Raw genomic sequence first — 144,179 nt, 5'->3', positions numbered from 1 at the left:
ATAGGGGTACAATATGCCTTAAATAATGTTGTCTTCACAGGACCTGAACACATAATAATAATAATTGCATTGCATGTCACCAAATATTTAGCTAGCGCTCCTAAAGAGTTCAGTCAGCAGCTAGTTTAAATAGCCAGTCTGGAGCCCTGAATAACCCCAAAACTACAAAGTTATAGTAAGAGCGCTTTCTTTTGAAATGCATTTTAATGATCAAAGTAATGAAAAAAATCGATTATTATAATTATTGTACAATTAAATAAGAAAAGCAAGTGTATTTGAGAGTAACACTATAAATTGAGAAACCGTAGGGCAGGATTTTTTCATTCAAGTTTACCCGGAAAAGGGAAAGTGAACATTGCATACCATAACAGAGCCAGTTGCTCGGAGAGGAGATTTTGAAAAGAAGGATTAGTGCCATCCAAAAAGAAAAGTAGTTTTCTTCCGTAGTTATACGTAGTTATAAAATATATAAAATTGTTTCTTATACTGTAATGCAGGATTACTAAAAAGTGCATTGCTGAATGGTGCATCCTTCACAAAGATATATATTTAACAGTAAAAGTCGTGCTTTATTGTGAATACAGTCCGCAGAGAGTGGATAGACAAACGTGCTATTACAATACTGTGTATTTTAGCAAAGGTGCTTCTCTAAATTGACCAATCTGTCTCCAGAACCAGAACTAATTAACTACTTAAAATAAAAAAATTGTTCGCCAAATTGTTACCCGTGAGATTAGGTATGTGAAGGGTTAACGTCCTCTCTGCCCTGTTTCTCAGCATTCCTGTGTGCTTTGTCCAGCTGTGGTGATCGCGGTGGCTCCTTTACTGCATATTGTGCAGCAGGGCTGTGATTAGGATAGGCCACTCAGTGGAGGGAAATGTCATGTTTACTTCTGTTCCCACACACACCCTGCATAATGAGCCACACTGTACCACACCACGGCATGTACTGGGCCAACAGGGAAGCCAGGGGTTCAGCTGGACACTCACTGCATCTGACCTGTTTAGCCGAGGTTCTCTCCAACTAGACTAATTCCTCCAAGTACAGGGTTTCTATTCTCATAATGCTGTCATTCATGCATAAATGATGCTACGAAATGTGTGGTATCCAAGAAAAAATAGAAAAAATCCTAATTGAATCGCATGAATTCATGAAAAGTATACACACTAAACAAAGAGCAAAGAGTGGCTTTAAAAGGCATCACTGAGCATAAGCCTGTAGTGGTCAAGCACCACTTTAGCAAAGGTAACAAAAGTAAGTTCCTATATTTCCAATATAACATTTTGAAGGACTGGCCATCTTATTCAATACAAATACAGAATAGAAGTGAAAATATTCACATTATACCACCTTCTGAATATACTGTGGTGAATAAAGAAATCAGAAGAAAACATGACCACATCATGCCTAAAGTATGGAGTCGCTGCTGTAAGAAGATATTTTTGATAATAAGTTTGTTTGTGAACTTTTAAACAGAGGACAATAGGGTCATAACTCGCTCACCAATATCTCCATTACAAAAATTAGCTTCAACCACAGCTTGACTTCTTAACCGGAGCTTTAACATGACAGATCCTTATTATCATGTTTGAGAAACAAGAGGTAAAGTAATAGCCTGTATTCATGCACAGGCACATCAGGGCATCAGGCCCTCAGCCAGACATGCCCAATAAGTATCGACGCCAAGGGAGACCTCAGACCGAAATAGCTCTAAACAACCCATAAATCTCCACTCAACCAGATTCAAGGCCTAACGTGCCCTGTCCTTATTCCTCAAAACAAGCCACCACCCCACAGCACAGACCACAGACATGATGCAGCAACAGAAAGATCAAAAACAAACTATAATCACCTTTGATTACAGCCACATAAAAGCTGAGGAGGTCGGCAGGGAACCCAAAGCTGAGCGCGTTCAAATAAATAAGAGTTTATAAGGTAATTCTCAAGCCTTCCATGAATTTGACATGAATTTCAGCTGGTGTCCATTTCTTCTCATCAAGAAATGAAATCACAGTGCAGACCTTAAAGTCACCATGAAATCCAAAAGGAAAATTCAAAGGGATTTACAAAGTGCTGCTGTGAATATTATAAATATTTATATTTATCCATGCACACCATTCTTTTTTTATTCATTTGCCCTTTCAATCTTCAATCAAAAACGTTAAGCTCCCCTCCCCTCTCAACAAAACCTCTTCACCACGTGACACAAGCAACAAAAAAGAGGTAGGACTATAGTCACTGTCCATTGGCCCGACATTTTTAGCCCTTCCCTCCACAACAGACTGTAAACTGGCATTCAAATCTGCCTCCATTTTGTTAGCAACGCCCAATTTACAATATACCAATCAAAAGGGAGAAAGGGAAAATAAAGGCCGGAAAAAAGAAAATTTCAGAAGTCGATGCACTCAAATATACAGACGTGCTCAAATTTGTTGGTACCCCTCCACAAAAAAACTAAGGCGGCATAATTTTCTCTGAAATAGAAATTAGACTCTGCTTTAGATTTTTTATTCAACATAATATTGTAAATAATAAAACAAATGAAAATGTCATAGACAAAAATGATGGGACCCCTTACCTGATATTTTGTTGTACAACCTTTAGAGGCGATCGCTACAGGCAAACGTTTTCTGTAGCTCTCAATAAGACTTCTGTACCTGTTAACAGGTAGTTTGGCCCACTCTTCGATGTTCGATAGGATTCAGATCAGGACTCATAGAAGGTCACTTTAGAATAGTCTTATGTTTTTTTCTTATCCATTCTTGGATCATTTTAGCTGGGTGTTTTGGGTCATTATCCTGTTGGAGGACCCAAATTCTGGTCTAAGTTTTTCTTTCAAAAGTGGAGTCCTCCTTGGTCTTCCATGGAGCCCACGTGCCTTCACCTTGGAGTTCAGCTTGTATCTCTTTGGCAGTTATCCTTGGTACTTTTTCTACCATTCGCACTATCATTCTGTTCAATCTGGGGTCGATTTTCAAAAATCCATCTCTTTCTACAGCTTCTTTGCTGTAGAAAATGGGGATCAAACTAAAAATCTTTCATGTATAGATATGGTTTTATCTTTACAATATAAACAAACCCTACTGCCCATGCGCACTATTGTGACCCCAACAGAATTTCCGGTACACATTAAAAAACAAAAGAGTGCAAGCAGATTATTTCTGATAACAATCAAAAGAAACCGAGAAGAACCGTTACTTCGCTAAACTTGTCTCTACAATATTTTTTATTTAGACTGCTATACAAAGCTCAACTGCAAGATGGTTTCTTAAAATGCGACCCAACTACTTCACCCATTCCACAAATTGTTTATTTAATTAAATGACCATGCAACAAAATTAAACAAGTCAATTGTTATACATCAACATAATAATACAAATGAATATTAACAAATTACATAAAATAAAAATAGTTATATTATTAGACACTAGCCAAACACAAACCGGAAGTTAACTGGGGGTCAGGCCTGCTAACATCCAATGAAACAGTCTATAAGCTTTAAAGCAGCAGTTCGTAACTATTTTTGGGTGAAAAAATAAACACAATTCTGTTATTGAGCATGTTCGAAGTCCCTCGATTCACAAAGTCAAGCATAAATTTCAGTTAGCTTTTTTGTTGAAAATGTCATCATAAAAAGCATCAGACATTAACCTATGTAGGGATAAGTACAGAAAGCAATCTGCAATTTAAGGTTTCAGTGGCCAAAAGGAATGGAGCTTTAAAGGGACAGTTCACCTAAAAAAATTTAATTAAAGCTTCTAGCTTTCAAAACATTGCTCTGCTTGACTGACGTTCCTGACCACGTTTAAAGAGACTCTAAAGTGTGCGGCAGAGTCATAAAAACACAGCAGTGTGGTCCACTTTATGATCAGGACTGCTAGAAACAGTGACCTCACTACATCCACTATGTAGTAAATGGGTAAGCCGTCGGCCAGAGGCACAAGAAAAGTGATACGAAATAACAGCTTCCAGTGAATAAAAAAAGCCACTCGTCACTTTTTCCTTGCTTTTTATTAGCATGGAGTTATGTGGAATTTGTCTGCTCTCATCCAAGCAGTGACACAGACACAAAGAGGAATTCTAGAAATCTCACGAGTGCAGAGCTAAAGAATGCAAACTCTGCAGGAATGAACGAAAAAGCAGATCTGATGAGGGTTGCAAACTGAGTGTAGAAAAAAGAGGAGCACAAAGAGAGAGAAAGCAGTCGTAAATAATGGAGGATGGTAATGGGAAATACAGTTAGACAGGGTACATAACTACTGCATCAAATCTTCTGTTGTTTGCATGCCAGAAAATTATGACATATCAGGGCTTTACTTTACTTTACTTAAAGGAAAAAGAAAGTGTATATAAACTGACTAGTGAAGTATAAGCTTTAAAGCATAACAGTGACCTAAATATTCAGTCAACACTGCTGTTCAAAGGTTTAGGATTGTTTTTAAAGATATTAAAAACCTTTAGCATTGTTCTAAAATTATCCAAATGTTCTTAACTATATCACTAAAACATTACTGTATTTAAAAAAAAAACTGATGGGGCTGCCGTTCACAAAAATCTAAAATATTTTTATCTTAAGCTGCGAATGCAGCAAAGAGCCGTGCGGGATTTTGGATGCACTAGCACTCTCTTTGCACCGCCTCTGCTCCACCAACGAAACGCGTTTGCTGCATACCGAATGTTTCCCAATGAAAATGAACTAGAAAAATTGCGACTGCCGCGTACCATGTGAATCCACCATAATGGCACCTTTCGCAAAAAGTGCAAAACACATCCAATTTTTGACCATGTTAGATCACACACATCGCCACAGAGGAGTTCTTTGGTAGATGGTTTTGTGTTTTTTATTTGACCTGTGCACATCACTTAGATTAACTAGTCTCAAAGTATCATCTCAAGATGTGTAACGATTGTGTTGCAGTTAGCAATAAACAGATCAAGGTCACAGAACAAGTCACAAGGTCATAAATCTGATGCTTGGTTTGTGTTTCTGCCAGGCAAGTGTAAATAGCAATTCTAAGAAGTTGTTGACTAGTGTTAAATTCTTCCAGATTACGACATACAGCTCTACAGGAATCAATATCACTGCTGTCAAGCAGAATACATCACTATGTAGCAGCATCATTTGTGTGTGCAACAGTGTCTGTTCAACCATCCTCGGCATCACTTTCACTGAGCACTACAGAACATTTTAGAAAGTAAAATAGGCTTCATGGTCTGTGAGCCACATGAGATCTCAGTCGGTCCAGGCCTTGAGTTAGGCTGCTGTCCAGTGTGAACAGGAAGCATAAAGAGCTGGATTCTGATCAGTCAAGATACATTTTTCTGATGCTTTTCCACAAATGAAGAACAGAAACAATGGCCGCACAATCTCCTGACAATATGTGCAAACCAAATCCAAATCAAAGTAATGCTCGCTAATAACATAATTATACGGTATATGCTAGAGTCAGGAATAAATATGCAGGACCCAAGCCACTGGCCATTATTTACTCTGCCATCATCTCTGTAGCTGCTTCCAGATTTTAGAACCCCGACACTTTTAAGGCCCATAAGATATAACAGTGCACATGTGAGAGATTAACATCAGTTTTGTGTGTCTTTGGTGAACCATGTAGAAAGTCTGTGCATTGAACTGCACGGTCTGTGTATTCTGTATAACTTCAAGGAAATCTGGGTCTGTCAGCATTCTGTTGTGAGAGACTGTATTAGTTCATTGCTTTTGTTTTGTTATGTTATGCTGAATTGTTTAGTGCCTTTAAAACCTGCAATTCCGTTACGTAACAACTTTTCTTAGGCCCTTCTTGGGCCGATCTCCTGAAAAAGCATGCCCACGCGTCAACCAGCAAGAGCGAGAGAAAGAGCATCAATGTGCTTCAGTGAAAGCAGTGAAAGACGTCTTTGATTGGGCAGATTTGACACAGGGCTATCGTTAGCCGCTATCAGAAGACCTTCGCTAAATTGACAGTGTTGCCAGAAAAAAACAGCAAACAAAGACAAGGCCAAAATAAACATTATAAATACAAATAATAAAATTTTTATACGACCGATTCTCTTATATCCGCAACTGACCATTTTTCACATCTAAAGTGTCGAGCTTTATAATCTAAGACCAAACAACAAACATAAAAGTGCTTAAAAAAATAAACATGGCAACACTGCAAAAGAGCGCTCTCCAACAAAACACAACGCATTTGTCTTATACTCTACTTTAATTGATGGACAAAGCGAATCTCTGAAAAATAACAGATACCAAATGGTTTATTTTCTTACAGCTGCGGGATGCCAGAATGTTGCAATGGTTACTAGTGTGTCAATCATCACAAACGCGGACACATGGAACTACATTATCAGGGCATTCACTCCTGCATTTAAATGGGGTTTGAACCCCCACGAAGGTTAGCAGTCTGTACGTATTTGTTTTATTCTGTTGCTTTCATAATTATTCAAACAGGAAAGCTTTGTTATACTCTAAGCTGTTCCTATGGCTGCTTTCATTTATGTTTACTTTTTAAAAAGGGAGAGGAATATGTTATTTGCAATTTATGATTCCTTTTCAGGGGCTCGTCTGTTGTCGGAAATAATCGTACAGCTGTATCTGTCTTTTATCAATTTGATCAAACTAAATACTCTTCCAAGATACGAAGTATGCAGTACAACTCTATAGGTACTCAAGATTAATAGGAGATTGGCAGAAACTGTGCGCGTTTCCTCCGCTTTAAGAAAATATAAGCTTTTAAAACTTTCAACAAATTCCTGGCTGCAAGGTAAAATAAATGCTATTGCCTGATTTTTTGAGAGGAGGCACTCAATAGCCCCTTTCACACTGGTAAATTGCAAGAAAATTGCAGTTAACAGAACATGTGAGAACAGGACCTTTACGGTAAATCGATACTTCCAATTTTCCAGTAATAGAAGTAGTAACATTACATGCAAATTCCAATATGAAGCGATGTGTGAACGAACAATGAAGATTACCGTTAAGAGCACGTACAACACATGACGGTATGGTGTCCCCTTCGGAAGGCAATGTATCCCGTCTGAAAAGCTCCGACGGTCTACCCTGCATGCGAGCAGCATTGCACAATGTGCTTGGGTTTAGAGCAAGTGTATGACCCAAACATCAACATCACGTTCATTCACAGCAAAATCACCAGTGTTAAAAATGGTCAAATTAACTCTCACAGTGTATATATAATTTGTCTGTGTTCGGATATAAAAATCACACCCCCACCATATTTACAAAGGCTTAAGTCACCCTGTAATTTTATTTCAGCAGAACGTTTTTTTTAAGGTCCCGTATTACTTGTTATCTAATTTTGCAGTATTGCATTCTATTGTGACAGATGTTTGACTTTGATTTTATACTTTTAAGAACAACATCTATCCAATTTCCTCCATATTTCAATAAGTTTCTGAAGACTGAATGGGGTGGTTTATGTGCAAACATCATTGTTCATGTGGTAATGCGTTCATCATGTAAGTGTGAGGCCACAGCATGGCTGAAGTCCAAAACAAGTGGTTCTTGCAGCTGTTTTGGACTGGAGGACTTTTTCAGTTCACTAAACATTATTTTCTGCACATCGCGGACAGAAGACGTGCTGGCAGAGGTCTTGCAACGGAACACGACTCACTATGCAAAGTCTGCATCACAACTTAAAGTTCCTGGTCCGAACAAAACTGAAAACATTAAAGGTCTGTTCAGTATTAAAAACAAATCTAGCACAAGAGCACTATGTAATTGACTTATAATGGATAGTTTTAGCAGAGTCCTCAAAAAGCTGTTCCAGTGGCTCATCTGATCAGAGACCTATTAATCTGTTTACTTTTCCATCATTACCTCACTAGCAGAACTCAAATAGACATTGTGGCTGAAAGCAGACAAAAATGTGTACCATTAAATTAAATTTATTTGGGCACTTGCTGATTACATAACAAGGCATCCTTGGCAGTTTGAGTCTTAGGGTTTTCCACCCTGACTGGCTAAATCAGATATAATACGAAAACACTGTGGGCTTCTCATATGAATCTTCCTTGACAAATAACAAAATGTTATTTCTCCCAATAAAACTACGGTTTTGATACTTCATAAGTAATATGTTCTGTCATCATTTACACTACAAAGTTATTCCAAACCTTTTTACCTCCGAGAAGAGATTGTTTGGCTCATTTGTATACTAAGAAAATAAATGGGGAACGAGGGTGGTGAACTCCAAACATAATTTACATTTTTACATTTACATTTATTCATTTAGCAGACGCTTTTATCCAAAGCGACTTACAAGTAGTTATTTTTTTTACAGTGACACATTACTGCAGAGCAATCAGGGGTAAGGTGTCTTGCTCAAGGGCACTTCAGTCATAACCTGCTGGCACTGGCAACGCTCTAACCACTAGGCCACAACTGACTAGGCAACTAAACCTTCATTCACCAATACACCAATACTTCGTTCACCTCTGAAAACCAATTATGCAATTGTGTAAATGGCATCTGACAACTACTGAAAGGCAAATGTTTCAGCACACTATTTTGTCTGTTTTTGGCCACTGTAGGCTGTCATATCACATTAAAAGACATTATATTAAGTCCAGGTGTCATGTGGACCACATTTCCATCCTTCAAACTCCGAGAGCATAGCTTTGGGATGAATTGTTGTTTCAATTGAATAAAACATATGCAATAAATAAGATATCATCTGTGCTAGATGCTTACGAACAGCACAGATGAGTATTTATTATGGTTTTATCTTAACTCTTCAGGCTTTGAAACAAACACACAGGTCTGAATCATACAGTATTTTAATAAGGAGTGCATTAGGGAGTGGCGGCAAACAGACAGATATGGAGGTGTTTCTTTCGTGCAGACATAAGACCGTTTGGCTTGTGGCTTCAACGCTCTTCCAGCAATCCCCAAAGCACGTCCAGCACACGAGCATGCAATTCCTCATCTAAATTCAGGTGTTATAACATGCCGCATCTGTCTTGAATCCTGAGCGGATTCATTATTTTTGGAGCGTCGGAGTCATTCCACAAACATAGTCAAGCTGGTGAAGCGGTGAAATGAGACATGTAATGACGTGTGTTTTCATAATGGGGTTCGACAGGTTTAGCCAACAGCATATCCACATGGAATAAGGTCCAGAATTCCATTGCGGGCTCCTGCTTTCTCGCTTTACAGAGCAAACAATCCTATTAAGACTGTCCTCTATTTAGCTGTGTGTGTTTTCATCAGGTGTCTCTCTGGCTCCACAGGCATCAGGTCAGCCGAAGGATAGATGATGTATGACCTTAGATGAGTAGCATTATCTTGTGAAGTAGCCTACACTGGGTAAAAATACCCTTTCAAAGCGGCACATTTGTAATTACAAGATCTGTATAAAACATACTCAAAGAACGGCTTCTAAGGAAAGATTACCAGCAGGTTGTTTCAGCAGTGAATGCTAGCTGATTTCCAATTTTTTTAGGTGTTGAAGTGAAAGGCAAGAACTGATCTCCCCTAGTTGAACCAAAAATGTTGTCAATGACTTCGAAGTAGTAAACCTATAGATTTCTGAAAGATAAAGCCACGCTAAAAATGAAGAGACCATCTTAGATACTGTTTTTCTGAATTTAAAGTTTACTATTGATAAGTAGATATTTGCGTAAAATTATAATTTTTGTTTCATGCTGTGAACTACTAACAATATTTTACCAACTTTAAAATAAATATATTGTTGTTTCGATTTGCATTTATTTGCAGAAAATGAAAACTGGAGAAACAGGTCAAGACAACAGAAAAGATGCCCTGTATTCTTAAGACCTCAAATACTCAGTTGAAGTTTATATTAATTTTATAGCAATACAACACTAATATTTGTACATGTATTTAGGAAAAGTAAAAAAATATGTGATAACCTTTGTTTTTTTAATCACAGTTTTCATGTGTATTGTAATTCAGTCTTTCACATTCCTGTTGGATGACTTCATGTCACTACTAACTGTGTGTTCACATAGATCGCGAATGAGGCGTCAAAAACGCGCTATTCGCAAGTAGTTGGGCGCTTGAGCATTTTGTGTTTACTTGCTTCATTCGCGCGTCAAATTCGCTTCATTCGCGCGTGAAGTTCGCTTCATTCGCGCGTGAAGTTCGCGTCATGGGAGGGGCTTCTGGCAAGCGGCTCCCGTTTATATATAGCTCAAATTGAGTTAAGAGTGTTTTTACAATTTACCAGATTCTCCAACCTCCTCACTCACTTTCTTCCAAGCAAGATCCTTTTTATTCCTGTTTCTGTAAAAATAGGAACCAGAATCATACAGCTCCGGGTATCCACAAACGGCGATAATTATTTTCTCCTCCATTTTGAATTTCTGCCTCAGCTCGCTACGTCGTTTAATCACCTCACTACTAGAGCAGGCTCCTGATTGGTTGACGCGGCGCGAATTTTCGCCAAAGTTCAGATTTCTCAACTCGCGCAATTCGAGCCGAAAGTGCATCTATCGCGTCTTGCATTGACTTAACATGTAAATCACTCGCGCTTGACGCCTCATTCGCGCTCGGTGTGAACACACAGTAAGGGTTCATTTTATTGAAATTTAACAAACACTGGACTGGAATGACCACAACACATATAGAAATGCTGATTTGAAATGTACATTTGGAATGGTCAAATTTTTTTCTGCGGTCTCGAAATTGTCTCTTAATTGTCTTTTAAGTTTTAGGCCGACATTATGGTCCTTTCCCTTAAGATAAAAGAATTCTAAATTTGTTTTAGAGAGAGAAATATTGTTCTTACGCTGCACAATAAATCAAACCACAACTGTAATTCATGGCATGGTGTCTTAACATAAGCACATCGCATTCCAAACAATACTGAAAAGATTCATCTTCACTGTGCTCATCTACTGGTCTTGAAAATTACTGTTCTCCTACCGAGGTTTTAACTCACGGCCTTAAATCTATACCGTTTACGTGGCCTCAGAATCTCTGCTGAGATCAGTAGGAAGTCTAACCTCCTTTTAAAAGGCAAATTATAGTCGGACCTACACTGTAGCCTTTATGCAGCAGGCAACTCATCAGGCTATGCTATGAAACACACAAAAGTACAGCACATTTTAAAATGCACAATGTTGACATGAACACTAGGTAAATATGCACGAACAGTGATCCAGTGGCTCAGGACACATCCTGATTATGCTAACCAGACAAGGCACAGGAGTTTGCTTTGGAAGAGTGGGTAGGGTGCCGAATGTGGAGCAAATCAAAATAGCCTAAACCCATATGGAAACAAGACTTCCATTGTAATAAGGAGTCAGTGTTTCCAAGGTTTACTGACCACAGGGCTGTCCTCAAACAGCTATCCTTTAAAAAAGACTTGACTAAGTAATGTCTTGAGAGACCATACTGGACACAGATAAGTGTACCAAAGCACCAAGAAAATGGCATGATTACCAATTTTAATATATACATATAGATTCACGCCCAATGGCCGACTCCAGAAATAAAGTTGGTCATCGTCAACCTGAGCAAAGCATAAAATACACTTTGCGAGTTTGTTTGTTTTATTCATTCTTAATGCCATTCCAGCATCTCAGGTAAAATTCATGGCAAGAACTAGTCAATTTATTCACAAGTATGTTCTATCCGCAAGTCGATCCATACACACGTTGGGGGGGACAATTTGGAATCCTCAGTCAACTTAACCTACAAAACTCAGATGGTGTGGCGTGCGACAATATTAAGGCTTATCACCACCGGGACGCTTATCACGCTTATCACTGACATTTAACGCCTCGTGACTAAACAAAGGACGCCAATGTGAGTGTGCACACCGACATGCAAAATGGCAGCCATAAAAGCTTTTTTTTTTTAAATGCCTTTGTTAAAAACTGGCCGACCAATTTGATTCCAGCTTTTGTTCACGTGGCTCATTACCAGTGAAAATCGCTTTGGTATGAACGTCGAAAAAGACTGCCAGTCCTGGTGTGGACAAGCCTTTAATGTGTTTGGTCTGGGAGGAATAGATCTGATGTGCTGTTGCTTCTGCCAATATATCCACAACATACTACAGTGAACATTTAAGGCATACTGCTGCTGCAAATATATGAATAACCGCCAAAACAAAGCAGGAGACACAGAATGGACAATACATGGATACCGCTGAGAGTAAGATATAAACTGCTGCATCAGTGGACATGCATATATCAGGCAGATTGAAACAAAACACCCCCAAAAAGCAGATCTGTCGCTAAAGACATGTACCGCTGCTGCTCCGAAGAGCTATATGAACCACACGTATTGCTATCTAGGTGTGCCTGGGCTACCATGCCACCTGCATAACACTAATGGCTAATGACTATGTGTGCCTTGGCTACCATGCCGACCGGCTTGACTCTAATACATGCACTTGTTTAATGTTAATTTACAATGGATACATGGCAATCCGATAGATAAGACCCCACCAGAGCAAAATATCATAATTTAAATAATTAGATAACTGCTACTGATAAACTTATTCTTAAGCCATTATGAGCGATAAAGCGCGTCCTTCTTACGTTGCATGCAGCTGAATCAACGGCACACTTAATTACAGCTGATGAAAACATCAACCTTAGAATAAACAAACGTGAACATGAGATTACACCACAGAAAATGCAAACCCCGGTTGAAATGCATACAAACGAGAATGCTTATTAACCTCTTCTCATGTCCGTTGCTATCGATGTGTCCTCGGAGCAATAACATGCTAGTCTAAAGTGTTGCTCCAGCTGTAAAAACACTAACTGACATTAACCATCAAACTGGAGAGAAGACAAAACAACTGCATCACATTAAGAAAAATATGACATGGTTTAAAAAACACTGTTTTCATCGTCCACACCACAACACGAAAAAAGCATTTTCTAATCTATGCACTTTGGAGAGCAAATTTAAATAGTTAAGTTTACTGTTGACAAAACTGCCGTCTCAGTGTGGATGGAAGGGTGTTGTATTGTCATTTGCAAAACCAATGGAGAAGCAGCTAATCACATGACAACAATTTTAAGCTACAGGAAAAAAAATCATTTTGTTCGAATTTGAGATTTTCATAAAAAATAAATACTTTGTCCTCGTCTCACAGTACCCAGTGCTCCAAGTCATAATTAAACATCTACAATGATCTTCTTGGTTTAAGTTTTATGAGAGATGTACCTTTCCTAATACAAATTGGATGCGTGTACATCGGAACCAAAGCGTTTGCACGTCTGGGGTTTTGGTTTTAAAACATGCAGAATTGAGAAAATAAAGTGAAGGACCTGATGCGAGTTATAGAGCTTTTATAAAAAAGAAAGGTCAAAAAGCAGATACAAGTAATACAAAAGTAATCCCTGCGGCTCCTGAAGACATATTAACGTATTATGAAGCGAATTGATCGGTGTGTTAAATAATTATTAAATATCATCTGTAAACTAGAGCTTCTGCGACTGAAACTTCAGACGAATATCAATTGCACCCAAGTGCCTTACTCACTTAGAAGGGCAGAGAGCTTTAGAAGTGGAAATTCGAAATGGAGACTAGCAACTGTCTCTCATAACATAGCCGTTTCCATCACACGGGTGACCTGAATAATAAATATCAACGCCATTTTCTCTTTGACAGACACTTTGCAATCGTCCCTTTCAGCACGGGCGCAAACATGACGGTTAGAACGCTTGATTCTGGTTCTCCAAACGAATCCAGGTGCTGGACCAAAGACATTTCAGACACTCGAGAGTAGATGCCTAAGACCCAAGTAACTTTCCACATTGTCTCATCTAGGCTGCTGGTCTGGCAGGGCAAACTGGCCATTTTGTTTATCCTTTAAATGAACATCTATTACATTAACTGAATACAGTTCCAGACACAGCTTTCAGTTTCACAGCAATTTAAGCCAATTCCATTTTATAAAGTAACAGAAAACCGAAAACAACATGTTCCAGACATGTGTTGTTTTCATGATGCAGTGCACAGAAATGAATATGCATGAGTTATAATGGACAGAATCTGCAATTTGTGGTTTTTAGGTTTTTTTATGGCATACAGTGCTGAGCCTTTAACCCCAAATGCTTCTTGTACTCATCTATGTTCTCATTATTGTTAACTAACGGTACTGTTTAGCGCGCTAACAAAATGTTTATATGCTCTCCTACTTGTACGTCGCTTTGGATAAAAGCGTCTGCCATATGAATAAATGTAATGGTGTGAGCTGTTGCAGTTGAGTCACAAGACAAGTTTCATCCCAGAAGCATGAATGCACTACAGCAGAATGCAGCGATGTCACAGGTTATTAAAAGACGTCACATATGATGCTCTAAAGACTAAAAAAGATTTTAGATTAAAATACCAGAAAACATTCAAACAACACTGAACGGTTCTTTTTGGATAAAAATACCCCCAGAACAGCATGTTTTATAATTCTTCCTAATTAACATACTGACAATCTGATGAGTTGCATCAAGTGTTTTATATATAAAGGGGGGACCCTAAGACTGGAGTCGAAAAAACCCTGAAAATATTATGATAATTTAAAAAGAAAAATCACTGAAATCGGGAACTTTAAATGTGGGAGCTATATGAGAAAGTTAAAAAAGTCGACACAACTCTACTAGACCTTATTTAGAGGCAGTACATATGTGCGCTATCTAGTAAAAATTCAAATAGCATGTAGTAAAGGCCATGACTGCATTCTCGACTCGCACAAGCCATGAGTGGAAAAACATCAAACAGTCAGCAGATCTTCAAACTTTAGCTGAGAAAAAAAAAAACACAAGCAGGCTCGTAAGGCAGAATGGAAATTGGGACCAACCTTTACACAACGGAAAAAATGAACAATTGCATATTTTAAATATCTTCAGATTGTGACCGGATTAACAGACTCTCTTTGACATAGCACTTCAAGATCAAGTTCACATATCTTCTGAAGTGGAATCAAAATACGCAGCATATATTGACAGAAAAACAAACTTAACCCAATCTTACTTACACATGGGTGTTAAGATCAACCTAAAATGCACTAAAATGTATAATGCCTGAAAGCTCTAAACAGAACTGTCAATATCAATTGTCTGTGGTTATATTTCACGTCAAAAATAATGCGAAAGAAACTCTTACATGTTATTCTTAATGAAAATGAAGCATATTTTATGACTGTAAGTCTCTACACAAGATGATTTTCATTACTGAATTATACCACAGTCACAATGAATACCAAAACCAAAGGCCTGTGACATTTTCCAGAGACTTCTATAACGTGTGTAGAGTTGTGATCTTAAAAATCAAACTCTCATAAGGACATCTAGTGGTGTTGACTGGTATCTATGCACAGACCATTTTAACACTTCTCAGCCTAATAAATATTCTCAGACACATTGTAAACATATACACGGCTATTTCAAAATTATTTTCTGAATTTACTATTTATAGGTATGTGTTTAAGTAAAAATATTATTTTTGTTTCATTCTGTAAATGGCTAACAACGGCAATTTCTCCAAAATTTCGAATACAAATATTGTTTCTATTTTCATTTATTTTGCAGAAAAATAAACTGGAGAAACCGGTCAATATGACAGAAAAGAAGCTGCTGTGTATTTTTTCAGACCTTGAATACTGCAAAGTAAAGCTCACATTCACCTTTAAGCAATACTACAGTAATATTTCAACATGTATTCAGATAAAGTTAATTTTAAGTTAATTTATTTCAAGTGACTTGTCTTGTTGAAAGACTTTGTGACTCCTGAGGTTTGATTTTGATGAAATTCAACAGAAACTGCACCGGAATGGCCACAATATATGATGCTCTGAAATTAAAATTTGGACTGGTCTCTTAATTTATTCCCACAGCTGTCTATCAATACAACAAGGTAATAAATTCAGGTTTAGCTTACACACACACTTCAGCACTTACTGCTCTTTACATTCAAACACTGGTCCAGAGTCTGTTTGGAAATAATCTCATGCATTTTACACGCGTTCGTTTCCATGTTTGTTTCCTCATTCAATGAGATGAACATCTGCCACTAAAATGTTCTGTCCTTTTTTTCAAATGAATAGGACACAACTGCATTTTTTTGGGTGACGAATAAACAATAGTTGTTTTCCCTGTGAGCTACAAACTTGGCCTCTGGACATTTTAGTGCATGGGTCTACTAACTGGAGTCTGGGAGTTACCGGGGCCCTTCAAGAAAAATAATTCAATACTTTTTAAAAATAAAAAAGTTAAAAGGTGAAAGTCACCTGACCATTATTGTTTCATTTATAAGTGTTCATATTCATAATGAATATGTTTAAGTTCATATTTGTGTCTTAATATTGATAAGACTGAGGTTTTGCTTATTGACACCCCCGATCAGCTTCGTAAAGCTGGTTCACGATGTTTAAACGTCGATGGCTGTGTTTTGGAACCACAAAACAAATAAAAAAACCTAGGAGTTATATCTGATTTAAGTTTGTCATTTATCTCTCGTGTTCAGTACACTGTAAAGAACTCCTACTTTCATCTCAGAAATATTGCTAGACTCCGCTCTGTGTTATCCCTTTCCTACTTATTAATACTTTGGTTTTCTCCCGTATTGACTATTGCAATGCACTTCTTGCTGGGGTTCCTAAAACCACACTTAACAAATTGCAATGTGTGCAAATTCATCTTCTAGGATCCTGACTGGAATGAGGAGAAATGAACATATCACACAGATTCTAAAGTCTCTGCACTGGCTTCCGGTCAGGTTCCGAGTTGATTTTAAATCCTCATGCTCACATGGTTGAGCCTTGAGAAACTACTTTAATCTGCCTTGTGTGTTTTTCACTACCGCTCCCTTTAACTCACGGTCACTTGGGCTTGTAAAGCAGTATTCTTTGTAAAGCTACATGAAAAAGATAATTATTTTCATTTAAGTTGCAACAGTACAAATGCGTCTTTTCCACTAGGTTTTAGACGCAAAATGTGAATCGCCACTTAAACATCCAAGAAGAGGCAATTATTTAACATGTTGTCTTAATATCACATTATTTATCTAGCAAAGTTACATCTAAAATCTAAATCCAGTATATCCATAGTTCATGTGATGATCTACTCTTGTAGTTACTCTAGCACATCTTTTTGTGAAAGTAACTTCATGCAGACATTAAATATAACCTTGATCCAGTTGGTAGAAGGTAACAGAAAACAGATTTAGGTAATTACTGTATATCCTATTGACGACTAAATGAAGGAAATAAAGTACAGGCTACAAAAAGGTAAAAACTACTGAAAAAGGCACAAACGAGCAGTGAGGGATTATAATGATGTGACTTCCCAGCAGCCCTGTGTATTGTAAACACACTATCATGTTTCATGGAGGCAGGTTAGTACAGTAAGGCGACACAACTGGAGATCACCATGTTTAAAAAGCTCCTTTCAAACAAACACATCTTTGTCTCATTCCCGGTCACACTGCCAAAACAATACTGCATCCACAGATTGAATGAGACTCTATTAAACTGCTACTTGGTGACAACAGTTACTGCTTGTACTGGCAAAGCTGGATACAGCCTTTACCTGCAGATAACCCAATACCATCATGATCCTTAACAAAATTATATGTGAAATTAAGTGAAAATTACTTCATCCGGCCACTTAATATAACCTAGAACCAGTTGGTGAAGGTAACAGAAAAAGCGAACAGATTTTAGCTAATTTTTTCCTATACATACATAAATAAATACAGTATACACATACATAAAATGTATGACAAAATGTTTTCTGATGACCATGTTAATAGAAAGTTTTAGGATAAGCATTTAATATTACAAACAACAAATAGAATGTAAATATTTGGGTGAGATATCGGGTTAAGAATTAATAACCCAATTGTGTGTACGTGGACATATCCTACCTTGCAAACTGTGTCTATATCCCAAGGTAAAATAGTCTGCAGGTCAATGACTTCACAGGAGACACCCAACTTCTCTTGTGCCATGGAGGCCACTTCCATCATCACATGCACCTGCAAGTCACCAGAGAGCAAATCAAGACATTTAGCAATAACCCTGCATATATTAACCTCCTGTTTATAAGAAAAGAAAATCGATTTATGTGCTCCAATACAAACACTTTTTTCAAAATGACAATGCAAAATACCAGATCATCTGTGAACCCTTTTAAGCAAGGGTGACCCAAACCAATGTGTGTTATGTATAAACAAAAAGTGCTGAAATCGTTCTAATATGCACAACATTTGTTAGCTTTATATTGGAACAAAAACATTCATAAATCACAAATATTCTATATATATATATATATATATCCTGGTCCTAGTTTGTATTACAAATCATGTTTCACAAATTAATATCAAGCATTGGGCTGTGGGCAGAAACATATATTGTGTCCTTTTTTCACCTTCACATTTGTTCCTTTAATGAACCCCTGGATCTTTAACTCCTCTTTACTTCTTGTTATCCCACAAATCAGCAGTTCAGCAGGATGAGACTATGAAGTGTCTGAACACCCGGAGAGCTTTTCAAATCCTAATCCTATGGTGAACACAGGTTCTCACCAGAGGTTCAGGTAAGGGCAAGTTAATCAGCCAATAGGAGCCCTCCAGCCAAAACACATCCCTACCAGTAGTACCCGAGACAGAGAAGACATGAAATAACTAGTTATATTTCTTAAATAAAACAACACCACCCTCACCCAACCAGTAAGCTAGTCGCCAGGGGGTCTACCCGCAATTATGCGACTAAAGGGGCTGGCATACTTGACTTTCCGCGTCCGTCTCGCACATAAACGCGTCCGCACAGCTACCTGCACATACTCAATTCGGATTATGTTTGACACATGCGCAATACAAATGAGTATGTATGCTCTACCAGCCATCAGATAGCAGCACTGAGTCACATCATTTACAGAGGAAGTGTTTTCCCCATTGCAAACAATCCGAGCAGACAGCAAGACAATAATATCAACAACCAAACAGTATGGAGAAGGATATGCTTCTAAGCTAACTCTTCTTGATTTCAGCGTGTTGGTTTTGTTTCATTCTTCTTCGACAACTTTCAGTGTGTGTATTGACCTCTAGTGGACTAGTGCACTTTTTTCACGCATGCCCTGTTGTACGTGGCACATCTGCGCAGTCTAAGAAAATGGGCTGCATGCGGGAGGGGCATCACCCTTCTGATGACGAAAATTGCATCATGCGGACGGACGATACTTCCAACTTAACACCAAGGTGCAGAACCAGCCCTCTGGTGACCATGTCAACCCATACAAAGCCATCAAGACAAGACTCTTTTACAGCCCAAAGGAAGATGCACTCTCTTTATTCACTTTGGGGCAGACAGTACGCCTACATACAGTACATTTATATAAAATTTTCGTATATGTATTGATGTTCTTGTTGCATTATGTCTGTCTTTAACATGAATACAAAGTAGTTTGAATTAATGTATCTATAACTACTAGTATTATTGGATGTGGAGTTGCTCATTTAACAAAGATGATATGCACCCCTGTTTGGGGAACATCCAATCAACTTCCACATGCAAAACACCATGTTGGAAGACAAAGACACCTAGCTCCCGGCAAAGGTGCCATCTCCTGATTGGGTCAGTTACGTCTGCAGGATGTGACATCTTTAGTTTAAAGGAGAGCAAGGTTTCTTCTGCTCGCGCTTTTCTTACTCTTCTTTTTGTTCGGGTTCTGTTGGTACAGTCCGTGCCACATCAACCAGGGTTTAGCCCTTTTGGGATCTCTTAAAACTGCCGCGCAGCATATTTCACTCATTCTGACTGATTTACAATGTTAAACGTGTTGTCTTCTCATGCTTGACATGGTCAACTTGTCAAAAACGAGTTGGACGTATGACGTAGTATTTCTGTGCTCGATACACTCCCCCAGTGCTCGTACAGGTTTCGGAAAGTTATTTACCAACATGAAAATTCGTTTGTAATAACCTTTCTTAGTCCAAAAGCACGCGCCCATGCATCAACCAAGGAGAGCGGGAGAAGAAGCGTGTGCACAAGTCACTTTCACTTGTGTGCAGTAGAGAGCGAGAGAGAGTGAGACAGCACTACGTTTGCAAAGTTCAGCTGTGTTTGTTTGTTCACTGCATTTGGGTGATGAATGTTATATAAACGGTGGATATGAAGCTTGATTTGGAGATCGTTTAAACAGATTTTCGGGCCCAGCGCTAAAAGATGCTGGACATGTATCGCACATGTTAAGTGAAACTGATGTCTGTGTTTTGTTGGCAATGGGTGCTTACATGCTTCATTCCCCCAAGACACATCTGTATCTGTCGTTTATAAATGTGATCAAACTAAAGACTCTACTGATATTGGAAGGGGGCAATACTATTCTGTAAGTACTCAAGATTAACATGAGATATGCAGAAACTGTCTGGGATAAGGCCAGACCCCAATGTTTGTGCCAGGCTGCGGCCTCGTCTTTCCAGATACAGATACAAACTTAGCAGATTTGGAAACATGAACGCAAACTTAGGAAATTCATGTAAAGTCATGCATTTGATCCAGATAAATAAAATTGATCATAATCAACAACATGTATCACAATTTGGGCTGTCTTCTTGTTTCCCTGACAAAGGGTTTGTGGAGAATATATTAAAGATCAGGTATCACAGGCAGTTTCTGCCAATCTCATATTAATCTTGAGTACCTCTACAGTAGTATTGCATACGTTGTATCTTCGAAGAGCGTATAGTTTGATCACATTTATAAAAGATAGATACAGCTGTACAATTATTTCTGGAAAAGAAATCACGCACAGAAATACTATGTCATACGTCCAATTAGTTTTTTAACAAGTTGACCATGTCAAGCATGAGAAGCCAGCACGTTCAACAGTGTAAAGATTTTCAAAATGCATCACATAGCATGACACATCCACTTTCATTATTATTGTAATAAAAGCTCATGATAATTCCTACAAATTTGCTGGAGAATAGTTTTTAGATAACACTGTTGCTCTTTGAATCACTACATACCTGTGTGCCCCAGGCGATCATTGTGACATCACTTCCTTCCTGCAGGACCTCAGCCTGTGAGAGAGGGACGTGATAGGCCTCTGTGGGGACTTGCTCCACTGCAGAACAAAATGAGAAATTAGAGCTGGTGAAGTGAAAGTTTTAAAACACTGAAGACGTTGAAACCAACTTGTTTGTTTTCTAAAAATGGATTGGTCTCATAATAATGTCTTATAATGTGCCTATATTTAGTCATTCATTATTTATTTATAGAACACATTTAAAAACACTGCAGGGTTGACCAAATTGCAAAGTACAGTGTACATAAAATTGCAGGTTACACATTCTCAAACGACAATCAATCATATAGAAATAAAATGAACAAGTTTCAGATGTTTTCAGTTTTGTTTTAAAAAAATGAGAAGTGATGACGCCATCCGGATTGATGTTGGAAGATTATTCCAGAGTTTAGGGCCTATGATCGCAAAAGCTCGGTCTCCCAAGACTGCCTGATCTAAGACACCTAGAGGGATTGTGCCAATGTAACATGTCAGAGAGATATGGTGGTGATAGTACATGCAATGCTTCAAAAACAAACATTTTCAACTCAATTCTCTGTTTAACTGGTAACCAGTGGAGAGAAAATGGGAGATAAATGATAACATTTTTGTCTTCCAGTCAGCAATCGGGCTGCAGCTTTTTGTACTGTCTGAAGGCACCCTATCAATTATAGTACCAGTGTTGTTTGAAATGACAATATTACTTCGGTTTTATACTCATGGACCCCAATGGTAGCAAGTATAGGGGAAACAATGTTGGTACTAAAATAGATCCCTGCGGAACACCACAGGAAAGATGTTCTGCCGAGGAACAGTGTTTTCTGACTGAAAATATCCTATTGTTCGAATAAGACTGAAACCAATTAAAAACAGTACCTTGAATGCCTAAATTCTTCAGTCTAGAGATTAGAATAGAGTGATCGACAATATTAAATGCCGAGCGAAGATCTAATAGGACCAGAGCGACAGCTCTCCCATTATCTGTTGCCAACATGATAATATCGATCATGCTCCATATTTATTTTTCTTCTAAAGTAATGTATGATCATGTGAGTTTCTGTGAGATCTCATATAATAATAATTTGTTACATTTATACATTTTCTGGGCACTCAAAGCACTTTACTTTGAAGGGGGAATCTCCTCAACTTTACTAATGTGCAGCATCCACCTGGATGATATGTTTGTGGCTTGACTTGAACAGCTACTGTGAAATGGTTAAAATCAGCAGGTGAGTGGTCTCGCAGTCTGGCTGAAGAGTCTTGTGTGAGCATTCAGAGGATTACATAATGTAGTCTGTGGTCTGCTATAGTTTGAAAATGATCTGTGTCCAAGGCCAGAGGCTTTAAGTCGCTTTGTTTAACATTATTGAAATGGTTTTTTTTGTAAGGTTGTACTTTTGTTCAGAATGTGAAACAATAATCAGTAAGAAATCAGTAATCTCTTTCTTTGCTCCTATATGCTGTTGCATTTCTTTGGTAACCTTCAGTTGGCAGTGCAGATATACTAATGTGGCTTGAATAAACTAATACAATAAATAATCATATGATGCCACTGACAGTTATTTGTCAGTCACAAAGTGTTAAACAATATTCTCTAGTTGTAATTATCTGAAAGCTTTTCAGCTCTATTCTTCTGTGCAATGTATGAAAAAACAGTTCAGTTTTTGTCATGTGACAGTAGTTTTGTGGTTAGAAAATCTTAGTAGGTTTTTAACAAATAGCAAACTGGCTTTGAACCCTCCATAACACATAGCAGCAGCAAAGATTTTGGCATTGCAGTTGGTTTGCAGCGATCTACATCTGATAACTGTACAAAAACCAACAGCAATAAAACATTTCTGTCAAAGGTTTTCTTTAGAGATGGAAATCACGGCCATCAATCAAAACACTGTCAGGATGTGGAAACCCTGATGCTGACGGTGGGGTCAAAAATATTACCAGTGCGCTCAATTACCTCTGTTATCCGTGCAGAAAAGCTTCGCTTTGAAGATGATACTGACACTGCTGTGGCCTTGCTTAACCTTTCACACAGAAAGCTCAAAAGCTTCTGACCTCTAAATCAAACGCACACCCATCTCTGAGGTTGAAAATATAATTATTACCAAATCTCCACTGACAAAGACAGCAACAGGCCAAACGCAGTCCAACTTGGCATATCACTGCATACATGCACAAAATGAATGATATTTTCAGTAGATTTAATTTAAGTCATTCAGAACCTGTTTTGGTAACACCAATTGGATTCTTGCGGTGCAGAGAAATAAAATGAAAGAGTCTAATGCATAGCTTCAAAGTATCTTTTGATAAAGTGTGAGTACTTATTGATGACAGTGATTGGCTGACAGCTGAGAGGTTTAAGTTGAGCTCATTGCTTGGGGGTTTAGAGGTAAAACATCAGGGATTATTGGATTAATGAAGTTAAGAAAGAATGCATCTTCAATGGTCCAGATACTTTGGAGTGGAGGAGTGTTGGACGCCTGATTCCTGTCTCAAAACATCTATTATTTAGAGCTCGGTGGATTGAGACATTTGCAAAAGACAAAACCTCAGTATTTATGAAAAGCCAGTTTGAGACAGAGAAGCTGGAATGAGCTAAGAGAAAAACAATCAAACTAAGACAAACTTGCCCCGAGCGTTTGTGTAAAATATATGAACTTTACCTTAAATCAAGAAGATTACTGAGAAATGCCATGCTATTTGTCTTCTGTGATCTGAGGTCTCATGTCATGTATGAAACTTTGTGAACAGTTCATATTCTGTTGTACCATAATTCTCTGTGGATTTTTTTCATTTACACACGCATGAACGCACATTTCTGAACATACGATTTTACCCTGATTTGCTGTTGAAAAAGATTGGTTTTCTTAAAGCAATAGTACCAATGAAAGAAAATCCTGTCATGCATTACTAAATTAAATTGTTCCTCAACCTTAAGACCATGCACATGCGTCAGGTGATCTCGCATCAGGTGCACATGCATCAGGGGATGCACATTATAGACTGAACATGAGTCAGAAAATTGCGGCGTAAAGTAAATTTTGTTTTGTTTCGCACAAAAGAATATTCTCATTGCTTCATAAAATGAAAGTTGAACCACCGAAGTCACATGGTCTATTTTAACAATGTCTTTATACTAGGGATGCACCGAAGGCCCAAAAGGGCATTTTCGGTTTTGGCCCGAAATACTTTTATCACCGAAACAATACGGCCGAAATGATGTGATGACGCAAACAGAGACCGCGACCTGCACGTGCTTGTCTGAAGCGACAAGTCTGCGGTGTGGACGTATTTCAGTAAATCTCGTGTATACTCTTATAGAGTGTTCACACCAAACGCTTTAAATGGACGCTTGTACACTGTGTTTACTCGCATCATTCGCACGTGAAATTCGCATCATGGGAGGTCCTGATTGGTTAATGCGGCGCAAATTTTCAAGGGTAGGTCATCGCGATCCAGGCCGCGATGTATGCGGAGAACCCGCGTGCAGACAGAGAAGCGCAAAAGGAGATCATAGCAGAGAAAAAAAGACTCGTCTCTCTGCACCAGATGAGGGGCATGCATCCTCGTTGTCTGATATGTTCAGTGAAATCCTGCAAGAAAATGCCTCAAATAATAGGTAGTCTATTCTGTTCTTAGGCTTCTATATATGGGACTATAAGATTGTAGCCATATTTCTTCTAGATATACATTTTTTGATAAAAATGCACTGGCCCTATTTAAATACACTAGCTCAAATCTTTCTAAAATGTCATGCAGATGACAAGCTCAACCGCTAGATGGTTATCTGTCTGAAGTCCCCAGAAGTGCTGTACATTATTATTTAATGAGTAGGGTCAAGTTAAACATTTAAGTTTGAATTTTATTTTATACTGTGCATTGTTGCAATGTGCTAAATAAATATTTGCATAATTTGTAATTGATTTATTCTTTGAAACTTTAATATTAATTTATGCAATTGCAATGCCTTGATTTTAGTAAAGTTAGTACAAGGTCATAGCTATAAATTCCATGGTACTAATAATTCGCATAATTTATTTCGGTATTTGGCCTTGGTTTGCTCTTTTTCGGTTTTCGGTTTTGGCCAAGAATTTTCATTTCGGTGCATCCCTACTTTATACTTAACTTTCCAGCATGTTAAATGGCTGTCTATGGGGGAGTCAGAAAGATCTTGGGCCTCATCAAAACCGGCTTAATTTGTGTTAGCATAACCAGTATTTCTTATAAAAAATATAATTATATTTATTAAAATGAATGTGAAATAAAATATAATCATCTAGCGGATTGTAATAATATGGGTTTTAGCCATTTTTACAGTACATAATTTGTCAAATATTATTTGAAAAACAGAAGTGTTTTTAGCATAAATGCCAAAAGATTTAGCAAAAGTTAATTAAAGCCACAATATGGAAGTGTACTTTGTTATGAAATATCCAAAAATCACTTGCACAGTGTGATATATTTCATGCAGTTGTGTTCAAATCCATAGAAATTCCTATTACAAATAATGGCCGTCCCTTGTCTCCCTTGTATTTGTCGCATATATCGGTGACTTAACCCCTTGACTGTCACTGTCCCGTATACAAGACACCTAAGTTTGAATCAATTTTGTGCCTTTAATTTCTAATCGAATCATGTGTAGGTTCAAAAAGGGCTCTGACAGTTAATTTCCGCTACTCCGCAATACCCTCAGCAGATCTGAAGCAGACCATGCCAGTAGAACACCACACTGTTATTTTGTTTAAATGAAACCAGCTCCATTTTCTTTTTCAATGTCTATTTATCTTATTTCTTCAACCGTTTCTTAAGATCAGAGGACTGTGTAATTTAGAGCATTCATTCATTTATTTTACATTAAACAGTATGAGTATACGCTGTGCTTAAAAAAGGGTCAGGAAGTTCTGTTGGTTTATTCGATATAAAATCTGGGGGAAATTGTAAAAAAAAAAACTGACCAATGATTTACTATTTGCAAACATTCGGATTAGAGGCGTCTCGATATACTGGTGTTGATGCATTGACAATAACTGGCATAATAAAACCCACGCTGTGTTAATTCTTCACATACAATACTATTGTAAACTATTCAGCACCAATTTAAACTTTTGCTTTAAAGAGTAAATCTGTTGTTCTAATTTCAGTTCCGGGTCGGATTTGCAGCACTCCTTGTAATACTCCATTAACCAAAGTAAGACCTTAAAAATCACAAATTATTTACTCTTTAAGAGTCACAATGGTTACAAATTGTGCATTTGTTTTTTAGGTAAGATTCATTGCCCAAATATATAGACAACCCAAAAATAAACACTAGTTACTACTACTTTCTTCAAATAAAAACATTTAAAAAGATTATTCTGAGAAATCATAGAGAATTCACAGGGTGTATTGTCACTGTTCCTGTTAGTTGCTGGTCCAGCGTGTAGATTTTGTTTGTGGCTCACCTTGCATGCGAGACTCCTAATATTTTTGGAGGAGACCTGGGGCCTCATTTTTAAAATGCTGCGTAGAAACCGTCCTAAATTAGATTTTACGCTTATTTCTCAAATTTCGTAAATGTGATAGAACAAACGTACGCACAGAAAGCGTATGTACACCTCTCTGTCATATGTGAAGTCTATAAATGCAAATGATCTAGAAATTGAGCGAAGCTAAACATTACATCTAATTAATGTCATTGGTATAAAAGAGCACCTGTCAAGGTTCAAATCCTTTACGAGCGGTAAGAATGACTTATATTTCCGAAAATCTGCAGCACTCGTACAAGCAGAAGTGCACAGGTCTGCTCAGACCCTGATGTGGTGCTAAGCACTTTTTCACGTCAAAGACCGTTTTTATAAATCTGAACGTTTTGCGCTTTACGATCAAATCTGTGCGTACGTACTATTTATAAATGAGGCCCCTGGCCTGTCTTCATTCCTCCTAGGAAGGAACCGCTCCCCTCTCTAGAAATTTGACCAATGGTCTTTATAGCTCCGATGTTTGACAAACTGGGGCCCAGGCCAGGAAGCAGACAGACTGGCTTAACCAACCGTCTGCTAGCTGCCATGGCATGTCACCTAGCTCACTTAGCTCCATTAGCTCACTTTAAATCCATTACTCGGTATCAACTTATAATATAGCCACTGTAACATAAAACTGTAACATAAAAAACATTTGAAATCATCACAAACAAATCTTATCAATATTAAATAATGACATATTTAAATGGAGGAGGGGGTGTGGATGTTTATATTTGAATTTTTTTTAAGTAAATTATAAATCTGGTCTTAAAATCATTTGAAGTAATGGTGCTTAACATGATGAGTTCAGAGAACTTTTATCTGAATTGGTAGTAACAGTAGATATAGCCTTAGTAGTTGGTGACTGTAACATCCACATCGATAATCTAAAGGATACTTTAGGACTCGCTTTTATAGATATTCTTAACTCTGCTGGTGTTGTGGGACTAGACCCCCAAATAACCGTTATCACACTTTAGACTGTCATATGGTCTCGATGTCGATAATGTAGAAATCCTGCCCCAAAGCAATGATATCTCGGACCACTGCTTCGTTGCCTGTACGATTAATCTAGCAAAAACTTCTCGCTGTACTCCTGACTATCGACTGGGAAGAACGATAATTTCAACAACGAAAAATAGCTTCATCACTAATCCCCCAGACCTTTCTCAAATATGTCATGTTGCAAACAATCGAGAAGACCTTGATGCTGTCACGGAAACCTTTAACAATGTCTTCTCGAACACGCTGACAGGCCTCTAACTGTGAGGTCGGCCAACAAAGCATTCACTAATACACTTAGTTACAAAAACCTACATGAACAGCTTCACCTATTCACTGCATTCGGTCAGGAAGAGCTCACAGAAGTGATAAAAGCAGATAAATCGTCATAGTGTATATTAGAACCTTTTCACCCTAACCTACTTTAAGAGGTTTTTCCTTCTGTAACTGAACCTCTGCTCAATATTATAAACTCATCACTTGCATTAGATGATGTCCAAAAAGCTTTTAAGCAAGCAGTCATCCGGCCCCCGATAAAAAGCCACTTAAACTTAAACTTAAAACCATCTCAAACCTACCTTTAATCCAAAATACTTTGAAAAGTAGTCTCAAACCAGCCATGCACATTCCTGGAGGATAATAGCTTATGTGAACATTTTCAACCACATCACGGAGACAGCACTACTTAAAGCAGTGGTCGGGAACCAATGCGGCTCTTTCCAAAAATCATGTGGCTCGCCAGGTATCTTACCCTTTACCACCATTAGATTGTTAAAAACATCATAATATATATGAATATTTCAGGTAGTTCTGGCCAATACATGCATGCAGTGCTATGCGCAAGTGTCACAACACTAATCACCGGCAAACAATGTTTCTATGGTAACCTTTCACGCCTTACACCAAAGTCAAACTCCAGCACTTTTCCAGTTCTTTCACTGTGTGTTTTCATGCTTTTCCAGTATACATACTTAATCACAAAAATCTTGTGCTTGTTGTTGGATTACCATATTAATAATTTTGTAAACTTTCCAGTAAAATAATAAGTACAGCTTCTACCGTTAGTATTTTAAACTTTAAAAGTTTTATTAAATCATTTTCTAAAAACATACTTCAATTTAATTAAGTTTATTCAAACATAGATAATGCCTAACAGCGCAAACAGCCTGAAAGGCAACATGTATATTAAAGACGTTATTTCAAATATATATCCTGCCTAATACACTGCAAAATATCCTGAGAGGCAACATGTAGTTTCATTCTTTTTTATTATGATGTCTGTAAAGCTGCTTTGCAACAATGAAAATTTAGAAAAGCACTATATACATCAAATTGAATTGAAAAATTCATCATTATGAGTTCTTCAGGCTGTAATCCAAAATACATCTTATAGGCGGGATAACCCTAATTCAGATGATTAAATTCATGTTTAAATATATAACAGAATAAAGAAATTAGGGATGCCTCATGTATCATAGGCCATATCGGAATAGGACGATACATTTTTAATGTTACTGGTATCCGCCCGATAATATAGATTTTTTTTTAATTTTATAAAGCAAAACAATTATAGAGCGTTTGCTCTGAGAAATTATTTCACTCAACTTACTGCTATTATATTAATATTAAGATACTGTATATCGTGCATTCCTAAAAGAAATGAAAGTGGGTGAAGCCTGGGGTTTCTAAATCAGTTGTTATCATGAACCAAACGACAGACAACAGGTGTCAAACTGTTTTCCTGAAATCATTTAAAACACCTTTAAAACGAATAAGAAATGCTGTTAGTGACCAGCTTTGTTTTTCTGTACTGTGACTTTTATCAAAGTGAATGGGTTTTTAAACGATTAAATGAGAGATTTCTCTCACACCTTTCACATGTTAAGAATATCATCTTGGGTCCAAAGTGTGCGAGTTCAACATGGTGTACAATAATACAACCATCAATAATTCCAACAAAATTGTTCCCTCCATGTGTAAGTAAATTAGAGAAGTAATCTATACCAAAGAACTTTGTTGAAAGAGATCCATTCCTCAGAATAAACATATAAATGAGAGGCAACTGGTCTTCAGTCACCAGCTCCAAAACATTAAGCAACATTTAAACCATTTACAAAACCCAATTACTTGTTTAAAATAATATTACATCTCAGATATCTCAGTGACCTTATCCATATCTGCCCTGCTTTAAGCAATCCTTAGGCATAAATTACCATTCAAAAGATAAAAGATAAACAAATACCACTGACTGATATCTATGATATTATAAACGTAAGCGACTGTGTTCTATTACACACACAAGTACAGCACATGCATATGGATTTCAGCTCATTTCAGCTGAATAATTGGTGCAGATCTCTGCTCTTTATTGCTTAACATTTTTGTGTTTTCTGCTTTCAAATTCAAATTCAAAGGTTTCTAGGCTTGAGTGTTATATACTGTAGATACAATCCCAATTTAGATTTTTTGACAGTGTATGTTTTCATTAGAGCAGTCGGTTAACTTTTTAACTGACACCGGGTGGAAAACCACTTCTGTTAATCGCGGCAGAAAATCCCCAAATGGCCCAATGCTGGCCAAAACATCTGCAGAGTTAATATACTGGCCTATTGGTAGCTTTCACTGTGCACGGTGTAAAACATGCCAAAGCTAGTATACCGCAGTTTAACATATTTTATATAATAAAGATGGAGTGTAATCTGAACATGGATAATAATGTTGCAACTCTTCTCTGATCACTGACCTGCTGCTCTGTACAGGATTTTGGGCTCAAAGAAGATGCAGGGGTTCTGATCAGCGATGCAGGAGAGGAGGAGACCCTTAGCCTGGACTGGACCTCTGGGCACAACAATCTAAACAAGAAAAGTCCAACGTAATAAGCATAGCGCATAATAAATCCAATTTGTAATGGTCCAAATGATAACCAAGATAAAAAACACATGAACCCTCAAGGAATACATTGGGTGTATAGGATGCAGCCCAGCAGAACATACAGTATTTAAAGGGATAGATCACCCAAAAATGAAAATTCTGTCATCATTTACTCACCCTCGTGTAATTTCATACCTGTATAAATTGATGAACACAGAGAAAGATATCTGAAAGAATGTTAGCAATTTTCAGTTATGTGACATCATTGAGTACCATAGTAAGAAAAATATATGGTAGTCAACGGTGCCCCAGAACTGTTTGTTTTCCTAAACACTTCAAAATATCACATCATGTGTTCAACAGAACAATGTTAATAAAGGATGTCCCAGAACTGAAAACTACAAACATTTTTACAAATATATTTCTTGGTGTTCAACAGAACAAAGAAATGTATTGAGATTTCAGTGTTTCTCAAACGACTTGAGACACTAATAAGCATATTTGTGACGTCATCACGTCGTGTTTAATCCAACTAGCTGTAACTTTCACTGCTGCTGAAATCCTGATTTATTAACCTGACATCTGATAAAATCACCATTCATTTACATTTAAGAGCGGATATATGATGTGATTTTGGCAATATTACTTGTTTGTCTCATGCAGCGCACAGCCTTCACTGCCATTAATCCTCTCATCAATGTGTTGACTTTTGGTTATAGCCTGTAGTTAACGTGTGTGTTTGAACCGAAGCATTGCCTATCACGTAGAGGCTACGCCATTGGTCAGATGCAGGACTATAATTTGCCCATGAAAGGGATATTTCAAACAAAAAATATTATTCTGTCATCGTTTACTAACCCTTGAGTTTTCCAAATTTATTTTTCTGCTACACACAGAAATATATTTGGAAGAATGTCAGTAACCAAACAGAACTCATCTCCCATTTACTGCCATAGTAGGGAAAATAAATACAATAATAACAACAGTCTTTACTTACTGCACTTTGGATTTTGGTTACTTTGCTATCTAGGGGGATTCAGAAAGCTCTCCGACCTCACCAAAACTTTCTTAATTTGTGTTCAGAAGATTAACTGAGTTCGTAGGGCTGTGAAACGACTCAAGGGTATATCAAGACAGAATTTTTTTTTTTAAGTTTTTATTTTGGAGAGTTTTTGCCTTTATTTGGACAGCTGTTGTGTAGAGAGAACAGGAAGTGAGGTCGGCGAGAGAGAGGGGGTGGGATCGGGAAAGGACCTTGAGCCGGGACTCGAACTCGGGGCGCCCGGAGCGCAACAGCGCTATATGTCGGTGCACATTACCATAAGACTATCGGCTCTGACATCAAGACAGAATTGTATTTATTTGGCAAAGGGTCCCTTTAATCATGTAATTTAATCTTAAACAAAGCGAGTTCCTTACTTTAATATTTACTCTGTCCGTGGCTGGATTTTAAGGGCATACTCACATGTACCCTGTTTGCTCTAAACCGTGCCAGAGCAGGATTTGGGGGTGGAGATCAGCAGCACATTTCTATTTAACCAAAAACACCAAACAACACTTTCTGGTGTATTAGACGCAGATTATTGTAGTGCGTTTTCTTTTATAAACCCATAACTCTTTCTACGGTTAAGCCTGGTGTTTACACAACCCAGGAGTTTACGACCCCCTGAAAACTGAGACTTTTGGACATGCTGCGGACCGTTTTAGTTTGAAAACTCCGGGGTTGAGTTTCAGTGTAAAAGTTTTTAAACGCCGTTTTTGTACGACAAGGTAAACACCACCTAAATGATCTGTTGCAAAATGGATGCATCAGGTAACCATTAAGCCAAAAGTATGAAGCAAGACTAAAGCTTTTCTATAGCAAACTCCTTCTGACAGTAAAGGGTACAAAATGCAGCAATTACAGCCTGGCAAAATTCTAATGTGATCTTTATTAGTGCTTTTGACACAGATTTGCTCAACAACTGGTTTAGTGAAACAATGTTACTTTTTCTCTTAACATGATTGATCAGTATAAGAGTTCACCTTTATCCCAGGACAGTGTGCGAAGAAGGCTTCTGGACTCTGGGAGTGATAGAGCGCGCCATGACCCACGCAGCCCCACGGAGATCTGATGGTCAGGTTTCCACAGTCAAACATGTTTCCAGAGCGGTACCGGTACTTGGCGGCTTCATTAACAATCTTTAAAGTCATGAAAAGTAGGAAACAGAAAAATGTCTTTACAACGGCATAAAATTAAAACAATACCTACTCACAGCTGTGCCTAAGAAATCACATACTAATGCGGTTTAATGTGCCTAAAAATCAAATCATAAACAGCTTGCAAGTTACAAGCGTATATTTAAAGTAAACCGAGCATGAAGCCAGGAAACTTTCTTACAATGTTGACAACAACTTTTTGAAGAAACTCACTATAAAGTTGAGTTTTACAGTCTTGAACAGGAAGCGTATGAGTATAATTACATTATAAAAATGAATAAGAAACAGACTTTGAGAGTCTCCAGAAATATTAGGTCCTAGAAAACTCAGGCAGACACAAGCGAGAACATCAGCAAACAGACAAGTTCTTTATTCCAAGATCTCAGAGGTGTCTCTCGACATTTGATCCTTAAATAAAATTAAAAACTAAAGACTTATCGAATATGAATTATTGTAACTTGAAACTAATTGTAACCCACTTTGTTACAATGTCGGCAACATAGGTAAATAAATGAACAGTGTTTCAATATGTGAACAGTGTACCCAAACATAGCGCTCCTATAAATCAACTCGCACATAACATTCTAACTTCCTAGCTTCCAACTCACAAACACATACATTTAGGATCTGCCCTTGACTGCAAGAAATCTTGCATTTGATGCTCCACAAATCAAAAGTCAGCTGTAAACAGCAACCTGATCAATCTAAAGTTCTTGTATGTCTAATACGAAAAGACTGAAAACAAACAAAAGCAGTGACATTTACATATCAGTGACACCAGGGCTGTTGGATCAACTTGCCCACTGAAAAAGTAAAGTAAAAAAGAAATAATCAAAATAACAATAATGACAATATTAATACATCCTTTTAAAATGACCTTACCTGATCAAACGCTGGGTAAATGTAATCAGCAAACTGAATCTCTGCAATAGCGGTGGCACCCGCAGCAGCCACACCTATACCAAATCCCACAATGCCCTGCTCGCACAATGGAGTGTTGAACACTCGGTCCTTACCTGAGGAGAACAGGGTAAATGTCAGCCCATTTTGCCCACATGTGAGAACTTACAGTGAGCAGCAGGTGTGTTGAGCCTGCTATGATAATAATAATTTGTACGATTGGGTTATATCACTAATCAAGTTCAAGTGGCTTTTATTGTCTTTTCAACAATATACAGTGCAGTACATAGTGAAACAAAACAACGTTTCCCCCAGGACCAAGGTGCTATACATAAGACATAAACACACAGACGACATAAAGTGCACATGTGCAAATCTGTGCAAGTACAACATTAGTACAAAAAACACTAGAACTAATATACTGTTAGCCTTAAGCTAGAAACTCCCCTGGAATGTTTTTTTATAATTATATAATGTTGTAAATCAAAACAGGCCAAATATACTGAAACTCGCACGAAAACAAAGCCTGTTTTCCACTCCACCCTTGAATCCTGAACAACCACATGAATACGATTTTATATTTGGAGTGGAAAGTTATTTCCTTTCATAGCCAAGCCCGAGCATCTTAAAACTCTCAATTAAACAATGACCTTAATATTCATCTCTAACAGATGACCTGGCGCCCATTTCAGAAAGGAGGTTTAGTGAAAACTTGGAGTATGTTTACTCTAAATTATGGAAAACAATAAGGTTACTCACGTAACCCCGGTTCCCTGAGATAACGGGAACGTGCATCGTGTCACAGACGCTATGGGAAAACTCTTGTTCTGATACTGAAGCCTACAGGTGAAATTCACTGACTATTGGTGTAACATCCCGTTGTAAAAACAATAGTGACATCTAGTGGAAAAGACTAGCAGTAGGAATAAGATTTACGTTGATGATCTCTTACATGATCTCTTGTAGAAATATGAAAGAAAAAAATAGATTCATAGCTTTTGAGAATCGATATTGAATCAAACGCATTTTAAAATACGATTAATCACAGGTCTCTCAAGGCAGGGTCCTAAAGTACACCTGATTTCTCACGAGACATGCAGACAGATGATTTGATGATTTGTGTTGCGTTTGTTCTTGTGTCTTCAGTTGCAAAGGAAATGTGTCCAAAAAAGATATGTATTGCTCGAAATGTTCAATAAATAACCATACATTCTATGTATTTCCTTTGATTACTTTCAAATAACATGAGATGAGAAATGTTTCATTAGAAATAATACCCCACCTTTAGTTGGGCATATTAACACTAAAAACTCTACACATGGCAAAAAAAAGAAAAATAAATGAAAAAATACCAAAATAATCGTTCAGTAATCATAAAAAAGAGAAAATTTTCAATTAATAGAAATTTTGATTAGGCCAAATCATCCAGCCATATAACATTTTTATCGCTGACATAAAAATGTATCTGTTAAACAAGGTGATTAAAAAGGCATAGTGATGTGCGCTTTAAAGTCTGATGATGGGCATTGCAAAAATAATACAGCATTTACTGGGCACTGTCTGCAATCCAATTCAGAGAAAGCAATTTAAAGCAGATAGAGCAATTCATAGAGCAGACACAGCGTAGACGCATTCAGGTGGAGAGCAGCAGCATTACGTTACGCCTGCGTGTGTCACTTATCCAGACAGCCATTCGTATGCTGCTTCTACACGACGACCCCTGCACACCACATCAACACTCACAAGAATAGAGCTCCAAATGATCCACTTTTTTCAATAGTGGCATGAAAAAGCCTGTTCCAGTCTAATGGAAAATAGTACACCCCTCAAAGGACAAAACCTGTGACATCAATTCTTAACAAAAGGCACAAACACAGCGAGAGGCATATTGGAGTCTTAAATGTGTTTATTTCAAAACATCACAGAGTGGCTCTATATATAGCATTTCTGCGAGCAAAACAGCAGATGGTTTTTAATCATTATCATAATGCCTGATTTTACCAGTATGTTTTGCTCTGCGACAGCATAATTTCTGAATGTCTTTTGTTTATTTTTGTATAACTAATTAAGCGCATTGAAATACTGAAGACATTAAACAGTGAAATATAATTCCCATTAAGATTTTCTTTATAGACTGTGCACTTTCAACACCCAAAATTGCATCATATTAGCACAAAGAGCCGCGTTTGAAATCAAAAAGGAAAACAACCCATGTATGTTTTTTGTAACTAGCCGAATCTGGTGTAAAATGCAACCTATTCATGCACTCTATTTAGAATCTGGATTCTTTATGAGCGTATGTGTTTAAATATTTCTAAGTGGTCTACAGACTACTAATATTTGAGGTTAATTTTGATACTTGGGTCTCTCAAAGGGATACTCCACCCAAAAATGAAAATTCTGTAATGAAGTACATAATACATGATACAATATTATTTCCTACTATGGTAGTCAATGATGTCCCAGAAATTTCAGTTGCTACTATTCTTCCAAATATCTCTCTTTGTGTTCATCAGAACCATGAAATCGATCTTTTTTATTTTGTCTTGTTATGCAAGCACTGTCGAGCTTGCGCTGTGGCTGCAGCTTTTACCAGAGGGGAACTGGAATCCCCTGGTTAGGCCTGCTTTCCCTCGGAGATTTTTTCTCCTCCAATGGAGTTTTGGATTCCTTGCCACCGTTTGCATACTGTTTTGCACTGTTTTCCTGGCCGGGGGGGCTGCTAGAATTTGATTGTCTTATTTAATTAACACCGCATATAGGAATTTATAGTGTGTCCGATATTTGACCTGTGTTGTGACTTGCATAACCTTATATGTTTAGCTTATAGTCAATGTTTTCTTCTACAGCTGCTTTGTAACGATGAAAATTGTAAAAATCGCTATATAAATAAAGCTGACTTGACTAGAAGTATTCTACATAAAAAGGGTGTAGCGATAACACATCTTAACTGTGCTTAGCTAGATGCAGAGCTGTTGAGAGAGACAGAGAGAGTCGCGTCAACTCAGTTGACTACAATGGAAACGTTTTTTCACAGCAATGGCGGTTCATGTAGCCTCTCAATAACACAGGAACAGGAATTGAGTAACACCTACTGTCAGGAATTACATGTGTGATAGTGCTGCCATCCAGTGTCAAACACTGAACATGACTTCAGTTTCCCCTCAAGTTTCACCTTAAGTGACCTACTGTATGAGCAGATGATGGAATACTCACCATATTTATCTCTCAGTCCAACCGTGCATCGGAAAACCCCGCCAAAAGCGACGTCTTCACCAAAAATGACTAAAGGAGAAGGATATTTTTATATTACACCAGCTAAAACATGTTCAAAGTAAAATGATAAAGGTACAACAAAGATGCCAGTCAGAAAGTCACGTTAGAAACGATATGAGGTAGCAGCATAAATTACAGCTTTTTCATTTTTGAGGCGATCAACCTCTAACCATTCATGTTTTGGTAGTGTATTGCACACTTTAGTGCCCTCTTCACACAGACAAAGATATTTTAATTATGTGGTAAAAATCTGCCATGCACATTTAAACAATTCTACAGCAAGCAAGTGTTCTAATACGAGCTTGCTGCACAATATTAGCACCTAATGTACTATTGCTCTTTTATGACATATCGCTTATTGCTCCCCGAACTCTTTGTAAGTCGCTTTGGATAAAAGCCTCTGCTAAATGACTAAAATTAAATGTTAATTGAGTTATCCGAACTTAATAATTAAAACAAGTTCCCAAGAAAGACACAAAGCACACAAGAAATCCAAGAAACATCCAGAAGTACCTGCGGTGGGATCTCTTGCAAGAGTATTGTCCAGGGCACTGGTTATAGCCTGGAAAAAATTCATCTTAATGGTGGGCCCTGCAAATTAATAATTCATTGGGAATTGGTGAGATAGTAGAAGCTTTTACAGGCCTTATAAAGTAAATGTAAAAGACATGGACAACTTTAAAAACTGTCAATCAATTCATTGATGACATCATCACAGTCATAATGTCTCAGTGCAGTATTATTTACAGCATGACAGACATATGAAAACATCATTACTCACGCACTTGATTTTTTATCTCTAATGCTTGTCATTTACCTTCAAGATGGTCAGATGCCGTTTTCAGCTCTTTATATGTACTAAATGTGTATGTATGTGTACACGTACATATGTATGTCTGTAGCCTATGTATGTATGTATGTATGTAAAGATTCACGTTGGTTTGCCACAATAATCCCCATATGTCCAATATCATGACTTATAAATCATATATTGAAGTGGCTAAAACAGATATGCATGTTAGTATATGTTAATAATATGTCGGTGTTACTTGTGTTATAGATATGCAGTGTAAAATATAAACAAGGGCATTTACCATACTGAGTGGGGACAGGGTCAGGGTGAAAAGTGAAGTGCGCTGCATGTCTTCTCTGTGTTTTCGGCTTGGTTGTGCAGTCAGGAGACAGTTTCAAAAGAGTTATCCTCAAACTGCTGTGCACGGTGCCGGGTAAACCGCTGAACGAAGACTTAACGCCTGAACTTCTCCAGAAGAGCCGTGCCGCCGCCGCCGCCATTGCTCTAAGATGCAAACAGGAAAGGCGACGTGACGTCACCACGCGCAAGGACAAGCGCTGCTCTGATTGGATAAACGCGTGGGAGGAGTTCTGATTGACACCGCGTCAGGCGGTTACGTGCCCTCATTTGTTGTTTATTGTATCTTTATTTGTATTAAATGTTTAGGTCCAAAACAATTTACAAATTGTAATTTGTTCCTGTGTGTCACTTGAAAATGCAAAAAATCTTCTCAAATATAAAAATTTAATACCAATTGAAATGACCTTTTCAAACTGTTTTTAATATTTAGCTTCTGTTGGTAATCTATTTATAGTTTTTTTATAGTATAGTATGTTTACTGTGGAAGGTATTATTTTCTGTATGTATAAATAAGTGGTTAGTGTAAAGCATAATGCACAGAATGCTATATCTCACAATGCAATGTATACAATAACCATTTTAATTTCCAAGATAACAGAACACCATTTCCATACAATGATGTAATAAAAGCCTAACATACATGCATTCATACATACATTTAGATTTTTGCATCATCGTAACATTTATGGCATCATTATGTTCGATCTTAATTTTAATATTATATGTTTTATTTGAAGTCAAATGTGTCTTATACATTTATTTGTTAGATTCACACATAATGCCATTAAATGCAGCCTATGTAGGTCAGTAGGTACAGTAGCTTCCAAGGTTTTGATCGTGACTGAAAAAGCAGTGTAAGGTCATTTTGGAACATGACAGATTACCTATCAGTACAGCAACAATAGTACCAGGACTACATTTATAAAATTACAAACAAATACAACATTTGAAATATACCTCAAAAGGTATGTTTATTTCTCATGTACATTTCTTAGACTGTATCATTACAGAATGTAATATTAATGCAGTCAAATAAAAACAGGTGCCGCTAGAGAAAAAACAAAAACCTTAATACACCTATAAAAAGTTGGTAAGCGGGGTTAGTTAGTGATACAAGAAGCTCAGAAATCAGAGAATATTTGACTTTCTAAAAGGCTCTAAAGGACGAATAGTGGTTTTGAGTTGTGTATATCTCCAAGTGCCGTGAAAAAATTACCCACAGAACATCCTATTTATTTCCAATCTGACTTGATGTTTTCACACATTCAGAAACATCTAATTTCTGTCCACTGTTGCACATCTTGGCCAGGTTCTGAAGTTGAGAAAGATATGGTTAAAATGACTGAAAATTAACAGTTTGTTACTAAATGTTCAGCAATACAATAAAAAAGTGGCATTATAATGGTTAAACACAATGTTGAAATGAGAAGCACTTACACTAGCAGCTCTGGCGATACTGTGGGGAGACCGAAGAGCTGCCAGCTCATTGAGGATTCTCTTCAAATCACTGTTACACGGTTCTGCAGGCAAACAGAGGGACATTCATAATTTTAATGCTCAAAATATACCCAGAATTTGGAATCAATGTTTGTAAGGGATGCATGAGGGTTCTTCAAGTTTTCTTTTGTGTTGCTTGATAAAAACATACCTGACTCACGTGGTGGCTGTTGTTGTAACTGCAGGTACGGATGATCGAGGAGCTCTGCTATTGAAATCCTTTCTCTAGGATTACGAACTAGACACCTCTAAAACAGACAATGGATTGATGTTAGGCACTGCACAATAAACTGTCCATAACTAACTGTTCAGCACGGAAATATAGTCACACACCTTGACCACATCAAGCAAGTCCTTTTCTGGAATATCAGGGAAGTCGATCTCATGGGACGGGTCTATGATGGCATGGATTTTGGTGATCTGATTGGTGATGTTCTGGAACGGAGTCTTTCCATAAGTCATATAATATAGGATACATCCCAGTGACCACACGTCTCCTTTAGGACTGATCTGTAGAGAGCCGATGAAAAAAAAGCATGCTACAATATCTGAATAAAATGTAACTAACTGCATTGACCCTGGCATCCATCTCACCTTTGACCCTGGCCTTCCATTCGAGGAAGTATCTTTAATGGCTTCCGGTGGCATGTAGTTTAGTGTCCCCACCTGAAGCAAAATAAAAGAACGAGTAAAAAAACAATTCATAACACAGTCCAGAAATTTTAATCCAGATGACAGTTCGGTTCTGACCTGCGAGTCCTTCATGATGCTAGTCATATCTGGTTGAATGCGGTTGGCGATTCCAAAATCGATCAGCTTAAGAGAGGCATCAACTATTACAAAATTTGCTGGCTTTAAATCACTGTGGACGATACCTTAAAATATTAAAAGAGAGAGATCTGTGAATGATTAAGTTAATGGTGCCTTGACGATTAAACTCACCAGCATTATGCTACACCATTGCGGGTGGTTGCCATCTAGTTACTAAGGTGTTCTGAGGGGATTTTAGCACATTGCTATTCAGCTTTAGATCGTGTTTTGGGGGATTACGATCAAACACACCTAAAAGAAAGTCTCTATAGACCACGTTTAATTACAGATAATTTTTTATTCGATTTTTATTTTACACATACAATAGAAGTTATACGATTTAACATTTTGATTCGGTTAAAATGTTCTGTTGCTTGTATTCTGTTAAAATTTGGGTGTCACACCAGGCCTATTGCTTAACACAATTTAGGCCTACACTATAACATAACAATAATTGGTAATGTCTGTAGCGCAAAAAGTGCATGGTTTGACATACAATAAGTAATAGTGACCACTATAAGCACCTCTAAGATTTAAGATTTCTTTCTTGTCATTCTAATCTTTTCCACTATAGTGATGGCGGCTCCATGATATTTCACTCTGTATGGATAAGAAAGCGGAGAGGAAGTTACCATGTTTGTGGATTGTGTGCACAGCCTCCAGCATATTCCTCCAGTAACATTTTCTATCCAGTGGGTTGACAGATTTCCGGTTGCGAAGCCAGGTGTTGAGGTCCAGGTGACCACACTCCATGAGCATATAAATATAACTGCTGGTGATTTCACTTCAAACAGACAGAAAAAGCTCATCAGCTGTGCCATCAGGTACATTTAGAGATGGTACACTGATAACAGAGTACACCGCGGTAAAGATGGCGAGGTCACTTGTGGAAAAACTTACTAGTCATAGAGTTTGATGATCTGGTCACTGTACTGTTGAAGATGATTCAAGTGCTCGATCTCATTCTTGTAGCTTTCCACTGCCTGTGCATCAGCCTCCTCTAGATTCACATATTTCAGAGCGTACGTGTGCTTCTTTTGGTCAAACACCTGATAGACCTGAAAATAAACAAAAGTTCTGTTACCCAGAGGTGGTTTGCATGAAATGGCCAACATTGTTCTGTTTATTTTTCCGTACCTTACTGGATCCGCCTCGGCCGATCATCTTGAAAATGAAGAACTGTTTGCCCTTGATTGTGATGGTTTCGTTTGAGAAAGCTGAAGCAGATGGCTGAAAGCAAAAGGTCAGACTCTTAAAGAATTTAGAGGGAAAAGTATACAAAAGTAGCACTCAAAGCAACCGATTTATCCAACTACCCTGTCCATTAACCAATCCATCGATCCATGAGTTTTGACCAATTTACCCATGTCGTATATATCACCCGCCCTTAATCAAGGATACCAGTTGATCAGCATGATAAACTGGACAAGTGAGCATGTTTACCTGAGATGACTGCTGAATGTAGGACATTTGGCTCTGTGGAGTGCACGGCAATTGTGTGTGACCCATTTTCTGTGCCGTAGATGGAACAGACACAATCACTGTCCTTTGCTTCACCACAGGGGTAACAAAACTGCTGATCAACAGAGGGAAAGTGAGGTTAACGTTAGTAAACAAAGCATGACATTGGCTGCATGTGCTCTGCATTACTTGTTTGCATTTGGGTCTTTGTTGTTGGGCGTCTGACAGCTTAGAGTCGAGTGTATTCGAGGCGCGGGTGTTCTTGTGGCGTGAAGCGAGAATGACATTGAAACAGCGCCAGCGGGTGGCTTGTGGTCCTAAATACAGAAGAGATCATATTTGTGTTGAAGCTATTTCTGCCAAACCTATCTGTCCTCATATTCCTAAAGAGAAAACACGAAATGGAAAAAGCCCAACTTTGTCCAGACCTCTGGAGATGCATGTCTGTTAATGAGTGCAGGAATCTTCCACTCTGATGAAGGCTCTTTGGCTGGGGGCTTCTGTGGCTCTTCAGGAACCTTTACTGGATCTACTTCTGCATTTCTGGTTCTCGTTGCTGCTGAAGTTTCTGCAAAACAAAAATATGTTTGCAATTGTTTTGAAGAAAAAAACATCAAACCAGAGCTTTCAACGTTAACACATCCGATGTTTCTGTCACCATTGTCTAGGGTTACATAATATAATAACTATATTATATGATTTAACCCCTCCGAATCAGCCAGGAACCTCAGAGTGATATTTGATGAACAGCTGTCCTTCAATGATCACATTGCAAAGACAAGCATATCGGCATTTCATGCCGATATGCCTTATTTAACATTCGCAAGGTTATAAAACGCAGCAGCACGTCTCATCTACCAACAGTGCAAAAGGGCTCATGTTACACCCCTTATCATCTCTCTCCACTGGCTACCGTTGAAGCCCGGATCAGATTCAAGTCACTGATGTTTGCATACAGGACTATCACTGGATCTGCGCCGGCATACTTTCACACCCTACTACACTCCTACACCCCATCAAGAACCCTGCGTTCAGCAAACGAGCGGTGCCTTGTAATGCCTTCTCATAAGGGCACTAAATCTCTTTCCTGCTCATTCTCCTTCACAACTCCTTCCTGGTGGAACATTCTTCCCAATGCGGTCCGGTCAACCACATCTCTCACAACCTTCAAAAAACGACTTAAAACACACCTCTTCGGCAAATACCTGACAGACAAATGAAAGAAAACATACACTAACACTACACTAACTTCTCTCAACAGGTAGTGGTCAAGCTTTCGTTGAAACTAGTAACTTTGTATAAGCACCTATTATACTATTGATCTTTGTATAATGCTTATTGCTACCCGAACTCTGTGTAAGTCGCTTTGGATAAAAGTGTCTGCTAAATGTAAATGTAATAAAGCTCTTATTCATATAAAGTCCTTTACAACCATTTCAAATAGCACCTTAATATTTTATTGACATGTGCAGTATAGATTGACAGCTTCTGGCTGTGGAACACGGCTCAGTGCAACGGGACAGCGGTCCTGTCTGGTGTACACATGTGCTGTCTGGTGTCAGAAAATGTCAGAAAGCGCACCAGTATTAACTTCTCTTTCGTGCTTGAATGAGCAAATACACACAAGACTGTGCCAGAAAGCACATGCTGTCAAGTATTTTCACAAGCAAAGTCTTCAACTAAAGTGATTAGTGAAAAGGCTCTTAAAGGGGCCGCGCTCTTAAACGTGCTGCTGTGAGTCCTGTCACTAATGTTAATCGACGAACAAAAGAAAATAAGAAATCAATGTGATTTTGTAGTTTAATGAGGATTCTTCTGTATTTCATGACTTTAGCAGTAAAGACTGTATAGTGTTTGAGAACTTTATTTTCCTTATTTATTACACTTATTATAATGGGTTTGATTAGTAGAAAACAATGAAATCCAATAAAGTCAACAGTTCCAAAGCCAACAGTATTACAATGTTGGCTTTCATTCATAAAATGATGCTGTTAAAGAAATGTGTTGTTTCTAGATTCATTTGGAGATTCAATTAGAAATTATTAGAATATTAAAGTATATTTAAAAACATCAAAGCTGAGTGTGATTCGTTTTTTAATCGATTGACAGCACTAAAATAAATATATTGTGTATGTTTAATTTCACTTTAAAAATCACAATTCATTTTTTGTATCTATTGATAACTTTACAGAGGCCTTTGCTGGCGTTAACACTATAAAGATATTTTCGTTAACAGTAGTAAATGGATTAACTAACATGAACAATAGAGTTTTCAGCATTTACTAATCCTTATTAATCTTAGTTAAGCTCAATACAATTACTCATTTTAGTTCATGGTGCATTAAGCAAATGCTGAAATTGACATGAACAAAGACAAATAAATGCTTTAGAATATTATACATTATTAGTTCATGTCAAAGCTAATGCATTAACTGATTGTTAACAAATACGATGTTACTGTAAGGTGTTCTTTAATTCCATTTTATTTATCACAGATATATATAGTCAATTTTAAGGACTCTTAATACTTATGTGGACTTCATGAGGTAAAAGTCCCCTTTTAACAGGAAATAAGGCTTACAATTTAAATCAGACATACCAGGATTGCTCTCTTGATCCTCAGCAGAAAGCAGTCGAGTTTTGCCAGACTTTAGAAATCTGATGGCAGTGTGGAGGAGCTCAGCTGGCTGTGCGTTGGAGCTCAGAGCTTTCTGAAGAATCATACTGCTCTTCCTAAAGTTGCCTGGGAGAATTTACAAACACATGTTATAAAGACATTGATTTTTACATCGGTTTTCCATATGTGAAAACATGGTGCATTACCTTGTGACAGCTCAAACTGAGCATGTGCGATGTGCACAAAAGCAAAAGCTTTACAGTGTGATCTGGCAATATTGAAATGATCTTGAGCTTCATCTGAATCCTCAATTCTGCAAAAGTAATTATTCAAAATGTTGTAAGGTGAAATTGTATTGTGTGTTTTCGTGAAGTTCATATGTGCTTACCCTTTTAACTCTGCGAAACGCAAAAGCATTCGGGCATAACATTCAAGCTTGCTATGCTTCGCCAGGGGAAATTTAGCAAACACTTTTGCGTAAGAGTCCAAGAGTCTGGATAAAAAAGATGGGTCAGACTGCGGATCTCCTCTCATTTCAAGGTTTCTTAGGAACTTTTCACAGTCTTTAGGAGAGTTTGATCCAATGAACTGGTTTATGTCTATGGTGTCTATAAAACAAATTTGAATAAATAACATCAGAGAAAACAACACTGCTTTTGCAATCATACACATCTTTGTTCATAATCTAAGATTATAATTTCGCGCTGAAATACATGTATAGTCAAACGTTAGTAGGCTGGTGGTCATTGTTTTGAAAAGAGTAGACTGAACATTCCGCTAAACTCTATTTCACAGATGATAGTCAATTAAACATTTCTTTAAATAGGAAAATCTCATTCTTATAGAATTACCTTCCATTCTAGAACTCGCTTTTCTTTCTTGTAAGAGTGCTGTTATTGTGCCCACTTCATCGATCTCTCCTCTATGATGATCTGGACTGATCACAGGTGGCTGTACACAAAAGAGAACATCTAAGTGCTGTGAACGTACTGGATGTTTACATAGCGCTCGCTAAATGTGACACCAGTATTAATATAAGAGGGTCACATATAACAAAGACAAACAAGGGATTGCTGCCCTTCTGGAAAACAGCAAATAACCTTTAATTTGTGATAGTGGTTCACTGCATTCTATTGCTGGTAAGAGACAGCAGATATAAGCGCCAAGAAGGATCGATAATATTTTCGGTCCGTGTTTGCAGGAAGACATGTTTCACACACTTCAACTTTCGGGAACACATTAGCATACACACAGGCACAAGATATTCAGCAAATGTTTATATTTAATGCGCCTTTCACGTGACTCATAACTTTGATAAATGACCATTTTATTAGGCAAGCTGACTCTCATACCTTTAGGTTTAAACTGTAGGAGTCTCCATCTGGAGTCCCTTTCTTTGAGGGACACAAAGGAAATGTGGAGCGGACATTCGAACCTTGCATTTGTCTGTTTAAAAAAAATGCATTTTATATGTTAGATCAAAGGAACTTATAAAAGTGACATCAACAACATGCATCTAACAAATATTCAATAAAGTCTTAATTAAATTTGTTAAATGTTCAATTCTGTGGATTACTCAACAATAACCATAACAGGGCTATAGCCAGCCTTGTAGAAGTGGTGGTTCTTTCTCTGGTCATACGTCTCACTGAAGCTGCCGATAAAGTAGTGTCATTTTTGCACTCATACTTTCTGTGCTTCTGACCCCCATGATACGAATTATTGGCAGTTATTAAAAATGACACACTTTGAAAAAAGACTTAAATTCTGAACCTTTGACAGTGAGGGGTGGGTCGTTTGAACCACCCGAACCCCCACCCTGGCCTGGCAACAGACCTGTATTATCACATCCTTTTTAAATACACACACAATTTCTGGACTAATTTCAAGAAAACAATCTTCATGTCCTGTATATCTTCACATACTGTATACATCATAGCTCCTATTACTGTTTGAACTCGGAGGACTCGCCTGGAGAAACCGTTGCTGAAGGAGGAAGCTTCCGGCTTCTGAACGTTTTCAGAGTCAATGCTCTCATTTTCAGGTATGGACAGAGGCCCCATGGGTAATCTTTCTCCCTGTATGAGGAAGCATACATTGTAACATCAGTCACAACTTTATTTCAAACCTTTTCGCTGACTTGATCTTCATCTTGCAGCTTACCAAGAAATGTCGTCTTTGTTGTGACCCTGATCTCAAAACTGGCATATTCTCCTCTTGTGGACTAAATTTATTATCATTCCTGAAATTAAAAAAGAAGCTGTTACATAGACGATTTAAACGCCTAGTGTTTTGAGCAATATTGTTATTTAAATCGGAGGAATATCAACATTGCATTTATATGAAGAGCTGAGCACCTGAATACACTTTTTACCTAAACGTTTTCATACAATATGAAAAAGCCAGCTAGTTTAAATTTTTGAGTAATGTTGCTAACAAATCTTAAATTGGACATAAATGTATATTGGGAATATTTCTGATACCCCTCAGCACAGCTGGCCTGCAGGTCACATGTTTCGTTTGATCTTCTGGAGCTCATTTCATGGGCTGACACTAAAAACACAATAAACAGTCAGATGTTTAAAAAGACTTACAGTATAGTAATTAAAGCATTTATAAAGAAATGTTTTATGTCTTGTGTTAATGCATTTCCCATTATGAATTCTCCATTTATTCTGTTGTGTATTTATAGGGTATTGTCTGTCATACACCGAAATAAACATTATGAACTTACTTGATATATTCTCTTTATCTTCATGGGAAATGAGCTGGCGTTTGCCTGCATTTAGATTCCGCACAGCAGCTTCAAGAAGGCGCCTGGGCTTAGCGTTCATTTCAAAGGCCTTCTGAAGAATTGAACTACACTTCTTAACGTTGCCTGGTGAGAAGAAACATGACGGAGGAGCATAGATTAAATAATTACTAAACATTTCTTAAAAAGTCCCTAGAAAATTATGTCTTATTCACTGTGAATTGATTTATGAACCTACTGCTTACCTTGCAAAAGCTCAAACTGAGCATAAGCTATGTGGACAAAAGCAAAATCCTTGCAGTGGGACCTCGCAATATCAAAACTAGCCTGTGCATCATTCACATCTTGGATGCTGTTGAAAGAAGCATCAAAAATTGTGTTGATTTAAAGAAATATATCATGTTTGACCACATCTGTCAAGCACCAAAAATGAACTAATTCGTTCAGCTGCCACTGTGTTAAAGACTGGTGAATGGTATTCATGACTATAGATATGAAATATCATTCAGGTGAACTATTGCTTCAGTGACACAGGGATTAAGATTTAAGGCAGACACGTAGACATGGTGAATTACAATCACAAGCGGCTTACGCTTTTAACTCCGCAAATCTGACCAGCATCTTGGCATAACTCTCATTCTGACTGTACTTTCCCAACGGCATGCTGGAAAAGACACGCGTGTAGCAGTCCATAAGCTTGGTGAGCAGGCTGGCATCAGTTTGTAGGTTGCCTTTTTTCTCCAGATTGGTCAGAAATGTCCGGCAGGTGTCAGGGGAGTTTGAACTGATAGCCTGGTTAATGTAATCTGTGTCATCTGTAAAAAAAAAAAGACATGTGAAACAAGTGAACAAATTTCACTATTCAACTGAAAGCAACTACATGCATGTGTATTATAATTCCCTAAATCACAACTTGTCAACGTTCTTTGTATTTTCAGGTTTCTTGTGACTATGGGGAACCTGAATAACATTTATATGCATTACAAAAATACACATTTTATTACCATCATTAAACAACTGCTTCATCTTTGCCAGCCTTTGACACAGCATGGCGATCTGCATCTGTCGCTCCGTGCTCTCTTCTTCGTCCATCTCTGTACACTGACTGCACACACAGTATATCACACATCAATACAACATAATGACAACATTATGCATCCAATATATAACCTCCTATATATCACAAATCACACACCAGAACAACACAATCCATGACCTCTAAATTCAAACCTTTGAACAAGTCTAAAGCATTCACTTTCAATCATTCCGTGCGCGTTCAGTATACAGATCCAGCGTGATCTGGCGAGACTACGTTACAAGGCAAACAAAACCTACAACAGAACAGAACAGCTAAATGATGTCCTCAAGTAAGCAACAAACAGATCCTCACGCGCTTATGTGCACAGATAGCATTTTATACGATATAAGAAGTTGCACACTTACGTTAAGACGGAAAATGGAGACGTGTTTAACTCCGAATGTTTTCTTTCACAACCGTTTCAAAATCCGCAACTTCCCCGAAAGCGCGCGATTCTATTGGTCATTTCGTATCTACGGCCGCCCAGCGATCACGTGATCTATCAGCATCTAAGGGGCGGGGTTTGTCTGGCATGTTCAAGCTCATGCGGCGCTGCGCAGACCGATCGGCGAGATTTGCCGAGAGCAGTCGGGTCGGGGGCGGAGTTGAAAACCGAGCCGTCAAGTCAGACACACCTCTTCGCTTACGTCCTATGGCGGGAACTTATGGCGGGAACTCCGTGCCAAAACCTAACGTCCGATCGACCGACCGACCGACCGTCCGTCTAACCGAACGTCTGACCGGCCGTCTTGAACGTTTGTGCGGGTGACCCACGTGACGACCTGACGTGACGTCAACGTCTCAAAATAAGCGTTTTTTAATCGATAACACATCGACATTACAAGCATTAAGTTAATTTTCACTTAAAAACTATCTGAACTGCTTGTGCTGTACTATAAAAACAGGGGGTTTCAGATGGATTTCAATGTTTAGAAATACGTCAATTTGCTCTGTGTGTTTTATTGCTTACTCTCTGTTTTAAGTTTTGTCTTTACCTTGAGGAAAAATAAAAAAAATGTATATATATTTCAGCTCCTTTGCTTAACAATAACAATATGCTGAAACTTTAAAAAAAGCTTGTGAAGATAAGCAATTTTAGTGCCTCCTAGTAACTGTTTCCAAATGTGTGTGTGTGTGTGTGTCCAGCAGTCATAATAGTCATTTCAATTATTAAATATGGTATAGATCAATATATGTATACAATATGTACAATATCCCATAATACTACACAATGTCTATTTGTGAATAGTAATTCTGGTGTAAATGCTGTCAATTTATCAAACTTCTTGCAACATTCCCTACTAGCTTCGTGTTTCTTAACAAGGGATGTGTCTTGTCGTTATTGCAAGGTGCCTGAAGAATAAAATAAAATGTTTTATTATAACCTTAAAAATCATATATTGGTTAATTAAAAATTATATTAAAGGACTGTGCAGTGCAATATATATCACTTTGTGTCGGAATTTAACCCTTTAATTTCAGGAGCATTTACAATGAATGAATTGTCTTTGATACAAATGAACAAAATAAACAGTCCTATTAATTTGAACATCAAGATGAAAATCTGTATGGGGATTAGTGGGCAGTCGTGCCCCAGCGGTCCGAGATCGTACTCGTGATCAGAAGGTTGCCCCTGCTTATTCCCAGCACCGACGGGTAATGGCTGAGGTGCCCTTAAGCAAGGCACTACCCCCACTTGCTCACCGGGCCCTGCAGTGATATCTGCCCACTCTTCCGTGTGTGTGTGTGTGTGTGTGTGTTCGTGTGTTCACTATCACTGGATGGTTTAAATGCAGAGGTCACATTTCGTGTATGGTCACCATATACGTCTTTAAAAAGTATTGTAGTATACTAGAATATAGTTACTTGTTAATGGTAAATACTATATTTGAATATTTACTTTAGTAAAGATCTAACACTTAGTATGAAATATCACTACAGTTTACTATATTAAAAGTGTACTGGAGTATTTCTCATGTGGGAACAATTGTATTAGTCTACTACTGTAACACCTACAAAACTAAAAACATGGACATTTAAAGCTTTCACCTGAAGCTGCAAACTATTAAATAAATAAATATTTCAAAAGTAACGCAGTTATGGAATCTAGGGTATATGGGACTTTACACTCCGTCACTAGATGGCGGTAAGCGCCACTAATATCGGTCCGCAACCAAAATAAACCCCGAAGAAGGATTACACTTTATTTTACTTTAAAAACATTCTACATCATATAACCGTCTAAACCAGACATTAAATGAATGAAAATCGGATTAGCTGGAGGATACTGACTCATACGATGTTAAATAAAGGCAAAGCAACCACAAACGTGTTTAAACGTGTTCTTACAGGTGGAAAACACGTTATTAAGACGATAGAATACCGGCTCTGTCGACCGGGCGCTATTGGTACGTGTTAACAACATGTAAACACACGCAGGAACGTGTTATAGGGTTTTAATGAAAGAAATATAGCAAGATTGTTTGGCCAGTTGTTTGTTTGTGGCTGATATGAAAACAAACAAGTCTTGGTGACGGTAAATTCATAACACAGCATATTTATCTGTTTACAGGTTTAAATAAAAAACCGCGCTTCATAAAATAACACTTTTGTTCCTGACTTTTATTTGTGAGGCACTGTGTAATTAAACAATTCTATTCAACTTTATTCTATGTTTCTATAGCTCTTCTTAATAAAGTTAAAATTGTATCTTGTTTAAACCGTATTTTATTATAGTAAAATTGTGGTAATATTTTCATTTTAGTGGATTGATTACATTTAGTAAAATACAAATGACCATGGTTAAACTATAGTTAAAGTAGTTAAGCAATTTGGACTGAGAAAAACTGTAATGTACTGTTTCTTTTTTTACACTGATAAGAATATATATTTTTTAAACTATACATTTTTTGTAAAGGAATAAATTCTGATGAATCCTGTCATGAAAACTGCAGTTGAAGTTCAATGCATTTATTGTTATATGTGTAATTGCCTGTACAGTTAAATTCTTATTTTAAAACTAGCATGAGTGTATTAAATTAAGTGAGATTAAAATGATATGCTAGGTTCAGTTCTTGTTTAACCCATTTAACATTACAATGTAACAGTCCCAATGTACTTCAGTTCGCACTTCTCTTGTCAGAGGACAGTTTGTGTTGATGGAACTAACAAAACTGTATATTCTCCCCTAAACCCAATAATCACAAAAATCCTTTTACATTTATTAAAAAGATCATTCTGTATGATTTATAGGCTTGTTTCCTCAAAAAATGTCCCCACACGAACAACTGATTTGGATATTCCATGTTTTGGAGCAGTTTTAAAAACACACAGAGAAAGATCAGAAGTGCCTAGAATAACACACAACACATTTCTCTAAACTTTTATTTAAGGAAGTACAGCAGAATACTGGATAACCACGTTAATTGCTTGAATAACAACAACTTGTCTTCAAAACTAGTTGACAATTACAATTTTAAGTAAATAAAACACTTATTTTGAGACGTTGACGTCGCGTCAGGTCGTCACGTGGGTCACCCGCACAAACGTTCAAGACGTCCGGTCAGACGTTCGGTTAGACGGACGGTCGATCGGTCGGTCGATCGGACGTTAGGTTTTGGCACGGAGTTCCCGCCATAACGCCCCAGCGATCCCGTGATCTTGCCGGCGTCTGAGCGTCTTCACATTACACTCCCAGTCCTCCGAGTTCAGAAAGTGTAAGATATGACATAGTAAATTGGAGAAAGGTCTGCCTATTGCCATATAAATATTTGATTGTGAATAACTCAATAATGATATTGACACATTTTGTAAATTTTGTAATATGAAGGATGTCAGTTCATCAAAGTATTTTGGGATTTCTTTGTTTTTGTACATGTGTGCATTATAATGTGTATTCTCCGTTTTCTTTATTTTGGAAAGGTGTGTTATTTGGTTTTGTTAACAAGAGCAAAAAGAAAAACAAAAAGGCAGTATTATATGATGAACCTTTTTTATTCTTTTGGCCAAGCTTCATGTAGCCTGCACAAATGCAAATTCACCAGTTGTAAACCAAACATTAATGCGTTTTTAATAAATTTTTTAATTCTGATTCAAAATTATTAAAACAATGAAAACTGGCATGTTGTGGTTGTGATTATTTCCCAATCCCCCACTATTAGATCTTAATTTATTTGCTTTTCTCCCCTCATTTGATTATATATTTTCTTATGTTACTTAGAAATCATATCTAAAGATTTTACTAATGCATTTCTTTGTGAACCCCCCTGGCTTATAATGTTTTGTTATTCCAGATGTTCTTCATGTAATTTGTCATACTGTATTGATCCTTTCTTATTTGCATGTCTTAACACTGACAATAAAAAAGTAAGACATAAAATACCGAATAGAATTTATCTTTGTAAAATATCGGAGTATGCAATTAGAATGTAGATTGATTGCTACTGTAATAGTTTTGTAATAATCACAAAAAAAGTGCAAGGATGTGTTGGATTGGTTGGCTGTGGATTAAAAAAAATGTAAAATGAACACGCTAAATAAAACACAGTGTTGTGTATGTTAATATACAAATAAATTAAAAACGTTTCTGCATGAGTCAATTTTGGTTTATTTTCAGTCATTTGTATTAAGACACCTTGTCTGAAGTTGGTAAAAACAAAAAAAAACCATCATAACAAATGCATGAATAAATAAGAACGAATAACCAAGTTAAGAGAATGTGTGGTTCATGAAAGATCAGGTTGAATATATCTTTCAAGCACCTTATATTACAGGAGGAACTAGTTTCTTACACAAGCATGTATTTCTTAATGACCATATTTTAACTTCAATACAACATATTATGATTAGGAATGAATAACAGTGTTGTTTTATTATGAATCATAAACAGAGAGCTCAACATTTTTACTGAAACATTAAAGCATTACTATTCTAATCTATCTGCTGGCCTTGCTTGGATCCTTCCAGTGTTCTAAGGGTTTCATCCCACTGAGTGAACTGTTTGGATAAAAGAAACATCTGCAAAAGAGTTAAGGGTGGTAAACAATTCGTGCAAAAGTTTAAATGGAACCGTTTAAAAATGGTCTTACTGTTAACATTCTGAAGCTGCAAGGAGTTTTGACCACATGATAAGCATTAAAAGATTATTACTGGAAATAAATTAGCTTTATCTTTCACTGTAATTAAGGATACCATTTTGTTGTATTCTTCGAAAAGCTTTTTTACTTCAGCAGACAATTCTTCATTCTGATCCTGTGGGATTGAAGCAAGGAGAACAACATATGCTAAAACCTGCATGCCATCATAACTTGTAAATAATTTTGCTTAATTGTGAACACCTATGTAAAATACAAGTGCAACAATTTAAAAAGTAGATTTAAATTAAATAATACAAAATGCAGTTTGGTGGCTGATAAGAAGATTGTGCAGTTGGCAATGTATTTTCACCTGCCCTCTACAGGTGTATGCTCGGAACTGTAGAATAAAACATATGAAGAGTTTAAAGAACATATAGAGGAAGAAATAAATATTTTGTTACCTGCTGTTGAATGTGGATTTGTGATAGCCGCTGTACTTTAGTGGTCAGCTCTGGAACCGCTGTCATAATAGAAAAACACAGTTACAAACCACCATTAACCATGTCATTAATGGTAGATTCAGACAACTTCTATCAAACTGGAGGGAGGAATGAACCAACTTGGATGTTAAGTGAGATTTTACCCTTTATGTGGTTACTGTCCAGAAGAGGTTGCAGATTGTGCACCTGTTCCAGCAATGCAGCTTGTGAACTCAAAAACTCTTCCTCTGTAGTCACAGGAGAATTTTATTACATTTATTAACTGTTCAAAGTATGCAAACAATAAAAATGTAACCACTACATGCAGTATTGCAAAATAAACAGAATTTTAACTTTTAGGATTTAACTTTTTAACTTCTGGAATGGATGCGATTGCGAACATGGGTCTATTCTTTGGTTCATGTCTGAGCATCTAATTAAACCCTATGATATGAAACAAATTCATCTGTCATTTGCCATAATATCCCAATATAGAGAGGTTGAATGAGCTTGTAGGAAACCATTTACAAATTTATACACACACATCTTATGTCAAGTGGTTGATTTTTACCAGTCAAGAACTTGCAATCACTAGAGATGTTTAAGTTCAAGTCTGAGATGTTTGGAAACAAAGATGTCCTGAAGTACCACTTGCACTTCTATAAATATATGTATCTGTGTACTGACCTGCTAAAATAAACTCCAATTTCATTGCATCTGGCACAGCTATAAAATCTGTAAACTGAGGGTCCAAATATTTCAGCAAATCCTCAACTGAAGGGAGAAAAAATAACACCATGTAACATAAAACATCTAAATCATTTTGTTCTCAATTGTTACTTCTTAAAGTGGAGGTGAAATATATAGCTGCAGGCTCTCACTTTTCTTGTGAAGGATCTTGACACGTTCTCTCTTGTTAGCTGTGTTTGCAAGAGCAGTACTGATCTTTGTGAGGGATTCAGCACACTGTAAAGGGAAAAGAAGGATTGTAATTTATTTTCTCTATTTCTTTATCATCAATTCTTGGGTACATTTTCATACTTCACAGTATGATTATTATCCTTAACAATTCCTACATATATCACCACACCATTGAAGATCCTAGGTTAATAAAATATAAGAAAAAAACAATAAAATGATGACAAAAACATCTAATGTCAACAGTCTGGGAAATTGTGAATGTTTAGTTAGTTATTGACAGCATGGGTGCACTAATTTGAACCAAGTTGGAGAATATATATATATATATATATATATATATATAGATCAGTGTCAAATCGACCAAATTTTTTATATTTCCCAGGCTCAAACAGAAGACCAACATCAGTAGTGATGAAAGCAAAAAAATATTAAATGCCACTGATGAACAGCAATCCACTCATTTGTAGAAGGAGGTAAAAATGACAATTTTCACCTAAAATGTAGAGACATTAGAGGGGATGAAAAATTATGTGAGAAATATACCAGCACAACAACTTTACACAAATACACAGAGATTGATATATATTTTTGCAAAATATGTTAACTTTAGGAATACTTGATGCATTTTATGCCAATAATGGCAATTAAAAGGAAATAGCATTTTATCATGTTATCTTTACAAAATGTGCATGCGGGGTCAGTGCATACACAACTGACTGCGGGGTCAGTTGTGGCCTGGTGGTTAGATCGTTGGGCTTGTGATCAGAAGGTTGCCTGTTCTAATCTCAGTGCCAGCAGGTCATGACTGAAGTGCCCTTGAGCAAGGTACTTACCCCTGATTGCTCTGCAGTAATGTGCCACTGTAAGAAAACTACTTGTAAGTCGCTTTGGATAAAAGCGTCTGCCAAATGAATAAATGTAAATGTAAATGCCTGTTATGTCTTTTTAAATGCTTGTGCTTGACTAGCTTTTACTACTTTTGAGAACTGCATTTTTAGGGCTCTATGTGGTTCTAAATGTGGCTTCATGAGCAAAACTGTTAAAATGTACACATATCTAGTCATCAAAAAACAAATGTGGAATAAGTAACGTCTGAAGAACAATTATTTGGAACTAGAAATGTATCTTTTATCCATCTATTAAAACTGCATTGAACAAAACAATAGCAGTGTCTTTTTGGCACTGTAATGTCAAAAAAGATCAGGTTGAGGGCACATTAACTTTTTCTGAATAATTTATTTATAACATTCTATATTTGTTTGAGTTTCAGGGAATTTTGGGTAAAGAGATGTTGTTAATTCTGGTCCTAGCACAGATTGTGTGTGGAATTGCTCCGTTTGTTTTTATCTGATAAATGAATCACATTTTTTAGGAGCAGTGTGTGTGTATTACGTGTCAGATGTGTCAGGAAAAAACATCTGTTATGGGTTTCAGAACGAAGTGTTGCAAAATGGCTCTAGAGCAAAATGACCCTGTAAGTTACTCTATATCCCTGTGCCACACCCGCAAAAAAAAGCGCCCACAACTGAATCAAGGCACCTGTCAAATAAATTACCCGCATGGGATATGTTGCTGATGCACCCTAAACCATTACAATTATCAACGACATAAATCACATTATATTATATTAAGTGAAAGCCATTATCTGTTAAACAACAATTTGTATCGCCACGCTGCTATCTATCATGAGCATTAAGCGATCTGAAGGGTTGAATAAGTTACATGTCTGGCAGATATTCACCTTCGCTGGCTTATTGCTGTTTCCTCCTCTTTCGCCATAAATGCGTTTCTCGAGCTCTTGCAGGCGAGAGTCTAGATCCGCAAGATTGTTTTTGCCCTCCATCTTCTTTTTTGACACTCTGTCCTGAACCGGAAATGACGCTTAGCGCTGATGCTTTTACGCGTGAAGTTAAAGCAACAGGATTTTGGTTTTACAGCGTTTTCTTTCTTTCTTTCTTTCTTTCTTTTCTTCTTTTTGTTTCCTTTTGTTTGTTTGTTTATGTAATATATGCGGAATGATGTACAATTTACTAAAGATTGTCGATTATGAATGTTAATTTTGCCTTTCTGTTGTTAATCATAAATCATAATAAAGGATTAAAAAATAATACAGCAACAGTCCACCCGGCCAGAAAGAAAAGAAAGGCGTAGGAGACTTCATGCGGTGCTGCGCAGACGGACCTGCCTCAACGAGATTGCGCTCTAGTCTCGCGATACTCACGTTAAACTCCGCGCAATCTTTCCCAACAAAGTCGTAATTTTAACCATTTTGGCCGATAAATCACCATATATAGGCCTACATAGTTTTATTACAAATATAACTGTTATGTATGGTTAATGCAGTGAGACAGTTGTAAATGTGATGTTACCATGGTCTACTACAAATACCATGGTACCATTATTAAGTAAGGGTAATTAAGCCATGAGCAGCAAAATGGGGAAATACCGTATTCACCCTATATCCAGCATCAATTGCTCTGGCGCATGCGCAGTAGAGCGACGCTCATTCATTGCTGTGTTTAGCGGAGAGACCCGAGAGCCGCAGTGATGCCAGCCTAGGATGCTCGATGTACGGATAATCTTATATACGCGTGTGTTTTCACTGTAGGCCATTAAATAGATCCGGATACATCAGAGAAAGGTGTGTTCATCACAGTTCTGCGTCGCATGACCTTGCGCTGAATGTCATTAGAAAGGGATTTTAATCTCTCCACGGTAAGAATAAACGCACAAATTAATTCGGGGATTTAAGGCAGTACGTGTCATACACCGTTGAATGTAAAATATATGATACTGGTTGGAGGATGTGTATTGGATGTGTATAAAGCGAGTGCCTTAAAATGGTTGTGTGTCAGTTGCTGTCTGCCGCAGCAGCACATTTGCGCACGATGTAGCATTGCATCTCAAATTTTTCTCTTATTCTTTTTCTCTTAGTTTAAGTGAGAAAAGCATTGCTTCTCGTTTGTCTAATAACAGTTATAGTGTAAATCCTTTTGGTTTGCTGTGGTGGGGGTCTGCCAAAACAGGGACAATCAAATTTGGTGTTTTACTATATTCAACTAAATAAATGTTAAGAGTTACGTGATGTTGGATGAAATCTTTTCATCCGTAATAGAGTCATTTCCATTGTCATTAAGATCGTACTGAATAGATATGTGCTGACACATGCTGCCTTGGTCTTTGTGCTGAAATACCCCCCCCCTCCCCTCGTCCATACCCCACCTCCCCCTACCCCACCATCCCAGTAATACAACCCTTTTCAATAGGCTACCTCACCATAATAAACCCCAATTCCCCCATGCACCAAAATCAGCCTTAAAACATCACAGTGCTCATATTCAATCAACAAAATGCTTTTTATTGTTCTTACAACTGCATAAAAATGTATTTCTTGTTTTCAGAAAACTAGAGATTGAGTCCCAGAGATGGATATTATAAAGAATGTTATCAATGACACCATTGGATTCTACAAATGGAGTCTTACCATAGCAGGTAACTGATGTCTTGAACTGCATGTGACACATGATATCAATAGACTGATTTCACTCCGCTGCCATGTTGAAATCGAAAGCGAGGCAGAGGTGGGAAGAAAAGAAGAAGGATAGCTTGAGTGCAATGGTTTGGACTACCATTGAGTGTCTGTGCCATGAACTAACAAATGATGTGCTTAAAAACAACGTTACAGTAGCGCTGTGTGCACGAAATAAACCCGCTTATATGGCACATTAAACAGTCACTAATATGTGTTGGTACAGTTAAAGGGGGCAAGTAAAACAGCTTTTGTGAAATGCATCCTATGCTTATATTTTCACATTTAAGATCATAAATCGCTTTAATAACTTTAGGTTGGTTGTCCAAACCATTGCAGTCTTTGTGTCCTTCGGTTTTCTTCCGTCGTGAAATCATTATATGGTAGCATTTTGATTACATAAAACTTAAGTTGTAATGTAAAGTAACCAAATCAGACCATTATTGGATTTACCATGAGAAAGCTTGTTTTTTTAGAAGAGAAAGAGATGAATGTATGCAGTAAGCTACAGATTAATGTATGCAGGAAGCTTAGTGCTATGGAAACTATTGAATGTTGGCATATATAAGCAGATTTGTAGATTAATGCATTAGATAAAAGTGTAATAATGTGCTTTCATTATTGTTTGTAGACAAGCGTGTGGAGAAATGGCCTCTGATGGACTCCCCCCTTCCCACACTGGCCATCAGCTCTACCTACCTACTCTTCCTCTGGCTTGGGCCAAAGTACATGCAGGGCAGAGAGCCCTTCCAGCTGAGAAAGACCCTTATTGTCTACAACTTTAGCATGGTCATCCTAAACTTTTTCATATTTAAAGAGGTGCGTTCACACACAAGATGCCTAGGTGTCACACAAATTCAGCAGCCTCTCAAATAACCCACACCCACACACAAAAGTTGCTTTTAAAATTCTTCGATACTTTTGTAATTATATACTTCTTTTTATTTATTAAAATAAACATCTATAACCTTAAAAATCTATTACCTTAGGTCTATGTGCAAGGCAGAGGATAACCTTTGCCCACCCATCATTTTATTAATAAAGTAGATACCGTAATAATCAAGATGCAACATCTACATGTTATTTAAAGGTTCAGAATGTCTTTTAATGTTTCGCGATGCATCATTTACTACAAGTTGTATTTCAGCTCTTCCTTGCTGCACGGGCGGCCAACTACAGCTACATCTGCCAGCCTGTAGACTACTCTGATGATCCTAATGAAGTGAGGGTGAGTATGTTTCCTGGATAAAGTCATTAAGTCACTGAAACTGAAACTGGACATGTGATTCCGCTCTCCAGTTGCTGGCCCAAAAGTTTGCTGTCAGAGCGGGATAACCTGAGAGCTCAGTTTCACACTGTGATGTCACATTGTCAAAAATTCCATCTGGCCTCTGGGTCGAATATTATAGTTGAGCTACATGAGCATTTTTAACAGCACCATGCTTGATCTTTTCAGGGTTTTTTTTTGTTTGTTTTTGGGATTAATGCCGTAAATAGGTTGCAGAATTTCTAGAAATAAACAGTATCGATTGGGTTCCTATTGCTCGGCTGGTAAAGAACTCAGCTGGCACACAGGTGACTTTTATTCAGCATCTGAAGTAAATTCGGGATGCGTCGTCTATCTTTTTTCGAGTCTGGTTAAAAAAAAAGAATATGACAAAACAAATATATAAAACAAATAGTGACTTTATCAAACCCATGTTCTCTGTTTCCTGTAATGTGCAGGTGGCTGCAGCCTTGTGGTGGTACTTTATCTCCAAAGGTGTGGAATACCTTGACACAGTGTTTTTCATCTTACGCAAGAAATTTAACCAAATCAGCTTCCTGCACGTCTATCACCACTGCACCATGTTCACTTTGTGGTGGATTGGCATCAAATGGGTTGCGGGTGGACAGTGTAAGTGTTCAATAAGTTTGCACTTTAAACAATGTTAATAGGCAATTTAAATATAGTTGTCTTGTATTTTACATGAAATTACCTTATTTGTGTGTTTTTCCAGCATTTTTTGGGGCTCATATGAATGCAGCCATACATGTTTTGATGTACTTATATTATGGCCTGGCTGCATTTGGTCCAAAAATACAGAAATATCTGTGGTGGAAGAAATATCTGACTATCATCCAAATGGTAATGTGTGACATTTTGCAAGCAAAATATAAGTTATGTTGAATGTGAGAATGATTCACCAATTAGGACAATTTTGTTAACTTGCACAGTTTTAAGAAATAAATACTTTTGTGTTTTAATATTAGCCTTGATTGTGTATATTCAAATATTTACAGTTATTTGGTCAAATGCATACAATTTCTGACAAGGAAGTGACTAACAACACACTAAATCAACTTCTTCTTCAGGTCCAATTTCACGTCACCATCGGCCATACTGCTTTGTCACTGTACTCCGACTGCCCATTCCCAAAGTGGATGCACTGGTGTCTAATTGGATACGCCCTGACCTTTATCGTCCTCTTTGGGAATTTCTATTACCAGACGTACCGCCGGCAGCCCCGTCGTGAAGGCACGTCCAGGTCCAGCAAAGCCCTTTCCAATGGAGCCTCTAATGGAGCCCAGGCAGCCAGTAATGGAAACACCACCAAGATGGACGAGAAGCCAACAGTGGCTGAAACCGGGAGGAGAAAGCGGAAGGGCAGAGCAAAGCGTGAATGAATCCAGAGCAGGTAGAGAAGCAGACACAGGCAGACCTCCGCGCAGAGGCATGACAGCTGGTTGCATTGATGGAGTCCATCAGGTGGTGTGTATCAGCTCAGATCAATCCAAAATTGTTACGAACAAACAGAATGCTGAGCTTCTGCATCAGAGGGGGAGGAATATGAGTCTAGATATTCGAGACTGGAATTCTTGTGATTAATTTATGAGAGGATGTTATCAGTGTGGTATATTCTTCCTTATCACCCATCCTTATATTTGTTACATTAATATATGTATCTGACCTGTGTCTCATCATTGTTAAATTGTTATTACAATAATGTCAAGATCGTAAGTTTTTTCACAATTCATTAAAGTTTGGGCCAAAAGTCTGATACCAATAGAGAAGTGCTTTTGTATTCTATTTGTCAGACAACTCTTTTTGCTATACATTTTATTGCCATAGAACAATTTGAGTGAAATTGTAATTGACGGAAATGTTTATTATTTGGTATTCCCTTTTGCATTAGTGAGCATTCACTCAAGCCAGAATGTAAAAAAAGAGTCCGATAATTTATGTTATATCAGTATGATTTGTAAATGTTTCAGAGCGCATCGTGTGTTCTTCAATGGATGTAGAAAAATCCCAGTTACGTAATATAGAAGTTACAAATGTGTTTGTTGGATCAGTGACATAGTTGTTCCTCATTTCATATCACAACTTTCCTTCGTTCAAAGTGTTTAAAATTCGAAAGCATTCTGTTTATTTTTGGGTTCAAATAAAAATATTTTAGATGTTCAATTTGGTGTAAAACTTGTGAGCTCCACTGTGAATCCATTATTTTACATATTTATGTATCTGAAATTACACATTTCTTGCAAGGTGTCAATTAAAAGCTGTTTAGCTCCTAGGGTGGTATATTATGGCAATATAATGATGCAGACATCATGTGACACTGCAAAATCACTGGAGATTATTTTATAGTTGTAGGGAAACCGCTATAATTTCATTTTTTGATCCAATACATCATGATTATTTTATACCTTAATATTTTTGTCTGATATGTGTTAAGAATTCCAAACTATAAATTTACACTAGAAAAGATCAATAACTGTTTCATGAGAATATGCCCTTACCTGGACAAATCAGACCAATATTAATAATGATAAAATAGCCAATATCAGTTGATAACAGTAAATTAAACCAGTATGCTGTTTGTCCTTTTTTATGACATACTCAAGATTTCAAGGTTGTTGAAAAAAAGATTTGTAGGGATCAGCTTTAAGTTTCATTAAGAAAATGATATCCTTTGAAAAAGGCGAAAGAAAAGAATTGTGAAATATGTTTTAGCTGTGATGCTATAAACATAATGGAGCTTCATATCAATAGAACTTTTAGTTTGAATAGTTTTGAATCTTGAAATACATCCTCTGCTTCATCTTAAATTGTTTTATAATGTTGTATATTCTGTGCAATTTTGTACATTGTGCTTTAAAAATCCAATAATCAACTACTCTGGCTTTTGTTTTGTTTTTAAATGACAAAAATACATTGCTGTATATAAAATAAATTGAATGCCAATGCATAGTACATGTTATTTATTTTAAAAAAAAACACATTGGTGTAGTCATGTGTTTACCATTAGCCTTATTCATTTCCCATGAACAATGCCATACGTCATCAAAGACAAAATACTCTTACAAAAAAATACTTATAAAAATAAGGCCCAGAGGACACCCCTTTTTTAATATTACCCACAGCAACAGCGCAAACCCAACAGACTGTCCAGTGAGCATTCCTTTGGCCCATACCAATGAGCTGTACCAGCGCTGTGTTCCGCCCCCTCAGTCATTTAGGGCTCAATGGACCAATCAGAGCGTTTCCTCTCCTCCTCAGCAAAGACAAAGGATTCCATGGTAACCGCACACACCCGGTTTCACTACTGATTTACTGAAATGGGATTTACCATCTGCTGCTTTCCACACCTAGTATTCATATAGCGAACATAAAGCCTACATAAAGGAGATGATTAAATGAAAACATTTGGACTAGAAAATGATATAATAAATATCTGAATATCTGTTTTTAAATAACTGAAATAAAAATACAATTGTATTTAATAAAACCATAACGAATTGCACTATAGCACAAATCTTCTATTTAGTGTTGCTTTATTTTTTTAAATCTTACATACATAATTAAATCTTAGGGATAGGCCTATTTGTTTAACATTTTTATTTGGTTATAATTGTTCTGTTGGTTGTATCTTGTTCAAACTTTTTTTGCATTGTTAAGCGTTGTTTACATGTTCCAGGGTGGTCTAATATAAAGTAGTACATATAAAGTAGGACAGCATTGTTTTTATTCTTCATGCCACAAAAGTTGACAAGTTCTGCTCTTTAGTATGTTGTTTTGTCATTTTGCACTCTTGAGTGCTTATAAAATCATATAGAAATCTACCTTTAAAATATACTTTCTAAATTGCATGTTTCATAAAACAACTTTTACAAAATGTTTTACTGAATCAGAGCTTTCTATGTCAACATGAAGCTCCAGTCAATAAGAAGATTTCTCATGTGACTCAAGATGAGACAGACATCCTCTGTTCCGATGAAAGCATGCTTCCCTAAGGCAAGTGTTTTTAGTTCTTGCTCTGATTCGCCGCAGATGCCACAGTAATGTAATCCTTTTCCTGCCTGTCAGACACTGAAAGGATCAGTGGAATGGAACATCGATTTTTCCTCCTATCAGAAGAGCATGTTTTAGCCATAAATAGCAGTAAATTGCTGAAGAATGTGGAAAACAAAGGGAAAAGAACATGTAGAAAAGCTCACAAAGACAAAGAATATAAACAGACATTGCTGACTTTAAATACTTAACAATAATGTTTAGTTTTTAAATTTGAGTGGCATTAAAACACACTTCGAGGGTCTTATGTCCGGAGTGATCTGCGTGGTTTAAACTGCAGGTGGTTTAACTGTCTACCCGGTCAGAATAAAGTTAGTTCACTTGGAAATTTAACAAACGAATGACTTATTCCAGTATGTATGTCTTCTCCACACCAAATTTAAAAGATGAAAAATCATAATAAGAAAGCCCTTTGTTTTGCATTGACTTGTTAAAGACCTCTCTGTTTACGTTTTTTCTTTCGGGTTTATTTTGGTTACAAATGTACCTCACATGAGTGGCTGCATAATAGCAAAGATGATGCTAGTTTGTCATATGATTGTGTGCTTTTCCATCGGAGACTCCCAGCTGCCAAGCATCCCGAAATACTAAATTATTTCACTGAATTCATTAATCTCTAAAAAATTCTCCTAATGGTGGCAATTATAAACCTTCCTTACGTTACCCAGCTGTCATTCCGTTACCAGCTGGACGCCCCTGAGCCCAGAGAGGTCATGTCTGACCATCCCCCATCACTGCCACACTTCTCATGTCCATGATGTAAACTACTATTATTGCTGAGGCAAAATACAGCAGACTTGAATCTTGCATGAAATAATTGATTTAAATCTATATCATAATAATTGCTAGTACATCATGGAAAAAACGACGAGTTAACAGTAAGCTAACAACTATGGCTTAATGCAATGTCTGGTTGTGATGAAATCCCAGATGGTGCTTTACCGGAGGCTGCACCTGGGTGGAGCCAAACTATTGATCGTGTTGCTTTTTGTTTTATAGGAGAGTGGACCCTAACCCAACCCACATCACTGAGTGACATCACAACAGGACCAAATGAAGGTGTGAGACATGCAAATAAGTACAATGTTTTAAAATTGCCAATACACGTACCCTGTGTATTATCATTTTCTTCAGAAGATGATGTTTGTTTCATGTAAACTTGCTACTAGGGGAGTTTGGTACTAAGGGCACTGTTGCCAAGGTGTTCTGAGTATTTCAACTGTAGGGCCTATATAGCGGATTGCTGTGTGATTGTTAGAGCCAAAGTCAAAGAAGCTCACCCTTAAATGACTACAACATTCTTGTCTCTGTCGAACGCTGAAGTATATGGTCATAAAGTACAAATCCAGAAGAGAGTAGAGTCTAAGCTGTTTTAACCCTCAGAGACGGAGGCTTTTATAGTGATGTTATTTTTTTCAAAAGGTTTTTAAAGTTACAAAAGGTGTTTACTTGTACTTAGTATCTAGAGCTTCATGTATTGGCCAAAAGTGTCTAAGTCTAAAAACAAATATGGGACTTTGGAAAGCATTGAAGTAATAATTTCTATTCTGATATGGTGAAAATATAAAAGCTGACGCAGCATTAACAACATTTAAAGATGGATGGATGGATGGATCGATGGGACTGCGCGCTGTTATCTTCTTCGAGGTCCCGCCCGGCTGTGACGTCACCTCGTGAATATTGATCAGATTTTAAATGGTGGGTTTACGACACTACCATCATTCTTTGCCTTCGCCATTTGTGCCGGAGTAAAGATGAGATGTTAAAAGGTAAGAATTGTGTTCACTTGCTATGCTCGGGAATATTATAGCTATATACAGTACCCTATTATCTGTTCGAGAATTGCTCGACAAAGAAAGGCTTTAACAATGCATTCACCTTGGTAAGGTTACGAAATGCATCACCTCTCATTTTATAGTTATATTTGTGATAATGAGAGACGTAATGTTTGCATTTTGAAATGAAAGGATGCGAAAACAGAAATGGAATCCGAATCTTGACAGTCATTTTAAAATGACTTGATCAGGCTGCAATCCTATCATGAAACCTAACAATGTATGATATTTTTCATATGCAATTTAATTAGGCCTACCACAAAACGGCAAATGTTTAGCATCTTTTTTTCTTGTGATTCATAACACTCGGGCCCATACGCTCTTTATAGCCGAAAATGTCGACATTAACGTGTGCATGTGCTGCATTTAAGATGCACGTCGGAGACTTTAAACGGTTTAGGTGTTGAATAATTTTGCCCGAGACAAGCTGACCACCATATAATTGAATGACAACACCTGCCATTATAACAATACTCCGAGTGGGATGTATTGCCTATTCATGGTAGGATGAATACAACAGTTGATGGGTTGGGCTGCCCGTTCATGATAGCTGGTTTCTACTTCCTCCAAACGCATTGGTTTTTATTAGACTAGCTTGTAGACCAACTAATAACCAAATTGGATCCCCCAAAACTAGCCTATGTTTACAATACAGCCACCAGCCAAGCTAAATATTTCAGCAGGGAATAACAGTTTTAGCCTACGAAAAGACTCAATTGACAGAGTGAGGAAATTTTTTTGATAAAATACATTTTGTCTACAAAAAACTACGTTCCCTTTCCATAGGCGGGATGAAAACGTATTGTGCCCCTCAAAAATCACACAGATGACAGAATGAATGTGGATAACAGCAGCATGAAGCAGCAGCGAGCATCATCGCCAGCGAGATTCAAAGACTCGCCAACTAAAACCAAAAGCACGTCTGCCAAATCTCCTGCTGCTTCAAAAGCAGGCGGTAAAAGTAGCCGCAGTAATTCTCCAGTCACTGTAAATGCCGGTAAAGATAAGCAGGCTAAGGGCGCGGCAGCTGTCCACGCTAGTGGTGCTGAAAGCCCGACGCTGAAGAGGGCGGACAAGAGCAGGGGCATTGAGGAGCGCAGCAGCTCTTCCGATGAGCCCTATGGCGCAGACGAGTCCGGTGTGGTGGTCTCCGATCAGCCGAGCTCTACTAAATCCTCTCAAGCTAAAAGGGAGACCGGTAGGGCCGACGGAGGCAAGCAAAGCGCTAAGAGTGCAGTTGGATGCGGCCCGGGCTTTTGGAGGGAGGGGTGCCTGCAGTCTGAACTAATACAGTTTCACATGAACAAAAGCTTGAAGAAAGAAAACAGTATGCAGGCGAAAGAATCGAGTTCGCAGGTGGCTGAGCAGCAGGAGGACATCGCTCGACAGACGGAGGCCATAACTCAACAAAACCGCGAACTGGAGGAAGAAATCGAGAAATTAGAGGAGGAGAATGAGTACCTCAAGGTTGGTTGCTTTAAACACATTTAAAAGTACGTTTTCAATAGCACGTGTAACTAGAAAACAAACAGAAACTTACTGAAAAAAAGATTTATTTATTTAATATTTTTATGTAAAAAACACCTGAAACTGTAGGAAGTCTTTAACGTTGTCTTTCAATTCTAAAATATAGCTTGACATAGTTTCTTATTTCGGTTTTGAAACAAACAAACGTTAGAAGCGTTAGCTCAAGAAGCAGAGCAGTTTTTTTCCTGTTAGCCACAAGTATAAACCACATAGCTGTTGTCATGTGACATGACAATCATAAAAAGTTAAATATCATTAGGTTACATATCATTACCCCTTTAGACCCTTATACCAGTGACAGTGAGTAGACCTCAGTAAGCCTCTCGATATTCTAGGTCAGTGACAATAACAAGAACAGGAATGTAGACAAATTTTGAATGGATAATATAAACATTATCACTGTTTGTTGATGGTTACACTAATTGACACCTTTAAAATGTTTTTAAACCAACATGAATACAAAGATTACATTTATGTGTCGAAATAAAGCACGTGAGTTAAACCAGGTATTTTTTTATTTTACTTTGATACAAATAAAGATGATACTCTGGCATGGCTTATATATGCTTGTTTCCAACTTGATAGCATGAGATTGACGAAGTGCGAGCAGAGATGGATGAAATGAGGGACACTTTCTATGAAGAAGACGCATGTCAGCTACAGGACATGCGACGTGAGCTTGAGAGGGCCAATAAGAACTGCCGAATTCTTCAGTATCGACTGCGCAAGGCAGAGAGAAAGAAACTGCGATATGCTGAAACTGGTGAAATCGATGGGGATCTGCTGAGGAGCCTGGAGCAGGATTTAAAGGTAGAGTAGAATGATCAGATAACTCTGATGTCTTGTAGATTCTGCCAATACACAGGCCAGGATCGTTTACATTATTTAGTTTACCATTATAACTTTCCACCATCACTTTGACCAGTAGAAAGGCCTGGTGGTTAGAGTGTAGGGCTAGTGATCAGAAGGTTGCCAGTTCGATTCTCAGTACCAGCAGGTCATTACTGAAGTGCCCTTGAGCAAGGCACCTTACCACTGATTGCTCTGCAGTAATGTGCCACTGTAAAGAAAACTACTTGTAAGTCGATTTGGATAAAAGCGTCTGCCAAATGAATAAATGTAAATGTAGAAACCAGCAGGCCTTTTTTGCTGAAAAGGCATCTAAATACTGTAGAAATGGTCACAGGTTTCAATCACAGTTTCTTTAAAATGGCTGCAGTACATTATCACAGATTCACAAAATGCTTGTGGTGCGTAATGTACAACACAAACACTTATTACACTTATCATAGACCTAAAACATAATTTAGTTCTTAGTGTTTATGAATAGCAGTTTCACACCTCAATATGTTAAGTTTCTCACTACTTTAGTACTTTTAGAACGAGACAGCATGTTTATTGGTTGGGATTTTTTTGTTGGGGAGTGTGTTTGTAGTATTCTGAATGTCTCTTAGTCTTTTTTTAAACTCTGAAACTCTAAAAGTTATATTTTTTGTGATGTGACGTCAGCTTTTTGAAATTTGAACAAAAACTACACAACCACAAATCAGCGAAAAATGAGACAGTCACAAGGCAACAGAAGTAGTAAAATATAATTTCTCTGCAGGTGGCCAAGGATGTGTCAGTGAGACTGCACAATGAACTGGAGAATGTGGAAGAGAAACGAACGAAAACAGATGAGGAGAATGAAAGACTGAGGCAAAAGCTGATTGAAGTGGAGGTGACCAAACAAGCATTACAAAATGAACTGGAGAAGACCAAAGAGGTGAGAGATATATACAAAAATATATATACAGATTTGGAAATAAAAATTTAACATTCAATTTACATAGACATAGATTTAACAAACATAACCAATCATAAACATCATAATCCAATGCAGAATTTGCATATTTTATTAAATTCTGTAATTTTGACTCCCAAATTCCCACTATATTTTAAAGCATGAATATATTTTTCAGCATTCACTAAAACGAAGAACTGGAAAAGATGTACAGAAATCAGAAAAGAGGACTCCACAAACCCCAACAGAGGTAAAACAATTCCAACACTGTTCAGCTGTCAAACACAGTGAGTGCATTACCCTGGGGGAAAACTTTCTTTCAGAGTCTCTTTAAAGTGGGGTATGAATCATCAAATTTGATCATCCTTATGCTTGGCTGAAAAAGAAATGACTATTTTGTGACTAAGCAGAACCTCTGCCAAGCACTTATTTGCATCATTTATTTTACTATGGCCATCTTAAATCTTTTTGGACTACTGAGCAAGTATAATATTCATGAGCCATTTTTCAGATTGTTAGTAAGCCCCTGGTTTGCGCCAAAGTATATACTGTATGTCAGAGATTAAAGCCAAAGTCTGTTTATGGAAGTCATACCACTGCCATGTTTGCAATGTCTCCCAGCAGCTATTTCAGACGTGAATGGGGGAAGACAAATATTTCGGAAATCGCTGGCAAAAAATAATAATTAAAAAGCATAATTCCAATCAACAATAACACACCTAAAATCAACTGCACCATAACTTTTGTTTCCTAAGCGTAATTGTTTTTAAACCGCACCTTTTTAAAGGTCGCTTCAACTATTGCTCATGTGCACAGGCTGGTTTAGTCTTTATTAATTGAGGATTGGTCTTTTTGTTGGAACGTGAGATTTCCTTTGCTAGACCGGCCGTATTGACTATTGCATTTCCTCCCCATTGAAAGTAATGGCAGTGTTAATGAATGCTAAGCAAACAACAACATGCTAACAACAAGACATGAAATGTATTCTTCTACAGGAGGAAAATGAAGATTTAAAATGCCAGTTGGCTTTCATCAAGGAGGAGGCTACTTTAATGCGGAAGAAAATGGCTAAAATAGATAAAGAGAAGGACCGTCTGGAACAGGAGCTCTTGAAGTATCGTTCCTTTTATGGTGATGTGGACAGTCCTCTCCCAAAAGGTGAGGCGGGAGGTCCCCCCACTACCCGAGAATCTGAACTAAAGCTTCGTCTGCGGCTGGTGGAAGAGGAGGCCAACATTTTAGGTCGTAAAATCGTGGAGCTGGAGGTAGACAACCGCGGGCTAAAGGCAGAGCTGGATGACCTACGTGAGGAGGAATTGGCAGGTACTGCGGACCCCTCATCCCGAGGGCAGAGTGAGGCCCTTTCTGAACTGCGCCAGCAGTTACAGTTGGTGGAGGATGAGGCTGAGCTTTTACGACGGAATTTGGCTGATGTGGAAGAGCAGAATGCCAAAATGACTAGTGAGCTCAACAAGCTCAAATACAAGGCGGGGTCCCATGAGGGTTCGCGCTACAACAGCGGGGCGGTCGATGGGGCAAAGGTCGAGGCTTTGCAGGAGGAGCTAAAAGCTGCCAGACTACAGATCAATGAGTTGAGTGGGAAGGTAATGCAACTACAGTATGAGAACCGCGTGTTGCTGTCCAACATGCAGCGCTACGATTTGGCCACTCACTTTGGCATCCGTGGCAGCCCAAGGGACAGCGATGCAGAGAGTGACTGTGGCCGCAGAGAAAGCGACGACGATTGCTCTCGTCTCCCACCACATCGCAAACGTGAGGGACCCATCGGTGGAGAGAGTGACTCAGAGGAAGTGAGGAATATCCGGTGTCTCACGCCAACACGCTCCCTCTACACTCCGGAGGGACGTTTTTTATCAAGAAGTTTCAAGGACCGTCAACACATGATTGACATCCGCATAGAGGCAGAGCGGCTAAGCAGGACCATCGATAGACTGATCGCTGACACAAGCACTATAATTGCAGAATCACGTGTTTATGTGACTAATGGTGAGCTGTATGGAAGAATGGATGATGACGATGAGGGCGGTCGAATACGAGAACATGAGCTTCTCTACCGCATCAACGCTCAGATGAAAGCTTTTAGGAAGGAGCTGCAGAACTTCATTGACCGTCTGGAGGTACCAAAACCAGATGACAGAGAAGCAGAAGAGCCACTGTCAGTAAGTCCAAATAAACACAAAATTCAACTCAGTCGTTTTCAAGTAATAGTTCACCTGAAGCAAACACAGTTTTCCATCTTTATACTCACTGTTACTCTCTCTCTCTCTCTCTCTCTTCATTTTTACATAAACCCAGATGTTTCAACCCATTATTTTGCTTATTCTCATTCTTGTTTTATTCTCGTCTTTATCTTATGCCACTATTTTCAAACTAGTCTTTCTTTTCACACTTTTCTTTGTTCTATAATTTTATTTTTCAGATATTTCTTACTGTTTTGTTACTTTCTGCTTTTTCATTTTTTCTTCATTCCCTCTTTCCTTATTTTGTTCCCTTTTATTGTCACGTTGATTTTGGACATGTCATTAGGGTTATGCTAGGTACAAGAATCAATCAACATTTCAGGCACAGACTACAGACACTTCAAACACAAGCTTCCCCTGAAAAACAGCAATGATGGCAGAGCCTCACTGTTTGCGCTGTCATTTTATTTGGTAAGTGAATCATATATTTACAATATCTTGTCTCCTGTATCCCTATAGTTGTCCAGGATCTGTTGAATCTGTTTCCTGTATTTTGGAAGGTAGATAGCACCCTTTATTCTCATCCAAGAACATTCAACATTGGGTTCAGCTATGACTGTAATGTAATGCAAACAGACATAAATAAACACCGTATATTTAAACTGCAGAAACATGTGTGACTAGCCCTGTTCTCCCGTATATTAAACAATGTTCTGATGATCTGTGCATTCTCAGATTGTGCATGGCAGCGCAAAATGTTAGAACATGCTTGAATTCCAATTTGAACACCAGTTTAATTCCAAATGTTCCTTTAATTAAATAAAGCACATTACTTTAGCTTACTATTCTGACAACTTTTAACACTATACAATAACTGTAAAATAGCCAATATAGAGCCAAATGTTTTTAACACTCAGTGGGGTGGTTATTGGTTTGGGAAGGGACTGTTGGGAAAATAAGTCAATTTGTCAAAATGTTTTTCCTTCTTTTCCACACTCCTATTGTATACTTATTTATTGCCAAACCTGGCTTTTATTTGATAGAGAAATTAATCTTTTCATCCAGTTAAAGAAACATTTTGTTATTTTATAAATATAATTTAGCTATATATTTAACCGATTTCCTTAGACAACAAGTTTAGTTTGTGTAACCAAATGTTACTTCATAATTTTAGAAAACATTTTCTCGATGTATACCCCACTTGGTAACGCAACGTGATATTCCCGCTTTATTTAAAATGATTATTATTTGGCACCAGAAGGCCTACAGGACACGGCATGTGTAACGCGCGTCCTTGTCGTATTGTGTTAACGCGTAACTTAAAGCTGTGGTTTTCTTAGCGTACGTAACGGAGTCCAGCAACATAGCCATAGAGGTAAAAATACATCTGAACTCTTACATCGGTGAACTCAGAGTATTTTGGGCTCCTGGCTTCATTGGTGTCATTTTCAGTTTGAAGCAGGGAGGGTTTGCGTAAATCTGCAGATCACTCGTGCGTTTTACTAAGGAAAAATAATGTAGACTGGCAGTTGATTACTAAAAAGGTGTTTTAGGTGGATGTAGCCTTTTTTGTATGTTCGATAATGCAAAGTCGGCGCCACCAAAAATGACAGGCTGACCTTGTCGTCCTTTATTGACATGGACAGAACAAATGCGTCCGGCTCCAGGAGAGCAGCAAAGACGCCAGAGACGGCAAAAATGGCTGGCTTCGGATAATAACCCGTGCGTCTTATATGGAGACTCTGAATGCAAACACATATTTCTAAAAGCTATATTATTCCTGTTGTGACTCAAAGATGTGGAGTGCGTTTGGTAATGGATCGAGCGGGTTTGCAAGCAAGGCAGGAGGGTGGGAGTTCGTCCCGTGTTCTCGTTCAGAGAGGGGCGGTAAGAAGGTCCAGAGTCCTCGGGTTCGGTCTTTCCCGAGCAACCTCCTCGAACAGCTTCCACCTGGACCAGCTGCTGCAACCGATGCAACGCCCTACAGCGAGCTGCAAAGTCAACACACGCGCCTAAAAAAGAGATTTGAGGAGTTAAAAAAGCGCCACGACCTGGAGAGAGAGGCGTGGAGGATGGAGAAGGAAACATTTTTGAGAACATTTGCTGATATACAAGTACTAAAAGAAGCACGAGAGATATTTATCGAAGAGGTCACGTGTACAGCGCGCACTGAATTTTTTTCTGTTATTCTGCTGTTTGTTGACAGGGTGGGGAAAACAGGAGGATATTGTTGGATCTGAGGGCTGTTTTAGAGGAGGTTCAGTCTGAGGTGAAGCGAGAGGAAAATAAACGGGGCGAGCTCGAGCTGCGCTACATTAAGGATCGTTGCGCTTGGCAGCTGGAGCGCGCAGAGCTGATGAGTCGGATTACTCAGGTATGCAGCTGTCAATCTTTTCAACATCATTTAATCGTTTATAAAAGGTGTCTGAACTTGAAGTCTTGTTTTTGTGAAGAACGAGTTTATTTTTAAAAGTCAGTTTCTTTATAGGCATACCTAAGGCTAAAAAAACCTTTGCCCCGTTGCCTAGGGAGAAGATACAGTTCATTGAACACAAGCTGACATTCAGTGGGAATGTTGACACTGATTTAAAAGCAATGCCTTTTAGCAGATACAATGCTCTAAAGTTGCAAACAGAAACAGCAAAATAGAAAAAAAAAATTAAACAAACTTAATAATATTGTTACAAAAACAGGGTGTTTTTAACCCTGTTATTTACCCAACATCTATAAAAAACTTTTTGTTGAAAGGATAGATTTAACAAGAATTGTTTTATTGTAGGCTTTGTGCTAATATTTGAACTATTTGTTTGAAACCAACGTACAAAACAGGGAAAACAAGTATTTGTTCAGATAAAAACTGACTTAAAACCTAGTTACTCTATAGTACTGTGAACCCATATGAACCATCTAATATGTAAATTAAGTCATTTTTGCCAGGTCAGTGAATTAGTAATGGCTAAAGAGCTCAATGGCACTTCAAGCGCAGTATTCTAAACATTAACTGTTTCACCCTTTTAGGAGCATACTAGCCTATAGATAAAGAGAAAACACACAGTGTTTTTATGTAAAACCACAACAGTCAAACTGGTGTCAATAATTATTTGTTGGCATCCTATGGAGGCGTCGGAATGTAGAACAGAGATTTGGCTTCATTTATATCCCGATAACACTAGCATCACAAACCAGCTTTCTGTAGACGATATTCTACAGATGCAAATATATCAGTAATATGAAATGTGGAAGGAGTAAATAAACAATAGCATCCATCCATTCTCGCTTTTTACCTCAGTGGGTTGTCTCTGTCTTATGGAACTTCTGTTTATGACATCCGTTTAAAGACACAGACCAGACCATCCTATGTTTATTGAAAGTGTGGGTGAGAGAAGGTTTTGCATCCCCTTTGGGTCGTTGTTATACATTAATGTCTGAGTGAACGGCTTAGAGACGCTCCTAATACAGTATTACACACGGCAATGTACACGAGATGGGGAGAAGAGCAGCTTTAGGAATGTTGTGTGATGCTGGGATGGCCTACACTTAAGAAGCAAGGCCATCATATGGATTTACATATTGATCTTATGTTGTACATTGAAACTCAACATTTCTCATGGGTCTCTGCATCACGACTGCACTTGTTTGCAACTCGAATGCACCAATCCAGTTAAAGCTTTGGTTGGTACAGAGTTCAAAATTCAGGGAGGGGTCAAGCTAAACTGTAAAAAGTTGTTTTGTTTGCAGTCCACATCCTACCACAGCACATACTTGTGTCTCAGTGGATTTCTTGGGTTTACCACTAGGCATTCACAGCAGGGTATTTGCCAGCATATTTCTGAGCATATTTTTGATCTTTAAAACAGAGACGAGTCGTTCCAAGGCCCCACCCTGAGGAATGTGAGATGCTAAAGGATTGGTCTTGCTGTCTATTAATAGAGGCCTGTTTCTGTGACATTGTTACCCAGATACTGAGCCTTCATAGTTGCACAGCAACAGCCGTGATTATGTTTAAGTCGTAAAGCTTCTAACTCTGGTTACATGCACAGAGAGTAAATATTACTCTGTTTTACATGCCTTCTGCTTGTGGACTCATGTACCTAGGAGAATACATACATTTAATGTCAGTGTGTCAGCACATCTTCGTGGTTTAGGGCCGTACTGTTTACACAATCCGAGTTGCTATGAGAAACATAAATAAGATTAGCCTACTTTTAGCTTTGTATATGGTGTCGCACAGATGAATCACACAAGTTTACTCTAGTCAAGTCCATATTATTTATTTTTATGATATTCAATGACTTTTTTTCAAGGAAAAGTTGATGCATCTCATGCTCAGTCTGGCTAGTGTCTAATAAGTATCTGTATTTTATTTAATTCATGTTCATATTAATTTATATTTTTATTTTATTTAATAAATTTTTTATTAAATAAACGATTTGTTGAATTTTGTTATACGTTAATTTGATTAAATGAACAATTTGTTGAACGGGTCCTGTAGTTTTGACATCTAGTGGTTGAGCTTGGCATTGTAGTCTAAATACAAAATATTGGAGAGGCAAATTTACCTATGTAACAGTTCTTCTCGGTCTCTTTACTTGTTATCAGAAATAATCTACAGGCACTCTATTACTTGTGTACTGGAAGTTAAGGGCAGTCTACAAACGTATGCATGCGCAGTTAACGTTTGTTTATGTTGTTGCTTTTAAACATGAAATATCACACAGTTACCAATGATTAGCTATTTTATTTACATATACATTTATCAGTGTCATTAACTGTGTTTGTTATTTATCAGTTAAGGATATTTATGCAAATTTGGTCGAAATTTTATGAGCATTTATTTTACAGAATATATAGTCAAAATTAAACAAAAAAATTATTAACTAAATATTGGCAATAAAGTTGGCTGGGTCGATTATTATAATTTTGCATCAACTCAGGTCCTATCAGATGTGAAATAAACATGAAAAAAAACAAGCACAATAAGGGGTAGTAACTTATACAGTCCATAGGTCTCATGACATCAGTAGCATCTGTCAGCTGCAGAGTCCCATCAAGCCCAGTGACAAATTTGGTTTTAGTGTTTGCCGTCTAGCCCTCTCCAGGATCATTGGGGGGTCAGCATACCAATGTGCCCTCTCCATTACATAGAGAGACTCTCTGCAATAGTCTGTGGTGTTTGTGTTACAGGCTTTGCCTGGATGTCCAATTAGGTTAGCAACGGGAACCTCGATTTCATCACCCTACAGTCATCCTGTTCAAACTGTCCTGCACAGCCGTTTCCTTTTTTTGTGGTCAGCAAATCTCGTCATCTCTTTACAGCTAGAAGTAAGAGGATGTAGCATGCCAGTGGAGACCATTAGGAGACCTGAAGTAGGGGACACTCTAAAACGGGAAAGAGAAGAACAGAAGAGGCTGCTGGCAGACACCCACAGTGCAGCCATGGACCTTCGCTGCAGGCTGGAGAACAGCGAGAAGGGCTGGGTGAAGGAGAAATCTGAGCTGCTGGAACGCTTTGACTCTGAGAGAAAGGAATGGGAGAACCAACTCATGGACATGCAGCGGAAGATCGAGGAGGTGAGTCTGCTGATGTATGCCACACCCCAGAGCTCAGACGAATCTTGTTTCAAATAAACTGTCCACTGTGTTTCTGTTTGCTTCCATGGTGCATGAAAAATTAGGCCAGTAAGCCTTGGTGGTCAATGGTAACACCTAAAATTGGAAACAGCTAAGTAATGTTATATAAACCAATACCTCTTGGAATTTCAAATGACTGCCAAAGAGAGTCTAGCACAGTGGTGACTTCAGAGACAAGAGGTATAAAGTAAACTATTTTCTGCATTTATGGATTGGGTGCTCTTCAGTTGTGCAGAATGTCTAGCTCCATTCACAAACCTTTCTAAAATATATTCCTAATGTGCCTAACCTCACATTTTCACTCTAGACTAAACCATGACATGCCTGTTGGTGCGTGAATAAGATTAGAGGATAAGGGCATTGCCGTGTGTCTATCGAAAGTATGACATAATGGGGCTGTTTCCCAGACAGGGATTAGATTAAAGGGATAGCTCACCCAAAAACATAATTCTGTCATCATTTACTCACCCTTTTGTAATTTCAAACCTGTATGCGTTTCTTTCTTCCGTAGAACACAAAAGAAGATATTTTGAAAGATTTTGTTAACTGGACCCCTTTCACTTCCATTCAACCCTCCCCTAACCCTCCATACAATAGAAGTGAATTGCGTCCAGTTCTGTTCGATTACCAACTTTCTTCCAAATATCTGCTTTTTCGGAAGAAAGAAAGTCAAAAAGGTTTAAAATGACAAGAGGGTGATGATGACAGAAATTTTTCCACTTCAAGCCAGGACTAGGCCTAAGTTAAATAAGGATATTTCATTAGTTTTTACAAACATGCACGTTATTTGTGTGCACTTTTAATCAAAACAATGGCACTTATGTATTTAAAGATTTGTCAGTCCAAGCTATTTTCAGTTCAGACAGCTCAGACATTTATTTTAGGCTAGGACTATTCTTAAACCCTGTAGGTGTAAATCAGCAAATCTGCATTTCACATTTCTATGTCTTTTTGCAGATGTACGATGAAGTAAAGGCACAGTGTAAGGGAGGTCCTGTCAAACCTGATCTACAAAGCAGCCCACTGAGGATCAGTTCATGTTCTTTGTCCAGTGATGCCCAGAGTAATGAATATTCTGAAATTCTAACCCGGCAAAGCAACACTAGCATTGAGTCCCCAAATCAACCTGATCACAACTCCAGTGAATCTTATAACCAGTGCAGCAGCAATCAAAATGAGCTATTAAATCTTCAAGGTGCTGAGAAATATGAGATTGGTGAACAACAGGCTATAGACACTGCAGAGCTGGAAGAAATTTTGGAAAGCTGTTTGAAATTCAAACGGGCGAAGTCCTGCTTCATTGGACAAGATGAACTTCTTAACCCTTTCCAAGGATTTCAGAGCATGGAAATAAACTGTGGAAGTTACAAAAAGAAGAATACTGCCCTTAATGCGGTGAGGCTTTGTTTTACAATACACTATAATAGTGGGGCAAGGTTTTAACTCAGTTATTAATATTACTCTATTGCTCTGCATTTATGCTAATTTTCTTAAGACATTCCTTGACAAAAAGTAATTTATGCAAGCTTATGCCAACTTAAATGCCATCTACCAGGATCACAAATGGTAGACGAGTAAAGAGACATTTTAAATGGTTTCCTTTCCATGTAATATCAAATTTATTTTTGGTTAAATTTGGTTATTACTTTTTCAACAACACATTTCTTGTATGTTTTCTGGAATAGGCACTTAAGGAGATTGCCCGTGTAAGTGAGGAACTTTGTAGCTACCAGGATGAGACGAGGAAGTGGCCTGATTTTAAGAGGTAAACCAAGCTCACAGGTACTGCACGCATCATGAATTAACTGTATTACATCAGTGCATCATAATGATCTCACTTTGTTTGGTTTCCTGTCTCAGAAGCTGCACTGAGTCAGTGTATTTTCCAGCAAAGGTGGAGATGGAGGAGAAAGTAAAGGAGAGTCAGGAAATGGCGGACACAGCTTTAGATTTAAAAAATTTGAGCGAAGAGCTTAAATCCCTTGATGAGCAATACTGGATGAACTGGGAAGGTTTTAAACAGCAGGGACAGCCAACCCAAAATGATACTAAGCCATTAGCGAATAAAGGTCAATGTGCCCCACCAATCCCAGCCCGTAGTACATCTTGGTACCTGAGCAGTCCCTCATTATTAGAGTCCAGTTGTACAGAGACACTGTCGGACAAAGAGTTTCAAAGGCCAGGACTCCATCAAGACAGAAAGTTCAACAGCCCCGCAATTGTACGAAAATTCGAAGCAATGCTTCAAGAGAATGAGGGGAAAATTCTGATGGACTCTGGGGATGTAACCTACACCGTGCCTGTTGATTCAAAGTGCAATATCAGTTGCTGTCAGAGCCGTTGGTCCTGTGATGGTAATAAATTTGGAAGCAGCAAGTCATCCAAATATGCACCTGTTAAGAAATGTCTCTCCAACATTGACATTGCAACTTCACCTGCAGAGTGCAACTCATTAGATGCAGAGGAACAAAATTATCACAAGGCTTCATCTCATCCTATGAACTTGGATCACATGTCAACAGACTCTGTAACATCACTGGAAATTGTTTCACCGTATTCAAATTTTACAGAGATTGGTAAAAATGAGAGGCTTGAGCAGAAAACAGCCGAGTTCAACCGTGCACTCTTTCAAACAGGCATGGGTCATCGGTGTGATGAAGAAAGTCCTTTAAATGTGTCTATCGATTGTGAACTTGGTTCTACTGCAGGTCTGTCATTCTTCAAATCAAAGAACAATTTTAGTGTTGTGGACAAAAAGAAAGATATTATGGGACAGTACCCAGAAGACCAATTCTTGGAGATGAAACCCCACACACGACCACAGTTAAAAAGTGAAACAAAGGACTTTGTCTCCTTGTCTTCATCTCTTCATCAGGATGTTGATGTAACAAAATTAGTCCTAGGCTCATCAGATCATGCAAGCAAGGATTTATCAACCAAGCATAGCAAGGAGATTAAGCCTTCAAGGACTGAACACAGCACAGCAATGCCGGTTGTCCCGTTTGGTCCGAGTGTTGGAGAAAAATGCATTGATTTGAGGGTTACCCCATTACGGATACAGGTCCCAAATGAAAGTATCAGCAGAAATACGGAGGTTGGTACAGATCAACCATCAAAACAGCCCAAAAAGGCAAAGCTGGACACAAGGTCTCGGATTTTAGAAGACAATCCATGGAAGCCATCTACACTTGCAGCCTATCCTCGCCCAGTGGAGTCTAGGTCTAACTATGGAGCTGTTGAGAGGATTCTTAAAAGTTATGAAGATCAGAATAGATCTCAGGACCAACAGCAGTCACAGCCTAGTCCAGGCAAGGAGAAAGACCTCATGGACCTCTTGGAGATGCTGGATATTCGACACGAGCCAAGATCCAGTCAGAGACTAACACACACACCGCACCACCAGGTCATAGCTCACAAAGAGACACATTTAAGAGTGCAGGTCAGTAGTGCACACATTCCGACACAGAGACAGACATCATTTAAACCACAAAAACACACACGTATACCTGCGCTAAACACATTCAAAAACCTAATTCAAAATAAATCTGCTGGGGAAGTGTATGAGGTGCAAGTGTAGATACTGTAGTGTGTTAAGTTTTAATGGGGAACAGCATTGTTCCTTATTTAAATGCATTTAAGCATTAAGTTTATGCTAGACCTTGCTATATTGTGAATATGGCCAAGGTTAAGAGCTTTGTTAGACATGATGAGTGTATTCACAATATAGCATGGCCTTAAGTGCCTTATTGCTGTCAGTAAATGTACAATTGTAATATTACAAATAAATAATAAAATTTTCAAATATTCATTAAAACATGATTTATTTGTTAATTTGTATTATGGTTCTGCTGGAAGGTATTGTTTCTGTCATAACAACTAGGGTATGTGTTGGCTGTTCTGCGGTCCAGTGAGATACGATTTGAAAACAAAATCCTGTTACTCTATAATGTATTGTAGTATTATACAATTTACTATCACATATTTATTTCCTGTATTTCCTTAGACTGAAACATTTCAGTAAGGAATATCTAAACACAATATAGCACCAATATAGTGCCAACACTGTGATCAAAAGATAATCACATTTCCAAAAAAAAAATCATAGTTAAGCTATTGTTAATATATCAAATTGAAAATTCAAGTGAATATTTACCGAAAGTCTGGAAATACTCAAAATGTCTTATATATTTTGTTTCCACAAAACCATCTAAACAGCACAATTAAAATTCCTGAAGTTGAATTCTGACAAAATATTGGCAGATTGCCCAAAGCAAGAAGCCCAGAAACTTCTTATTGTAGAAATATAGGCCTTCAAGGTTTGAAATAAAAACGTGTTTCTTAACATCTCTAGTCCTTTATAGTACCTCAATACAGCTTTATAAGAGGCAAAGGTATGTGGTGTAATTACATAAACATGTACTAGGAGTCTTAGTAAAAGTAGTCTTATGCATGTACGACTTTGTACAATTTAAAAAAGCTGGAAATGTCAGATGAATCAGAAAGACCTCAAAGTGATTTAATCAGTTCTTATTTTATCCAGTGGGAATAAAAAATAAAGAACATGTGGAGGAAGAAACAGCTGTGCTAGGGCTGGACAGTCATTTTCTTTTTAAAGAATAGCAAATATCATTAGAGTGAATCTCACAAAGAAATGTAAAGGTCATATTTCACCGCAAGACTAAGACTTAAGATTTGTGATAATCTACACACATATACTTCAAATGTATTCTTTTTTTAATATGATTTCTTAACTGCTCTGCATAGTAGAAATGTTTGGGGAATTTTAGATTACGGTGCTGTTGACAAGAATATTTAAAATTTCATACAAGTATTTGTCTCAACAGCAAGGCAAAGAGTCATCTGTGACTTTCAAGAAGAGCTTTTCACGACCTGCATGTCCTGCAAAGAGACGTTTGCCCTCACGTTGGGCTAGCCGTTCATCCACCTCATCTGCATCCACTCCTTCACCCCCACCAACAACACCACCTACAATTTTCACCCAGCAGCAAACACTCACTTACTCCACCTATCACACAGAGACAGTGATCTAAAATGTGCAATCCATTAGGATAACATGCAGGCCGGTAGATCTATGCCATTTAAAGCACTGAATGATGCCTTGTTCTCTCGCCAGTGATAATAACCTGTGTAAATACCAACGAATGTTCAACTGACTTCTTTGTTTGTTTATATTGCTGTAACCAATCAATGCAATTGCGTTTTAATTTTTTCCAGTTGTTTTATATTTACATTGAAGTTCTGAGCAGATGCTTTATTACCAATGTGACTTACAGGTGCATACATCATGTATTTGTCCAAGTTTCTGTTTTCATTAACCAGTTTTTATATGTTTTCATTAGATATTTTATAACTGCCAATGTATACCCGCTTAGGATGTGGCCTCGTATGTGTGAGGTCTAATGTCTGTGAGAATATAAAAGCACTGTAGTGCTGCCTATTTCACAGTACACCTTTTGTTATGCATTTACCAAGTTTAGTCAAAATGATTGTGTTATTACAAAATGTAATGGGTTCTAAACTGTGTTATCTGGTGTAAGACATATCAGGTAGACAATTCTTCTCCTTAAATAATACAAGTTAATGTATTCAACATTTTTAAGAATAAATAAAATTTTGTCATTCATTACAATACAGTGTTACCTTGCTTAATTTATTTTTGGATTAAATAGGAATAACTTGTTTTATGATCTGATGCCTTGTTATAGTTCCAGTGTTCCATTTAGGGGCATCTAGAGGTGATGTTGTGAATTGCAAACAATGGCTCACCCCTCCCCCAATCGTAGTTTCGAAATACTACGGTGGCTGACACAGAACTCAGAAGTCGTCACGTTTTCACTTCTTTCCCTTAGGGGATAACACAATATTTACGAAGCGCGTTCTGTAGCAGTATGTCCATTTAGGACTACTGTAAACAACATGGCGAATTCCATGCAAGGGGACCCGCAGCGTAAGTAGATTGAAATAGCTCAAAACAAAAACGTTTCATTATGTAAGGTTTTATACCTCTGAAGACATTGCATTTCTGTCACTAAAAAATAAAAACAATTACAAACGGGACGGGACCTTTAACATTCTGTCAGTTATCATCAGCTATGGTATTTCTGAATAATTGCTGGAATTATATACAACCAGTACGTAACCTACAGTGTAACTGGGGATCAAAAATCATCCTGTCTGACAGTATTAGGACGTGTTCAGACTTGACCTCTTTTTTGAAGCTGCTAGTGTCTGTTTTACATTATAATTCTATGGAGTTAACCGTGTTTTCCAAAAACGTACTGCCATTTTTAAATTTCAGCACCGGCATCTTTTTCTGCAACTCAAAGTTTCTTTTGAGGTTGACATTTTTTTAATCTTTCCTGAAATAGCTAATTTTTCACTGTTAACTAATGACAGAGACCTAACGTTTCCATAAAAACATGCGAGGAACGTGATTGGTCGAGAACGCTCAAGCGTGAAAAAATTTAATGGCGGCAGAAATGCCTATTGGAGCATAGTATAAATGTAAGTTTAATTTTGACTTTCAATAAGTTCTGATTGCATTTCTAGCAAGAAATTTGTAGTGTAGTTTTTAACTATGTGATTAGTTGTTGCAGAGACGCTCTCTGTTTATTATTCAAACAGACTTCCTGTATTGGTGACTGTCTTCGTGCACGCAGACGCTGTTTTTTTACCAAAGAAGCACCTTTGTCAACTTTTTCTTGTAATAAAATAAGTTATTTCTGAACATGGCCTATTGTGTTCGACGTGGACACTGAGACTCCAAATGCCTTCCTGTAATACACGACCCCTTCATTGAAATAGTAAGTGTGACAATTGTAGTGACATATTTTTGTGCGAGAAATCCAGTCCAAACCATTGTTGAGAAACCCAAATGTTGAAAAGTTGTTTTTCTCTTATTCCCACCTAATATTATTAAATAACACACCACAAGCACACCCTATTTCAATACAGAACAGATTTATTTAGTGAGGAATAAACTTAGGTAAAACTAAAACCTAAACCTTTTCCTTTCCAACCACATAAACTCAACATGAACATAAAATATACTTTAAATATGATGTTTGATCTACATTAAATTTTTACTTACTGTAGGGAATACCATTGTACCTTACAAGTAGAACAATAGCCTACCGTCACAATTAATATGCTATAGACACCAACTCCATCAGTCTTAGATTTCAGTTTTCTTCTCACGTGGTATTAGGTCAGAAAAAAACTGTTATTCCAGCTGTAGTACCCTGTCAGAAAACTTTACCTTGAAAAGCTGGAGTGAAGATCCTCTTTCGCATGCACAGATCGCTTCCTCCTTGTCCACTTGTATTCCACTTCAGTCATATATCTCTTCCAACAGGAAGCCAGAGGCCCACCCAGGCATCTGTGACAGTATTTTGGCTTGCAGTCATTTTAAGTTTGTTACTCTGTTCAACTTTATTTATTTAAAAATGAGAACATAATATTATGTGTTACGATATGATGTTATATTATAGGGTGTTATTTAAAAAAAATAACAGGAAAACTATTTTTATAACAGTAACTTGAATGTAGATGAGATATCTTATTCTATAGAAATATTTTAATACGTAAGTAGCTAATAAATGCTTTGTTGTTCAAAGTGTATAATGACAATCTTCACGGTTGAGTTTATTATTTAGAGGACACAACATATCTTATTAGCTTTGATATAATAACCTTTGAAACACAGTATAACAATAATAAAGCAATAAATAATGACAGTAGGCCTACTTGTGATGTTGCTATGGTCTTCTATTTGAGTGCGTCTGTTTGGCGCCAGATAAAAATACGCAGGCTGCCATAGTCCAACAGTCTAGTGTAACATAAAACCTAAAAGACTTTATAGTTATAAATACCGGCTTATACAAAAAAAGGTTTCTGAAACAAAAAAACTGTAAAAAACTGGTCTAAAAAACTGTATATAGCCAAATGTATATAAATATAAATTACTATAGACACTATAATTTTATAATTAATGTTTTATTAGTTTTCTTCTAAAAATTTAATATGTTGAAAATTGATGTTAGGCACAGATAGAAAAGTGAGTTAAATTCTTAAATTGTATTCAGGTTGTTAGGTCAGATGGAGGACTCCTTTGACAGAGGATGTGGGATTTTACAGTTTTTTTAATTGCTAACAAGCATTTACGAATAAATAAGTACTTTTTCTAAACTCACTTAAACACATAAACACACTTGTAATACACATTTCATTTCTGCCCTAAACCACAACCCAAAAAACACAGTAAACCCGATTCAAAATCGAGTCATTCGGTCAAAACATTAGCACAAGTCTTCTATCCAACAGCTAACAAACAATCACATTACAAAAACTGCATTAGGCTATCTTATAAAGCAGCCCTATTCAGCATCACATTGAGGTTTTAATAAAGCGGATTCATATAGTTAGCGACACTTGTTTCTTTCAGGACTGTTTTTAAAGTTACTCCAACTGCAAGATACAGGCAGGTCAAGCACAGTTAACTGTTTTGAAAGCGATTAACACTATGTAAGATATTATACTACTTGAAACATTAGAGCATAAGGCACGATCGAACCAATTTTAGAAATATGCTTATTTTTATCAATATGCTTAAGTTTTGCGTGAACTAACACGGAGGCAGTTTTTGCCTTATCCGTAAGTTATATTCATCTCAACAGCATCTCACCCGTGATAGGTGAACACTTGAATAAATACCTATATTAACCGCGTCAATACGATCAACACAAAGTTACAGCATATGAATATAAATGGCAAGTTTGGCATATCTGTAAATCCATCTTCATATCTTTCTACACAGAACCATTATGGCTGTGTGCAGCGCAATTCGGTTCGGGTTGATTCGGTCCCGCAGTACTGTGAGATTTCAGAACAAAACCGTGCGCAGCAGCCACACCTGTCTATCAGCTGGAGATATCAGAGAAAAACTGCGGGCATGTGCAGGAGGATCCATAGACCTGGAGAAACGAGAGTCCGGCATCGCAGTGATCACTATCAATAACCCAGCACGCATGAATGCCCTCTCAGGTACTGAGGTTTAGCTGATCTGCACGTTTATGTTGAGATGCAACAGTGTTAAGCATCTGTTCTCTTGCAGGTAGCATGATGCTTGAACTGGAGGAGCGGGTGCATGACCTTGAGACCTGGTCAGAAGGGAAAGCGGTCATTGTACAGGGTGCTGCAGGAACATTCTGCTCTGGATCTGATATTATTTAGAGGACACAACATATCTTATTAGCTTTGATATAATAACCTTTGAAACACAGTATAACAATAATAAAGCAATAAATAATGACAGTAGGCCTACTTGTGATGTTGCTATGGTCTTCTATTTGAGTGCGTCTGTTTGGCGCCAGATAAAAATACGCAGGCTGCCATAGTCCAACAGTCTAGTGTAACATAAAACCTAAAAGACTTTATAGTTATAAATACCGGCTTATACAAAAAAAGGTTTCTGAAACAAAAAAACTGTAAAAAACTGGTCTAAAAAACTGTATATAGCCAAATGTATATAAATATAAATTACTATAGACACTATAATTTTATAATTAATGTTTTATTAGTTTTCTTCTAAAAATTTAATATGTTGAAAATTGATGTTAGGCACAGATAGAAAAGTGAGTTAAATTCTTAAATTGTATTCAGGTTGTTAGGTCAGATGGAGGACTCCTTTGACAGAGGATGTGGGATTTTACAGTTTTTTTAATTGCTAACAAGCATTTACGAATAAATAAGTACTTTTTCTAAACTCACTTAAACACATAAACACACTTGTAATACACATTTCATTTCTGCCCTAAACCACAACCCAAAAAACACAGTAAACCCGATTCAAAATCGAGTCATTCGGTCAAAACATTAGCACAAGTCTTCTATCCAACAGCTAACAAACAATCACATTACAAAAACTGCATTAGGCTACTTGTCATGTTTCAGTTCGACCTGTATATAGAACATTCAATAGGAAAGTAATTTAAAAAAAAATTCAGTTTTAATTCTATTGTGCTGTAAAATAGTCTTGTCTTTTTAATTTCTGAAACACAATTCCTTTGTGTCGATTTATTTCAGACAGGGGAGAGTAGGGAGCAACGTAACGCTTTTTGGTTTTAGCTCACAGAATAAAAAATATTTGAGCTTGATGAATCCAATTTTAACACAAGCAACATACACATCTCTGTTACTAATGAACACTTAAAGTTTGTTTCTAGAAACTGCTGTTCCCATACAATTACAGCAAAAGTGCCAGAAGTGCAAATTTTACAATTTACCCCTTACCTCATTGTAAGACAGAGAATGAGTTGTAACATTTGCTAGAAAATTATTTTCAAACACAAATAACTCAATATTATTCTGTGGAATATCAATATTATTAACTAAGGGTGGATATTGTTTGTGCATAGATAGTATAATAGATAATCTTCTACAATAGATATAATACTGTGTCACAAGTAACCCGCTGTGTAGATAAAATTCTAATCTAGTGAACAGCTGCTAGGAGCGGCTGACATGTTTAAATATGGTGCTATGTTTTAGATAATATAAGATTGGATTTGGTGACTTACACACCTGAAAATCAACTAAGAAATATAATGAAAAAATTAACTTTCATGCTACCTAAATGCTCTTTTTCCAATATCTCCATGAAAACACATCAAAAGCTCAGACACATTCCCTTGTTGCATACATAGTGAGCGGGGCCAGAATTGCGAAGTAGAGAAAGAATTGCTGTAGTCAATCCTTTATTTGCAATTTGTAATTGCTGTCAGTAATAACAATACATGCCCTTTGGTTCAAAGATAGCAAAATAAACAGACAAAACTGCACAAAAAAGTACCGTTCTAATCTATAGTATATGATCTTCAGCGATTGGATGCATCATGATCATATAATAGAAATACTTCAACATTTGGTTCAGATTAAGATCAATTATCACCAATTAGAAATAATTTGAACAGCTCTTTTACTGTAAACTGCTGTTGTTGCAGAAGAGATTTAGGGTTTAATGGAATTTAATGGAACATTTGGTCTTAATTTTTGTCATGCTGCTTTAAGCATTTGTAAAAAAAATAAGAAAGATCATGATTTTGGTACGGGGTAAGCTTGAGTGAAAATAACATGTTATTGCAATGAATATTGTCTGAAATCAACATGAATGTGTTTATGGTATGGTCACAACAGATGGATGTTGTGCTAATCCAGAACCTCAGAGATGATGTATTTTTGTAGGCTATCCCAGAATTAAGCGTGCGCTGGTTACCTCGACCGAAACCCTATGCATTTTTCCCATAGACTTTTGGAAGATCACAAAAAATAAACTCTGTGATTAACAAAGGTTTATGATGTTTACACTCTTTGTCTATCAAGATAATCTTTTCAAATCAACACAAGATTTGTTACATTTGAAGCCGAAATACAATCGGCAGAAGTGAAAAGCTAACACGATGCTATAAACAGACTATAGGCCTACACTTAAGGTCGCTCGATATCAACATCACCACCACCAAGCTTTTAACAACTCTGTCAAACTTTATAAAAAAATGAGTTCCCTGGTAAGTAATTACTTCGTGAATTAATCTGCATCTACATTTTAAGGGTGTTACCAAAATGGAACCAGAAGTCCTAAAATGCTAACTCGCTTCTGGGTTTTGCATTCAAAAATACGTCGTCTCTGAGCCTCCCTGTTGAGAGTGACTACAGATTGGTCATAGGAATGTTTGCAATTGAAAATTGTTACTTAAGGGGATAGTCATCATTTAAAATCATTTCATCATTTACTTTATTTCCCCTAAGCATGTTCGTTACTACAAAATAAAAGCATAGAAACTGAAATTGACAAGTCAGCGACCCGGTCACCATGACAATGCTGAACCAATCATTAGTTAAAGCTCAATGTGCACGTGCACAAAGGTGCTCTCTGTGGATAACTTCAACCCAAGCTTTTAATGCGCTGCTTCTTTTAAAGATAAACCGCACATTTTTCAAATGACTGGGTTACTACTGTAAGGGAAATGCAAGGAAAGAATGAAGTAGGGCCCGACAGATTTGTTAATGATTTGTTAAGTTAATATTGAGTGTGATAAGGAACTATGCTTTTTAAGTTACAAAGTTAAGTTATAAAGATATGGTTTCTGAACTTGTATTTTGATATTTTTTCAATTTGGCAACGTGTTGTACATTTCTATGTAAGCACCATTTTTAATATTCACGTTAAAAACATAAAAAGAATGTATTAACAACATTTGCTTCAACTTTACTTACGATACGTAGATTTAATATAAAAAGTACTTTTGATACTTAAGTACAATATTTATCTGATTCTTTAAGCCTTTTACTCAAATCATAGTCTAAAAGGTTACTTTCACTTCTACCAAAGTAATTTTCTGGCAAGATATTTGTATTGCTTTTAGGTACTTTATACATAACCGCAGGTTGTTTCAAACTTGTCTAAATATCTTTGTTCTGTTTAAGACAAAGAAAGATATTTGTAAGAATGCTATCAACCATAAGTTCTGTAGGAAAAACATTGTATCTTTTTTGTATCTGTTGAAGACAAAGTGAGATATTTTGAAGATTTTAGGGAAAAAACTGTTCTGGGCCACCTTTGACTAACATATAATGTGTCCATGGCAGTAAATTGTGTCACAGAATAGAACATTGCTAACATTCTTCAAAATATCTTTCTCTGTGTTCATCAGAAAACAAATATTTATAATAAAGGTTTGAAACGACGCGAGGGTGAGTAAATGATGAACTATGCCTTTAATGTACTTCTGCCCAGGCTGTAACTATTTCATTGCGGCACATCTCCCCCTTCTGGACAATTATAGCATCGATCAAAAGCGCCATTTTTTGAATTATTCAACACTTTTCTTCTCTTTATACATAAGCATTGTCTTTTAAATATTTATTCAAATCAAATTCATCTTATAAAGCAGCCCTATTCAGAATCACATTGAGGTTTTAATAAAGCGGATTCATATAGTTAGCGACACTTGTTTCTTTCAGGACTGTTTTTAAAGTTACTCCAACTGCAAGATACAGGCAGGTCAAGCACAGTTAACTGTTTTGAAAGCGATTAACACTATGTAAGATATTATACTACTTGAAACATTAAAGCATAAGGCACGATCGAACCAATTTTAGAAATATGCTTATTTTTATCAATATGCTTAAGTTTTGCGTGAACTAACACGGAGGCAGTTTTTGCCTTATCCGTAAGTTATATTCATCTCAACAGCATCTCACCCGTGATAGGTGAACACTTGAATAAATACCTATATTAACCGCGTCAATACGATCAACACTAAGTTACAGCATATGAATATAAATGGCAAGTTTGGCATATCTGTAAATCCATCTTCATATCTTTCTACACAGAACCATTATGGCTGTGTGCAGCGCAATTCGGTTCGGGTTGATTCGGTCCCGCAGTACTGTGAGATTTCAGAACAAAACCGTGCGCAGCAGCCACACCTGTCTATCAGCTGGAGATATCAGAGAAAAACTGCGGGCATGTGCAGGAGGATCCATAGACCTGGAGAAACGAGAGTCCGGCATCGCAGTGATCACTATCAATAACCCAGCACGCATGAATGCCCTCTCAGGTACTGAGGTTTAGCTGATCTGCACGTTTATGTTGAGATGCAACAGTGTTAAGCATCTGTTCTCTTGCAGGTAGCATGATGCTTGAACTGGAGGAGCGGGTGCATGACCTTGAGACCTGGTCAGAAGGGAAAGCGGTCATTGTACAGGGTGCTGCAGGAACATTCTGCTCTGGATCTGATCTGAATGCCGTCAGAGCAATAGCAAATCCACAGGTGTGAATTTCATCTGTTAAACACCCACTTTCTTTTAATGGGTCACATGGCACGAATACGTGTTTTTCTGCGTCTTTGGTGTGTTATAAGTTGCCCATGCATGTATTCGACACGTAAAATTGCAAAAATTAAGGTGTCGGAAAACAAAAGATGTTCTATCTAAAAGAGAATGCTCACCCAGACCTGCCCGAAACGCCTCGTGTATCAACCCCCCACACATGTATGTCAGTTCGGGGTATGACTTGACTAAGACTGCCCAAATGTAATCCAAGTAAGGTGGCCGTACCTGTCAGTACAATGGCTTTGGAACCTGATGTTCATTTCAGGTTCCAAAGGTACATTTCAGTAACACGCTTGCAGTTTACGTCAAATCACTACGCACTGGTTAACTGGACAATCACAGCACATCCCGCTTTTCAGAGCGATGAGCTTTGTAAAACAAAATGTTTGTGTTTATGTGGAAAAACAGGCATAATGTATTTTTATACAACACTCTTTTTCTGACCCTTTTCAGGCAGTGAGTGACTTTGTAATACTTTTATCAAGTACTTTTGTTGTTGAGAAAAATAATTATAATGTGATTATTATAATGTGATTATGTTCTTCTGTTTTCCAGGATGGGATGAAGATGTGTGAGTTTATGCAGAAGACTCTTACAAGACTCCTAAGGTTTGTTTGTCTGAAGAAGCATCTTTTCAATCTCTTTTATCTTGGAGCAAACTAATACAGAAAAATGAAGATATGTATCATAGAGCTATGGCTATTATGTTAAGATTTTTGTTTGTTAACATATTTCTGTTAAATTCTGTTGTATTTTTCAGTGACAGACTTATCCGTTCAATACAGAAGGATCAATGAAACCTTAAATGTTGACATTCTGTAGTTTTCATATTTTACATTGTTCAAAATATCAGGATACAATTGTTACTGTGAACCCAGTATTGTGTAGCGTATGGTTTGTTATCAGCTATATACTGCTAAAGTCCTGTTCTTTCAGGTAGGTTACCACTCATCTCTGTGGCACTGGTTGAAGGAAAAGCGTTGGGTGGTGGGGCAGAACTCACCACTGCCTGTGATTTCAGGTTTGAAATCACCAACATTTTGCCACATTTTGTGTAACTGTCTACACTGGATTGTACTTGTATAGAGGAATGTCACTATTCTGTTTTCATTATCAGGTTGATGACGTCTGGTGGTGTTATCCAGTTTGTCCATAAACATATGGGTTTAGTACCCGGTTGGGGAGGTGCTGCAAGGCTGGTTCGTATCGTTGGGAGCCAGAATTCCTTGAAATTGCTTGCAGGGGTTAAAAAGGTTGATCCAGACTTTGGAAAACAGATTGGACTGGTCGATGAGGTTCTCCATTGCTCTTCTGGTGAGAGGAATACGCTGGATCAGGCAGAGCAGTGGCTCAGCCAGTACATTAAAGGGCCGGAAGCAGTCATCCAAGCTGTTAAAAGAGTTGTTCTCTCAGGACGAGAGCTTCCATCGGACGAGGCACTTACAGCTGAGAGAAATGTGTTTGGGACAGTGTGGGGTGGTCCAGCCAATCTTGAGGCGCTGGCTTTGAGAACAAAACATAAGTAACTGAGAATATCAGCACTAGTTAACGCCACAAATTTTAGCTTGGAAGAGTTTTGTTCAATCACATAATAAATAGTGAATGTCTGTACTTGCACACACACACATAAATTATTTATGTAATAATCCAACTGCTGCTGTTTTTTTTGTGCCTTTTGATAACGATCAAACTCTGACATTCCAGTGAATGTGTGGAACGTCAAACTCATTTTTCATAGGCAGGGAAAATTCTAACTTGTGTAACTTTTCCCCCAAATCTTCTTTCCCAAGGAGTGGTAGCCGGTGTGGTATTCTGCTTATGTAGTTTGTGCTGCATGTTTTCTCTGTATTCATATCTCCATTGTAACAAGCAGTTATCTGACTATTATTTGATTACTGTACTTTCTAACAACATGAACGGTCTCTGCCAAATGCATAAATGTAAACTAATTGCATGGCTTGTTGGTTAAAACTGATGAGTCGATTCTCACTTAAACAGTCAAACGCTTCACAACTTCTCAATCATTTTTCATCGTGTAAGCCGTCACATTCAAAACGATCCATTCAATTATGAAAAATGGGTACACGCATGTATATTCCATAAATATCTTTGACACATTGACATTGTTTGTAATGTCTGCTAAATTGGCAAATGACCTCTAATTGCAGTACAAATTGAATCAATCAACTATTTAACCATTTAACAGTATATGTGTAGATTCCCCACAGCACAATCACTACCATTTTTTGAGAATGGAGGTGGATATATGATCATATACAACAGCATCAGATGTCTCTGTTGGATGGCATGATTTGTATTTGGTGGCTTTGGCCAAATTACTGACACTTTTGCAGCATGAATCACATGTTTTGGCACATTTTGCAGACGTGCAATAAAGTCCATAAAGACTTTAAAAGAAAAATGTGCAAAAGCAATTGAGAAAACTGTATTATAACGATAATCCACATTTAGCCTTAAATTGTGTCCAAGATTCAAGGAGTTTACAATGAGTTTTTTAGTAAAACATAAATTTAACTTAACAGTAATGATTAGTAGAGAGATTTAATAGCATATACTAAATGAATGATATGTGTGCATGAAGTGAAACTGGTTTGTACTCAGATTCCACCATCAGTGATTGAGGGTGCCATTTCTATAAATTGAAACCCGTTATTTACCCTTCATTAAATCTAGCAACATGAAAAATCTAAGTAACATTCTCAAATCGAATAGGGAATGTTTACTACTGCACGTTATATTGCCCAGTCATTGATTATTACATCTAATTCCAGTCATTTGTTGTGTCCACATGATTGGAATGATGGCTTGCTTTCTGGAGGGATTAAATCGTGGAAAAGGAGCTTTCTTGCAGTTAGGATGCAATGATTGAGAGTGTGTGTTCTGGTCAGAGAGCCTTCAGGGTATGTTCTGTTCATGAGGCCGAGATCCTGAAGATATACCCCTTTAATTGACTGCAAGTACCTATCAAATAGCTTCCAGTTGTAAATCTGTCATTGAGTCCATTGAATCCAGGATAGATGGGCTCTGTGAATATGACTTTGGTAAATTCATGTGAAACGCTATAGAAGGACAACAATCCTGCAGGTTGATTCACATACAGTACACTGCTCCTTTAGAAGAGCAGGGGAGTATTGTGAGATTGTCAATCTGCAATTGTGCCAGAATTAAAACTGTGAGTGAGAGCAGAATATATTCAAAGACTGGCTGTTCCAACCGAATGCAGATTCTGAGCCATTTCCCTTTCTGTTGATACTGTACTCTTATATGATACTGCTATAATCCTGATTTTCCACTCCTACTCCAGTCTAGCTGGAACAGTGTCCACGCAAACTCTTTTTACACAACACCCCACTTCAGTCTCCAAAACTGTCTGGATTATCAGGATTCAACTGCAAAGTGTCAGCCAGAAAAATCTTTGCGTTTTCTTCAGACAGAAGGACAAAAGTTATTATTAACTGCTTCCGCTCAATCATACCAACAGGCAAAGGAAACATACGAGTCAAAGAAAGTTACAAACAAGAAAGTGGCACGGATTATAAAGCCAGCAAAAGATTTCCCAAACAAGCAAGAGCAGGCAACCCTTAATCATCTGCAAATGATTGTCTGCGGATGACAAAATCAAGGATGTGTTCCTCATTAGTTTTCATTATAAAAATAAACTAAATAGTTTAAGACAATTAAGAAAGAAGGGATTTCAAGGAATTAACATTTGAATGCTAAATGCATAAAGGAATCTAATAATGTAGCTTTATAACAGGTTGGGTAAAATGTTTTTTACACGATAAAACAACACTTACAGAAAATTTTGTTTTACAGAATAAAATATTATTTACTAAATAAGTTGTGTCAACTTCATAAAGACACACTTAAAACATGCTATTTTAGTCAGATCTGTTGAGCAACAAAGACCTTATCAAATAAGACATGTAGATGCAGTTAAGTACTTTTTTCTTCCACTGAAATTCTTTTAGAGACATTGCTTTAAGGTCAAAAAACTACAAAGTATTGCTTTTAAATAAAAAATTGCTGAAGTGCATCTCGAGACAAAACAATGTTACTGACATATTTAATGATATTTGCAGGGCAAGTTATTTTCAGTTAAGACAGCTCAAACATTCATTCACTGGCACTATAGCCTTGTTTGAAACTGGGCATAATATATAAACTGTATATATTTTTATATGTTTAATTTCATTTAACAGTTAACAATCTTTAAGGTGGTATATTTAATGAGCGAATTATCTGCATATACTGTATGTAGATACTGCTTAGTATTTTAACTAACCATCTGCCATTCAAAATAGGTCTCTTTTCATATTAGGTATTGGTTTAAAATGAAATAAAATATACTTGCCGTGTACTTGAAATATATGTTTTGCCTGAGGCATATTTAATGTTTACTACCAATGGACAGCTGGTGTTAAATGAACGTTTATTAAAAAGAGATTATTCTTTACATTTTTACTATATCAGCCATGTCAAACGTCATCATGCAAACAGCACATTCACGTAAACGAATCAACAGCCCTCAACAATTCTTGGTGAAATGCCCCACATTTGAAAAACAAATATGTTGCGTTTATGGATTAAAAGCTTAGTCTTTAAATGTATTTTGTTGTCTAAGTATGTAAGTTGTCTAAGTCAGTTTCTACAGGTCTGATCTTGATGTGAATTCCATTGAGGGCTTTGAGCACTATTTGAGGGATCATCTTTGGGGTGTGATTTGGGTCTTTAATGAGGTGAAATCTCTTCAGTGTCAGAGCCACCGCTACTTTCAATTCATTCATGGCAAAGTTCTGTCCAATGCAGTTTCTGTAATCAAACACACAAGAGTATTTATAAGCCAGTTATATAACCACAGGTTCTGTATTCAGATTCAAAAACAGTGCACTCGGTTTGAGGTTACATGCTTCTCATTAGAAGATACAGAGCTCTTGTTGTAGAATAAATGCACTTGTAATGTATTTAAGGCAAAATATTAGTTCAATGCATCAAGTTATTTACTCTTAGTGATGAATAATGGTTATATCACATTTGTAAGACACTTTTACCCAAAGCAAAACTTGAAGTGCACTGCACGGTATACGTTTCTTCAGTATGTGTGTTTTTTAAAGCAATGCTCTACAAATAACATTGTTAAAATGCGAAAAATAATAATGTCTATTTTCATTATTAGAAAAAATTAAGAATGTGGTGTACACATAAATGCAGATACAAATTTTCAATGAAGTGACTTTTTTTTTTTTTTTTTAAATCTAGATGTGATGCAACTGATTTTATCTTGAAACAAATTCATTTCTTTCACAGATCTCTTAATAGATATTTAAATTTTTCAAAACTTTTCATAGTGCCAATATCTGAAGTTTTCTGACTTGATCACGAACTGTTATGGTGATGTGAAAAACGCAAAATAATATACATAACTATGTCTTCAGAGGTGTATAAAGACCTTGCATAATGAAGCACTATGTTTTTATTACATTATAATGAGCTATTTCTATCCACAAACACCATGGGTCCCTTGCATGTAATTTGCCATTTTGTGTCAGCCGTTGTAGTGCTTTGGAAGGGGAAAGAAATACTATGGGAGTCAATGCTGTCTTGGCATTCATTGCGGACCGCAAAGTAAGAATTTCATTTCTTAGGGAAACTTGTTTCCTGGGCATATGACAATAATCACTTTGAATCCTTGAATGGGGGATGAGATCTGTTTCGTTACTGACATTATTTTAAATATCTTGTGTGTTCAGCACAACAAAGAAAGGTTCGGAACAATCTGGGAGTAAATGATGAGATAATTTGTATGTGTGGGTGAACTATCTCTTTAAATGAGATATGAAAGCAGCACACTTTATATCAAATCTATACTCGTGTCCTTCAAGCAGAAAATACATTAATCCTATTTTTTATGTCATCATCGTCATCAAAACGCAGAAAAGAATACTGCCCTACAAAAGCAACTACACATTTGGTCAAAATTAAGATAAGGTGAGAAATGGGATTTGTAACATCTGTTCTGTGTTTCGACCAGAATAATAAAGGCTACAAATGTGTAAAGATTAAAATTGTAAGAATTATCACTGAATATACAAATAAATATATGCATGCAATTAAATATATGCATGCCATTGCATTTAAATTAACTTAAAAAAGGAATAAAATATAGGTTAGAAATTGATTTATTAATGGTTTATTCTATAAATGCAACTAGCCCTATTGGCTTCATAAAACGTTCCAAAACCTCTCTGAGTCTCTGAGCTGAGGTACAAACCTTGGTCCAGCAGAGAAAGGAACAAAGGCATGGGGTAACCTCTTAGCGGTGTTCTCCGGCAGAAATCTCAATGGGTCAAATACCTGTGGATATCACAACATATCACATATTAAATCTATCTGGCCATAGGACCATATACATATATAATATATACACATATAATGACCATATATAATTTCTGCTGTTTTTCATTTTGAAAGATACTCGATAAAAACTTCTAGCATGTTTTTCCTTATTCCCAGATATAGATATACACTTTATAGTTTTTCTTGTTTTCCAGTAAAAATGTCTAAACATTCTTAAATCAAGAAGCATTTTCTTTATGAGCAATGGGGTAAGAAAATAAATCTTGAATTGAGAGACTAACAAAAAGGTAAACCTTAATTCAAGATGATTTTTCTTACACCATTGGCCGTTTTTTTTGCTTGTTTCAAGCACAATTCACTGAAATTTCCTATTTATTTACTAAAAGCAAGACTTTTTTTCTGGAAAACAAGAAAAAAAGACTGAGTAAGAAAGTCATTTTTTGCAAAGGTTTTGCAAAGAAACACAGTGCTCTTGGGGTGAGCAAAAGCTATAAAATATTTCCGCTCCCTTTCATATTTTTCCACCACCAATGTCCCTTTAGTGGCTAAGTGCTGGTCACATCTGCTGGTTTGTGAAATATCTTTGTGGATATTTGTGCATATAAAAATATAGTAAAGTGATGTTGAGTTTTAAGGTAAACGCTTACAATATGAGATGATCTGCTCGCTGCCAGTGTCTCGGCGCGAACATCTCAGTCTGTACTGTATGTGTCGTTATTGAACACCATGTGGCACACTTGGGCATGCATGGATTCTTCCGATAAAATGTCATTTTAATTTGCGTGATTTAAGCGTGATCATTTGGCAAAAATAACTGGTTTTTAGTTGTCTAGTTTCATTTTTTTAAACCTCATGGAAGGACCTCCCCAGACCCCCTGCAATTCGAACATAAGGTATTCATTTTTAATAGTATGTGTTCCCTTGAAATCGAACCCACAAATGTAGTTTGCACTGCTAATACAATGCTCCACTAGTTGAACTAGTGTAAACAGTACCAAAGTAAACAATAGCAAATGTTTAGTAAAGATTGTATCATACATGCGGATTCTCCCACACTGTTGCATTCATGTGAATCCCATAAATACTGACTCCAACGAGACAACCTGTGGAAGAGTGAAACAGTATGGAGGAGAGTTTTAGGGCATTTGGTCCATGTTCATGCGATCATTGATAACATTCAATGCTATTGACAGTGTTATATGAAGGCAAATCAGTAGCAGGCTCTCAACGCTCAAAGTTTTGCTACTGATTTACCTTCATAGTGTTAGTGCTTGTATAAAAGTTCATATTGCATACAACAAGCAACTGAGAGGCAAACAGCGAGGTTAATGTTTAAACAGATGTTCCTCGTGGCAGAGGTCATTATATCTGGTACAAAAGTCAATGATGTTTGTTTTCTGCTAAATATTTCTGTCATTGTTGCTTCTGGCATCATTTAACTCATGACTGATCCTTTTTTACATTAATCAACACCTCCTGAGCATCTAAAGAGCCACTACTTCATATAAAAACTCCTAAACTCTATTCAGGTGGGATTAGTTTCACACGGTAAGGTGCGGTAAATATATTACCGGATTTTCTCTGTAATCTCAGTAATAATTACAGACAATTTTGGGAAAGATTACAGCAGGTAATCTCAGGTAATAATAATCCAACAAGGATTTGTAAAACGGCTACTTGACTTTACATTATCCCTTTACTTATTATAGTCAACCCAGTCTCAAGGCCGTTTGTGGCATTGGCACAAAATTTGGAAATCTACTTATTCGTGTTCATGGACACAAAATTAAACCTTTTTTCGTTTCAGTCAGCACAACTTCCAATACACATACCGCTGTGTCTGTACATTTATATGTTTATAACCTGATAGTCGCACATATTTTAGGAGGTGGCTAACCAACACCATACCTTACCCCAAACCCTAAAATCACAGCCGCAAAGGCAAGTTTTACTTGCTGGCAAAAACGATAAATCGCTACTCTAACCACGCCCCTTAACCAAACGTCAAATCATTACAAAACATACAAATGAGATCGTAGGAAATAGTAATTCATGGAATGAACCAACATGTAAAATAGCTATGAATTCCCATCAGATTGCGTTGATTTACTGTATATTTATACATATGAAAGAAACCACGTATTAACATACGTTAGATTGAAAGTCGTGCAGGGTGACAAAGTGGAAAATGTGTGTCCATGAACACAAATGAATAGATTACAGATTACCGTCTGCCAGAGCCTGTCTAGTCGGCCCAAGAGGGGATGAGCAGGGGACGGGGGAGCAGAGAGCGGCCACCGCCTGCCAGAGGCTGGAGCCTGAGCCCAACCGCCCGAGGGGGAGGAGCAGGGGGCGGAGGAGCCGGGAGGGGCCTGCTACTGTCTTCCTACCAGAGGAGCCACCGCCGGCCGCCAGGGGACGTGAGGTCCACCGCGAAGGAGAGTCCCCCGGCTGGTTGAGGACCGAGCGGCAGCATGTCGGGGAACCGGACTATGATTTTTTTTAGAGTGGTCCCGTCTCTGTTTTCTCGTCTTGTCGGTAAATACCCCCAGGAGATAGTCCGCCGAGGCTGGAAGACCCCCCACCCCGAGGGGCGATGAGGGTATGTACTGAGGTAGGTGGGACGAGAGCCGGGATTCGAGGCCAGTGTGTGAGTGATAACGATCGTCAGCTCTACGCGCACCGGTCTCGTATCACAGAGGAGAATGGGAGGACGAGTGACAAGACCGTCAGTGAGAGAGGACCAGGACTGGACTTTATGTTGTGGTTTATTGTTTGTTTAATTAAAAGTATTTTACGTTCGCTGGTTCCTGCCTCCTTCCTTCCTTTTATTGAACCGTGTTACAACGTCCTTTGGTAAAATTATTTTACCCCATCTCCCCATGTAAACCTAATCCCGTACAAATAGGGATCTAGAAATCTCAGTGGCTTTTTTAAAGTGACACAGCACTCTAAATGCATTTACACAGGTATCACAACAGCCGGACATAAAGTATCACATGACACATGCATGTAAAACTTATTTATAAATCATGTGCAGAATGGCACTTAACTTCTTAATAAAAATACACTATTTTGGTTGTCCACTTTAGACATTTTATTAACTGTAAGTACCCTTGCAACTTAATGTCAACTAACTCTCAGGAGAGCAGGGACGTGCACAGGGGGGTTGCTCAGGTTGCCCGGGCAACTGCCCATATGCCCTTCTTGACTCACGTTGCCCTTCCGAGGTGGAAAATAAATAAATCATACAATGGATGCAGAATTTCACATGCGTCAAGAGAAAAAAAACGCGAAAAGCCTCATTCACTTCCGTATTCGGGCAACTAAAGTAAAAGTCAGAAGGGGATCGGGGTAAACTCTGTTTACGTGGGTGCAGCGCAGCACCTGAGCTGAGCCTGCATGAGCGGCACTACAAGGAGATTGTCGCGGTTATGGGGTGATACGACTCAACGTTGTCTAGGGTGGCCATACTTCTGGATTTCGTCCGGACAGTCAGGATTTTAAGCCCCCTGTCCGGCGTCCGGGGCAGTCTCAAACCAGACACTCATTTGTACTCGTTTTTGGAGTTGTCCTGAATCGGCCTAAACAAAACCCGCTTTAGAACATTTATGGGACGCAGCAGCATAGCGTCTGACGCCGTAAGATCTCCGGTCAAACAAATGATTGGCTGAAAGAGGTGTCAAATAAATATCTGATATATCATTGGTTAATAACGTAAACGCCTCCACGACGTGAAAGTGGAGTCCACATGCTGGCTTCGTCACATCATAACGGTAACTTGTTGAAACGTCAGACATCATTTAGTCCGGAATGGACAAAAGAGCACAACTTTATATAGAAAAAACAGTAGAGACACTTTTCATGGATGTCGCTGTGAAGTGGACGTTTGTAGTCAAGGGACCTGCGACATGCCAGCACAGAAAAACAAAAGTAATCGACGAGCTGCAGGTACATCGTCCCTTAAGCTTAGGTCAAATATTCATTGCCAGACAATTAAAAAAAACGAGTAGACTGTTTCAGAATCACTGTATCATGAGACCATCGATATGATGCACAAAATTGTATTGTAGTTGCGAGTACACCAGAGTCCTATGCAATTATTCTTGCCTCACTAAATGCTGCAAAGTGTCCACCTTTTTTGTGTTATGGAAATAGCCACCATAACGTTGTCAGAAAAGGTGAGTTTGTGATGTATAAAAAAACGAACGATCATCATCATCAAGTTTTATGAAATAAATTCAAAATCTTCAAAAATCCAGGCTGAGTTTGCCACGTTTAGCCTAAATGATAAGACCGATAGCTTGCAGACAAGCAGCCTAGGCTACAATTTTTTTGGTAGGTAGGCATTAGGCAAACTAAGCTACGTCTCTGCTGATAGTTAGTTTCTCACATTTCGTTTGAGCAAGAAGAATTAATGATGGAAGCTATGCATCACATTAATTATTTTATTCTAAATGGTTAAATGCCTAAATCCTTTCACTATTTTGGGTATTGTTTGAAGCCAAGATGCCCACTGAAAAGAGGTGGATTCAGGAGAGGGAGAGATATTTCAGGGAGTTATGTTTTTCTGTGTTATTATTAGTACTAGTTAAGGTGATTGAGTGCTGTATTTCAGTGTTTTACTCCTTTATATATATATATGAATAAAGATCCTGTTATTCTCAGTCCTTCATATAGCCTGTGAGGTTTTCTTTTAGGGGGGGGTTGCCCTTTTCTCAGGTCAGAGCAACTGCCCCTCAAAATTCCTGTGCACGTCCCTGCAGGAGAGTTTAGTAGACTGTCAGGTTAAGGTCAGGTTATATTGATAATATTGTCACGATCGAGTGGTGAGATACGGACAGAGGACCCAGGCGCAGACAGCAGGTGAGGGGTTAACAGATATTTAATAAATAAAGACAAAACAAAACCCACGAGGGGGGTAAAAGAACAAAACACGAGAATATAATAACATGACAGAACAGGACTAAAACTAAAACTAACTACACTTAAACAAGACTTAAATAAACTCTTGACATGAACTACAAATAACTATACTAACAAGACATGCACTCATTAAGTAAGGGAGCAAATCAAGAGGGAAACAGGTGTAGGGCATTAATCAATAGCGAGAGGATGGGAACAGAGACGAGACCCGGAGAGAGCGTATGGAAGGCAATTACAACAATAATTGCCTCTCTCCACATTAAACGTGAGGTTCTGTCATGATCCTGCCACTATACTAACAGAAACATGAGATGATGCAGCAGAATCATGACAAATATAAAGAGTTGAGATGCAATGTTTCTTGTAGGCGAGAGAATTTATTTTGGGGGACTATCAAAGTAAAGTATTAACAAACATTAGAGAGACAGTCCACTAATATTCCAATAACTGATAGTTAACAAGAAGTTTGACATTTTACTTATAGTTTGTAAAATGTTGAAATAAAAGTGTAGAAGCAGATAATAATTCTCAATTTTTTAATTAATTATTATTATTTAAATGTAACTAATATTGTTAATATAATATTTGTAATTTAATTAAATGTTTTGACATGCTCATTTAAATTAGCATTAAATTAGCGGTACATTTAGTTTTTCTGGTGGAGGCAGCAGAGGTTAAAGCCTTACCTGCAGGTACAGTCCGTCCATCAAAGAAAGTCATGGGTTTAGTCAACTTTCGGGACATTCCTGGCACTGGAGGGTAAAAGCGCAGGGATTCTTTAATACACATCGTGGTGTATGGAATTTTACTGAGGTCCTCCCTGAAATAGAATAAAAAAATATGACATTACCACTATTTCAAATCATTTAGCAGTAGGGTCATCATAACATTTAGTTGGGTTTCAAAAATGATCCCTCTATCCCTAATCTCACATGAATTTGTATGAAAGTGCGAGGTTCTATTTTGTCCGATGTGAACTGTACAAAAACATACGATTATTAGAAAAGAGCAATACTGAAGCCCCTTCCCTAACCCCACCCTAGACCTAACATTTCTGGGGGAGAAGCTAATCATACTGAAAGATTTTCTGTCAGATTGTGTTGTCCCTTGACATTTTTGCTCTTAGTGTGAAAATCCTAGTGCTTGTTGGTCAGTAATATTCGTTGTGGCAAGATTTTTAAACAAAAATTATTTTATTGTTACTTTTTATCCCATTGAATGGGGTCTAAAATGTAAAACTTGTTTTCGTTAAGATTTGATATTATCACACTAAACTAATTTACCAAAAAGATATCATGATAGACATACTGTATTAAACACATAACAAGGTGGGTTTCCAGATTTTTCAAAATAGCCAATATTTCCCTTTATAGTTCCATTAGATGGTATAGTAAAGATATTATGAGAGAGATAGATAGAGAGATAGGGGGAAGGGAACAACAATCAGGAAAGATCACAAGCTGGGACACAAACTTAGATTACCTGAAACGCCACATTTCGCAACATGTCAAACACAGCCCACTTGGCCATTGAAGCAGACTGAACTGATATACAACTGCACGCTTTTTGGTCACATTAACAAATTATGCCAGACTTGACACACTCAACTATCTAAGCCTTCCCATGATATTAGTAATAAAAATACCACTCCATGGTGTCTTTTCCCTCCAGGGCTTGCAGGATCTCCTCCCTGCATTTCTGCTGGTGCTTCGGATTACAAGCAAGACTGTACAAGATCCAAGATATCCCGCTGGCTGTGGTGTCATGGCCTTCAAACATAAATGTGTCCACCTCAGCCCTGATGTCCTCATCTGACAAACCTTGCTGATTCTCATCCTGTGAGACACGCACATTATATTAACCTTCAGTTACCACTGTGATATAATGCAATATTTATTTTTAAAAGTCATGTACACGAAATTCATAACTACATGTAAAGAATATGTAGTGCATGGAAGTGTCATACTCGAGCAGAGAGAAGAATGTCCAAAAAGTCCAAATATCTTTTGTTTTTTTCGATGCACTTTTCTCTTTCAATCTTCAAGACTTCCTTCCTCTTCCTGATAACCTCCTCTAAAAATATTAGGATATTATAATGACAGGAAAACTGGATATGAACATGCAAGATATGGTTGTCAAAGAAGGGATACCTGTATGCCTGTGTGCTATATTGCATGCCTTCCTGAATCTGTATCCATGTGGACTGAGATGAAATATAGCGTTGATGTGGTACGGAAAGACCCGAAACCTGAGGTTCACCAGGTGACAGAGCTCATAGACTGCCTGGATGTAAGGGTTGGTTCCACTGCAATGACATTAGTATGACATAAAGGAGACAATAGATGCTAATGCAGATAAACATGGTCCGGTTGCATAATACTATTTAAAAATTGTTTTACAATTTAGTCGTCTAATTTCTTTAGCTATGACTTGTGTTTACTTTTTAAGTCAGTTGCATAAATTCTTGGATAGGTCTAATTTATGACAAAAAGTAAGAGTGATTTACCCCTGGCAACTTTTCATAATGATCGATGTTGTTATGGAAACCAACAAACTGTCAACTGCTCTAGATTTAAAAAATGGCCTGACTTTGTATTGTGCTATACAGTAGCACTTATTTTAATAAATGGACAATAAGAAGAGGAAGAGATTTAAAAGACCAATAAAAAAACACTGGAAATCTTTTATGAAAATTATGGAGATTTTTTTTGTGTACTTTGATGGTTTGTAAACTGAACGATTTACACTATTAATGTTTCTTAATTACTGTATTCCAAGCCTTGTTTCTATTTTTCACTATTGAATCCCTAAATTTGTTCATTTAAGTTGATTTGGCAGCATTGTATTCCTCTAATATGCAAATATTTTCAGCAGAGAAAAGCTGGGTTACTAAAGACAACCATGAGCTTACTTTATGCAACTCTTTCTTCACTGACTTTAGTTAGTCAGACTAATTCTTAGACGCTGGCTTAAAACCATGGCTATGTTTATGCAACCGGCCCCATGTACTAACTCACCTCTCTGTCTGACAGTTACTGTTACAACTGAAGGCACATTTCATTAAGCTGTCAAGTGTCATGAGACTAACATGTTGAAACAATTCAAATGTCTCTTCCGAGTTAGCATAAACCTCCCACTTATCCTGAAAGAGAAAAAAAGAATAAAAGACTTAGTGTTCTCTTCCATTTATAGATAAATAGTATCCACCGAATTCCATTCTTTAAACTCTTTTGCATACAGCCACAATTACAAATATCAACAAGCTCCTAAAAAGACTGAAGCTCTAAATATTCTATTGCATTCAACTGACACACCACGTTTCACTACATCTTCTTATTGTGAGGAAAATAATAAAAAAAAGATCCATTTAAAATATGAAGAGTTCCAAAAAGAGATAGATTTTCGCAAAAATCATGTTTCTTTATTGTGCATTCCCTATTAATATCAAACTGCAGTTGGTTTGTTTTGATTTAAGTCAAGTCAAGTCAGCTTTATTTATATAGCGCTTTTTACAATTTTCATTGTTACAAAGCAGCTGTACAAGAAAACATTGACTATAAGCAAAACATAAAAGGTTATGTAAATCAAAACACAGGTCAAATATCAGACACACTATAAATTCCTATATGCAGTGTTAATTAAATAAGACTATAAAATTCTAGCAGCCCCCCCAGCCAGGCAAACGGTGGCGAGGAACCCAAAACTCCATTGGAGGAGATTAAAAACCTTGGAGGGAAACCAGGCCTAACCAGGAGATTCCAGTTCCCCTCTGGCAAAAGCTGCAGCCTCTGCACAAGCTCGACAGTGCTTGCACAACAAGGCAAAATAAAAAAAAGTTAGATTTAAAATTATCATTAATTATCAGAGATGGCAAAAGTACACACATATCTTACTTAAGTAGAAGTACAGATACTCATGTTTAAAAATACTCTGGTAAAAAGTTGAAGTACTGACTAAATGTTTTACTCAAGTAAAAGTAAAAAAGTATGTGCTCTAAAATATACTTAAGTAAAAAGTAGCCATTACTACTACCTGCTTTAGTGTCACGCTGATAACTGAACCTCACATCCTATAATACATTAATACAAATGAACTTGCATTTCAAATCTTGTAAGCCTGTATCCATGAACAACTGCTATAGAGAAAACAGGCAAACAAAAGTGAGTTACATTATTAATTTTATTGAAATGCAAACAAGAGTGAAAGTATAATTATAATTCACACTTCACCTAGTTTACCAGAAGACAGATTAATACTGAAAATATTATAAATCATTACTGCTCAAATTGTCAATATTCTAGATATTCCTATTCACTGGCTTAAACAATTTGTGCTAAAGACTGAATATTAAAGTGTGTGCCAACAGCATGGACATCACTAGCAACATCCCTTTTACAAAAATTGGAGGGAAAAACTTAACAACAGATAACAGGCAAGCAACACTACATTAAGTTATTGTGTGTGTTTGCCCGTAAGTGTATGTGTGTGCTCTTTTTCTTGTCAAAAAAGATGCGAAGTGTGAACAATGAACAACATCTAACTAACACGCTAGCAAAATATGAATTCATGACAACATTACAGACTTAGCAAACATAGAAAATAGACTATAATTACGGAAAACATTGAATTTGATTATGACAAGAATTAGATAACTGTAAAACTTGTAATTTACCTGTAGGCCTATGTGCTTTTTCAAATTCGATGGTGAATTCTTGAAAGCCAGCACTTCGTGGTTTTGGCACAATTCACACCGCATTCGCCATGAAGCATTTTTGACGCCGACAATTTCAAACATCTCCCGAATATATGGCCATGGGTGATTAGGAATGACTCTAACCTCGACCACGTCAACACTTCTAACTCCATCTGTCTCATCCATTGCTTTCGGTTGACTTGCTTTGTGCATGTTAGCGTAAGTACTGACTAGCGTAGCGTATGACTGTGGCGCGTTATAAGCAGGGAAACGATAAACCAACAGGCTTCTTGTTTAAAAACGGCGCGCATGACAAAAAATCATATAGATTAAAGTAACGAGTCTGGTTTGAAAATGTAAGAAGTAGAAAGTACAGATATTTGGTAAAAAATGTAAGAAGTGAAAGTAAAAAGTTGTCAGAAAAATAAATAGTGAGGTACAGTACAGATACCAAAAAAATCTACTTAAGTACAGTAACGAAGTATTTGTACTTCGTTACTTACCATCTAATAATCTAATAGCCGCTGAAGTTTTGATTTAAGGTTTGTTGATTGATTTATCATAATAACTGAAAAAATACAGCTTATTAACAACGCAATAAAAACATGATTTGCCTTGTTGTGCAAGCACTGTCGAGCTTGTGCAGAGGCTGCAGCCTTTGAGTTTTTTTCTCCTCCAATGGAGTTTTGGGTTCCTCGCCACTGTTTGCATACTGTTTTGTACTGTTTGCCTTGCCGGAGGGGGGCTGCTAGAATTTTATAGTCATCTCTTTTTTAAAGTCATCTCTTTTAGGAAATAAACTCTTCATATATCCATTTAGTTTTTTGCACGAAACAACATCATACAGTTTTTGAAGGATGTAGAGGTGAGTTAATATTTTCCCCTTTAACTTACAAGCATAACTTTTGTGGAATCAGCAATAAGTGTCACGTAAGGCTTCAAAACATCATAATGGAAACCAGGTGTGAGGAGTCTTCTATGCCGAAACCATTTCTGTTCAGCAGACACAAGTAAACCCTCTCCTGAGGAGACAGATTTTACCAGTTAGCTGGAGTCATAACTGTAAAGTGAAATCATATATAACCATCTGGTGATGTGTGTCGTTTTCTCAGTGTTCAAATATTGGCATCTTTTGAAGTTAGGCCATGCTATGCCCTTGTGTTGTGTGATCACTACTTTTTGATGGAAATGTTAAATTTGTGTGCGATTTAAATTCAAAACTGGTCTGGGTACAATAAAGCACAAGTGTATTTAGCCTCCTAAATCTAATTATCAAATAAAATTAGCTGATTTCTTGGTTTAACATTGGTCCAATTATTGTCGAATGGGTTGTTTATAAAAGCGGTAATTTTTTCCTTTCAGTTACAACTGTCCCTTTTGAAAAACTGTCAGACATAAAACATAAAAAAGAATGTTTTACGTTTCTTGTTTTCTTACCTATCCAAGGGACAAGAAATGCATATGTGACGTCATCTTTTGGTTCTGTCAAACAGATAAAACGAGGTCATTCAAAAATGATAAGAAAATAAATTGTAATTGAAACTATCAAACAGATCCGCACCTGTTGAAGAGAGAATGGTCTTCACATACAATGGGTGATGAATGTTCAAAAACGAGACGATGGGACCAAACCACATTGGAAAAGCAAGGGGATACTGTTCACCCCACCTGATGATCTTGTCGAAATCTTTACCATCCTGTCGAAACTATAAATGTACAAAAACTAAGCAACTGTTATCCACAACAAGACCTTTTTCGAGAACAAATTGAGGCTTCATTCATACTCTCTAATTGTATTCCTTTTTTTAGTTGCATTATCCCTGGCGAAATATGTGAATCTCATACAAGGTTTTTCTGTTTATTGCCTTACAATATAATCATGTAATTGTTTAGCGGCTGAGAATAGACAATGGCTCATGCATAAGGTTACGGAGAGGACGATCTCGAACAGGGGTGAATTTTATTTTGTAAAGCTTTATTCAAGGAAATATTTCGTGAGAGAGGTTTGTTTGTTTTTCGCTATATGTTCAGAAATTAAAGCCTTTATTCAGTCGAATTCATTTAACAGACGATGGCTGACTATTTAATAACTTTTATGAAGGCAATCCATAAAATGCCATTCACTGAATTAAATAGTCTTGTCCCTAAACCCCCCAAATATACACAACAAGTTCGTTAAATACAGCATCTGTGACAGACCTGTCTCTTCCATATTTTCTGATGTACTTTATTAGGATCTGTTTGTACCTCTTTCACGTGTCCAAAGAGCCAGTGTCCGGGTGGTCCTGGAAAATGCTCCAATATACGCTTTCCTTTTCTCCTCTTGATTATCAACTGAACAACAATAAACAAAATATACAGAAGAAACGCAACTGCAAGAGCATGGTGAATGCGCAATGTTTCCAAATAAAGCGGCTTTATCCGCCGGAGGATTTCGTAAAAGTCCATGTCATGAAGTGTCGATTCTTGTGTTTGTGCTGAGCAGCAGACATCGCTTGCACCAGCGCGACCGCCCACTCTTCAAGGGCTCGAATATGAAGGTAAATCAGTTGCAAAACTTGAGAGCATGTTTAATTTGTGAACTTGTAATGTAAGTGTTTGCACCTGTGCAATAAAATGTACAGCCCTAATGTGAAAACTTGTCAAATAAAAAAACTGAATTTGAATGTTGAGATTTGCACTCGTGGACAAAACTCACAAATCGGTCTTCTGAATTAGAAGTTGCAGAAAAATTGTCACAAATGTGTAAACTGGCATTAACAAAATATATTTACACGTTTTCCTAGATTCAGATTTGAATTGCAACCACAAATAGGCATCTACAACGCTGTTGGTCCTCGACCAGTCTTGATGTTAGCGTAACCGGTTCCACTCGCTGCTCTGCGCGTGCTTCAAACCGTCATCGGTCCGAAAGGGAGACGTGCACTCTAACGAGGAGGCTAATGACCGCAGTCTCTAACGTTTGTCTCTAAGAGCGTCTCTGTTGGTCGGGGAGTGAGGCTTTACAAACATATAATGTTTTTAAGGCCTTTTTGTTCTCAGACAATTTAATTGAAAAGAGGTTTTTTTCAAGTTCTTTCAAAAATATGAAAAATAGGATTAGGCTTGTCTGGCGCCTTCAGTAAGGGGAGTGAACAGCGCAGGCAAACAGACGGACACTTCCCAAATCGCGCTGTCGAGTCGACAGGAAACGTCAGCAACGGAATAGATCAAGTTTGCGTTTTTTATCGCATTTTTCTTGGGCCAACTGAGTTTAAAAGTGAGAAATGATCTAAAACTTATAATAGACAAACTCTTAACCATGTCAAAGCTGTAAAAATAATGAAGATTTATTCTTTGACAAACGAATGCTAAAATATATTAGAACCTCCTATTTAAAATTTCCAGTTTATCCCCAAAAAATATTAAATTATTAAATACTACAGCAGTGAAGCGACTACTTAGAGGTAGGCTTTCTTTTGACATTGGGTTAATTTGACTTCTATTTCTGTCATGATTCTGCCGCATCATGTCATCTTTCTCTTGGTTTAGTGGCAGGATCATGACAGAACCTTATGTTTAATGTGGAGAGAGGGAATTATTGTTATGGTCTTACATACACTCTCTCTGGTCTCGTCTTTGTTCACATCCTCTCGTTACCCTCGTTATTGATTAATGCCCTTCACCTGTTCCCCTCTTGATTTGGACCCTTATTTAATGCCCTTGTGTCTTCTAGCTTGTGCTTGTTCATTGTGGTTTGTGTGGTGAGTTCTTGTGTCTTGTACTCTAGTTTAGTTATTTGTAGTTCATGTAAAAAGTTAATTTAAGTCTTGTTTAAGTGTAGTTAGTTTTAGTCCTGTCATGTTATTGTATCCCTGTTTTGTTCTGTTACCCCCACGTGGGTCTATGTTTTATTATTTATTATTAAAATGTTAACCCCTTACCCGCTGTCTGCACCTGGGTCCTCTGTCCTTGTCTCACCACCCGAGTTCTCGACAATTTCAGTGTTACAATTGCCCCAAACACTGCCACCGAGGGGGCAATTGTAACTTTTTCAGGTCATGGATTTCAAAAAATGTCGGCAGCATTATTTTGAGATTCTCACACCTTTTGAGACCGCATATGCCACTATTAGTTTAACTTAACATCGAGTGAGGTTATGTTAAGTGCGTTTTGTACTGTATGCATGCACACTGAGACACAGCCAAGTTCTGCATCTAACTGATATTTCTGCACTAGCGCATTAATGATACACATGAAAACCAATAATGTTAGCATCCATTTTGACCTCTTTCTCATGTGTCTTAAGTTTTTAATTGGTAAAAAAGATAATTGAAAAATGACTTTAAAGGGATAGCCCCCCCAAAATGTATAATTGTCTAGAATAACACACCTTAGTTCCAATACATTTCTTTGTTCTGTTGAACACAAAGAAATATATTTAGAAAGTATTAACAACTGAGATTTCTGGGGTAGTCAAAAAATGGCAAGGTAACCTAAAACGGTTTGATTTGCTAAAGTTCAAAATATTTTCTTTTGTGTTTAGCAGAAAATAATATACATGCACTAGTTTTTTTCTACTTTGGTTTCAATGGTGCCTCAGGAATCTCACCTGCTAACATTCATCCAAATATCTTTCTGTTCAACAGAACAAAGACATTTATACAGGTTTGGAAAAACTTGAGGATTTAGTAATTAATTTGAATAATTAATGACAGAATTGTCTTTTCGGGTGTACTATGCCTTTCAGTCTGCTTTTAACATAAATATCAGCTGTTTAAAGGAGTAGTTCATCTTCAAAATGAAAATTCTGTTGTCATTTTACTCTTATCATTTCAAACCTGTATGACTTTCTTCTGCAGAACACAAAAGAAGATATTTAGAAAAATGTTGGTAACATTATAGCACAGCCCCCCGTTCACTATTGTAACCAGTGCAAGTGAATGGGGTCTGTAAACACCTTTCTTCAAAATATCTTTTGTGTTCCGCGGAAGAAAGTCATACTGGTTTGAAATGATGGAGTAAATGATGACATCCTTTTCATTTTTAAGGTGAACTAATCCTTTAATAGCATCAGTTTATCAAATATAGCACACAAAACAAAAACAGACAGACTTTGAATATAACACAGAATTCATGAGGACTTTTCCCCTTCAAAATTCTTTAGAATCCATTACATTTTCATCAAAAAGAATCAGATACATTCACCATTGGGCATATGTTAAGACTTTATTTAGACTTTTCGACCAGTCCTTGTTCTTTGTTCGGTGTTCATTTCTTCATTTGCTCTCTATAAAGAAAAAGAGTGTGAGTGTTTGCATTATCTTACATATGGCAGCATTGCTACCTGTACGCTTGTTACAAAAAGTTTATTTGACCTGAGTTCTTTAGCTGAACAGTTACACACATGGGTTCAATAAAGTTGTCCTGTCTTTTCTCCTTCCACAGGATGATTTTCTGGATGCTGTGCCATCTGGAGATCTCTATGTGTTTACTATATTCCTGCAGCATGCTGAGTGCACAGGAGGTGCCGACACGCACCTGGGCTTTCTGCAGTCTGGACACTGATGCCATATTACATGCAATTTCATATGCACACTTAAAATATACATACGACTCATCATACTGCATCTGTACACATAAAAACACACAATTGCTGTTATGAATGAATTTGAATGAAATAATCTGCCGAGTGCATGCAGTAAATTACACAATAGATCTGTTGCAAAATCTGAATGTGCTGCTTTGCTGTCCAGTACCAGTACATTGATTGGCTGTCTTTTAAGGCAGCATCCTAATGCATGACTACATCAATATATATGCAAGATATTTCCCCACCGACTACTGGCTACTCAATAGTTTTCTGATTACGTAATTATACTTGGAAGCAAATTGATAACATTTTAACCTGCTGTCAGGTCAACGCTTGGGACTTTTTTTGTGTGTCATTACCCAATCAGTGCTGTCTGGACAGTTTTCCGTTAGTGATAAGTCACATGATATTCACAGCACTGCTAAAAATCTAAGCTCAGAGCAGGCAGCTAAATGAATTTGTCCTAAATGCTGTAGACAGCTCTAGGTTTTGAAACAGAGTCTATGATTTAATCTTCAGAACAATCTGTTTGCTTTTACTCTCTTACTCTAGAGTTGAGGATTGATCCGAGATATGTGTAGGCTTTCTCAAGATTTCTGTCCTGTTTGTTGCTCATCGAAATCTCAGCAAACTTTTCCAAATATTGAACTGCTTCCGTTTGCTTGCCCTCACTGTAACACACATTAAGGCGTCTTACTGTATATCATTCATAGTAGATGTGTGGATTTAATCGTGACTCCAAGCAGAAACATCAAAACATTAGGTTGTACAATAAAGATTCTACTATTAATGGCATTAGCTAAAAACATACTTATAAAACCCTTTTTTATTGTTACAAGTATTTTCATAATTGTTACTATAATAGTTTGGCTAAATGGCATTAAACTAGTTAAACATACACACTCATTTATTTATTTGAATGACAATGTTTCCACATTTTAAAATAAAAGTAAAGTCAATCAAATGAATACCCTTTAAAAAAGTAGAATATTTTTTAACTTATAAAAAATTACATTGAAACAACTAAACTTAAAAACATTATTTGCAGTGTAAATTACATGGTATGTGAATTATCATGAAAGCTTACTATGTTGTTATTTAGTTATCTCTAAGTAACCACCTTTTGCCTAGATTAAAGCCCTGCTCACTTTGGACATTCTCACAACCAACTTCAAAAAGTGGAATAACAGAAAAATCCAGTTGGTTTTAGAGTATATATTTTTTTACAAATGGAACATAGGGTAGGATACAGTAATACATAAACTATTTTTATGACGTGCTTATGACCAAACACATTTTATTAATTTATTGTTTAGTGCCATCAAGAGTCTAGTTTATGCAATTTGTTCTTCCCTGGCATTTCAGACCTTCAGTCTCTGCAGATTAATATCAGGTTTTGTGGGAATAACTGTATGAATAGCTACAGTATGTGTGTTTTGTGTGTGCACTTGCCACTCCAGAGATTTGGCAATGGCTCCATATGCTCTTCCCAGGTTATCCATATCGTCACGTGCTGTGGAGATGTCCTTATACACACTGAAAAACTGACACAGAATGCAACACAAATCTAAACTGTCCAAGACTAGGTAATTGCAGATTGTACAAACAAAATGTCTGTGTGTTCTGAACTGACCTGTTTAGCTGTTGTGTGGTCTCCTATACTCTGATATGCGAGGCCCAGTCTATAGGCCGCCTTTCCTTCTTGCCCTGAATCTCCTGCTATAAGAAAAACATCATGAATTAAAGGACCATTGTGTATTGTTTAGCGGCATCTAGTGTTAAGGTTGTGACTTGCAACCAATGGTTCACTCCTTCCCTTTCGAAGCACTACGGAGGCTGGTGACAAAATGCGTTCTATAGAAAAAACATGGCAAAATGGAAACAACATTTCATTTAAGCAGACCCGTGGTTTAATTAGATAGAAATAGCTCATTCTAAGGTAAGACAAACATAAAGCTTAAAAGATTCAAAACCTTGTTCACACTGGTGGTGGTTTGTATCACTAATGGCTGCCAAGTAGCTGTATTAGTAGTGGCTAGTGTTTCTACTGCTGTGTGTTATTTGCAGACACTTCTGCCTTTAGTTTTTGATCATAAAATCTGATCATAAAATAGACTATAGAGTGTCAGTTCAAAATAAGACCGTATGATTTTTTTTAAATAGCTAAAAATGAACATGATTAAATGAAGTGTTAGCATATGAATATTTCAGCAGTGCATAAAGTACCATATTATTAATGAGATGAAGCATTATCAAGGCAACAATCATAATTTCTTTTCAATCATTTTCATATCTCTGTATCATATAGAATAAATATTTGTATGGCATAGATATAGACCTATACTGTATGAGTTCCTCGGAGTAAAACTGTTTCTTCATCACAGTTAACCTTTAGTTACAGTTCAGAGTTTTCATTTGACACACCCACATCACATCACCACAACATGTCACCTAAAACTGCACTTATTTTAAATCATAGTTGTTACAAACTACCCTTGTGTTGGAATGCATACATTCTTTAGCCATTTCGTAGGCTTTGGCGAGCTTCTTCATTGCAAGCTCACAGTCTTGTTTCTGAAGCAACCCCTCTGCCAGCAGTGTGTACACCCTCCCCAGCTCTTCACACGAGCGTGAGTGATGCGAGTGCCCACTGGTGTCCTGCCACTTGCGGCACAAGGTCATGTGATAAAGCACCTCATAATGTTCTTGTGCTAGCTCCAGCTGACCTGGAACACACACAATAATTCTGGTAAGTTACTGACAAAAAGCCCAAAATCTAAAGAAAAAGATTGTATTTAAAAAAGGCACAAAGTTATTTACACAAAGTTTAAATAGTTGTAGGTTCTGTTTATACTAAGTGAAAATAGCAGTATTTCTGATGGCTTTCACACTTGAAGTTTAGTTCGGAATGGGTTCACGGTTCGCATAAAAAAATCGCAAATGCGAACAAATGGTGTTGATTTGTAAAGATTATCTTCATAGACAAAACGTGTAAACATCATAAACCCTTTGTTAATCACAGATCTTATTTTTTGCGTGGTACTACAGTACTTCCAGGTTAATCTCAGTTTATTCTCGTGTGTAAGACCTATGCAGTAGCCTACGCAGAGCCTGACCTCTCCAAATATGTAACAACGCGTCAACTCAACGTGGACCCTACGCTCACCGCAAGCACTGTGATTGGTGTGTTTGAACCCCTCCCTCAGGTCAAACAACTCCGCAATAGCGTCATGTTTACTCAAATGCATTTCCGAATAAATTATCTAAGTAAATTATTTGTTCTTCTGTATTTAACATCTTAAGTTGCAACAAAAGTGACTGTTTACTTGCTGCTATCTCTGCTAAAGTTCAGTATATGCTTGTGCGTAGGTCCTACACAGTTACCTATGCCGTAGCCTGCGCAGAGCAACACGTGCGTGGACACTGATGCGTAGTCCGTATAGGTCCGATGCAGAAGTAAAGATTGGGCTTAATGCTTCTCAAACGAGCTGTTTCTTCTTCAGCTCTTGTCTTGGTTACACAAGCAACACGTGCGTGGACAATGATGCGTAGTGGTAATGGTCTATCGATGTGGACAACAACGCAGAAGTATAAATTTAAGCCGACACATAGCCTACAGCGTGAGGCTACGGCATAGGTCCCACGCACGAGTATAAACCGAGCTTTAGCCTAAATTTTTTATCTCTTTGTACTCTGTGTGAATAGACACTCCGTTAAAGGCATATTTGCAATGGTTTTATGACAATTTTTATTACCATTATGAAAACACTCATCACATGATGTAATACACATATGTCTTACCCTTCTCTAAATAAATCTGTCCAATGTGCAAGTTGGCTTCTGCCTCTCTTTTGCCAGAGTCGATTTTTATTTTGCGAGCTGATTGCAGGGCCAGTTGAAAGAAATGAATCTTCAACCATTCATCCGCAGGTTCAGTGAAGAACCTGGCCAGACTGAGGTGGTTGTCATACACCTCCACATATTGTCCTACAACAGAAGGGAGCAGATGCATCATGAGACTGATAGAACCTGAGTGATAAATAAAACTTGTTACAGAACACAGAGGGCTACTTGTTGACATGATGTAATGTCATAAAATCACTCACTAAACGTATATTATTTTATTTAAATTACATCATTGTGAAAAGAAAATTATAAGTCATGGTAAGCAATTTCATTACACTAAATTCCTCATAACATACCGTCTGCCACTATTCACTTGCATTGTTTACTAGAAGGGAAATTGTTTTTGAACACGTGAATATGGGGTTTTTACTGTAATCCCATTACATTATCTTAGATTAAAACGTTAAAATAAATTGTCATCTGTATCCACACAGTAAATGCGTTACCGGCTCTTTCGGCAGTTTCAGCGCGGGCGAGGAAGCTCTGAAGTTTCTCTAGTTTGTGGGGATGCGCTTCAGCTTCATCCCAGCGCTGCAGCAGTGCAAACAGCTGCGCAAACGAGCGGTGAAAGCCCGCACACAGCAGCCTAGTGCAAATGTTTTGTCGCAATGGCTTCCTGAATCTCAAGAGATAAAGCAAAATCAAAATGTAAGCGAACATTAAAAGTGTCATTTTAAGCAATTACATATCAGTTTACCTAAAACGTATAGCTATTTAGAAACCAACAGTGAAACGTAAAAGCACACACACACACACCACACACACACGCACGCACGCACGCACGCACGCACGCACGCACACACACACACACACACACACACACACACACACACACACACACACACTCACACTATCTTAAGGAAGAATCGCATCTTACTGTGCAATATTATGATCAGTGAAGACTGGGGATTTTTCTCCATCAGATTTTGTTTCTAGGATGAACCTGAAGGACAAGAGCTGTAAGTAAAGTTTCTTGCATGTAAAACTGCTAAAAAGTTGAAGCTTACTTAGATGTTTTTCTTTGTTTCTGTGGATTGTAAATGTCTGGAAATAGAGTCCTCGAGGTGCGCGCCACCGCTGAAGACATGCTGGTTACTGAAAGAAAACATCAAACCTGAGCCTATGAACAATCTCGCTGCTAAAGTTAACAAATCATTTCGACATCTTTATTTAAAACCCGGGTTTTACCTGTCAGATTTAGTTGCCTACTTTCAGTTGACAGAATGGAGACGCGTTACCATAGCCACCAAACTACCATTTCCGGTCAGGATTGAGTCAGATTTAAACTTTATTATGCAGTAATTTCTTTAGCTTTGTAGTTCGTAACACCGGGTAATCACAATAGGTAGGTTAAATAACGATTTTATAGGCTGCAGAATAATTCTGCCTAAAATAACAATTAAACATAAATAGAATTTGTTTTGACTCTCCAGGATTTTAAAATGTTTTTAATGATAACAAAGACCGTTGACAAAATTAAATAGAATAGCTCAAGTATATTTATTGAAAGCCCAGCAGTGTTGTTTTCTGAACTTTCTGTTTTTTTAATAATGATTGTAACAGGTCTAACCGTGTATTTATCATAATTACTGAAATAGTACTGAAATGTATAATTTCTTTCTGTCGATCAGAGAAACTCGGAAAGTTTTTTGTAAAAAATATATTTCTATCATCTACATAAAAAGGTTTGGGGACTTCATTTTGTGACCACATGGGGTCGCTGTGTACTGCGTTTTCAATCTAGTACGACGCTTTGGTGTTGGTGTGTTATCGGTTGACGATTAGTTGAAAACATTTGAGGCTTGAATCGTTGACAAACTGATGCTATCACTAGTATGCAAAAGTCCTTGTTGTGTTTTATAATTATATATACTGTAAGCACACGGTATGCTGATTTTAAACTACATACAACATTTGGTTGTGAAATGTGGTCTGGTAAATTATTATTTCAAGGAAGGTACTGACAATTGGTGTTCATTCATGCACAATGAATCCAAATAATCCCATGCACTTCATGATCATCGATTATTTGTTGCAGGATAAGATCCCACCAGAGTTGTATTATTTTTGCAATTATTAAACATACAAACATCTTAAATATACACAAGCATCTCAGAATTTAAACAAAATTACGGACACATACATTAATTACACAATGAATTACATATTGGCCCAGTTTCACAGACAAGGCTTTGCTTCAATCACTGCTATCACTGAAAAATGTCTTAAACATTGATAACACTTTTCAATAAGGTGCTATTGGTTAACATTAGTAAATGCATTAGCTAACATTAGCTAACAATGAACAATTTAGTTTTCCAGCATTTATTAATCCTTGACAATGTTTGTTAACATAAACTGAGATTATGAAAGTTAATTGTTAGTTCTTGTTAGCTAATGCATTAACTATTGTTAACAAATCGAACCTTATTATACAATGTTACCAAAACATTTACTGGTGTGCATCTTGAGACAAGACATGTTTCAATATTTGTATGTTTGCTAAATCAAATTTGAATTTAATGTCTTGCCTTAAAAAGTAAGTAAATCCGCAAAGCGGATTAAAACTCAGGCAGACTAAAACTCAGGTCTGCTGTCCTTTATCTGTTCCTGAACATTTTAATTATGCATGTAATTTATGTATTTTAACCAGTTTGCTCAAAAAATATAGTAAGTTCATTTGATAAGACTAATGTAACATTAGAAAATAAAAAAGTAAACTACATGTACAGTATATCTATATATGACCCTGTGACTGTTATTTTTTTTATTATGCTTTTCTTTTAAAAGGATAATTCACCCCACCATGCATCATCACCCTGATGTTCATGTTAGCTAATGCACTAAGTAATGTTACAAATCCAACCTTTTTGTAAAGAGCTCTCCTGCAGGTTTCAGTCCAGGTCTAGAGCAGTACTGTCTGAAAGAGCGATATCTTCACCCCAGATGGGTTGATTTAGAGCATGAAAACCCCTTGAACAGCCCCAAGAACAGTATATATGATATAATAACCTTGGTGTGTGTCTGTGTGTTGAGTGTGAAGTTGTGTGAAAGGCTTTCACCCTTTTGGTCACCTGTGGAGAATGGCCTGAGGTGAGATGATAATGTCTAGCCACGGATTGGCTGAGAAGTAGTAAACCCACTATGTTACCACTTTCCAAAGCTCCACCCCCCATGCCACCCTACCAGGTTTTCAAGTGCATGAAATGCACACACTTTTCAGAAGCCTGACATTGCTGTTTAAAATATCCTTTTTTTATTGATCAGATGTAATATTGATGTAATATTCAAATTTTCTGAGACACTAAATTTGGGGTTTTTATTATCTGTAAGCCATAATCATTAAATGTCAAGAAATAAAGACTTGAAATGTTTCACTCTATGTGTAATGAATCTATATAACATTTTGGTTTTACTTTCTGAAATGAGTGACAAAACATATTGACGATATTCTTATTAATTGAGATGCATCTGTCTATATAATATATATACAGTATATTCTCTCAACATATAAAACAAGATTTATGTGATCAATGAACGTAGAATTTTATGAAAAGGCTGAACAGGCCATATAGAGCAAGTCTATTAATTGGCCCAAATCTCTCTCACCCTGGCCCCTGGCCATCCTTATTATTGAACCCTGCTTTCTAATTCAGAGTTTCTTTTACAATGTAGTTGTGCCTGATCTTTCACAAAACATCGTAGCTTCATTGCACATGTATATCAACATCCATAAAGAAATACTTATTAGTCAAATGTTTTAGGCTGACCTCCTCTTTGTTTTAGAGGCTGTTCAGCATTTCACGAGTAAGATTCTGGTCACCCCTTTTGTTCAGGGGTTCCAGTGTGTGCCAAGCAGAGTGGGTAGATTTCCATAGGCAACTGACCCGTGACCATGGGGTCTAATACAAAGCAGGACTTGTGAGGCAGTGAAGAGGGGACAGAGCAAGCCCCACATTAACACATGCAGAGGGTCTACTTTCAGATAATACACAACCTATGCAAACTAAATATCTAATTAGCATATTTATTATACATTTTTAATAAACACATTTTATTTACTATTTATACCTCTTAGAAACAAAATATTGTTTTCACAATAAAGCTTAATATTTGGAAAGCATAGAATAACTAAATCGAATAGAAGCACACCCACATTAAATAATACATTAAGCGCTAGCATCATTTTACTTAAAAGCTATGAGTCCAAGTTACTAAAGCTAAAGTCAAATGTAAATAAACAGTTTTACAAACACAGTGCTTGCAATAAAAGCCTGGCTCCTTTTGAGAAAATCCTGATTTGCTCAAACTCTGCCATATGTCCTAAAATCCAGTGTCCCTTACAGATATCATTCTATAATTATGAATGTCTTGTGAAAGTAAATTGTGATTAGACATTTTAACAGAAAATTCTTAGACTTAGAAGAATTTAATATTTGAATAGTGTGTAACTGTGCCTTTTACAGCTGCACATAACAGTTCTCATGTACACCATTGGGGGGAAATGTTAGCCTTCCGGTAAAAGCTTTAAACCCTTATGTTTTAAAGTACTATATACAGTACACCATATGTTACACCATTCATTTGGCCATAAAGCCATACTTTTACTTTTACCATGGTGATGCTTTATGTCAAACGAGAAGGATATATCGCACAATGGTTTTATAGCACATGGTGTTTGAATGACACATGAGTTAAAGGACTTCTTTGGTGACAAACTTATATCAACACTGAAAAGAGCTTATAATCATTGCCAGTTACAGCTTTGGCATCACACCCCGTTGAGCTAGATTTATTACAGCTGTGCCATGTTCAGCACAAATTCTGTTGTCATCTTCTTTAACATATGTGTCAAATTTTACTACAAAGTGCCCTTTTTGTATCATAAGCTTTAAGCTGTTTTATTTGATTCAGCATTGTATAATGCGTGTTATTTACTTTACACCCCAATAGACGTTTAAATCTAATTCAATTGACTTTCCAGCTTATTGGATTACTGATTCATATCTCTTTGACAATAATCGAATAAATATGTTCTCATGTGGACCGTGAGAAGTAATACAATTCAGTGTTCAACTCATTAGCAAAGTGATCGATAACCTTAAGTGTGTGTGTCAGATTAGTGAGACACCAAATATACAGCACATGTACAGTGGCCCCAAAAGGTTTTAGAGTTAATTGTTTAAATTGTCATGTAAAACTCATTTAAATTGAGTCAAAAAACTTTATATTGGAATACTTTTTGTCAAGTGTAAGATCCATATTAATAATCCATGACATTATGCAACCACTAAATCACCTTGGTTCTTGCAAAACAATCTTAGGAAATGTATTTCATTTGTTTGTCTCCTTTTTGATATGTCATCTGATGCTGTAGACGTTGTGTGTGTGTGTGTGTTTTATTTGGGGTTTTTAAACACAGATTTGGCTTGAAGATATGGGTAAAAATACAGTAAAGGAAAACAGTCTAAAAACGTTCCCTATAGAAAAGAATAACCTTTGCTAATGTGATGCTAATAACTGATTGAGCAAATTATTGAGTATTTGTCGGGGATTTGATCTGTATTAGGCTGGTGATTGGACCGTCTGTTGTGATTGACAGTTTAAAGTAGACAGGGATTTGCTTGCATAATGAGCTTTGGCCTGAAACAATAAACACATGTAATGAGATTGAGCAAGCGTGCCGTAGACTGCATGTTCTCATGAAACTCTGTCCATCATACCTTCTTTCCGTTCCTCTGAGCCCCATGCACCCACTGCAATGTTGAGTCATCATCTCTGGCCAGTCCAAAACTCCATCATAACAATTATGTTTTGAAGACAATAAAGATTACAGCCTGGTCTCTAGATGAAGCACACAGCGTAAACAAAGTTCTGAATACTCTCATGTGTTAGTGATATACTAAGCCTTTTCTGATAATATCTGTCAGTTTGAGCAGAGAGAGTTGTCTAATTTTGTCTTAAGACGAGATATTAAGACATTAGTAATGTTACCACCGTCCATATGTAATTGTCAGGTGCGAAGTTTGAGTTTAAATGACTTTGGCAAGTAAATAAAACTACTTGTAAGTCTGACCCTCATTGGTGTAAGCAATTTATAACGAAGACAACTATTTTCTCACAAAGTAGATTTTGCTAAAGTTTAAGTTTAAATATAAAGTTTATTTAGAATGGCTACACTCTTTACTCTTTTAATGTTCGGAACTCAAGCATCATACATCAGTATATTGTACATAAGTGCAAAGGGGGCGGACTCGGGAAACGATCACATGCCGAGAATTGAACTCAGGGAACACCTATCGGCACTGCACAACATATTTTGGAGTGCTGCCCGCTAGATTATTCGCTCCAACATATGATGAAATTGTACAAAATAAACTGCACGCATTGGCATGCCTCTGCGATGAATTGCCATTTGTTCATACAGCTGTATTAGAACAACGTTTTAGGTACAGTAACACTTCTTATTACAACTGGTGTACATATCTTCATTAACATGGTGAAGTGTACCTCTGTGCACTACAAATCAATGACATCAGACGTTTAGAGCACCCCCGCCTTCATCAACAAAGTCGATAAGAATGACTTTGCATAATGAATTAGTCCCTGCAGTGTGTGTCCGCACCTATCCCCTCTCTCTCTGCGCCGGACTCACGGGTAGATGGGGTCAGGTTGTTCTTCTTGGAATCAGATGTGATGTTTCCTGGGGAGGAAACAGCACATGTTCTGGCAGTGCTCCAGGAACAGCTCACTGTTTTCCCCATCCTAGGTCACTTGCAACGCACATGAGAGTTTTATTATTTGGCCGATTTCTGTTTTTGTTGATTGTCACTACAACAGGACAAAAAACACAGCTTACACATGTCATGACATTGGCATATTTTTGTGCAATGAATCTATGCAGCAATGGATCATTACACAACATTCCGCAGCTTCTTAAAAACCCTATATATGCTAAGATTTACAGTAGGTAAAATGGAGCTCAACACAATAGTTTCTCAAGGGACTTCGCTTTTCCATCTGTCACAACTTGTTGAGCACGGATTGCTATACAGTAACAGAAATGAAGGCTGGTCATGAAGAGCCAACAGAGATGGGCAGTAATGCCATCCGAGTGTGAGGCAAGAACGATGCTGTCAGCCCACATCACTCATTCAGAGAAGATAAGGTTCAGGAGTGCCGCTATCAAAAAGCAGACTGGCTGAAGAAAAAAACAGCCCGCAGCCTTTTTCCGTGCCTTTCCAAATACGTTGATTCTGTTGGGAGAGCAAACAACCATCTCTAAGCATGTAAATAATAAAGATATTTCTGAGAGAAACAATATTCTGCTGTAGATTTAGGGATGTGCTGGTGAAAGACATTTGTTGCCACTTGAGGTGTTGATTCAGTGCACATGAACAAAACGCCATGAACCATGAAACTTTGCTGGGTCTTCATGAAAAGGCGACTGTCTTCTGTTTAAGTGCAGTGAACAAAAGAAAATGACAAACAAAATTAAGTTCTATTTAGGGCAGAGATGCCGATACATTGACAAAGATCAAAGAAACATTGCGTAGCATGCGGGCACTTTGCAATCAGCCTGATGCATCTTCCCTGCAGGAGACAAGAATGTTCTGGCCTATAGTGGAGCTGTCTGTTGAAGTGAAGTTAACTTCCTAGTTATTTAAGTGTATAGCTCACAAAAGCTAGATAACCAGGTCATCTGAACTGAATTACAAAAACATGATACCGCAACACATCTAATTTTGAAATTGACTCAAGAGGCTTGTGAGTTTGAACAATTTCAAAATATAATATGCATAATTCCTTGGATTATAACATCTGACTTCCCAGCTAGAATTATTTTCTTCTAAAAATGTTCTCAGAATATTACCAAGCAATGTTGCATTAGTGTTTTCAGCTGGTAGTTTTTTTTAGTTCCCAGAATGTTCTCTTGAATGATAGGAAACATTCTCAAAAACATTCTGAACATGTTTAGTAGTAACATTGATGGAACATTATATTCTGATGTTCTTATAAAGTTTTCAGTGGATAGTTTTATTTTTGTTCCCAGAACATTCTATTGAATGATAGGAAAACGATCATTTAAACTATAAATGAACTGCGGACTCTCATGTTTTCTGGTGGACTGTGATCGTGGAGCCTGGTGGACTGTTTATACATTTAATTTACCCACACTTGAGTCTCCGCCTCCTTGTGAAGTCATGACAGAAATTATAGAAATTATTGAAATGTTGTCCCAGAGTGTGTTGCTCCAAGGAAATCTTTTTCTTGGCAAAGTCAGGAAAGTCGGACATAGTTAGTAAGCTTGATGACATCCTCAATAGCAACAAGGTCAACCCTGCCATTTTTCTTGTAGTGCAAAGATTAAATGTTTTGGGAATACGGGTTCTGATCATCCAGTGGCCTCATCCACTGATAGTATCCATAATAATTTTGACAAAAATCATTGTATCAGTAAAATACTTTTTTCAACTTGCAATGCATACTGGGTGCCGATATATATATTACAAAACTCCTCCATGACCCATGACTACCAACATGCATTGCAGCATACATAAATTACGCAACAAACTGTCTTACTGTCGATTTTGTTATGATTCAGTCATGAACTCAATGTTCTGAAATGTAACATAAAAGGTACAGGTAATTTTTGGATCAATGTACATAGTAAGTCTAATCTAATTAAAATAAATCAAAGTAAAATTAACATATTTTCTATAAAAACAAATTGTCAGCGACTTCTGATTCTTTATACCAGCATAGCAGTGATGTATTTATGAACTATTTCACAAATAAAATCCAAGATATTAGATATCATACCTACAAATCTACTGAAAGAGATGCTCCCAGAAATTATAGATCCTCTACTTATTATTGTTAACTCAACTCATATGTTCCTTCCTCCAAAGGAATGAGATTAATGAAGATTTCCAGTCTGGATTTAGAGCATCACAGTACAGAGACTGCTCTGATTTGAGTTACAAATGATCTGCTTATGGCGTCTGACCGAGGTTGTATCTCCTTATTGGTGCTGCTAGATCTTAGTGCTGCATTCAACATTCGACATTGACCACAGCACGCTCCTACATAGACTAGAAAATTATGTCGGTATTAAGGAAATAACTTTGAAATGGCTTAGATCTTATTTATGCGACCGTTTTCAATATGTAGCAATAAACAATGTGCTATCACGCAAATCGCAAGTCAAGTACGGTGTACCACAGGGCTCAGTCTTAGGGCCTATGCTCTTCGCATTATACATGCTACCTCTAGGAGATATAATAAAGCAACACGGAGTAAGCTTTCACTGTTATGCTGATGATTCGCAACTTTATATTTCCTCGAAGCCTCATGAAACACAGCAATTCCATCGAATAGTGGAATGAATAGTCGATATAAAAAAAGTGGATGAGTAGCAATTTTTTATTACTGAACTCGGACAAAACTGAAGTGTTACTTATTGGACCGAAAACTGCCCTACGTAACAACCAAGAATACTGCTTAACTATTGATGGATGTTCCATAAAACCCTCATCTTCAGCTAAGAATCTTGGCTTTATATTCGATAGTACTCTGTCATTTGAGAACCAGGTCGCCAACACCTGTAAACTTGCGTTTTTCCATCTTAAAAATATATCTAAACTACGTCATATGCTGTCACCATCAGATGTAGAGAAGCTTATTCATGCCTTTATGACATCAAGACTAGATTACTGTAATGCACTATTATGTGGTTGCCCTGCAGGCCTATTACAAAAACTCCAACTGGTCCAAAATGCGGCAGCTCGAGTTCTTACACGTACAAAAAAGTATGAGCATATTAGCCCGGTTCTGTCAGCCTTGCACTGGTTACCTATAAAGCATCACATCAACTTTAAAATCTTGCTTATTACCTATAAAGCCCTGCATGGTTTAGCTCCTCACTACTTGAGTGAACTTCTCACGTATTACAGTCCATCATGTGCACTACGCTCTCAGGCGTCAGGTCAGTTGGTAATACCTAGAATTTCAACATCAAGTGCAGGCGGCAGATCCTTTTCCTATCTAGCGCTTATACTTTGTTACAGTCTTCCCAGCACTGTCCGGGAGGCAGACACACTCTGTCAATTTAAATCTAGACTAAAGACGCATCTTTTTAATCTTGCATACACTACACTATCATAATATATATATTCCAAAAATCTAGGCTGCACTAGTTAGATCAACCGGAACCAGGAACACTTCCAATAACAACTGATGCATTTGTTGCATTAAAGAGTGCAGAACAGTATTCTACTCTCAGCCAGTCTTGTCTCATTGTACCAAGGTTACTAGAGCGGGCAGGAGGCAGTCCAAGGTTACCCGAGCGGGCAGGGCGCAATCCATACCCAGACCTGACAAATGATGTGATGATAAAGCTGGACGAAGGACGTGGTGACTCTACAAAACTGCAGCCGCTATTAGATTATTAATGATAATTTTAAATCTAACTTTTTTTATTTTGCCTTGTTGTGCAAGCACTGTCGAGCTTGTGCAGAGGCTGCAGCTTTTGCCAGAGGGGAACTGGAATCCCCTGGTAAGGCCCAGGCCTCTGGTTTCCCTCAGAGGTTTTTTTTCTCCTCCAATGGAGTTTTGGGTTCCTCGCCACCGTTTGCCTGGCCGGAGGGGCTGCTAGAACTTTATAGTCTTATTTAATTAACACTGCATATAGGAATTTATTGTGTGTCTGATATTTGACCTGTGTTTTGACTTGCATAACCTTTTTTGTTCACTTATAGTCAATGTTTTCTTGTACAGCTGCTTTGTAACAATGAAATAATATATAAATAAAGCTGACTTGACTTGACTTAAAAAAAAAGATCACTTTAGTAATTTAAAGATGTATTATAAAATAATTTGCAATACAACTGCACTGTATATCCCAGCATCATCAGACATATACAGTTATAAGGGAAAATTGTTTAAATAAAAAAAGACTTAAATGTATAAAGCATTTGTTTGACATATGAATAAATGTTTAGGCTATTTAACTTCAAGCTCAAATTTGATTTTTGTTTTACCTGCAGCGCTCCATTTTTAGATTCCATGCATCAAAAACAAACTTATACCCCCAAATTTTGTTAACTTAGACGTGTTAAATCAATTGGAAAACTCTCCACATTTGTAAGATATTCAATAAACATTGAAAATCAAAAAAATCGCTAAACACATGACATGAGTATTTTGGGAAAAAAAATGACCATTCATTTTTAAATGACGCGAGTTCACTGCTCAAAGCGATCTCGAGATTGCACTAGAGCACTCAGACATGCGCAATACAAAAACATACAGTATTTAGGAATATATCTAAATATTTATCGATATTACCAATTACATTTACATTTAGGCATTTGGCAGACACTTTTATCCAAAGCGACTTAAATTGCATTATCCTATACATTTTACATATGCATGATGTCTGATTAGTCTCGTGTATGGATGGATACATTAAAAAAGTCTCAAAATGGGTAGTTATAGGTCTTAGTAGTTTTACATACAGTATGTTGATGTACTGTATGTTGTTTTAGTTGTCATTATTGGTTACCCATTGATAGTTGAGTAGTACACCTTAAACTTAAAATGGTATAGAAGATATAGAATAAAAGAGCTCCTTCTTACTTTAGTTCCTAATTCTTTAGGGTAATTGAGAAACATATTTACAATACCAGACAGATTCTGATGGACATTACATTATGTCGTCACAAGTGTCGCACAGTTACCTGTGAATGTTAAGTATTTCAAATGCAGTGGGTTTTAGTTTAAAAGTCAAAAGTTGGTTATTAGAATGATGTATAGAGGTATGTGTATTAGGATGTTGAGTGAAATTTTATTTTTGTATTTGCCAAGGTAACCTGTCACCAAAGTTAGTAGTGAAGTCGTTCATTACATCAATGGAAATATTTTTTTAACATTTTTGTGTTTATCCTTGACAAATGAGTGTATTTTACTATTTTGCCTAATAAATCCAATCCACTCTGATTGGATTCTTAAACACAAAATTAATCTTCTGCTGGTTAAACTTTCCTTTTCTTTAAATCCATTCTACATTATTGAGCCCATTTTCTTCTAAATCTGTGACGAAAATACAAAGAATGTTCACAGATTCTCTCTGGGCATTAAACTGCAGTTAAAGAAAGAACTCACAGTTTGATTAGAGTCGTTAAAGTGGGTTTTTTTTCAGACACAAGTGAAAACAAATATATCTCTGCAAAACAAAAAAAGTTTGCACTTATTGCTGCTTTCATGTTCTTTCTTCAATTAAGGTAATCCAGTGGTTAAGGTTCTAGACAGGTAAAGCAAAGTTTCCTCCCTGAGCCCATGTACTTCAAAGGTACTGTGAGCATCACGTCAATAAAGAAAACACTTCTGGTCCTTTGTACAGATAGTTTGTCTGTAACTCCCTAGAATACTGGCAAATGACAAACATGCTATGTAGTCTTGTTTCTGTGTTTTGCCTCTGTAGTGAATTAGATCCAAATTTCACGTTTTGTTTTGCAATGATGTTTTGTAACATTGTCATTCCTCATTATTATTTGACCGCCTGACATGGAGGCAGACACAAAGCACACAACAAGCTTGTGTTGAGGGAGAGTATTGTCAAGGAGCTTATAAATTATCTGATTCATAAACCCCAAAGTCCACTGGTTTCTCACGTCATAGCCAGCTCAATTACAGTAATGATTATTACACGCAGATCATGAAGAAATTGCTAAAATATTACACATGACGTGCAGTCATCTAGGTTGTACATCTTTATTAGTTTAAATCAGGTTGACTCTTGTACTCTCCAAAGAGCTAGTGCTGTGCGTGAAACCTCACTTACTTTCAAAATGTTCCCATTGGGATACTTTTAAACAGCTCCCAGTGTAAGATTGCTGAAATAAGCCATACAAAGAGTAAAACACACAACTCCGGGCTGTTTAAACTGTTGTTTATGCTCTGTTGAGTATGAACTGTAAACCAGAGCTGGGTTCATACTAAATAAAGAGTGATGTTAGGCAGCTTAGCCTGATAATCAAAACAGAACATCTTACCATAATACAAGTTTAGGCTATCATCACTTTGTTAACAACTTCACTGACATCATGTCGCAGTGGGAAAACTCATATCTACACGAATTAGGTATGACAGACATAATGCCACAACAACTAGAGCAGATTAAGAGGTACAATAAGAGTTTACTTAAAATGATTGCAGCAAAGTTAAACCTTACTGTAAAGCTGTGTTATAGAAATGCAAAAAATGGAATTCAGGATTGTGTTTAAAAAAATTGTGCCCCTCAGTTGTGGAATTTTTCATGAATATTAAGAGCTGCAGCGAAAGATATTGTTTTTAGTAAATAAGTGCAACCATTGTGGATCATTTGCCGATGAATAAAAGGAAGCTCAGTGGCCTTCCATTAGGATTTTCCTCCATTGTACCTTTAGTCAAGTCAAGTCAAGTCAGCTTTATATATATATATATAGCGCTTTTTACAATTTTCATTGTAACAAAGCAGCTGTAGAAGAAAACAATGACTATAAGCAAAACATATAAGGTTATGCAAGTCAAAACACAGGTCAAATATCAGACATGCAGTGTTAATTAAATAAGACTATAAAATTCTGGCAGCCCCCCGGCCACGAAACAGTGCAAAACAGTATGCAAAAGGCAGCGAGGAACCCAAAACTCCATTGGAGGACGAAAAAACCTCAGCGGGAAACCAGGCCTGACAGCCTAGATCTTTGGAATATATATATTATGATAGTGTAGTGTATGCAAGATTAAAAAGATGCGTCTTTAGTCTAGATTTAAACTGACAGAGTGTGTCTGCCTCCCGGACAGTGAAGGGAAGACTCTTCCAACTTGATTTTGAAATTCTAGGTATTACCGACTGACCTGACGCCTGAGAGCGTAGTGCACGTGAAGGACTGTAATACGTGAGAAGTTCACTCAAGTAGTGAGGAGCTAAACCATGCAGGGCTTTATAGGTAATAAGCAAGATTTTAAAGTTAATGCAATGCTTTATATGTAACCAGTGCAAGGTTGACAGAACCGGGCTAAGATGCTCATTCTTTTTTGTATGTGTCAGAACTCGAGCTGCCGCATTTTGTACAAGTTGGAGTTTTTGTAATAGGCCTGCAGGGCCACCACATAATAGGGCATTATGTGACAGCATTATGTGACAGCATATGACGTAGTTTAGATATATTTTTAAGATGGAAAAACGCTGAAGATTCTTTGCTGAAGATAAGGGTTTTATGGAACATAGTTAAGCAGTATTCTTGGTTGTTACGTATGGCGGTTTTCAGTCCAATAAGTAACACTTCAGTTTTGTCCGAGTTCAGTAATAAAACATTTCTACTCATCCACTTTTTTATTTCGACTATGCATTCCACTCTTCGATGGAATTGCTGTGTTTCATGAGGCTTCGAGGAAATATAAAGTTGCGTATCATCAGCAAAAAAGAGAAAGCTTACTCTGTGTCGCTTTATTACATCTCCTAGAGGTAGCATGTATAATGCGAAGAGCATACGCCCTAAGACTGAGCCCTGTGGTACATCGTACTGGACTTGCAATTTGCGTGATACCTCATTGTTTATTGCTACATATTGCATATTTTCGAGTCTATGTAGGAGCGTGCTGTGGTCAATGGTGTCGAATGCAGCACTAAGATCTAGCAGCACCAATAAGGAGATACAACCTCGGTCAAACGCCATTAGCAGATAATTTGTAACTCTTATCAGAGCAATCTCTTTACTGTGATGTGCTCTAAATCCAGACTGGAAATCTTCATTAATCTCATTCCTTTGAAGGAAGGAACATATTTGAGTTGAGACTACTTTTTCCAGAACTTTCAATAAGAAAGGTAGAATCGAAATAGGTCTGTAGTTAACTTTAGATACCCGTGCATAAATGATTCCTCCATTGATAATAGAGTGCGGGGGTATAACCCTTTGATGTGAGGGGCTCACACGGATAGTGCAATAAATATAAGAAGAATGTGTGAAATGTTTAGGCATAATGTTTTTATTTTATTTTAACTGCATTAGCCAAATGTTGCCAAATCTTCACATTCTTTTTTATATTTATTTTAAAGTAATTTTAGGAGTATGTGCTTACAGGTCTAAAATGCTCTACCAAAGGGAAATAAACCTGATATACACACATACACCTGGCAAATTCTCCTGAGGAGTCTTTGGTGGTTATTCTCAGATTCCCAGAAGGTCAAGTTCTTTGATACTTTTGCTCCAATTACTCTGGTAAAAGGTTTGTCTTCAAAATGATGTTCACCTGTTCTCCAGATGTCTTAGTAGGTCTCCACCCCCCCCCCACATACATCAGTACTCAAAATAAATTCTCAAAAGCTTATGGTGCACAATGGACATTTAGCAATGAGATGTTTTCTACCATTCCAGGACCATCCTGGCCAGACAATGGAGTAGAAAACGCATTCTCTTTTCCATAGTAATGATGTTATCCAAGGCAAGCTCATGCAGGCCAAATAGGGTTGAGAAGCATATTAAGAGGCTTCATGAGGTGGGATTAAATTTGTTGTGGTAGGAGAACCAGCTGTGACAGGACACAGTTGCTGCATCATTGAGGAGGTTTCACAATCAATACTCATCCTTGTCAGATTATTGAATGGTTTGGATGGGAAGAGGACAGCGCGTGCCTGATTGCTGCTCTTATTGTGTTTGACACAAAAACTATTTTTAATGATTTTGGCAGAAACATGTTTGTGTCTAGTCACATTACTCGTGTTTTGCTTTTATGGCTGGACAATATAGCTAAAAGTTCTGTAAAAATCAGTGAACATTTCAATATGTATTTCAAAATCTTTTGATCTCCTGGGAAATCGCTATGTTTTTGCTACCCAGGTTGAAATGACTGTAAGTCACGAGATGACGAAGGCTTGAAACCATATCCGTGGGAACGTATTTTGAGCAGGGGGTGCAGCGAGTTTGTTTTTTCCAGGGCAAAAGTTATGACTGTGCCATGGGCGAGCCGCTTAAGTTTAATGTTAATAAATAATAAAGGCAAAAATTAGTTGTGAAGAAGGATGCCAGTGTGATTATAGGATACAGCATAAATACAAACACATAAACGCATGTTATATGTATGCCTATAGCCAAAGCACAATCTGTGTAGTTTTCACAATCTGAAACTATAGCTGCGAGGCAACAGCTTAACCACCCAAACGTCAACCTATAATAAACCATGGGCAAACCAGTCATGCGATTAAATACAAATGCATGCTGCACGGCGACAGCACATAGAAATCAACCCAAAACGTTACACATTCTGCCTGTTGACCTGCTACAATCTCAAACAATGAAATAACCGTCCTACATTACTGCTGACCTGCATCCAAAACTCAGAAAGATGCCTTTCTTTCATTAATAAAATGTATTATATTTATTTTTGATAAAACATTTTTATTTAAGGAGTTTCTATTTACACTGAGTACAAATCGCCATGTTTTTTAGAATGACCGAAAAAAAAATCTAAAATACTAAAGAATATTAAAACACACTTTTATAGAAAACAAATGCCTCAGTGAAAGGTAATGAATGGTTTGGTAAAATATAGTTTTCAGCAAGAGTTGGACCAGAATCAATGTCTCCTGTGCCATGCTATACAGACTTTACACCTAACGCCACTCGAGTTTGAAATGGCGTTGTTTGCTTTTTCTATTCCAATCACGTTGTAAACTTTTCTATTTGAATCACATATTGGTGGGCAGTTTATTGGTGGGCCACTGCAAAACATTATGTTGGCAAAGTAATTTAAGCATTGTTTTCTGCATGTAAGCCATTGACTGTAGGTCTGTTGTTTGCTCTTATTTTAATAGATTTATCAAGCCGAGTCTTCCCTTAGCCTGCCAGTGCCATAATGAATACAATGTGACATGTAGCTTCACAAACAAGAACGTTGTGTTAGTTCTACAGCGGATATAAATGTTTTCATTTTGAGGTGGAACCAAGCCTACAGAAACAAAATACAATGTTTTTCCTCTACATCAGTAGTTGTATCATGTATCTGTGAATGGAGGCTTGGCTCTGTGTCAGTGAAAGTAACTGTTAGTGTTGAATGTCGCTGGTTGAAGCCTGAGGAGAAAAATTGTTCATGGATGAGTGCAGAAGGCAGGGGAAGATAAAACAATAAACATAAACAGAAGGGAATCTTGAGAAAAGCTCTTTATCTGAGCTCTGATCTTTCCTCCTGTTGACCACCTTGGTCTTTGTAACAATGCCATTCCACAGTCGCACCACAAATGAAAGAGAACGCTCGACTCTGTTGGCCCTTTCTATTCGCTATACCAGCTTCTACTATAGTATAAAACATATAGTAAAAAGCATTCGTAAAGTCGTTTTGATTTACATTTTCGGATTCATGAAAATGTTTGTATTTTCAAAATCTTAGTTGGTACGAAACAAATCACACCTGCTCCCTACCACGTCTAATGGTGCGTAAACACGTAAGTGTAATCGATTAATCTTGTCTTATTGAGTTAAAACGCAGTTCGTTGCTTTGTCTACTACCGCCGTGTCACGTGTTAAAGTGTCACCTGCTGGTTTCCCTTGTTTTTGCGAGATATTGGAAGGCGTGTCCTGCTGAATTCTATTTCATGATTCAGACGGGTATTTAAGTGTGATTAACCACTGCAGCAAAGGTGGCGTGCAGCCCTCATCGGGTGAAGACCATCGACTCTACCCACGCTACTAAACCCAGCAAGGACACCGGCAAGGCACTTGAGTATTCACTTTTATATTCTCTTCTCTTTATTTGTCATTGTTTTTTCCCCGTTTTAATTCACTATATGTCACCACAACTCGTAAATCTCCTGTATCACATAGAAGGCAACACAATGCTAATAATCTGTGCACTCTTTCAGCATCCACAACTACCTCAACTACATTTCCCATTGGTTTATGGAACTGCTCTAAACAAAGCAGATTTCATCACAGCTATTGCTAAACATTCTGGTCTTTCTCTTTTAGCACTCAAACCAGAGGACACTGGAACAACGGCTGCCATCTCCAATAACTTCACTTTCTCCCACAACCCACGGAGGGGTAGAGGAACCGGTCTACTTATCCCTAACGACTGGAAATTCAAACAGCTGGAAATCGTGTGTGACAACATCTACTTCGAGTCTCATGTTATCTATAGTCCCCCAGGTAAGCTTGGACATTTCTTTGAGGAGTTGGATGCGCTTCTCTCATCCTTCCCCGAGGACGGTACTCCTCTGGTGGTACTTGGAGACTTCAACATCCACTTTGAAAAACCACAGGCTGCTGACTTCAACAACCTGACTGCGTCGTTTGACCTCAAGCAAGTTCCCACTTCAGCAACCCATAAGTCTGGTAATCAACTTTATGATAAGCTTTATGCTACTGCTCCTCTCATCACTCCCATGTCACCCCTCTGCTCACGTCGGATAATTTCCTCATTACTCTTGATCTCTACCAAACTTCTCCAGACACTACACATGCTTCCCCACTGGTCACATTCCGGCGCAACCTACGATCACTCTCTCCATCCCGCTTATCCTCTGCGGTCTCTGCCACGCTCCCTCCCTCTGAAAAGCTCTCTCTCTTGGATGCTAACAGCGTCACCCAAACTCTTTGCTCCACACTAACCTCCTGCTTAGACAGCTTATGCCCTCTTACATCTAGGCTATCTATTGCATCCCCTGCTGCCCCTGGTTATATGATGTTCTCCCTGAGCATCGCACCATGCTCAGGTCTGCTGAGAGAAGGTGGCACAAATCTCTCTCTTTTAGTCTCTCCTCTCTTCTTTCTCTGCCGATGTATCCTCTGCGAAAACTCAATATTTCACGCTAAAATCTCCTGACTGTCATATTCTCTTTTAAACCTTCACTGCTCTTCTTTGCCCGCCTGCCCCCTCACATCCATCGGACTTAACAGCTGATGATTTTTCATCTTCCTATGTAAAGAAAACAACCACCATCAGCAGTCAATTCTCTGTGCCACCGCCTCTTGCCTCTTGCCCACGCCCAAACCCCCGACACACGTTCCCCTCTTTCTCGCTCCTATCTGAAGACGATTTTTCCAAGGTCTTTTCTTCTAACCACTCAACTACCTACCCACCATCACCATTCATCTCCTCCAGGCCATCTCTCCCGCTCTTACCTACATTATCAACTCGTCTCTCACCACGGGTACATTTCCCAAAGTCTTCAAAGAGGCCTGTATTACCCCACTACTGAAGAAACCCACTCTTAATCCTGCACTGTTAGAAAACTACAGACCGGAATCTCTCATCCCCTTCATTGCTAAAACTCTTGAACGTGTTGTATGTAACCAGCTCTCATCCTTTCTCACCCAGAACAACCTCCTGGACAGCAACCAGTCGGGTTTCAAGAGCAGTCATTCCTCTGAGACTGCACTGCTCTCTGTCATTGAAGCCCTGGGACTGGAAAGAGCCGCCTCTAACTCATCTGTTCTTATCGTGCTGGATCTCTCCGCCTTTGACACCGTTAACCACCACATCCTCTTGTTCACCCTCAAGGCTATGGGTGTCTCTGGAATAGTCATACAACCTCTCAGGTAGGTCATTTAGAGCATCCTTGAGAGTAGAGGTCTCTGAATCCCGACATCTCGACAGAGGGGTGCCTCGGGACTCAGTGCTTGGTCCCTTGCTATTTTCTGTAAACATGACATCCCTAGGCTCTGTCATTTGGAAACATGGCTTTTCCTATCACTGCTATGCGGATGATACACAACTCCACCTGTCATTTCAGCATGCCTAGCCGACATCTCGCTCTGGATGAAGGACCATCACCTGCACCTGAACCTTGCAAAAAACATAACTGCTTGCAATCACGGCTGACACAAAGACTCATCACAACTATTCAATTCAACTGGGATCATCAACCATCACATCTTCCAGAAAGGCCAGAAACCTGGGAGTTGTGATCGATGATCAGAGTTACTTCACAGATCAGGTTGCCAGCACCACCCAGTCCTTTAGATTCATCCTCTACAATACTAGGAAAATTAGACCTTTCCGATCAGAGCATGCTACGCAAGTCCTAGTCCAGGCTCTTGTTCTATCAAGACTGGACTACTGCAATGCACTACTGGCTGGACTTCCAGCTTACACAACCAAACCTCTACAGATGATCCAAAATGCAGCAGCAAGAGTGGTCTTCATTGAAACGAAGAGAGCACACGTCACTCATCTCTTCATTAAGTTACATTGGCTCAAATTCAAGACTCTGCTCCTGGCCTACAAGAGCACTACTGGTTCGACACCACCTTATCTTCATTAGCTAATGCAGACGTATGTACCCCCCAGATCCCTGCACTCTGCAAACTGATGACACTGCATTATGAATCTCTTCGTATCATAATGGTATATCACTAGTTATTTTGCCCTGTCTTTCTTTCGTTTTTTACTCTTTAACTTTGGGTAAAACGGAGAGCTCATCACTGTCCCATTTCACACAGCCATCCAATCACAGTGGATGAGAGGCGGGACTTACAATACATTGACAAACCATCATGCTTGTACAGTACAACACAACAATGAAGAAGTATATATTGCTGGTTACTGCATTTCTATATTCAGCAAAATCCTTCAGAATAAGATACTTGTAACATGTTTCTGCCGTGGATATTCCAAATCATAACAACCGACACATTTCCGGAAAACGCAGCGCCTGCAAAGCACTCTCAAGCGCCACCAGTTGATTATTTTAAGAGAACCAGGCATTATATCAGCCTACTAGTCTTTTATTCATTCATGCAATATAACATGTCAAACCTAAGAATGGAGTCCAGAAGATTCTACAGCATTCCTAGATGCATAATTTGCGTAGCTGTAACTCATAGGTGGGGATTGTGCTAATTGTGAAGGAGAGAGCATGTGCGCCCTATTTACGAATGATTGTTATTCATGAACATACACGTTATACTATCAAATGTGATGTTTAAAAAGTATTTGTGAATCCGGAGAAGCGTTTTTGGGAAGGTCAAATCACTCATATATTTACAAATGTTTCATGAATAAGGCCCAGTGATTTGGGATTGGGATTGATACTCTGTGCCACAGGGTGCACTTATATAAGAAATTATAGTAGAATAATTATAGTAATGTAGTACTCATATATGATGTGAGTATTTATTAATATTAATATAAAAGCAGTATAATATTTTGTATATAAACATTTACTATAATAATTATTTTACTATATCTAATAAAAAACAGAAAGAAAAGAATCAATGTGAAACTGAAGCTTTTGGGTATTCACACTTTGAAATATAGGTGTTAGGGTGTACCGTCGGTGAAGGTGTAAAATCAATGACGATGGAGAAGAATTCACAATCAAGGGTGTTTATTTTGGTACAAAAGTGATTCCCAAGCAAAAATAAATATAATACCAGTCTATAAGAGGTTCACTTGTGTATTCTGGCTATGCCACTATTCAGGCCAAAAAATACAAGGAAAATCCCCCCTTTAAAATGGCTACCAGGAGCTCTTTTATAGGAGTAGGCTCCTCCCATTTCTGGAACATACCATGTAGCAGTAATTGATCATTTTAAAGTAGGATCACATTACCCAAATACTTCAAATGTTATTAATATGCAACCTATGCATCACACTATTAATTACAACAGGATGTCTAAACATTGCAAAGAGAAATGTCTGAAAAATTATAGTTTCCCTGATTTACCCCTGTGATGTCACTGACAATGAAAGTGCCCTTCCTTCTGGGCAATTAGAAGCTTTCAAAATGGCAGCCGTCGCTGCACATGGGTTTGCCAGTAGAGCGGTAACCCACAATGTGAGTACAATAGTATTTTATATGTGTATATGTATGTTGGGTTGTTACAGGGGAAATAAACTTTTAACATTTGTAAAAGAGTTTTGTGTGGTTTCTGTAAATGTTAAATCATATAACACAACAAAACATTAAGCCTTGAGAAAAGTCATTTTTGCCATAAGTCACAGGCTATCTGTGACAATAGGTCAAATGTTCCACAAACTGAATGAAACTCTCTTAATTTTGGTCTTTGTTTTCCTTTCCTGTGTAATGTGCAAGTGCTGTAAAGCAGAACAGGTTTGTGCAATTTTAAACTAAAACACAAGCACACACACACACGCACACACACACACACACACACACACATGCATATGTTGTGGCAACAGGGAGCATGTCTGACAGCCGTACACTTGGAGAGGCGTGCGATACGTGTGGGTGTGAGACAGGGATCAACACGAGTGACAGTCACAACTGATGAGGCTAAGAGGAAAAATGCACATACCGATCACCTCAAACGCTTCCCTCCCTTTGTTCCGCATGCTGCCTCTCAATGTGTGATGATGGAGCTCTGCTTCAAGCCACATTATCATCTTGTTCCATCCCCCACTTCGCTTTCTCCAGGCATCCTTTGACAGTAATCACAACATGTCTAAATGCAACAGGTAGTTTAGTGATTATTGTTCATTCACAGCTTTTTCACAGCTTTTACACTGGCACTGTTCAGGAATTTCAAACCAATGTCATTTTTTAAGATGTACATATATTTTTGCATGCTAGTAGAATATATTTTGGATTCATTCTTGTCTTCAACACACTAATATCTTTGTTCAAGCACGTGTATGTTTAGCCACACAGTCTCAGGTTCATAAGATGGTTTGCTAGGGACGTTGCAATGTGTTACTATAAACTATTTACCGTGTATAAAGTTGTTTACCAAAAATAAATCAGAAGCTATTTTTAGACTAAACATATGTCAGGTAAAAAACGTTTTGAATATTAAATGGTGGGTATGCTTTAACCACTCTTAGAAATAAAATAATTTCCTATTCGTCAAATGTAGTGATATTGCAGAGCATTACATGATGCTGTTAACTTGTCAGTAGCAGTATCTGCTTATTTTTTTAACTCATCTTTGTTAGAGAAGTCTTGTTATTTTTGTTTGCATGATAAGTGAAAGACAATTATTTATCCAACATGGCTCTCTGTATTTTGTGTGTAAAAATAACTGGGTTAATTGGTTTTATTGTTATTTGCAGATTACTATATTCAAAAGAGTTCAAAGTGCCCTGCATGTCTTTCTTATATATATTTATTGATTTCATTTGCTGGTCTGCATATGTAGAAGTAAAACAATTGTGGATAATTATTAAATATTTACAATGAAAATGACAAACACAGAATCATAGCATATTTTACATTTAGATTTACATTAATTCATTTGGCAGATGCTTTAATCAACAGTGATTTACAAGTAGGAGAGCATATAACATTTTGTCACCATGCTAAACAGTACCGATTAAAGGCCATGTTACTAGGAGCATTAGAGCTTTTCTGTAGCTCAGTGGTCAGGAGTCTTTTGTTAAACTGTAAAGGAGGCTGACAGTTCATTCCACCACAGAGGAACCAGAGTATATACAACTTGTGCTCACTTAGTTTGTTTGCAAAATTATTTATTCGGCATCTCTTAAAACAGTGTGTTATATCAGTGATACATTCACTTGTTAGGTAGAGCCTTTTCCCAACGTGTGACAGTCTGTCTGGCCACTTTTACGGTGTGTGACGCATAAGCAAATTAAATCCTGCCCCAGACAAAGCTTTGTAGTGTAAGTGGTTGATGGTTACACAATCTGGAGAAGTGCTGGCTTTTGTTAAGGTCTCTTTTCGAAAGTCTGCTGGCTAGAATAGCTGTATCAGTGCATACATCAGATACAGATTGGCATCTGAGGCTGGCATGTTTAACCTGTGGATAGTTAAGCACTTCAAAAAAGTAACATCCTGTAGATAGCCAGCACAATATTGTAAAATGCAGGGTCGGGTATTTTGGCCGAATAACACACATCTGCAGAATAGTGGCTTGTTTTCTCATGATTGAAACTTGATAGCTTCATGAGTACACAATGTCAGAGGTGGATTGTAAGTAGTGCTAAATTTCCTATCTTACATTACTTGGTCGAGGAAAAAATAAGAGTAGGTTGAACATGGTTACATTTTACAGTTAACTGAGTAAAATCCATACATAATGAGTATTCCACTGCCGTTAGGAAACACCATGGTTATGTAGGGCTGCACATCATATGCAACAATCGTTAGGTAGGCAGTGCGTGTCAAAATAACATTGACAGAAACAAAAGGACCTTTGTAACAACCTCAGCTTCTCCGCCGACCCCCTTCACCTCTCTGCTTCACCTGTTCCCTTTCAACAGAGTTTTGATCACGAAACTTAATTTCCCAGAATTCCTTGCACTTCCCACTATCTTGGAATTACGTGTTTTTGGAAATATGTGTTTTTGGAAATACATGCTTTTGGAATAACGTGTTTTTGGAATTACACAGTCATTGATCACCAAGCAGACAGCGGGCCCCAGTTAAACACAGTCTAATGAGTTCTCTCGGAGAGTTAAAAACGTATCGATGTTGAGTGCATAGTGGAAAGTGAACAAGTGGGTCATGCTTTTCAGCCATAATGAGATGGTGGTAAAGCCTTTTTTAATTAATACACTTCAAGTATAGAGAGTGAAGATTGAAATGCAAAAATATCTAATAATGTTGCCCCAGAGACAAAGCACACGTTGTTCTTATGTTTCAACAGCCATATTAGCATTACATATATTTGAAAGAAATCCAATAAACAGAAGTTACAGGATCTTGCTACCCTCTCGTGGGCTTTGGTAATCAAATAGCACTACGCTTCAGAAAGTCTAAGGCTATGAGTGGAATTAAATGGAGTTTAGGATTTAAAAAATATATTTTGGCATTTCACAGCAAGCCTAGCAGAAGAATGGGAGTTCTTGGAAAAGACCATGTTAGTTTTAATATCAGGGTGAGACAAAAATGAAGCAAAACCCTTCACCCCACTTTAGCTGATAGTGTCACACTATCAGGAAAAATGCCAAGGCTGCATAGTTAGGTAGGAGATATATATATTTAAATATACAAAATGTACAAAATCTTATTCTCAAAAGACAAAAGAAGTGTTAGACAGCAACCACACCAAAAAAGATCAGAAATCAAGAGATGGGTCTTAGTAAGTCATGTGAAGGTTGCACCAGCTGACCCTAAAATGGTTGTCAAGGCCTGGCCTTTGAATGCAGCGAAAGTCAGGACACAGAACTGGCTACAGTACAAACAAAATGACCCTGATATCACTACATTTGTGAGATTTATGAGACTAAACAGGATTGTTTAGTCTTTGCTGTCCTCGTCAGAATGATTAAGCAGGAAGTAAAGGTATCATGTCCTTTATAGTTATTCCCTTTGGTAATACACTGGTTTCCATTTTCAGCCTGAAAAAGAGATAAGTTGGAAAGGGCTGTTTCAACTAAGGAGTCAAAATAGCTGCCTTAAAGGACTGTATACCAATGTGGAATGAAGGGGGAAATACATTAAAGCCATGCACAGGAATTCCGAAACCAGAAAAGCCCCAAAAGACTGGAAAAATACTTTCTTAATCGACTTGAAGTTCCTTACCCGAGGGTAACATTGAATGATTACATTCATAATGCCCACAATGAACATTCTTGCCCCTCTGTGATGGGATGCGAGGTGGCCTCTGTTTGCGAATGCCGTGAGACTTGCTTCGTGAGACGTGCTCCATGAGATTGCCAGGACCGATTCACCCCCACTCTCTCCGGCACAGCACACAACTACATCTCTGAGACTGGGGTGTACGTGCCGACCGGCAGCATCCCCTTTAGAAGCCCCCTCCTCCTTTCTCAGTCTCATTCTTGCTCTTTGAGCAAGTGTTTGTATCCCACACTTTGCCTCTCTCTCTGTGTACAGCATCAACCCATAGTAACCGGCTGATGCCTTTGTGTGCTGCCTCTTGTTAAAGACGCAAATGTATAAGCAGACAAAATGAGAGAAAACCAGATTAAAAACCATGGTGTATCTCTTTTAACACCATCTCTTGTACAGCTACCAAGCCGGTTGTGTTTTCCCTGTTATTGATCATATGATGTACTGACATGCCCTGGTTCCATGCAAACTATGCATGTTTGAAGCGAAATATATTCCCACTGTCCACTGCCAGCCTTTAATGGGACAAATTATCAAACAAGCTAGGGCATTTTCCATCCACAACGCTGGCAGTAGCTTGTGTTCCCTTTTACAGTCCAGCAGCTCTGTTGAAATGAATAATTTCATGCAGAATGAATGAAATGGGAGCATTCTGGAAACCATGTAAGAATTCTCATGCTGGGTGGCTTTGGAGGTTACACTGGCTCTCCGTTGGATTCCTGCTAAAGAAACACTGTCACACAATGCAGCCATCAACTGTGTCATTTGTTTGATGTGGCCATGCATACACACCTACACAGAGACCCCACACATATGACATGACATTTGATCATAGGGAAACTAATCATATAGGAATAACTTTTCCTAGTTCTGAGGGGAGAAATAAAAATTGTAAACCAATTAGGCAATTGTTAAATTGTTTAATGTTTGTGGTGAGGAAGGTGGGACGAGAGCCGTGACGCGGGGCCGGTGGCGTGAGTGATAAGTGGAAGCAGCTGTGCGCGCACCGGTCCCGCATCTTATCACGGAGGAGATTGGGAGCTTAAAAGGATGTTCGGCAGGACTGTTGACGAGAGAGGACCGGGCCCAGACATATGTTTAGTGTGTGTATGTTTTATGGCCGGCAGTCTACCGTGAGGTGGCTGTCGGTCAGTTCCTTCAGTGTTTATTGTTTATTTAATTAAAGTTTTATTGTTTGAATGTTCGCCGGTTCCCGCCTCCTTCCTTCCCTTCTTACGAACTTTATTACACTGGTGCCGAAACCCGGGAGGAAGGAGGGACATGCTGTCAGAGAGCCCTCGCTGCCGAGGGTGATCGCGGTGCTGAGGAGTTCGGGCAGCGCGGACGGGGGAAGTCCGCGAGTGGCTGCCCGAGGCGGTGGTGCTGGATCAAGAAGTCGGATGGGACGAGGACCTCGCTGCTGTGCTCCTGGGTCGAGGTGGGGTGGCTGCCGTCCAGGAGGGAGCCAAGGCCCGTTCGCCGTGGGCCGAGCCTGCTGCCTGCCGCCATGATGGGGAGGAGCAGGGAACGGAGGACCAGCTGCCCTCAGCTGGAGGGCCATCGCCGGCCGCCAGGGGGCGGAGGAGGATCGAGCCGTCCACCGAGCGTCCAGTACCATCACATGGCACCGCGAGGAAGAGTTTCTCGGCTGGCTGAGGACCGAGCGACAGCTTGTCAGGGAACCGGACTATTTTTTTTTCTTTTCCTCTCTCCCCTCTCTCGTCCCTGTCGCTCCGGGGGCTCCCGTCTCCGTTCTTTCGTCTCGCCGGTGCATACCCCCAGGCGCCGCGGACTCCGAGACTGGCTCCCCGGGGGGGGAGTAGGTACAGTCTCGGTGGTGCCCCCCGGCCTGTAAGGGGTGATGGGGGTATGTGGTGAGGAAGGCGGGACGAGAGCCGTGACGCGGGGCTGGTGGCGTGAGTGATAAGTGGAAGCAGCTGTGCGCGCACCGGTCCCGCATCTTATCACGGAGGAGATTGGGAGCTTAAAAGGATGTTCGGCAGGACTGTTGACGAGAGAGGACCGGGCCCAGACATATGTTTAGTGTGTGTATGTTTTATGGCCGGCAGTCTACCGTGAGGTGGCTGTCGGTCAGTTCCTTCAGTGTTTATTGTTTATTTAATTAAAGTTTTATTGTTTGAATGTTCGCCGGTTCCCGCCTCCTTCCTTCCCATCTAACGAACTTTATTACAATGTTGTTTCATGCATTCTGAATTATTTACAATGTTAAACATGCTGACTTCTCATTCTTAACATGGTCAACTGTGAGTGTATTTCTGTGCCTGATACACTCCTCCAAGGTTCGTATAGGGTTCAGAAAGTTTTTTTCGACCATGAAAAACCGTTAAGTACATTTACATTTAATTATTTGGCAGACACTTTTATGCAAAGCGACTTACATTGCATTATCCCATACATTTTACATAAGTATCTGCAATCCCCTGGGATCTAACCCACAACCTTCTGTTGTTAACGCAATGCTCTTACCACTGAGCTACAGGAAAGCTATGTAGCAACTTTTCTTAGTCTCTTATTGGGCAATTCTCCTGGAAAAGCACGACCACGGCATGGCGAAAGAAATAGGCCACCTACGCGTCAACTGAGGAGCGATAGGAAGACCTGCTTACCATCAAGATTGGCTGTGCTGCATCAAGAACGGCTGCACTGTGGGCAATCGGCGCATACGTGCATAATGTAAACAACACGAACTTCTAGTGAATCAACAGTTATGCAGGGATAATGTAATGATGTATTGTGTGCTCAGGACTCATTACTTCTTCCCCCTGCACACCCCCAGGAGGTCGTCTGTTTTCGGAAATAATCGT

General features: G+C 37.8%; 10 protein-coding genes across 24 annotated transcripts in view; 5 read left to right on the top strand and 5 right to left on the bottom strand.

The window, feature by feature from the left end:
- bckdhb (branched chain keto acid dehydrogenase E1 subunit beta) overlaps nt 1–38,148 on the bottom strand; it is a 50,305-nt gene extending 12,157 nt beyond the window's left edge. Inside the window, exons 1-8 of the mRNA XM_079468752.1 lie at nt 37,845–38,148; nt 37,264–37,341; nt 36,691–36,759; nt 33,457–33,590; nt 32,401–32,556; nt 30,248–30,356; nt 20,970–21,067; nt 17,865–17,975 (exon numbers count right to left, since the gene is read on the bottom strand). Coding sequence (XP_079324878.1) covers nt 17,865–17,975; nt 20,970–21,067; nt 30,248–30,356; nt 32,401–32,556; nt 33,457–33,590; nt 36,691–36,759; nt 37,264–37,341; nt 37,845–38,043 — 954 coding nt within the window. The 5' untranslated portion in view covers nt 38,044–38,148. The remainder of the gene's footprint in view (nt 1–17,864; nt 17,976–20,969; nt 21,068–30,247; nt 30,357–32,400; nt 32,557–33,456; nt 33,591–36,690; nt 36,760–37,263; nt 37,342–37,844) is intronic.
- Nucleotides 38,149–38,410: 262 nt separating this feature from the next.
- ttk (ttk protein kinase) lies at nt 38,411–48,567 on the bottom strand. 5 transcript variants are annotated; one of them, XM_079468738.1, is made up of 26 exons: nt 48,484–48,559; nt 48,296–48,371; nt 48,045–48,145; nt 47,633–47,855; nt 47,286–47,392; nt 47,023–47,166; nt 46,772–46,841; nt 46,452–46,530; nt 46,260–46,366; nt 45,641–45,734; nt 45,140–45,239; nt 44,677–44,896; nt 44,495–44,601; nt 44,271–44,414; nt 42,100–42,239; nt 41,861–41,988; nt 41,654–41,786; nt 41,348–41,440; nt 41,111–41,268; nt 40,843–40,994; nt 40,151–40,275; nt 39,995–40,066; nt 39,734–39,910; nt 39,552–39,648; nt 39,341–39,423; nt 38,411–39,215 (listed from the first exon to the last, which is right to left on the bottom strand). In XM_079468738.1, exons 3-26 carry the CDS (start codon nt 48,130–48,132, stop codon nt 39,132–39,134), a joined length of 2,925 nt encoding a protein of 974 aa, XP_079324864.1. In that variant the 5' UTR covers nt 48,133–48,145; nt 48,296–48,371; nt 48,484–48,559; the 3' UTR covers nt 38,411–39,131. The 5 variants fall into 5 exon arrangements, with proteins under 5 accessions (XP_079324864.1, XP_079324863.1, XP_079324865.1 ...); XM_079468737.1 differs by lacking the exon at nt 48,296–48,371 and having other exon boundaries at nt 48,484–48,565; XM_079468739.1 differs by lacking the exon at nt 48,296–48,371 and having other exon boundaries at nt 41,654–41,783; nt 48,484–48,560.
- A 3,527-nt stretch (nt 48,568–52,094) lies between these two features.
- Nucleotides 52,095–56,828, bottom strand: dctn3 (dynactin 3 (p22)). The gene is made up of 7 exons (XM_079468662.1): nt 56,335–56,828; nt 54,554–54,638; nt 54,360–54,446; nt 53,837–53,920; nt 53,655–53,713; nt 53,309–53,368; nt 52,095–53,134 (listed from the first exon to the last, which is right to left on the bottom strand). Exons 1-7 carry the CDS (start codon nt 56,434–56,436, stop codon nt 53,048–53,050), a joined length of 564 nt encoding a protein of 187 aa, XP_079324788.1. The 5' UTR covers nt 56,437–56,828; the 3' UTR covers nt 52,095–53,047.
- Nucleotides 56,829–57,077: 249 nt separating this feature from the next.
- Nucleotides 57,078–62,353, top strand: elovl4a (ELOVL fatty acid elongase 4a). Of its 2 annotated transcripts, none has more exons than XM_079468920.1 (7): nt 57,078–57,308; nt 57,995–58,085; nt 58,754–58,941; nt 59,270–59,350; nt 59,848–60,019; nt 60,123–60,250; nt 60,478–62,353. In XM_079468920.1, exons 2-7 carry the CDS (start codon nt 58,019–58,021, stop codon nt 60,787–60,789), a joined length of 948 nt encoding a protein of 315 aa, XP_079325046.1. In that variant the 5' UTR covers nt 57,078–57,308; nt 57,995–58,018; the 3' UTR covers nt 60,790–62,353. The 2 variants fall into 2 exon arrangements, with proteins under 2 accessions (XP_079325046.1, XP_079325047.1); XM_079468921.1 differs by having other exon boundaries at nt 57,082–57,234; nt 60,478–62,348.
- Nucleotides 62,354–65,149: 2,796 nt separating this feature from the next.
- On the top strand, nt 65,150–71,127 carry mtcl3 (MTCL family member 3). Its single transcript, XM_079468661.1, has 6 exons — nt 65,150–66,759; nt 67,405–67,629; nt 68,426–68,584; nt 68,781–68,852; nt 69,598–70,782; nt 70,919–71,127. Exons 1-6 carry the CDS (start codon nt 66,127–66,129, stop codon nt 71,027–71,029), a joined length of 2,385 nt encoding a protein of 794 aa, XP_079324787.1. The 5' UTR covers nt 65,150–66,126; the 3' UTR covers nt 71,030–71,127.
- Nucleotides 71,118–82,083, top strand: mtcl3a (MTCL family member 3a). The gene is made up of 7 exons (XM_079468657.1): nt 71,118–72,917; nt 73,010–73,177; nt 76,120–76,374; nt 77,392–77,829; nt 78,120–78,199; nt 78,295–79,873; nt 81,279–82,083. The coding sequence occupies exons 1-7, from the start codon at nt 72,600–72,602 to the stop codon at nt 81,483–81,485; spliced, it is 3,045 nt and encodes a 1,014-aa protein (XP_079324783.1). The 5' UTR covers nt 71,118–72,599; the 3' UTR covers nt 81,486–82,083.
- Nucleotides 82,084–84,896: 2,813 nt separating this feature from the next.
- LOC306901406 (ethylmalonyl-CoA decarboxylase-like) lies at nt 84,897–85,927 on the top strand. 3 transcript variants are annotated; one of them, XM_079469104.1, is made up of 3 exons: nt 84,897–85,107; nt 85,271–85,497; nt 85,568–85,927. In XM_079469104.1, exons 2-3 carry the CDS (start codon nt 85,278–85,280, stop codon nt 85,684–85,686), a joined length of 339 nt encoding a protein of 112 aa, XP_079325230.1. In that variant the 5' UTR covers nt 84,897–85,107; nt 85,271–85,277; the 3' UTR covers nt 85,687–85,927. The 3 variants fall into 3 exon arrangements, with proteins under 3 accessions (XP_079325230.1, XP_079325229.1, XP_079325231.1); XM_079469103.1 differs by having other exon boundaries at nt 84,897–84,978; nt 85,568–85,776; XM_079469105.1 differs by having other exon boundaries at nt 84,897–85,147; nt 85,568–85,776.
- Nucleotides 85,928–89,465: 3,538 nt separating this feature from the next.
- On the top strand, nt 89,466–92,801 carry LOC306901813 (ethylmalonyl-CoA decarboxylase-like). Of its 8 annotated transcripts, none has more exons than XM_079469920.1 (6): nt 89,466–89,684; nt 89,848–90,074; nt 90,145–90,287; nt 90,904–90,956; nt 91,289–91,369; nt 91,466–92,801. In XM_079469920.1, exons 2-6 carry the CDS (start codon nt 89,855–89,857, stop codon nt 91,872–91,874), a joined length of 906 nt encoding a protein of 301 aa, XP_079326046.1. In that variant the 5' UTR covers nt 89,466–89,684; nt 89,848–89,854; the 3' UTR covers nt 91,875–92,801. The 8 variants fall into 8 exon arrangements, with proteins under 8 accessions (XP_079326046.1, XP_079326045.1, XP_079326049.1 ...); XM_079469919.1 differs by having other exon boundaries at nt 89,474–89,555; nt 91,466–92,760; XM_079469922.1 differs by having other exon boundaries at nt 89,480–89,724; nt 91,466–92,359.
- A 995-nt stretch (nt 92,802–93,796) lies between these two features.
- cyp4t8 (cytochrome P450, family 4, subfamily T, polypeptide 8) lies at nt 93,797–109,324 on the bottom strand. The gene is made up of 12 exons (XM_079469631.1): nt 108,593–109,324; nt 107,907–108,051; nt 107,783–107,827; nt 107,240–107,367; nt 104,670–104,794; nt 103,803–103,957; nt 103,619–103,725; nt 103,298–103,488; nt 102,339–102,472; nt 97,765–97,829; nt 96,641–96,723; nt 93,797–95,181 (listed from the first exon to the last, which is right to left on the bottom strand). The coding sequence occupies exons 1-12, from the start codon at nt 108,791–108,793 to the stop codon at nt 94,989–94,991; spliced, it is 1,572 nt and encodes a 523-aa protein (XP_079325757.1). The 5' UTR covers nt 108,794–109,324; the 3' UTR covers nt 93,797–94,988.
- A 2,347-nt stretch (nt 109,325–111,671) lies between these two features.
- On the bottom strand, nt 111,672–116,910 carry ttc29 (tetratricopeptide repeat domain 29; the record flags this gene model as incomplete). The annotated part of the gene is made up of 9 exons (XM_079469042.1): nt 111,672–111,955; nt 112,465–112,588; nt 113,373–113,461; nt 113,551–113,636; nt 114,431–114,643; nt 115,719–115,904; nt 116,270–116,445; nt 116,701–116,766; nt 116,831–116,910. 9 exons carry the CDS (start codon nt 116,908–116,910, stop codon nt 111,683–111,685), a joined length of 1,293 nt encoding a protein of 430 aa, XP_079325168.1. The 3' UTR covers nt 111,672–111,682.
- Between the last annotated feature and the right edge of the window lie 27,269 nt (nt 116,911–144,179).

Source organism: Barbatula barbatula (assembly GCF_947034865.1).
Source record: "Barbatula barbatula genome assembly, chromosome: 12".
Taxonomy (NCBI): domain Eukaryota; kingdom Metazoa; phylum Chordata; class Actinopteri; order Cypriniformes; family Nemacheilidae; genus Barbatula; species Barbatula barbatula.
The sequence above is the reverse complement of the archived record's forward strand: the minus strand, read 5'-3'. Positions and strand labels throughout refer to the sequence as shown.

Coding starts and splice junctions, on each gene's coding strand:
- ttk (XM_079468737.1), bottom strand. CDS start 48,132: ATGGACGAAGAAGAGAGCACGGAGCGACAGATGCAGATCGCCATGCTG. Junction 41,787..41,860: donor AAAGACCCAAATGCAAACAA/GTAATGCAGAGC, acceptor TCTGTTGATCAG/CAGTTTTGTTACCCCTGTGG. Junction 39,216..39,340: donor GTATCGCCAGAGCTGCTAGT/GTAAGTGCTTCT, acceptor TCTCAACTTCAG/AACCTGGCCAAGATGTGCAA.
- dctn3 (XM_079468662.1), bottom strand. CDS start 56,436: ATGGAGGGCAAAAACAATCTTGCGGATCTAGACTCTCGCCTGCAAGAG. Junction 53,921..54,359: donor ATTGGAGTTTATTTTAGCAG/GTCAGTACACAG, acceptor CTGTGACTACAG/AGGAAGAGTTTTTGAGTTCA. Junction 53,369..53,654: donor AAATCCACATTCAACAGCAG/GTAACAAAATAT, acceptor TCAATCCCACAG/GATCAGAATGAAGAATTGTC.
- elovl4a (XM_079468920.1), top strand. CDS start 58,019: ATGGATATTATAAAGAATGTTATCAATGACACCATTGGATTCTACAAA. Junction 59,351..59,847: donor ATGATCCTAATGAAGTGAGG/GTGAGTATGTTT, acceptor TGTAATGTGCAG/GTGGCTGCAGCCTTGTGGTG. Junction 60,251..60,477: donor ATCTGACTATCATCCAAATG/GTAATGTGTGAC, acceptor CTTCTTCTTCAG/GTCCAATTTCACGTCACCAT.
- mtcl3 (XM_079468661.1), top strand. CDS start 66,127: ATGAATGTGGATAACAGCAGCATGAAGCAGCAGCGAGCATCATCGCCA. Junction 67,630..68,425: donor GCCTGGAGCAGGATTTAAAG/GTAGAGTAGAAT, acceptor ATTTCTCTGCAG/GTGGCCAAGGATGTGTCAGT. Junction 70,783..70,918: donor AAGCAGAAGAGCCACTGTCA/GTAAGTCCAAAT, acceptor ACATAAACCCAG/ATGTTTCAACCCATTATTTT.
- mtcl3a (XM_079468657.1), top strand. CDS start 72,600: ATGTGGAGTGCGTTTGGTAATGGATCGAGCGGGTTTGCAAGCAAGGCA. Junction 73,178..76,119: donor TGATGAGTCGGATTACTCAG/GTATGCAGCTGT, acceptor ATCTCTTTACAG/CTAGAAGTAAGAGGATGTAG. Junction 79,874..81,278: donor AGACACATTTAAGAGTGCAG/GTCAGTAGTGCA, acceptor TTGTCTCAACAG/CAAGGCAAAGAGTCATCTGT.
- LOC306901406 (XM_079469104.1), top strand. CDS start 85,278: ATGGCTGTGTGCAGCGCAATTCGGTTCGGGTTGATTCGGTCCCGCAGT. Junction 85,498..85,567: donor ACGCATGAATGCCCTCTCAG/GTACTGAGGTTT, acceptor GTTCTCTTGCAG/GTAGCATGATGCTTGAACTG.
- LOC306901813 (XM_079469920.1), top strand. CDS start 89,855: ATGGCTGTGTGCAGCGCAATTCGGTTCGGGTTGATTCGGTCCCGCAGT. Junction 90,957..91,288: donor ACTCTTACAAGACTCCTAAG/GTTTGTTTGTCT, acceptor TCTTTCAGGTAG/GTTACCACTCATCTCTGTGG. Junction 91,370..91,465: donor ACCACTGCCTGTGATTTCAG/GTTTGAAATCAC, acceptor TTTCATTATCAG/GTTGATGACGTCTGGTGGTG.
- cyp4t8 (XM_079469631.1), bottom strand. CDS start 108,793: ATGGACTTTTACGAAATCCTCCGGCGGATAAAGCCGCTTTATTTGGAA. Junction 103,726..103,802: donor TATAGCACACAGGCATACAG/GTATCCCTTCTT, acceptor TAATATTTTTAG/AGGAGGTTATCAGGAAGAGG. Junction 96,724..97,764: donor CAGTGTGGGAGAATCCGCAT/GTATGATACAAT, acceptor TGATATCCACAG/GTATTTGACCCATTGAGATT.